At 42.1% G+C, this 144,179-nt stretch overlaps 1 long non-coding RNA gene across 3 annotated transcripts; it reads left to right on the top strand.

The window, feature by feature from the left end:
- Positions 1-39,182: 39,182 nt before the first annotated feature.
- On the top strand, positions 39,183-119,155 carry LOC102902559. Of its 3 annotated transcripts, XR_006598900.1 has the most exons (7): positions 77,564-78,072; positions 79,624-79,751; positions 87,259-87,385; positions 112,119-112,251; positions 113,953-114,138; positions 118,349-118,512; positions 119,096-119,155. It is a non-coding gene; the product is annotated as an uncharacterized LOC102902559 (long non-coding RNA). The 3 variants fall into 3 exon arrangements; XR_006598901.1 differs by lacking the exons at positions 112,119-112,251; positions 113,953-114,138; positions 118,349-118,512; positions 119,096-119,155 and adding an exon at positions 39,183-39,383 and having other exon boundaries at positions 77,892-78,072; positions 87,259-89,124; XR_006598899.1 differs by lacking the exons at positions 112,119-112,251; positions 113,953-114,138; positions 118,349-118,512; positions 119,096-119,155 and having other exon boundaries at positions 77,576-78,072; positions 87,259-89,124.
- Positions 119,156-144,179: the final 25,024 nt, after the last annotated feature.

Below are 144,179 nucleotides of genomic sequence, written 5' to 3' on the forward strand. Positions count from 1 at the left end.
AGAAACAGGAACTGCCAATAACAAACTTGATTTCCAACATCCCCAAGGTAATAATAATCCACTAATTTGCCTATATCCCCAGCTGGTCCTCTGTAGCAGTTTCTATTTGGTTTTTGAAGCAGAGAAGCCTTATCTTTCTTTAGGAAAAAAAAAAAAGGGAGGGGGGAGGGGGAGTGGGCAGTGAAGTTAAGCAGTGTGGAGAGAAAACACATGGAAATTTAATGTGAAAGTTTCTTGTTGCAATAAAGCTGTTAGGTTTGGCATGTAGACCGTTATCAGATGGTTTCTTTGACATTACTTGAGCCTTTCAGTAAGTAAGACAAGCCTGAAAGATTAGGTTGTCAACTTCAGCCTGTCATGTTTGTGGGGGGGAGAAAAAAAGTTTCCTTGCTTTTCTTCTCCTCCTTTCTTTTCTTTTCTTTTTCGTTTTTGGGGTTGTCGTTCGTTTGTCTGCGTGTGTGTTTCTTTCTTGGGTTGCATCTTCCTTCACCACCTTTGGAGACTGCGGTCCAGGTAGTTAATAGAGGATACAGGACAATCCTCAACTCAACCCCACATTGATCACGAATGTCCTGCTTTTAAAGACAAGTGAGCCAACCAAGCTGGAAGGCTAATCACCCTGAGCAAGTATGAATTTATCTAAAGAGGATTTCATGTGGAACCCCCCGGAGCCAGCCGCCAAACGGATGACTGCACATTTTAAGAAAGTTAGTGGGCCTTCTCCCAATCAACTGTCAGGCCACATAAAAGGTCTGGAACACGCTGACTTAAGCAAACGATATTTAGCCATCTCAGGATACCAGAAGGCCCGAGATTTTGCTTTGTTGGAGCTGACAGGAAATATTGATACGTATCAAGTAACAGTCCTCATGTAAAAAGGAAGATGTGACTCCTTTCGGCTCTATCTCTATTTACAAAACTGTCTTGCGCTTTGGAAAACAGGGTGGGGGCAGGGGAATTGCCAGACTCAGCACTTGGCTTGGGACTTTTCCAGCTTTCCTGGGACTGCGCGATTTAGTGAAAATGGGAACCGAGCTAAATTTGCCTCTGTTTGAGAACAACGGAATGTATCGGAATTGGAATGTGCACCCTCTGTGAATGCCCAGCTGACAGGTGGACCCGCAAATGACCCCAGATCTCTTCCTTAAGTTTATTAGCTTAGAAAACCTGCCGTGGATTCTGTCTTGGTGTATTACTGAAGTATCTTGGAAATCTCTGGCTATCGAGTCTAAAAAGCAAACGCTCTGAACAGGTCCTGTGAATTGAGGCTCTGTTCTCGTGAAAAATAATGTTCATAATCCTACCGATTCATCACTTTTAGTGTTTTAACCGCACGGGGAAGAAAATCGTGATGTCTCCGTCTTGGCAAAATTTGATTGTGAACACCGAGCTGTTACCGTAGAATAGACGTTGGGTCGGAGGCTCTAATTTAAAAGGAAAACACGCGCGCGCGCACACACACACACACACACACGCACACAATTTTATTAGAATACTCTGAACGTTCTCCATCGGTAATGTTGCGCCTGAGGTGATACCCTTGAAGATGCTGGAGGGGGCAGTGTTAATGAAATACCCATTGGCATTAAACAGCATTTCTAGAATCCTGATTGCCGCACAAGAAAGGAAGGTGAAATTTGTAACAGCACAATAAACAAGGAGAGCTGCGGAAAAGAACCTGCTTGTTCTGTGAGGAATATCGCTTCCAGTTAAACAAAGAAATTTAGGGTCGTCTGCTTTTCATGAAAATCGCATACATATGGCCTTTGAAATTTGTCACTGAAGATGGTTTTGCTCTAAGGTAAAATTCGCCACTTTATAGCTTTTCAGCTGCAAATCTCTGGCTTTTTTTTTTTTCTTCTCTCTTTTGGCCTGCAGCCCAATATGAATGTATGATCACTAGCACAATAGTTAAACATCTGAGTCTTTTTGAAGTGCCTTCAATGTTGCAATGATGTGATGGTTGATTGCCTAGCAGTCAGTTTAGAAAAGAACTTTATTCTGCCCCCTAGTGGTAGAGATTAAAGTTTAATGGCTGCTTCATAATACATAAAGCTTTTTCTTTTCTTTCCCTCTTTCTCATATTTTAAGGATATAGTGTAGTGCGGGAAGGACTAATGAGTTTCTTCGTAATCAGTAAAGTGTATATTTTAAACAAGGAAACTTCTATAGGGAACGAACTCTTTCACTCACCACGGGATCGTTTCATAGACGTTTTATAGGCATTGCCGTGCTTTGCTGAACAATACACACTACTGCTGTAAACAGATATATTCCCACTACCGCCTTCCTTCTGGAAAAAATTCTGGGACTCTTAATGGACGTCTTAACCAAGGAGTGTATTGTGTGGCCAAAATTATGTCTCTGTGTGTGTGTGTGTGTGTGTGTATGACCTATATATATATGTGTATATATGTATATGTGTATATATATAGGTCATATATATATGTCTATATATATGTATATGTGTATATATAGGTCATATATATATGTCTATATATGTCATATATATGTCATATATATGTGTCATATATATGTCTGTATAAATATGTATATATATATATATATACACACACACACTCAAGAAAAGCGTTGCCTATTATCAGATATTGTGGGATTTTACCTTTCTTTCAGATGGCTATTTTTGCACAACAGGCAATCACAACAGTTCTCACGAATTATGACACTGGTTACTCCACAGGTCACATTTCCTTTGTGTTCAAGTTCACACAGAGAGTCAGGCAGACCCAAGGTAAAGAAAGGAAGGGTTTATGATGTCAAGATTTTTGATATGGGAAACGTTGGTCGCATAGAGTTCTTTGTTTGTTTGTTTGTTTTGGTTTTTTGTTTTCTGAGCTGACAACAAAGTAGAAAGGATTTGTTTGCGTTTTTATCCTGTCCTGGCTTTGTTTTGTCTGTTTGGATTTCATCTTTAATGTAGAGTTCCTATCCCGCGTGCTGGCAGGCATGTGAAATCAAGCCCCCTGATGTAGGTACCATTCAAGGAGTGTGCATGGAGGTCTTGCGCCAGTGAGAGCTCACGCTGGAGGAAGATGAAGACTGAGGAGGAGGAGGAGGAGGAGGAGGAGGAGGAGGGGTCCGTGGAGAGTGGACGGGCCAGCTGGACCGTGTGTAATGTGTCAGTCAGTTTGCTTCTGTGCCACTATTGTGCCGCTGATGTTGGAATGCAGGGAAGGCGCTAGTTTATTGAAAAAGGAGCCATGTAAATTCCAGCTGTCAACATGTGATCACTCCTTTGGACAAAGAGAGAGGTTTTCTCCTTACCCATATTTGATTTCTAGTCACAGCCACACATTCGCCTGAGCCCTTTTGCCACCAGGCTGTATCTGGCTGGCCCTTGGAAACCCTCTCTCTTTTCAGACAAGTTCTGCAGGCTTAGTAACTGGTTTGTGAAGGTGTCCCGACTGGAAATCCAACGGCGTAAAGTCGTGATTTATTCAGGAAATCATGGTTAGGGCCATGGTGATACCAACTAATCAGCAGTGTTTTGAAAGGAGCATTCTTCCATTGTTTTACTTATTGCTGTGTAATAGGCAAATGCTTTACTCAAAAAAAAAAAAAAGCCCCCAAACAAAAATTAACAACTAGATTTTTATTATTATTATTATCATGACGCCTGTCAAGTGGGTTGTAACCACATCCATTTAATTTCTTTCTTTAAAAACTGCTCTAGGGAACCGCCTGGTCCACACAGGGCCAGAAGCACTCACTTCTTATCTGACCTTCTTGCTATCTAGCTCCCCACCCTGTCCATGTGGCTTGAAAGAGGCTGCTGACATTTCTGAGATTTGGAGTGCGGTTCTGGGAAGCTCTCTACAAACTGGAAGGGGAGGAGGAAGAGGAGGAGGACAGGGGAAAAAAGAAAAAAATAAAAAGTATTCTCTGAGTAAGACAAACTCCAAAGCAGCTTGAGAGTCATGGGAGTTTAATTAGAGGGAAAAAAATGTTCAGCCCTGTTCACACAGGCAAACATTATTCATATCTGGGAGATCTCAGATGTCAAAAAAAAATTTTTTTTTTAACAATAAGAAGCCTAGAACACTTTGTGTTGTGCCGCAGGGTTGTGGCCTTTCTTTCTCCTCATTGCCAAGTTTCATCTCTGGACACAACCCAAAATATCAGTGCCCCTCGGGTGTCACTGATGGGATAGTCCCTACTGACTCTGACCCAAGGCAGCAAATGGAGCTCTGATCACTTCTTCTTGTGATACAGATTACACATGAATGTATGATATATGTATTTCACTTAAAGTTATTCAACATAGCTCAGTGATTTCCCCGGGGGTACATTGTAGAAATATGTGGTGAAATGCACAAATGGAATGGAGAGATTTCTGGGGTGAAGTTTGCCTAGACAAACTATTTGGACCTCAAGAGATCATCATCTTTTTGAACCCTCATTCATTTGCTACCGAGGAAAATCAACTGCATTTTAGACATGCTTTGGTGGCACGTGTCTATATGGATTTAAAATTTTTTTTTTTAACGTTTATTCATTTTTGAGACAGAAGGAGACAGAGCATGAATGGGGGAAGGTCAGAGAGAGAGGGAGACACAGAATCGGAAACAGGCTCCAGGCTCCGAGCTGTCAGCACAGAGCCTGACACGGGGCTCAAACTCACGACCCTGAGATCATGACCTGAGCCGAAGTTGGACACCCAACTGACTGAGCCACCCAGGCGCCCAGGATTTTAAAAGATCAGTCATAAAGGGTCGCCTGGTTTTGAAATCATTCATTGGTTTCCAGAACCTCACCCTTACCATAATCCTCATCCACCATTGAATGGTTTCTACTAATAAGAGATGCCTTCCTTAACGTAGAAAGGCCACCAAAAAAGTTACAGAGAATGTTTCCTTCACCTTGACCAGATTAGAGCTGGTAAGTGAGGCCTATCAACATTTTATATAAAGACAAGACACTTCACGGGGTTTTTCACCAGCTACATGGGAGCCTGAGGCAAAAGAAAACTCAGCAGTAACAGTCTTGCCTTTTACCTTCATTTTTATTTTTTGTTCATCAGGACTTTTTGCATTAATTTGTTGCTAGTATATCTCATTCAAATATTCTTTCTCCCGAGCACTCGGTGTTTTGGGTGCCTCTCTGGCCTCCCCATATTCCCAGCCCTGCTCACAGAGCAGGGTAAAGATTGCAGCACTCGGGGTGCCTGGGTGGCTCAGTCGGTTAAGCGGCCGACTTCGGCTCAGGTCACGATCTCGCGGTCCGTGAGTTCGAGCCCCGCGTCGGGCTCTGTGCCGACAGCTCGGAGCCTGGAGCCTGTTTCGGATTCTGTGTCCCCCTCTCTCTGACCCTCCCCCGTTCATGCTCTGTCTCTCCCTGTCTCAAAAATAAATAAAACGTTAAAAAAAAATTTTGTTTTAAATAAAAAAAAGATGGCAGCACTCATGTCTTATTTCTGCCCATGCGGCTTTTTGACATTCAATAGAAATCGATTTTAGCCGAAACATCCTTTCGTGGAATCATTAAAAGCGCGTTTATACACGATGGCTTTCCGCATCATCTCGCTCAGGTGCTTCTCAGGGGCCCTTGACCATCAGGCGAAAAACTACCGCTGCGTGTTCTGGTCTCTAGGAACTAGTTTCTCTCAAATTTAAGATGAGACTTTTCCCAGGGACTGCCTGTCTTCCAGCATTACTCGAAATACCATCCGAGCCCACCGGGCGGGTTGCTTCCCAGGTACGGAGACTCTCATCAGACCTGCTCTCCGGCCAGCTTTTCCAGGAAAGGCAGAGTGTTCCTTCAGTCTTCACCCGATTCACTGCCCCTCATCTGCCGCCGTCCGGTTATTAGTGACGCTCCTGTCCCTGACACTGCCCCGTGGGCTGTGGGTCTCTGCTTCCCATGCACGGAGTAACACATGTCCCTCGACTCCGGAGGCTCATGTTGGACGTGGTGGCTGCCAAGAATGCTTCCTGTGGCCTGCTCCAAACGTCTTCCTTGCTAAATCGGCCTCAAGAGACAGGGTACCAGCGTGGAGAGTAACATGTGTTCACAGGGCGTTACGCACAACTGGCTCCTGCTCTAAACCCTTGGCTTACTTGACCCGGAAGGAAGGGGACCAAAAAAATCACCGTAGAATTTGGGTTTTTTCAGCAGATTATATCCTGCTGGAGATGACCGGAAAAGACAAAGCTATGTGAGAGAGGGAGTAGGAGAAGGAGAAAGAGAGAGAGAGAGAGAGAGAAGGACGGAAGGGGACAGAAGCAAAGGGGGAGAGAGAGAATATACGTCTCTATTTGTACCATTTAAGCTACAGAGGAGGAAATGCAGAAACCACCTCTCAAGTCAGGAGAATACCCCAACCAGCCGGGGTGTTATAAATTAGAGCCTGTCAGTATTACAATGTATATTAATAGTCACACCTCTTTTTAATGAGTTTGGCATTGGCAGCTGAGAGGAAATACAGGCATCATGGCTCTGCTCATGCAAACCCCGACAAAGGAATCCGTAATAAATCTTCCTAGAACAGCACTCACCATAAATATGTATCACATAAGGCATCTGTTTTACATTCTGCATATAAATCAGCATAGCGCTGAATAGCAATGAATCAGCTTCTCAATGCCTGATTTGATAACAAATCGACTTGGATCTTAGGAGAGAGAATTTACAGCCCTCACCCTCAAGACAGATAGTCAATACTTAAGACGAGTGCCAAGTTAACTTTTCTTCAGCAAGCAAGTTTCCAGAATGAGAGGCTCGGGCTCGGGGGTGGGGGTGGGGGGGTGGGAGAGGAGGGGGGACACAGCTGGGCAGTTCCAGGGGGAAGAAAAGCAGCCTCCCTTCTGGGGGGGGCGGGCGGGGGCAGGGTTTGGGGAATTTTCAGTTCCCGGTTTGAAGGACACTCACCGGGTGCCATTTCTCTGCAGGTAAGAATTTTGGTTTCTCTGCTCTGTCCCCTTCCCCAGGTCTCCTGTAGGTATACATTCTACAGATGTCTGTGGAGACATCTTGGTCATGTCATGGGGGCAAACCCCAACCCATCCCCCCCACCCCCCCCCCCGGCCGGAGTGGGCTTCCTCCTCGCGCCCTCCTTTACCTGTTCCAGCCTGGCTGGGGTGACTGCCATGGCTGGGGGAGGAAGCGTAGCTCTGACCCCTTTCTTTACAGATCGTTGATAATAACTTCCTGTAAAGACCTTTTATTCCACGCTACAAAATGAGCGAACAGTATTTATGGCGTCTTTCCAGTATCAGAGTGTTGATGGGATCAGGTCACGGGGGGAAACTTGAATGGCTCTTTATTGTCAGAGCCTTGCCCGCTATGGACATGTCCAGCCACACAGAGTTATGAAATGCCTCAAGACTGTGCAGGCAGAGGGGGCACTCCACCGGAAGTCTTTGCAAGACCCCCTTGGGTTGGCAGGGGAGGGAGCAGGTACCATTCCGGCAATTGGCCGTGACGTGGGGAGGACAGATACTCTCTTCCAAAGTTGTGAAGGCCCTGGTTCATTTGTCCCTGTTTCCTTCCACCTTGGTTATTCATCATTTCTCTGTCTTTAGAAGCATCAACCTCGTTTGTGGTAGATTGCGGCCACTTACCATCTTGTGAGATAGGAGTCTTCTCGAATATTGGCCACCTCCTTAGGCTCGAGATATTTTTGTGGGTTCAGCTGTTGCTGCTTTTCTAAATAAACGCACGTTCCGTGGTCCACTTAACAACCCGGAAGTGGGAAATAGATTTCGAGATCTTTTCCAAGACTGCCTTTACTCAGTGCTTTAAGACCTAGTTGGACAAAAAGGAAAAAAAACCCTTCCCTCGTTGTGGTTGGATGGAAAACCAGAAGGAAATTCTGGATTGTCACAGAATCCTATCCTATTCAACCTAACTAATCAGAGAAACTTCTAGCTATGATTTTCCTCCCTCATTCTAGGAGACCGCCTGCTCACTGAGGAGTCAGTCTGCTGTGGTTTCTTAAAATTCAGGATTTCATTGTTCAGAATCTACGACTCCAAGAACAATGACAATAGAAATTACCCTGAAGTATAATCTATTTCGAGGACTGACTCATTTAACTAGTTTTCTTCTCATGGATCAGTTTGGTTGCACGTAAATCCTAGAACAGCGGTCCTCACATAGAGTGGGTTTTGTTCTCCCAGGGACGTTTGGTCTGGAGACATTTTTGGCTATTTTTAATTGTCACTATTTGGTGAGCGGGTGCTAATGGCATCTCGTGTGTAGAAGCCAAGGGTGCTGTTAAATACCTTACAGCCCACAGACAGCCCTCCACCGTTTCCACACCCACCCGTGCGCCAAAGAATTATCCAGTTCAAAATATCAAGAGTGCTAAGTTGAGAAGCTCTATGCTACAGCGAGAAGAAGCATAGATTATGGAATCAAAAGCACTTGGATCAGAATCCCAGTCTGTGGTTTCTTCAGTTGTGACCTTGAGTAAGTTACTTAACCTGTCTGATCCTTATCTCCGAAGTGGGGACCGACCTCCCAGCTTGGTGTCAGAAGTAGATGAAAAAGTATATGTAAAATATCTGGCCAAAAAGAAGTTCAACAATTAAGTTTCCCTTCCCTTTCCTTAACCGTAGATTACAGTATAAGGTTCCACCTCCACGTGAGTTCTAGACAAGAAGAATTTTTTAAGTGCTCATATCTTCCACTGATCTGATCGTATCTCAAGGTTCTGTTTGTTGGTTTTTAAGTAGTAGGTTCCAGATGGAGTTTATTGAACTGAAGAGAATGGGTCCTCTTGGTTTGAGAGACTGCACAAAAGCTCTGGGTTGCCATTGAGATCTTTCTGGTCGCAGTTCCAATGGCATCATGGATTTCGTGTGATAAAAGCAGGACACAGGTAGGTTTGGGAATCAGAGAGACATAGATTCAAATTCTACGTCTGCGTTTCTTGGCTACGTGACCTCGGGCACAAGATACTCTGCTTAAGCCCTCGTCTTACTCACTGGCAAAATGACGATGATGACTTTTATTTTTCAGATTTAATTTTGTTTTGTTTTTGAAAGGTTATTTATTTGAGGGGTAGGCGGGGCAGTGAGAGAGGAGGGAGAATCCCAAGCCGAGGCTTGTGCAGCCAGCTAGAAGCCTGAGGCGAGGCTCGATCCCAGGAGCGGTGAGATCGTGACCTGAGCCAAAATCAAGAGTCGGATGCCCAACCGACGGAGCGACTCAGGCATCGCTTTGAGATTAAATTTTGGATTCCAAATAATGCAAATAAACAGAGCCAACACAGAGCCCCGTGGGTGCTTCGTTAGAGGGATGAGACGTTGCCCAAAAGGAAGAGAGGGAGGGTAGGTCTAAGGTGGAGAGAACGAGTCTGGTGGGACAGAACAGACCAGGGGAGGGAGCTCACTTTAAACGAACATCCTGTTCACAGAAATCAGCCCTACGCTTTTTTTTTTTTCCCAACGTTTATTTATTTTTGGGACAGAGAGAGACAGAGCATGAACGGGGGAGGGGCAGAGAGAGAGGGAGACACAGAATCGGAAACAGGCTCCAGGCTCCGAGCCATCAGCCCAGAGCCCGACGCGGGGCTCGAACTCACGGACCGCGAGATCGTGACCTGGCTGAAGTCGGACGCTTAACCGACTGCGCCACCCAGGCGCCCCAAGCCCTACACTTTTGAATAAGGTCTTTGAGTACATTGAACCGAAAGGCCTCCTAATATTCAGCGTGTGGTTTTTAAACAGAGGAAGTGGTCAGGCACCACATATTACCAGAAGGGCTCTGTGACAGATTGTATTTTCCAAAGATGGCTGTAACCATTTCCCATCCCGGACCACACATAGAGAAACTCTGGAAATGAATTCAAGGTATTTTATTTTAATGTAATTTTCGATAAGCTCATTTGTTTCAAATTACAAATGTAATACAAGCTCATTATAAGAAATCTGAAAAATCCAGTAAGAAAATGTAAGATGAAAAAAAATCAGGTTAGCACCGGCATGAAAGTATCTCTTGGATGAATTTCCGTTTTCAAGTGCGTTTAGCTACATAGTTCGGATACAAAATTGTAAGTGACCATGATGCTAAGTCCGTGTCTTCACATGCAAAACAAAGTGCAAATTAAGATAATTATTGCAAAAATTTAGGCTCAGAACCTGCTTACCTAGACAATCCCTGTAATTAAGGAAAGGTGTTTGGGATAATTGCCTCAATTTACCACTTCAGTTGTTTGAGGGAATGAGGGACCAAGAATTGGCTGGCATAAGTTTTCTTTTCTGATTGTATAAAATGCTTAATCAGACTATTTTCCTCAAAGTATTTTTTTGTTGTTGTTGTTCAATGAAAAGCCTTTAAAAAAAAGATTAAACACACTTTGATTCAATTGTCAGAAGAATCTTCCGGCTTTCAATGCCCAAATTACCAATCGATTCTATCAATTTAGTTTAAAAAAAAAATAGGAAAGAAAAGAAAAGAAAATCAAAAAGCAACCAAGCCATTTAACAAACTCAGAACACATACTTCTAAGTGTAAAATATTCCCGGGAGTGTTTGCAACAAGTGAAATTAAATGTACCCTCCATTAGTGTAGTGAGTTATGCCCTATCAGATTTATAAAAACAAACGGGGGTGAGCCAGTCTTGGACAGAGTTTCCATTTGCCTCAACAGTACGTGCATATCATTGGCTAGTAGGCAAAGAGACGGCCAGGGGAGGGAGTAAAGGGAGGCTACAGTCCAAAAATTTAGGTCAGATTGCAGAGATTTTTTTTTTTTTTCCAGACGTGTCTTTAATATAAGCTTTCTAGAAGATGTAGGGAAAGTAAATTTTAGGAGTGCTTCTAATCTTAGCCTCTGTGTCGTAGATTAAAGGATGTTGAATAAGTTCTCAGGGAGAGCTCATTATCAAGAATCATGAGGAAAATTGACATCACATGAAATAATTATTTTATAAATGATAATTCTTGACTGACTTGTGTCAGCAAAGGATGTATTTATTGGCCTTCGAGGAATGCAATAAGGTGCCCATTTATGACTTCCCACCAGCACCCTGTCCACGCCCCTGCAACCTACACTGCCATTGTGGTCTTGCTCAGTTTTTTGTTTGTTTCCTACATTCAAGATGGCCAGCTCGGGAATGGTCTGCCACTGTGAGTATGTTACCCAAAAGGGAAGAAAATGCAATGCAGGGAAGTCTTGCCAAAGGAAGTCTCTGGTTCTAACCGGTTGAGAATTGGTTCATTTCTCTGTCCTCACCCGCCATATCCAACAATGTAACTTTCTACCTGCCCTCCTTTCAAAGATGCTTGTGTGTGAAATCGTGATTTCTCCACGCACAGTTGTTGGCCAAGATCTCGCTTATGTTGGGTAGGACACAGAAGCGTATTGAATGGGAACATTTGCAAGGTTTGTTCAAAGACATGTACTGCCTCGAAATGCGGCATCTTGTACCCGACAAAAATGCAACGAAGCCGAATCATCCAGACAACTTCTTTTCTAAAACTTGGGGCGTTTGACGCCAGTTTCGGAAATAAATGTGGCCCAGTTTCAAGCATTGCTGGGGCGACAGTAGATTTATCTGGTTCTTTTCACAGGAGGTCTAAGTGTCCTGGGGAGGAGTGTGTGGTATGTGAATCCGTCCCTGTCCAACAGGGACTCCGGTTTTCCTCAGATCACCTCTCTCATTCATTCATGTTTCCTGTTACAACAGTAACTGGAGGTGATCACAAAACAGGGTGGGTATTTATTTCCTGGTTTTAGCTGACTAATGACAATCTAAGAGATACTTGCAACTTTCGTGCACTGGTTCAGACAGTGAAAATTTTCTCTCCACTTGGGGCGTTCCTTTGTTTCTAAAATCTCACAAAACTGTATCCTCCACTGGTCCCATACTTAACTAAAAGAAAGAAAACAAACCAGGGCTTTTATTCAGTAACTTAGGGTCCAGAAGAACTGTTCCATTATTTACTTTTATGAAAAGTAGCAAATATTAAATGATACGGCTTCTTTATGAAGCAAAGCTAAACTCTCTTCCAATTCCTGCCAAGAGTCCTTTGTGAACTAGGGTAGAAACGGGAAGGGAGAGAAGGAAAAAAAAAAAGTCACCAAAAATAGGCGTTACGTATGAAGATCAGTAGATGACTATAATATCATCTTGAGGGGAGAAAAAGCAATAATAATAATAATGGCAAATCAGGAACGGATAGTACTAAATTTCCCTCCCTTTTCACCCCCTCACAGGATATCCTGTCTAGCTGCAGAAACAAAACATGGAAATGAATCAGGCGATAAAGGATTTGCTCCCATTAAAGATGTTAGTGATTTGGTCCCAAGCAGGGGAAGTTAAACATTAAGATGGATGATGGTTCACAATCTGTGGATGCCACATGCACCCCCCCATACCCCCCCCCAACTCCCCGCAGTGGGATGCAAACTTTCTTACGTGTGATAAAGAATGTCAGGTTAAAAGCAAAAGCATTTTGTCTAAGTATGATAATAAATCACACCATAGACTGACCTAAGTACTTAATTTGTTCCAAAATCGATAGTCAATCTCTTCTGACGGCTGCCATAACTGATACTACTTTTTATTTTCTCACTACATCTCAGAAAAGTGACATCTAGTCTTTCGTAACTCCTTTGAGGGGACAGGGACGGAGAACGAAAGCGGTAATTGTGAAATAGTTGCAGAGCCGCAGGAGAAAAGAGAGGCTACTTCACTCAGGAGAAATCCAGAGGCCCTTCAACAATTCTTGTTGTGATATTTTTCATTTTGGAAAGAAGCAAAATTGCATTTAGTTATGTTTTATTTTTTATGTTTATTTATTTTTGAGAGCGAGAGGGAGACAGAACGTGAGCAGGGGAGGGGCAGAGAGCGAGGGAGACACAGAATCCGAAGCGGGCTCCAGGCTGTGGGCCGTCGGCACAGAACCCAAAGTGGGGCTCAAACTCACGAACCCACGGACCGCGAGATGGTGACATGAGCTGAAGTTGGACGCTTACTGAGCCACCCGCGTGCCCCAGATGTAAACTGCATTTACACAGCTTACTTTTTTCAAACGTTAAAACTGAGTATGTTAATTAGCTTGATGGGGTGATCTCTTCACAGTATGGATGTGTATCGAAACATCGAACTGCATGCCTTAAATATATGCAGTTTTTGTCAGTTTTGCGTCGAAAAAAGGAAAGTTAAATATAGCATCAGGCCAACGAAGAAAGAAAGAAAGAGACAGAGGGAAAGAGAAAGAAAGAAAGAAAGAAAGAAAGAAAGAAAGAAAGAAAGAAAATAAAGAGGGAGGGAGGGAAGGAGGCAGGGAGGGAGGGAAGGAGGAAGGAAGAAAGGAAAGAAGGAAGGAAGGAAGGAAAGAGAAGGGAAAGAGAAAAGAAAAGAGAGGAGAGGAGAAAAGGGACAAGGTTCCTACGACCTAGAAATGAACTTGTCCTAAGAATCCGGTTGAAGACATTGATTCGACGTGTTGGAAGGACTTGGGCTTTCCACTTTCCCAGGAAGATAAACTGAGTACTACATATGCTGCTATCATGTTGGGATCAAGATTGAGGATTCTCTGGGATGAGACGTGTAAAGAAGGAGGTGAAGAGAGGTGGATGTCACGCAAATTGCGGGCAGCCTTCCAAGTTAGTGCTGGTCCAAACTGGCCCGGCCAGCTCCCCTCACCCCCGGGACCCCGTGGTCAGGCTCTGCCCTGCCTGCCACAGAAGTCAACCCCTCCTGTGACACGTTGGCTGCAGCTCAACAGTGAAACATGCCTGTTCTTTCCTGAGCATTTGGGGAGCCCGCAGGCACTGAGCTACGATATAAACGGAAAACACGAAATCAAAATAAAAGGAAAAGCCTGCCCTTGAAATTCACCATAAGCCACCTAGGTCTCCTGCTCAGGCTTCCAGAGAGGGCACTGAGGCAGGCCACCCAAACTGCTGACACCCTCCGTTGACCTCGGCAAAGCAGTTGTGAGCCTGATGACTTTGTTTTTAGGTTTTGGAACCGAACTTTACAGGGATGGGTTCCAATCCTGGGTGGTGCTGAGAAAACTCTGGTCTCACCAGAACTTGGCAAAGACCACCAGACGCGTTTCATGTGAGGGCCGTTTCCCATAATCTGGCCAGAACGGGTTATGAATGTTCTGGGGAGCAAAAAGCAGGTCCCCAGGGCCGAGCAAGGGCCGCGCCCTGCTCCCAGCTCGGAGAGACCACACAGCCGTCCTCTCTCCCCTCTGGGTCTTTATAGTGAGAAAACCACACCGCCCCTCTCGTTCGGAAGCTAAGGGCGAAAGTGGAAAAAGCCAGCGACACAAATTGCATCCTACAGCTGAGAAAGCCTCTCTCTTGGAAAAGCTAGAAAATAAATAAATAAAGGGGGAAATCCAAATGGGATTGCTCTTCAAACACACAAATGATCTTATGTTAACAGTTGGGATTAAACAGCTGTCTCGTGGTTATGTGATCATAACAGATGCTGTGTGCAAACGTTTCCTGCTAGCTTTGTTTTGGTTATTGCTGTTCGTGCAGTTCAATGGGCTGAATTCAGCTTAAGGGATACAGGTTTTTATTATCCTTCTGTGCTGCACGGGCAGCTTCATCATCTCTTTAAGAGGAAAGGAGGCGAGCGTGAGAGATAGATGGAGGGGAAATTGAGGGTGGGCTCTCCGATGTCACATCGGGAATGATGTCACATTGATGAAATTCCAACACGCTGGTTTATGACCACTTTACCATTAAAGTGGTCCCCAGTTCTATTATGTGGTTGGTTTTGTTTGGTTTCTTCTTCTTCTTCTTTTTTTTTTTTTTCCTCGTGGAGGCCGTCCTTGGGTCTAGTGCAGTTTATGCAGCTGTAATAGAATTTATAGAACATAGAGAAAGGTGTTTGGATGACTAACAGATTACAACGTTGTAACGATCCCTATTTTGTCTCTCTTCTTCCCATGCCCTCCGGTGAGAAAATATACAGGCTGACTTTGATTTTTCCTAGAAATTTCCTTTCGTCCTAGGAGGGGGGATCGCCCTGTGTGTGTCAGCCAAGTGACATGGTGAACCGTGACGATTTTTTTGGAAGTTCAAATCTGGAAGCCATTTTGGCCGGAATTACATTACTTGTTTAAACCAAAATATCCTCTTGGCTCAAATGCTTCGGAGAACCGCTGTGATTCATGACGTACTTTGCCAACCAGCAGATTTCACTTTTATTACTTACATTTTCCAATTTTTTTTTTTTTTTGGAGACGATGTAAATGGCAGAAATAATGTTTCTGGGCTCAAAAGGTACCTGGCTATCAGAAGGAGGAGTCAGAGGGATGAATGTGGCCATAGTTAACAGGTGGGGCGAGGTGTCTGCCTGCTCATCCCCAAGACTCCCCAGGACCTTGGTCCTCAACTGTAAAGGACCTCTCTCATCGAGCACCCAGCCACGCATTCACTGACCAGCAGCTCACCTGTGCTTTTTGAAACCCTGGGTGGGGACAGGAGGGAGGGGCTTCCACTGCTTAGCACCTTATCTTATGAATCCTACCTTTGACTAGGACATCCTACCATGGCTAAGCCTCTCCCCTCTGACACCTTTACGGAAGGGGAGCTTTTAATACCATATAGATACATTTAAGGAGCCAAACTCAAGTCGCCTCTTATGCTCGCTCAAAAAGAGGGCGGGGTTAACGATTCCTCTCTGGGGTTCAGCAGCTCGCAGAATGAAATCACGCCTCCGCTGATAAGCTGCCAAAGCGGTCCTATGTCCATAGTGTTTCAAATACATTTCAAAGTGACTTCATAGGCATTCAGTGCTCGATCCTCTGCACAGTTCCTGGAGATATTTTCCTGATCTTACAGGAAAACAAGTCAAGATCCGTTTTGTAAGAAGAGTACTGGGTCGCGGTTGCCCAAGATGATGCAAGCTGGAAGTGCTGGAGCCTACAGTGGTTCCCGCATCAGGGATCTGGGGCCAGGCGATAGGGAAATTGATTAGGGCATGTGCCCCAGGGACCTCTGCTGCTGTTGTCATTGTCTGTTTCATTGGGGGAATTAGGGGGTGGGGGCTGCACTATGTCAGGCTATTTCCATGGCCTCTAAATAGCGGAGGCAAACATCAGCACTCTTATTCCGGCTCTGGGAATTTGAGCCCAGGACTGAATATCAGCTTCCTCTGTGGGATCAAGCCTGTGCCAGCCTCAAGACAAAGGTCCTCCCCAAGGTACACAGACAGACAAGAAGTACACGAAAAGATGCTCCACGTCCCTCAACGTCAGGACAATGCAGATCAAAACTACAGTAGGATGTCACTTCCACCCGTTACGATGGCTACTGAAGAAATAAAGGAAAAAAAAGCGTTGACAAGGATTGGGAGCAATCAAGACCCTTGTACATTGTTGGAAGGGATGGAAAATGGCGTGGCCGCTGCAATGGCGATCAAGTGGGAGTGACCCAAGGGCCCATCAGTGGACGGACGGATCAGCGACATGTGGTCTATATACACCGCGAGAATCATTCAGCCTCAACAGGAAGGACGTGTTGTCGTATGCCACAACATCGCTGAACTTCGGGGTCCTTTATGCTGAGTGAAGCAAGCCAGTCACAGGAAGGCAAATACCGTGTGATTCCACTTACGCAAAGTATGCAAAGTAGGAAAACCAATGGAGACTGAAAGTGGAACAGTGGTTGCCAGGGCCTGGGGAGGAGGAAATGGGGAATTAGTGTGTAATGGGCACAGAGTTTCATTTGGGGTGACGGGCAAGTTCTGGAAATGGATGCTGGTAGTGGGTGCACAACAATATGAATATACCTAATACCACTGAACTGAACTAGACAGTCACAATTTTTATTCTATCTCTATTTTACCACAAGAAAAAGAAATCAGGGATGCCTGGGTGGCTCGGTCGGTTGAGGGTCCGACTCTTGATTTCGGCTCAGGTCATAATCCCAGGGTCATAGGATCGAACCCCACGCCAGGCTCCGTGTGAAGGGAGGGGCCCTGTTTAAGATTCTCTCTCTCACTCCCTCTGCCCCTTTTCTGCTCATTCTCTCTCTCTCTCTCTCTCTCTCTCTCTCTCTCTCTCTCAAATAAAATAATTAGAAAAGAACAAAGAAATCAGAGCCAACAAACAAGCAAACAGACAAAAGGTCCACTACGGTCACATGGTACCTGAAAGTTTCAGTCCCTGCAAACTGCTCCCCTTGGAATCTTGTTTTTGCCCTTTTTTTCCACGTCTGTTCTGGACATAACACATCCTCAGCCTTTCGGCATCACCGTGTACCCAGATACTATAGTGCATGCAGATTAAATATCTATGAGGGAAGTGCAAATCAAGCATCAGAGAGGTTTGATTTATACCCTTTCCCTGATGATTAGAAGTATCTCTAGGATCTTCGTTCTCTTCAGGCTTCATACCAATTAAAATGCAAATCTTTCCAAGAGAGAATGTTTTAAGCATTTTCATCTTTGAATGAATTTCAGGTCCTTTTATCTTCTGCCTCTTTTTTCCTAAAATAAAGCTCCCTTTTATTATAAAGGTAATAGAGTAAACGAGTTAATAGCTAATACATATCAACAGCTCTTACAGACTGTCGAGATGGAGACGAACAGCCCAACAGAAGAATGGGCAGGAGCTGCGAGAAGGCGTTGGAGGAACCAGTCCAGACGGCCCCTGGAAAATAAAAAGACGGTCCAAGTCGCTTGGTGGCAGGACAATGAAGATGGCAAAATAGCGAAGTATCATTTTATATTCATCATGCTGACAAAATGGAAAGACAAGCCTGTGTCACCTAGTGATGGCACGAATGTGTGCAAAAGAGTACGCTCACACGTGGCCTATAAAAACGTCATGACTGTTTGCGTTTTAGAAGAGCAGTCTGATAGCGTCTCTTTAGTTAAAAGTGCATGTGTCTTTCACCCAGCAAGCCCACTGTCAGAAATCCGCCCCCTAAAATAAAAGGTGTCCTCCTCTAGGTACTATGTGGATCATCTACAAGGTTGTTAGCTATGGCACTCTTCATAGCCAGAAAGACAGGCAAGAAGGCAGGCAGGAAGGAAATAAGGAAGGAAGAGAGAGGAAGAAAGGAAGAAAAAGAAAGAAAGAAGAAAGAAAGAAAGAAAGAAAGAAAGAAAGAAAGAAGAGAGAAAGAAAGAAAGAAAGAAAGAAAGAAGAAGGAAGGAAAGAAGAAAAGAGAAAGAAAGAAAGAAAGAAAGAAAGAAAGAAAGAAAGAAAGAAGAAGGAAAGAAGAAAGAAAGAGAAAGAAAGAAATAAGAAAAGAGAAAGAAAGAATGAAAGAAAGAAAGAAGGAAGGAAGGAAAGAAGAGAGAAAGAAAGAAAGAAAGAAGAGAGAAAGAAAGAAAGAAAGAAAGAAAGAAAGAAAGAAAGAAAAAAGAAGGAAGGAAGGAAGGAAGAAAGAGGAAGAAAGAAAGAAGAAAAGAGAAAGAAAGAATGAAAGAAAAAACAAAAGAAAGAAAGAAAGAAAGAAAGAAAGAAAGAAAGAAAGAGGGAGGGAAGGAAGGAAGGAAGGAAGGAAGGAAGGAAGGAAGGAAGGAAAGGAGGGAGGGAAGGAGAGAAGGAAGGAAGGCAAGAGAAGGAAACAAGACAAAAAAACCAAGAAAGACTCAAGCTCAGTACCTCCATTGCAGGGGCTATAATGGAACCACTAAAAAGAAAAAGAAACAGCCGTATCAGATGACTCGGAAGGGATTCCGTGAAAAATTGCTGAGTAGGAAATCCTTGTGTAGGAAGTAAAGTTCATTTTGGAAAAACAAGTGGTCACATGCAGGCGTGTGCACACACACACACACACACACCCTCTATACCCACGGATAGGGGATCACAGGATTATATCTGTATAAGAATGTATGTGCTTGAAGACATATGGAAAGATTATTACTGGGTAATTCATATTATTTCCCTGTGGAGAAGTCGGCTGATGTGAGTAGAGAGAGAAGAGAGGGGAGTGAATTCACAAACTGAAGAGAGAAAGAAAAATGACCAAAAATGGCATCAAAAATGGACTCTATTTTCTGCATGGCGTGTTTCCTATAGGTGGGTATACATACAAAAAGCAACCTATATGAAAAACCCCAGCCAACATTTGGTTTTTAATAACTAAAACCCTGGGGGGAGAAAACGAGGCTTCATGAGAGAATAGTACCTGCTACTCTTAGGATTCGTGCGATCCTTTGCCCAGTTAAAGAGAAAAATTAGCAGCTCAGGTTATTCAATATGAGTTTTGGTGATGCAAAAGAACCCTCATCTGGTGATAGCCTTGGAAATTAAATGATTGCCATTTTTGGCTGTTGTGCGTCTCTCCGGTTCTAGGAAGCAAAGATAGGAGAGGATAGTTCATGGCGCTTCGTCATGTCCTCAAAAGGGGTCATCGGCAACAGGGCTGAAACATCAGGTTATTGTTCGAAGTCACAGTCAAACGCCAGTAACCGAGTTATACCACACAGCGCTCGTTCCCTGGGTCCAGGAAAGAGTCTTCCAGAGGAACAGCTGAAGACAGCAACACAGGACCATACTTGCCTCCGGGGTGGCAGGATCCGCTTCTCAACACATAATCATCCTCTGAACTGGTTTCCTAATTTGTGTTTCCAAAATCAGAATACCATTTGCAAAAGCAGAGATGGGGCTGCGTAATGCCATGAAATTCGCACTCCTGATTTTCTCATTTTGATTCATCTCTCAGTTTGGCCAGGACCTAAGTGTGAATTTGTCTTCCAAAAGCCTGATATGTGGATGATCAATTTTCATATTATTTGCAAGTGTACCTATGCAGCCTTTCCCTAGTAGAGGAATATTGGTTAGTAACGATATAGTGAGTCACGGTCTAATCCCCGTCGGACCGAGTAGATGTTTTTCTAGTGCATTTGGCATTTTCAGCAGGTAAGTCTGAGGTCAGCCTGTTTGCTATTATTTTACCATTAATTTTTTAAAATTGTATTTTCTTTTTATTCTCCTGTGCTTGTATGATATGGACGCACACAATTTAATTATCCTGCCAGCCTCTTTTTTTTTTTTCACTAAAGTTGCTTCTACTGCTATGAAACTATTTGATATGCATATCTTAGTCTTTATAATAACTCCGTAAAGCTTTCTTTGGTTATGTTTTGGAATGTTGTTTCTGTTCCAGCTCTGTTTTCTTCCTCCAAGACTCTTATAAATTTCCATTTTACTATCATTACCTACTACAGTCTTACTTTATTCTCCGTTGAGTGCTTCAGTCTCTGAAGTTTGTTCCTGCTAGGACTAATGAAGTTTTTGTGTTTTCTTTTCTCAATATGATTTTCTGCCCATTGCTACTATCCATTTTTGCTCTCGTGTAGCAATTCCATAATTTTTTTTTAATGCTTATTTATTTTGAGAAAGAGAGAGAGAGCACGAGTAGGGAAGGGTGAGAGAGAGAGAGAAAGAGTGAGAGAGAGAGAGAGAGAGAGAGAGAGAATCCAAAGCAGGCTCCGAGCTGTCAGCACAGAGCCCAACGTAGGGCTCGATCTCAGGAACAGTGAGATCATGACGTGAGCCAAAATCAAAAGTCAGAAACTTAACCGATTGAGCCACCCAGGTGCCCGGGGCAGTTCCCTTCTTGGGTTACTTTGTGTAACTGTGAAACATCACAGTTATGATCTTATGCAGGGCTCAAGGGCACAAAGTCGGAAATTTCTTCATGAGTTAGCTTAATTTCCCTCACACAGTTTCCACCTCCACGGATGTCAGAATACATGGTATTGTTTCCGGGAACACTCCTTAAGACATGTAGTCGTTTCCCGCTGCTGCCGTAACGAATCCAGTGGCTTAAAACAACACGTTGATTATCTTACAGTTTTGGAGGTCAGAAGCCCAATACTGATTGGCTGGGCTGGGTTGCTTCTGGAGGCTCTGGGGAGAAAATCTGTTTCCTTGCTTTCTCCAGCTTCTGGAAACCACCTCCATTCCTTGACTCAGGACCCCACAACACTCTGATCTCATCCCTTTCTGAAGTCTGACCCTTGGGTCTCCCTCTTATAGGGACCCTTTGGATTACATTGGATATCCAAGATAATCTCATCTCAAGAACCTTCGTCACATTTGCAAGGTGCCATTTTGCCATATAAAAAATGCCATTATTTACAAGTTTGTAGATTCAGGATATGGAAATCTTTGGAAACCCACTGCTCAGTCTGCTGTCGGTAAATTATCCCCATCACTGGAAGTTTACAGATAGCCACTAGGCCTTTTTCTTGTAATTGCCCCTTCCAGGTTGCTGGAAATCCATGAGGATGGCTGCCGGGAAGGGAGGATGTATTCTTTTTCATATCTTTTCATAATAAACCGGTAAACAGTAAGCACACTGCTTTCTTGACTTTTGTGATGCTCTCTAGTCAATAAATCGAACCCAAGGAGGGGTTCATGGAACCTTTGATTTCTAGCCGGTCAGTGGGAATCATAGGTGATAACCTGGACTTTCAAATGGGGGGTGAGGGAGGCAGTCTCCTGGGATGGAGCCCTTCACCTGTGGGATCTCACATCCTCTCCAGGTAGACAGCACCTCAATCAATTCTGATTTAGTTACGTTGTAGGACATACAGCAGGTGTCGCAGAGAATTGCTTGGGGTGGGGAAAACCCTACATAGCTGGCATGAAAAATGTTTTAATGCAGGGGCCCCTGGGTGGCTCAGTCGCTTAAGCATCCGACTTCGGCTCAGGTCATGATCTCACGGTTCGTGGGTTCGAGCCCCGCCTCGGGCTCTGGCTGACAGCTCAGAGCCTGGAGCCTGCTTTGGATTCTGTGTCTGCCTCTCTCTCTGCTCCTCCCCCACTCACGCTCTGTCTCTCTCGCTCTCAAAAATAAATAAATATTAAAAAATAATGTTTTAATGCAATACCGGGGTGAGACTAAAGGAGGGGCACACTGGAGAAGTGTGAGTTTCCCTACACCCGTCTTCTTGCATGTTACCAGTCAAATCAAAAACTGTTCCTCAGATTTTTTTTTTCTTTTGGTTCTGGAAATAGACTACATGCTATTTATTTATCACTTTGGTAGAAAAATATTCTTGATCCTTCGAGTTATAGTTGGTGCCGTTTCCTCTCCGTACCCGTGCTTAACCCAAGTGCCGTCCATCCAGACCTAGTGCTAAGTGCAGCCCTCTGAGCACCACTCGGAGCCCACTTGGGAGCTGACCGAAAATCTCTTCTAAGAGCTTCAGCTGCTGTCTGTTTCATGCCCAACTGCCTTACCCCAATTGCCCAATAACCCTGGTTTGGGAGCGTAATTCACTCCAGAAACATGCTTGTAATCCAAAGCACTTGTATGTCTTGTATTTCAAGAACCATTGGCTCAGTTGTGCCCGCGTGATGTTCGGCGTCAGGCACGACTCCTGTTGCACGACGTCGCTCGTTTACCGGGGTGACACCGATGAGAAGTGTTTGCTCGTCTTGCGGAATGCCCGCAGAACAAGTCACTTGCAATCCGAGGTTTGACTGTATTTAATACCAGTGACACCGCTAGGCAAAAGTTAGAGCTGGTCCCAATCTTACTGCCTGTATGTGGTTTCTCCAACACATAGAAAGACTACAGAACTCCTCTAAAGGACTCCTCTCGTAGGTATCACACCTCCCACAATGCAACTCCCGATGGCCATCCTCTACCTTGGGCTCAGTAGCCCTTCATGACTCGTATTCAACACTTGCGTATCCTTATCGGTTTCTGGAAGATAGAGAATGCCTATCTATGCTAAAACATTCAGTATGAATCAGCAAGAAACAGAAGGGAGGAACTGAATTCTGAGAGCCTTAAAAAATCTGTAGCTGCATATCTTATTGCTAGCGAGCCTAAATAGTGGATCTCATGGGAGGCGGTGGGTGTGGGGGATTCGGAGGGGGAAGGAAAGGAAAAAGAAAGAATCTTTCAACTTACGTTCTGATGGCATTGCATGGGTGATGGATTGCTTTGCCTTTTCTGGCCAACCTTCCAATTAGGGAGACTTGTTCTCAAGTTTGCTACAAGTTGTCTGTCAGTGAGTGTGTGCATTTTTATCTTTTTTCCATGACTTCACAGGGGTGGGGGCTACGACACATACGACATTTTAAACCAAAGTTCCTAGACGTTCTCTCCCTTGGAGGAGAAGACCGGAAAGGACTGAAGAGGAAGGGGAGTTGGAAAATGTGGAGGAAGAAGCTGTGTACATTGGAAGCTGGCAGGCAGTGAGCCTACTTTGTGGGTGCTGAGTCTTAGTCTGTGAAAAAGTGTGATGACAGAACCTCCAAAAGAAAAGGTGCTTTGGGTTCTGCGGGCTCCAAATGTATTCGTAAAGTCTGGTAACATCATTCATTCAATTACAGAACTAACTAAATGAATAACTAACTGAATGAATAAAAGTTCTAGAACTTTTTGGGTTTGCTCGCAGCTTTCTGGCCATCAGCCCAGCCCCTCTTTGTTTCCTGGTCGGAATTCTTTTTTCCACAATCGATCTCACCGGTCCCAACAATTCTATTCTCTCCTTCAACTGGATCCTTCCCTAGACCTCTTTTTTCAAGGTCCTCTCTCACTCGCTTTTGGCTCCTGCTGTGACAAATGCTAAGTAAGCACCCGATATTTCCCAAGAATGTCTAGCTGGCTCATCCCTGGACACTTAATGTCCTTCTGGTGGCCCCTGAAACCCGAGCCCATGGGAAATCATCTTACTGTTACCTTTAATTCTAGAAGCTTCTCTGTTGTTCTTCATTCTTGTGCTTGCCCTGTTTATACAGACAGCTTCCCAGCTAACACCTTGCTACAAGACCCACCCATCAAAAGCTTTTCCAATTACCCTTTCTTTCTTTTTTTATGTTTATTTATTTATTTTTGAGAGAGAGAGAGAGAGAGAGAGAGAGAGAGAGAGAGAGAGAGAATCCCAAGCAGGCTATGAGCTGTCGGCACAGAGACCGATGCAGGGTTTGATCTCCCAAACCATGAGATCATGACCTGTGCTGAAATCAAAAGTCGGATGCCCAACCACCACCCAGGCGCCCCTCCAATGACCCTTTCAAAACCCAGTTCATTTGCATTGTTTGAGACCGCTTGGTCTTATTATCTTCCAATATAGAAGGTTTGAGTCAGGGTTATCTATTTATTCGCCACATTCTTCTTAGCGTTTGGCTTAAATTACTGAGTAAAACTGAAAATTTGTTCATTCTGTCCACATGGGAGGAAAATTGCTCAACCCTCCCTCTCCGAGCCTCTTGGCTATCGAGACCCTAGACCCTTCACAGCCTCTGCTCCATTGGCCTCATGGGCCTAATTTGGGCTTCTCGAAGGCCCCAGGTATTTCGCCTGCTTTCCTCAGCCTCTTTTTCTTGGAACTTTTCTTCCCTGAGGAGCGGGATACAATCACCACAGCTCTCTCCGCGGACTTGTAGCTTCCAAGAGTCAGTTCACAGATTCTCTAATTTTATTTAATGGTTTCATAAAGAGGCAATGCAGTTCTTTACAGAAGTTAACAGCCAGGGCATGCTGGCGGGATGTTTAGAATGTCCTTGTTTCAATTAAACAGATACATCGCTCCTTGCAGCAGTGGCTAGTTTCTGCCTATGTCAGGTGGTACAGAACCATTTTGTTTGCTGGGAACTCTTTGTTTCTGGGAGTCAAGCCTCCCTAGCCCCGGCCGGAGGAACAGAGTTTGCTTAATCCTGCCCGCTAGATGATGAATTAAGCTGCTTGGGCTCAAGCCTAAAACAGGATCCCAGGTCTGGCAAGATTCACACACACTCCTATCTAAGAACTGTTCCTTATTTTGTTATTCAGGTGCAGTGAATAACATGTGCTCTGTACGGAAGACATTCCCTATACCTTCCAAAGATTCTCCTCCTGAGCTCCAGATAAATGTACAACAACATTCCATACGTTTTGCAAGGCTCCAAGCCTTTCTGGAGTCAGAGATGGACTGGAAACTACCCTGAGGGAATGTGGGCTCTATCCAACCCAGACTCGTATTTCTAGAATCGGTACAACCAGGAGAAGGGGAGGCCGATTTGGAAGATGATGTCACCCAGAGCTGATGGTATCCAAAAATGAGAATGTCACTCTTCTCCCATCTTCCACAATCCTCTGAATTGCTCTGGGATCCTTAAGAGAGTTTTGGAAATCAACATGGAGTAAATTATCATTCATTCATTTAACCAATACATTCGTAGCATCCACTCTATAGTAGACATTTGCTGGGTGGGAGGCCCACGCTGACAACAAAGCAGGCAGTTTCTGGTGGCAGCCTTAAGAGGAGATGAAGGTAACAAGTTTCTAAATGCTTCATCAGAAGTAAGAAGGACGGGGGCACCCGGGTGGCCTAGTCAGTGAAGCGTCTGATTCGTCGTTTCCGCTCGGGTCACGATCTCCCAATTCACGACTTGGAACACCGCTTTGGGCTCTGCGCTACGTGTGTGGAGCCCGCTTGGGATTCGCTCCCTCTTCCTCGCTCCCTCTGCCTCTCCCCTGCAGCCTCTCTCCTAAAAATAAATAAATAAACTTTGTGGGGCACCTGGGTGGCTCAGTCGGTTGAGCGTCCGACTTCGGCTCAGGTCACGATCTCGTGATCCGTGAGTTCGAGCCCCGCGTCGGGCTCTGGGCTGACGGCTCAGAGCCCGGAGCCTGCTTCGGATTCTGTGTCTCCCTCTCTCTCTGCCCCTCCCCCATTCATGCTCTGTCTCTCTCTGTCTCAAAAATAAATAAACATTAAAAAAAAATAAAAAAATAAAAATAAAAAAATAAGCTTTAAAAATAATGATAATTATAAGTACTGTACAACATTATATGTAATAGCCCCAAATGAGAACAACCTAAATGACTCTCAACTGGCGAATAAGGAGGACAAACTGAGGCATCTCCATACAATGAAATATTATTTGGCAGTCAAAAGGAGTGAGAAGTGATGACATGTGTTGTAACACTTAAGGATGGACCTTGAAAACATGCTAACTGGAAGAAGTTCTGTACAAAAGACCACATTTAATTAAAAAAAATGTTTAATATTTATTTATTTTTGAGAGAGAGACAGCATGTGAGCAGCGGAGGGGCAGAGAGAGAGGGAGACACAGAATCCGAAGCAGGCTCCAGGCTCTGAGCCGTCAGCACAGAGCCCGAGGCGGGGCTCGAACCCACGAACTGTGAGATCATGACCTGAGCCGAAGTCGAACGCTTAACCGACTGAGCCATCCAGGCGCCCCAAAAGACCACATGTTAAATGAACCCATTTATATGATGTGTCCACATAAGGCAAGTCTATAGAGACAGAAAGTACATTAATAGTTGCTTGGGCCTGTGAATGAGGAGTGACTCTCAAAGGGCATGAAGGAACTGTTCTCAAATTGAGTTATGGCAATGGTTGTACACCTCTTTAAGTCTTCTCAAAGTATAAAATACTGAATGCACACTTACAACAGGTGAATTTCATGGTATATAAGCAATACCTCCAGAAAGCTGTTTAAAAAGTCTTGAAGAATTCATTGCACCACTACATCCCAGAAATTATTACTTGAAAAAGAATAATTATTGCTCTAAAGGAATTCAAGAGGGGAGAGCGCTAAAGGATCAGCGTGCGTAAGTAAGTGCCTCCTTAAATAAGGTGGCCAGTGAAGGTTTTGCTCAGGAAATAACACTTCACGAGAAATCAGAAGGGTAAGAAAGAGCCAACCACAAGAAGCCCTGATGGAGGAGACTGTGAGTGAGAGGGAGTAGCTCGCACAAAGGTCCTGAGGTGGGGAAAACTTTGGCCTCTCTGAGGAACTGAGGAGAAGCCCAGGGTGAGAAGGAACAACGTTGTGTAGGGCCACAGGATCCACGTTAACTGGTTGAGATTCTATTCTCCGTGTAACATCGATCCATTGCAGAGTTTGGAAGAGGGCAATAGTGAAAGTTGGGAAAAGCCGATCAGATGCTGTTCCATAGCCCAGGAGAAAGAGGACGATGTCTTGGATGAGCGTGGCAGAAGGAAGGATGGACAGAAACAGTTACGTGCAGTGTTGATGCTTGAGATGGAACCAACCACAACTGCTCAGAGATTTGGGTTTTGAAGAGTGAGGTAAAGAGAGGAATCAAAGAGGACTCCCATATTTCCAGTTAGAGAATTTACCAAGATGATTTACTAAGATGAGAAAGATTGAGGTAGGAACAGGTTTGGGCAGCAAGAGAATCAGGATTCCTCTTTTGGACACATTGAGTTAAAAACGCCTCTGTAACCAAAGGAAGAGTGATGGAGAAGGCAAAGGAAATGCAGGTTTGCAAAGGGGACCAAAGGGCAGTGACCTGTGAGGCCAAAGAAAGTATAGGAGAGTGTGACATCACAAAATCTTACAAAAAGGAGGCTTGAGAGGGGCGCCTGGGTGGCTCAGTTAGTTGAGCGTCCAACTGGATTTTGGCTCAGGTCACGATCTCATGGTTTGTGGGATCGAGCCTGGCATCGGGCTCCGCACTGACAGAGCAGCGCCTGCTTGGGATTCTCTCTCTCCCTCTCTCTCTGCGCCTCTCCTGCTCATGCATGCACACCTTCTCTCTCAAAATAAATAAATCAACGTTTAAAAAGAGAGAGAAAGAGAGAGAGACAATGACTTGAGAAAGAGTGGCCACCATCAGGTGAGATGAGGATTGGCAAAATGGAGGCCCTGCGCCTGACTGAAGCAATTTCTTGTAGGCATGATGATAAGAGAAACACCGGAATCAGTTGGGACCCAAAAGGAGTGAGGCTATGGAGGCTGTATATGTGGATGAATCAAAATACTTGGACCTGGAAGGAAGACGAAAGAGTGGCGGTAGTTTTAGGGAAATGAGGGATCAAGGGAATGCTAGCCTATCAGGTAGGGCCCCGTATGATAGAAAACCCTACAACAACTTGCTAGACGTCTATTTTCTCCCCCTTTACGTGAGACAGTAAGAAGTTCTGGGCTGCCATGGTGGCTTCCCAAACACCAGGGCCCCAGGTCCTGCTACCTTACAGCTATGTCAACAGAAACACGAGAGGGAGTGATAAACAAGCTCAAGTCCTCCCATTTTGAGGATGCTTCCAGGAGGCCGAGCCACTGCATCTGCTAACTCGATCCCATGGCCAAACCCAGGTGCAAGAGAGGCTGGAAACTGTTGTCTCTTCCAAGTGTTTGTGGACTTAGCTAAATACGTAGGTTCTTTAATTAAGGGGAAAAAAAGGAATGATGGCCATCGGAGATCAACTGTCATCCTTTGCCAGAGCCAGAATTTGAGTTTCGTTTGCGTGTTTGCTTTTTTGTTTGGGTGTTTGTATCGTTTAGCTGGTGAACGGAGCCAGTAAAGGGGCATTGGCTACAGGAGAGTAATGGACCAAAGTCCACAAAACCCTTGAGAAAGATGAGGAGGTTGGATTCAGAACCTAAGTAAAAAGACTGGCCTTTGAAAACAGAAGGCACCTTTCCTCAGCTGTAATTTTAGTGGAAAAAGGTAAGCCAAGGGCAGTCGTAGGTACGTTTCAATACTTAAAACTAGGTCAAAGATGACAGACTCCCAACTGATGACATCTATCTTCCAGGTGACTTTTGCAGCAAGCTCAGCTTAGAGTAAACTACAAGTTTCAGGAGATGGGTGAGGCACAGGATTTTTATTGTCATGGAGACCCAACATAGTGGGGAAACTGGGAGGAGCTACAGAACAGTGGTAAGAGCCCTTATGAAGTTTGGGAATTTATTCCTCAAGTGGAACCAAGGTTAGCGAGGGTCAGGTCACATTAGCCAAGTGAAGCTGCTGGCATGGATATGGGGAAGGCAGATGGTTGAGTTAATCCAATGTTGGGGGTGTGGGAAGGCAAGTTCCAGAAGCTAGAGGATGTGAAGTTGGTACAAAAACTTGGATGGAAATAATCGTAGTGACCATCGCCATAATCATCATCAATCAGTTCCAATCATAGCTCTTTATTTACTTAATGCCTCATTTGCATCGGGCACCTCTTGTTTATGAGAAGTGTTTGTTGTTGGTTAAAACCATTTTTTAACTTTCATGGTTCATAGGATGTTTTCCTGCACACAAGACACTTTTCCTCATTAAAGTCCATTTCCCACATTATTACTTCTAACTTTGAAGAAAGATGGTTTTGTAATTTCCTTGTAGATCATTCCATGCTCTTGCTGTGTTCTACCTTCCTGTTCTGTAGAACAAATCACACTCTACACATATCAACCTTCTATCGCTTCTACCATTTGGATTCCTCTTCTCCAAACTCTCTCCAAGTTCCCTGGTCCTCTTTTGAAATGTGGAACCAAAGCTTTGTCTCTCCAAGGTTTGACTACAGAGGATTGACCCTCCAAAGGGCAACTGTGGAAGCTTCATGTTATAAGGTGTCATGAAAAGGAAGATGGGGAAAAGTAAAGAGGCAGCTCTACAATCTCGAATGTTCCCAACCTGCAGCAGGTTGGGTGGTCCCTAACAAGGGTTCATTTCCATTTCCAGTGGCCCTTCTCTCGAAGGCATTTTCCCTGGAGACTAGAGTCCTAGGCCAATATATCTAGATGAAAACAATGCCAATACACTGTTGAATTTGACATTTATATTTACATTAAGAACCTATTTTTACAGTTGTGGAAGAACCTAATCAATCATTCATTCGGCGGTGTTCAATGGGAAAAAGTATCCAGATTTCAAAATGTGATGTATGCCCAAGTTGTGATATGGAGAGAAGTTGGAAGGGACAAGGGATAATTCTTGATCCTTAATTTTCTTTTTTCCTGGCCCTTCCTTGTCTTATTCCAAGACTGGTCTACGATGATATCTTGGACTTCTTTAGTTTTTCACTCCGAGCATACTCACTATTCCTTATCAATTTCCTGGGAACTGTAAAGAACACCAAAACCTGTTCCTGTTCCGTTTGGTTCTTAAATTCGTTACTGAGATACAAGTATATTTCATAATTATTCCTGTAGGAATGCTATCTCAAATTTCCAACCTTGTTTTGTATTTGGTTTCCAATTTCCCGATGATGTGCTTAATGTATGGGCATCTGCAAAAGCTGGAAAATAAGTTCTTGGTGTCAGGCTTAGCTTGTCACCACATTGCACCCAACAGACGGTAGAGTGAGGTCCCTGTGCCATAGCTCCATAAGCCCCTCTAGACACAGTTTCAGCCACAGGGACTAGGGGGTGATCCAGGCCAAGAATGTCCTTTGCTTAAGCTCATAAAACAGTAAATTAACTATACACACACACACACACACACACACACACACACGTATGTATATGTTCACCTGCATAAATATGTGTGTATGTAAAGCACATGTATAATTTGTATAAATGCATTTCTATATGTATAAATACATAAGCATGTATTATATATATGCATTTATATATGCTCCCTGATTTACCACGTCATTACAATCTAGAGGCACTACTCTCTTGACTTATGTGTCAATCACCCCCGGAGTAAATAAGAAGTAACAGCAATAAAAACCATTTCTCTAGGGGCGCCTGGGTGGCTCAGTCCGTTGAGCGTCTGGCTCCGGCTCAGGTCATGATCTCGCAGTTCGTGAGTTCGAGCCCCGGGTCGGGCTCTGTGCCGACAGCTCAGAGCCTGGAGCCTGTTTCAGATTCTGGGTCTTCCTCTCTCTCTGTCCCTTTCCCGCTCATGCTCTGTCTCTCTCTGTCTCTCAAAAATGAATAAACGTTAAAAAAAAATTTAGAAGGGGAAAAAAAAAAAAAACAAAACCATTTCTCTAAAGGAAAGAAAATGCCTTTCGCCATTTGTTCTAAAACTCTTCGTCAATTTATCACCGGACTTGGTAGTCTTAAACTCACCAATATCTTTTCTCCTGTACTTTGCAACATATTATGTCCCATACTGATTGCCAGGCAATGTCCCAAATGATCAGGGTACTTGTGGTGCCTAGTACTTGGCTCCCCAAACCACGCTCCGCTCCACAGTCTACATGGAATGTGTGAAGAAAAAGATGTCTCTACTTGCCTTTGTCTTTAAGAAAGTGAGTAATTGTCTCTCTCCTTGCCTCTTCCCTCCATGGAGAATTTACTGGCCCCAATTTTTAAAAAAGCTCCTACCACACTCCCATTTTCTGTAAGTGCAATTAGTTGCAGGTACAAAATTTGGAGCAAAGAGGCCCCTTGTGGCCTGTTGTGCCTGCAGTTATCCAACTGTGGCTGCAGTTTTTCAGTGCACAACTGATTGCACCCACAAAAAGAAAGGCTAAACTCTGAAAATGGGTCCCTTTAAGACAGTTGGGGGATTGCATGCCTCCGGTTGGCAAATTGCAATCTTTTATAGAGACACAGCCATCGCTCCGGCTCGCAGTGCAGGTCTGAAATCCAGGTTAGGCATCCCCGGTGATGGAGAGCGCCCTCCCGCCCCCCGCCCCTCTGGAAGGCAGGTGCCCCGAGCCCCTCCCCAGGCTCCACCTCACCCCCAGTTTCACCTTGAGCTACTGGTGGACAGAGCGTGAGTATTCAGCATCCCAGACTCTATCTCCTGCTTAGTTCACCAGTCACTCTCCAAAAGGGTTTGAAGAGAGAAGCTCGGTCACACTGTCAATATAACACATTTAACCAACTCTAAATTTGCTTTAAAGAGACAGCTACAAAGATTGACTTTTGCAAAGTGACTCACTCCACCATGCAGCAAAAGACATCCATTTGCTCCCGACTGTTATTAACTGTGTCACTGAGTACATAAGAAAGGGTTTTGAAGGAATTCCAGTGTGAATCCACTAATTCAATAATCCAATAACATAAATTCCAGTAATGGATATTAATACCGTGTTCAAAACACCGCGCTCACAACTTTTATATCTCTTTTTCTCAAACAGACAGAGCATGCATCGCTGAGAGGCTCCTGATAAAATAATAAAACCCAATTCTCATCTCGAAAAAAGAATCATTATAGGAGGATGGTAATTTACTTTATATGACCTTCAATTGATTATTCTGTGGCTGCTACACAAATATCACAGGAGCTATTGATCGTAAAACCTACCAAATAGATCTCTAATAGCTTTTACTGGGCAAAAATAATTACGCTTGCACTGTGGTCAAACACACATAAACCAATGTGGAGGTATTAATGTATGCTATTATTACCCATCTGTCTGCGAGGTATGGAGAAGCCCCTTCATGGGAACACACTATGTCTAAGCCCATGAAAGCTTAATATCCAAGCCAACAATTACAGCCAGTTACACTGAAAAATTGATTACTGTAACTAAAAGCTAGGGCTGGAAAACAGAGGCTGCAGCTTGCTTAATAAAAGTAAAATCATAACAAGAGAAATCCTAATTGAGGAGCTCCTACTGCCGTGGCTACCCGGATGCAGAAATTGAATTTCCCTGTGGTGCTGGCAGCAGAGTAACTTTTCAGAGTCAAGAGCTTTCTATCCAGCCCAGATCAAGATCAATGATCAACGCCCGTAAAAGGTCAGGGTGTCTAATCAAAGAACAGATCATCTATCTCTCAAGGAAAAGTGTACAACATAATCCAGAAATGCAGCACGGCTGGCCACGGAGAGCGAGAAAAACGCAGGGAAAGAGAAATTCCAGTTCCACTTTGGTGAACAAGAAGAATGCTCTGCTCATACTAAGTGTGGAGCCGGACTCAGGAAGGCAATCTGAGGTCGCTCAGGTGGGCCTGAAGCGGACCAACCAAACTGGAGCGAGAGGAGGAACTTTCCCCAAGTTCAGGGAAAAAATGTTTTCGGCTCCGAAGTTCCCCCGGCCAGCAAAACGCGCATCCCCTCGCTCTCCACCCTGCCCCAAGCCAGGATTTTAAATAATAATGAAAACATAAATGCAATAATAATAATAATAATAAGCCCTGCTATCAAGGTGTTAAAATGAGGGGCGGCAAATTTCCAACACCTGGAAGAAACAGACCAGAATGCTAATAAGAGTAAGTGATGCAAGGCCAAAAAAAAGAGACTCGGTCAACTCAGTGTGGACTGTGTGTGTTTGAACGGGGAGGGGTGGGGGGGGGGCAGTTGTATCCCACGAAACAGGCCAGGGTAATAGCCCATGAATCCTATCCACGGATCCCAAGAAACAGAACAGTATTGGAATGTGCAGCTGGAGGGCTGCGCATTCCAATGACAAGGAAGGTTTTTCTAAAGTACTTCTGTTCAGACCACGCCCCAGGCCAGTAGAACCAGAATGCTGCTCTAGGCAGTGGGAATTAATTAAACACAAAACAAAAACCAAAATCAAAACAAAACAAAACATAAAAAGCCCCCAAAGCCCCACCAATCCAGGTGAGTCTCATGCCAAGCCAGGTTTGAGAACCACCAACCCTGAGGATCAGAGACCCTTCTTCGCCAGACAGATGAGAAACCTGGAACTTCACGGGCGCACCCCTCCTCTGGCAGCAGTATGGCTCACGTGTTTGTTTCTCTTCCTTTTTGGCATTATCAGTCCCAGTTGTTAAGGGCAGGAAAGCTGGAGTCACTGATCTCTCTTTCATGATTTATGATTCAGAAGGAAGCCACGGGTGGAGGGGTTGGGGGGCGATGCTTACTGCTGTGGTGGCTGTTATTTATTTTTATTTTCATTTTGTAGATACACGCTTTTCTGGAAAACCTTGAAGCCCCTGGTAGGGCTGACCGCCGCTCCCCGCCCCCAAGGCCTTGCCTGGATGTAACTGACATGTACATAGATACACTCTTGGACCGTGAGGGGGTTGGGGTGGGGATTCTGCTTGTCCTCAGTTGTTCTCAAATTACTGGATAAAGTACATGTATTGGGTCCTTCGCACCAGAAGGAATAATGGAGTCCGGTTATAAAATCCATACCACGTTAGCAGACTCGTGGTGGCTGCCTTCTCAGAAGATCCAAGGAACTTAGCCCCGTCCTTAAAGGCAAGGTGATTGCACTAAGATTAGCTCTGCTCCTTTTTTTTTTTTTTTTTTTTAATTGTTACAAGCTTTTTTTCTTTTTTCTTTTTTTTTTTTTTTTTGAAACGGCCCTTGAGATCCAGGTTAGGTTCTTGCTTGGAGTAGTTTGTGTAGCCGGTGCACATCAGTTACTAGCACTGTGTTCATGCGGTGCACTTCGGTCTGGGGGCGGATTGCCGCCTGAAGTCCGCCCGGGGCCATGCTGAATTCAGCCTTGGGCTTGCAAACTCCACCACGGGTCCGTGCTCTCAAAGGCACAGACCGGAGGCAACGAAGTGTTATCACTCCAATGTGTTTCTCCCTTAGTGGTCCCTTCCAAAGGTAAGCGTTCTCACTCTTCCACTCGTTTAGAGACGAAACCCAGTGAGGGCCCGTGTGTCCGCACGCACGGAGGGCAGGCCAATCCAAGGCAGGCGTGTGCAGTCGGGGAGAACGCGTCCCCTCCGCGTTCCTGCAGGCCCCCCGCCCCCTCCCGCCCTGGGCGCCAGCGGCGGGCCAGGCGCGCGCGCCGTCGCCGTGGGCCGAACGTACCTGCCGGGTTCCGGCCTCGGAGAACGCGGAGGGGGGGCGGGGCGCAAGGGCAAGGCCAGCCGGCGAAGCGCGGCGAGGGGAGCGGGGAGCGGCGGGCCGTCCCGCAGGTGCGCCCCACCTGCCGCCCGATTGGCCGCGGCGGCGGCGCCCGGCGGGAGGAGGGCGGATGATGGATGGCCTGTCCGCCGGCCCGGGTCCGAGCAGCGGGGGGCTGGCGAGTGTAAACACGAGCGCGCTCCGCGGCTCCCGGCCCTGGGCCGAGAGAGCGAGAGGCCGGCACAAAAGGACCCGGCTCGGAATGTTTAGATTTTGAAGATTAGTTTCTATTATATCGCTGTGGGGGAAAGGAAGACGCACTCCGGGCAAGCGGAGGGCGCAGAGCCTCGCCTCGTTTAGGGCAGATGTTTGACAAATCGTGTCGCCATCGGAGCAATCCCTGAGCCTCCCCAACAGTTTTCAAGTCCTGTTGGTCATTTGTGTGAATGATGCCCTATCGGTTATCTGAGGGGGGGAAAAAATGAAATCAGAGCCGAACAGTTGCATTCTCTTATCTCAGGCAACAGTAAAATCATGGAACATCGATTTCAAGAAACAAAACAAAACAGAAAAAAAAAAAATGGGGAGGCGGGGAGACAATGCACTTCAGAGGGTCTGTTCCGGACAAAAATATAAGACAATTGGATATCAGATGCTAAAAAAAAAAACAAAAACAAAAAAAACAAAAACCCGCTTGAGCTCAAAGAGAATATAAAATACGAGAATGTGTTCTAGAGATAATTTTGCACTCTAGAATGTGTAAAATTTTCATAATCTGTCTAGCTTTTCCGTCCTTAAAAGTCATGAGCACTTTGAATGTGTTTTGTTTATCCTTGCGAAAAGATGACAGCACATTGTTTCAGGCTATGGGATTTAAGAAGTGTCCTTTTAAAAACTCATTAGGTTGAGAGGAGGGATTGAAGCAGACGGAGGGATAACAGGAAAAAATATGTCACGGACCACCATGGAAATGGAGCTGGTAGAGAGAGCTATTGTATCCTCCGGACTCCTCTTTGGCAACAGAAGGACAGGTCCATTCACTTAGCATTTCCTCCTGTACACCCGCAGCACTCTAGCCAATGCCATCTCCTGTCAAGAAGTCAGTCGGTCCTGCCCATGAGCTGATTCTTTACCTCTGAGAGCAAAGTAGTTGAAAGAAAGCAGTGGATTTTATTATTATTTTTTTTTAATATGGGAATGTTATTCAATTTCATTGTGCTTTAGAATAGTCACCGTCCCGGGGCGCCTGGGTGGCGCAGTCGGTTGAGCGTCCGACTTCAGCCAGGTCACGATCTCGCGGTCCGTGAGTTCGAGCCCCGCGTCGGGCTCTGGGCTGATGGCTCAGAGCCTGGAGCCTGTTTCCGATTCTGTGTCTCCCTCTCTCTCTGCCCCTCCCCCGTTCATGCTCTGTCTCTCTCTGTCCCCAAAATAAATAAACGTTGAAAAAAAAAAAAAGGACAAAAAGAATAGTCACCGTCCCTACTGTCCTAGCAACTACAACCATTAAGAAAATAGAAGCCATGTTGAAAATAGCAATAAGTGAAATTGAATCCTGTGACAGAGGTGTGTTTTTATCTCATTGTGGTTGAAGATGAGTCAGGGGGAGAAGGAACCTTGGTCCACGCATTTCCCTGTTAAATACTGTATTTTCACAGGGTAAGAGTTGAGAAATTTAAGAAACTTAATAATCCCATCACACTAGCACGGACTGCATATCTGCCCCCCCCCCAAGAAAAAAGCACACATAAATTAAATTCATTTGTTTCTTTCTAGAATTGCTTTTATGTAAGCTTAAATACTTACAGAAGAACTCATTTGAATCGTGTGGTTTCCTTTTCATATGTTATGTGAAAAGTACTTGTTAATATTAGTAGAAAATAACCATATTAATCAGTTTTAATAAGAGCATAATATTTCCTTGAATGTACGTATCATTTGATTAACCGTTTCCTCGTTGTTGGATACTTAGGTCACTTCTGGCTTTTGGTAAAGTAAATAATACAGTAAGGAACATCTTAAGGCAACATTTCCATGTTTTTTTAAATTAATTAATTAATTAATTAATTTATTTTTTATTTTTTTTTAATTTTTTTTTCAACTTTTTTATTTATTTTTGGGACAGAGAGAGACAGAGCATGAACGGGGGAGGGGCAGAGAGAGAGGGAGACACAGAATCGGAAACAGGCTCCAGGCTCTGAGCCATCAGCCCAGAGCCTGATGCGGGGCTCGAACTCATGGACCGCGAGATCGTGACCTGGCTGAAGTCAGACGCTTAACCGACTGCGCCACCCAGGCGCCCCAACATTTCCATGTTTTAAATTAATGGATTACTTTCAAATAAACTTTTTAAGTGGAGTAAATATAAATAGGCCATGAATGAACACTTTGATACAATTTTACAATAATTTCCCAATTGCTTTACAAAAAAAAAAAAAAAGAAGAAAAGAAGAGAAAGAAAAAAAGTGGTAGCGTTTAACCCTACGCACAGGAAAATATTGGATCACATGTTTTACAGTATGCACAGTGTTACCAGGAAGACTAATAAAAAACATGCGGCAATGTGGTGGGCATGATTATTTCTTTGGTTTTTACTTTGATTATTAGTGAAGTTGTACTTCTATTCTCTTCTAAACATTGATTTTACTCCCCCCTCTTAAATTTTTAGCTCCCCGTTTAATTACTAAGATACCTCTAGTCAACATATTAAAACAAAATGTAGCATTTTTACAAATCACCCTTTCGGTGTTCATTTTGCACTAGGGTGTTACCCCCTGGTCAAAATAATCCTAGCAAGAAATGCCTGACAAGACCGGGCTAAGGGGCAGTTTGGGATGATCTACTGAATTTAGGTTTCCAGCAGGCTTCCGCTTTCCCTCCATTGTGACACCTAAAATGATATTCTCATCTGTGAAATTACCCCAGGAACTTAAGGTACTTGATGGCGAATCGTATTCTCTCATTAGGAAACTCAGAATCGTGGATCCCTGCACTAGCTTTCGTTCCCGTCTGAAAATGTGTGTTCTTTCCTTAAGCTGTGATGTGGTCGTTTAAAAATGCCTTCGTGCGTCTCGGCACCTTGGCAAGTGCACCAGTGCCCAGTAAATAAAGTGGCAGCCCGTGTCCCTTTTAGCAAAAGCTATATATCTGTTCAGACTTGTAATTTGCTCCGTTTATATCCTTTGCCCTTGAACTCTGGTTATTAACGCAATGTTTCTCCAAATGATGCCATATAACTCTGCTCCGAGCACATTCACGGTGACACCACGCAAACATTCCAAGGGCCAGGGCCAGCTGAGGAAGGAAAGAAATGATGGCTGAATTGTGGGAGTTTCAGTGCGTTACTCACAATGGAGCGGCTGTAAAACTATCGCCGTTAATATTCAAATTGGTGACAAGGCCAGCGCCAGACTTTTGCTAATATTCTGAGTTCTGATCGCAAAGCAATTTGGCGAAGTAGCTTTGATTAAAAAAGGAACAGCCAGCGCCCTTCTCCCAAGAAATGAACTAAAAGCCCATCAAAGCATTTGAGACAGGTGTCCTAATTATACACCTTCGAGAAATTATTTGTGGGGAGTTTGGGGGTGTGGGTGGCCATCGTTGCTCAGTTAGAAATAGCAGATTGTGTAGGCAGTGGCGCCACTGACCGGATCCCTTTGTGTGAACTGTAATGAAAGACCCCGATTTTTGTTGCTGTTGTCGTTTGTTGTATGTAAGTAGCTTGCCTCCTGTATCTTGTAGAAGAGAATTGGGCACGGACTGCGCCTAATAATTGTTTTCATTTTAAAATAAAAAATGTCCTAATTAATATTGCGTGAAATTTTGGAGAGGGAGTAGGGCCAGGCTCCCTCTACAGTTTCTGGGAAGGGAATGCACTGATTAACCAAATTAATAATTTAGGTGTGATCACAGAGACCGTGCGAAACCTACTTTGGAAAGGAAATTGTTCTCCCACGTTTCAGAAAAGGACATTTGCGGAAGAGTCCCTTTTCTTTTAAAATGAGGAAGTCTTCCATTTAGAATAATGTGCCCGAAGAAACAGCCTGTCCAGGTTAGCCTCTTTTGAAGTGTGGTATTTGTGTCAAAATAATGGTTTTAGGAAGTTTATTTTCCCAAAGATCTTTATTTCCACAGGCCGTGGCAGATTCACGCTGAAATGACCTCACAAGAAAAAGTCTCTTTATTGGGGGTGGAGGCGGCATTTTACCCTTCAGCAAATTGTTCATAGAAATGAGATTTAATTAGTACACCTCCCAAAATTCTTGGCTGTGCATAATGCAGTTCATGCAAAAAATGTTGATGGGAATGAGAACATAATATACCATCAAATATCAAATTTTATGCCGTAAAATAAGCTTCCACGAAGCCTCTGGGCACACGTCTTAATACTCAGTGTGCGCCTTTCGAAAGACACTTCTGACTCCTCCCACTGACCCCGCTCTTAGCGCACAAAACAGGACTTGAGTATATTTACATGTGTAAATACACACGTGTGAATGTCGTCGGTAAAAAATAAATAAGCCATAGCTTCCCAGGAACACCAAACACACTTGTGAAAGATCATTTTCCCCCATTGCAGTATTATTTCTGGAGGCAGATGAACTCTCGATTCCAAGTAAGCTATGTTAAGAATACCCTGGAAAGAAGGCTTTGCATGACTATGGAGGTGTCCATTTTCTTATTATTCTCTCTCTAATCAATGGTACCTCAATGAAAGGAGGTTTTTCACTTTCATTTATTTATTGAATTAATTTGTTTTCCCTTAATATTGACAGACAGAGAGAGACAGAGCAGGAGCATGGGAGGGGCAGAGAGAGGAGGAGAGACAGAATCTGACACAGGCTCCAGGCTTTGAGCTGTCAGCACAGAGCCGGAGGCGGGGCTCGAACTCACAAACCTCCACCGAGATCATGACCTGAGCGGAAGTCGGTCGCTCAACCAACTGAGCCACCCAGGCGCCCCAGGAGGTTTTTCACTTTGAAATAAAGAGACCCTTCCAGTGATCCTATTTTGAGAATACGGTTTGACTGAGGAAGACAAAAATGCAGGTAAGGGAATTTTCATTTTTTTTTTTTTCGGAGAACTGTAGAATCTCATGAGTGGACGAGCAGAATCTTGAGACAGACGCCAGACACCTTAGCTACATCACTTATTCCTGAATTCCCGTGGGAGGAATACCTGATGAACGTTGTCTAGTTATTAAGTGCACAAATACATGCGGCTGAATGGGTATTGTTGCACATCATAGGATTGAAACCTAATGAAGTCACGGGCTTTATAACACGAAGTGATTTTAATGAAAGTAGACCTTGTGGATGGCTTGCTGATTCTCAAACGTCACGATGTTTTGTGTTGTGCATTGAATTCGGGAAGTTACGATTCCTTTGCGCTGGTAAAACCAAGTTTAGGGACGCCTGGCTGGCTCCGTCGTGGAGCATGCAACTGTTGATCGTGGCACTGGGAGTTCGAGCCCCACGTTGGGGGTGGAGTTTACTTCCGAAACAATTAGAAAATAAATAAATAAAACCACGATTGAAGAACCTGGCTCCTACGCTTTTCTCCCATTGTCTGGGCTCACTGATTGCTAAAATGCCCATGCGAACTAAAACCGTGTACGATGTTAGAAATTTTAGTCGCAAAGGGAAGTTGTATTATGTGGTGGAAAGCATGCGTTTCATTTTTGATGGAATCAGAGCATAGCTTATTAAAAATTCTGAATGGTTTGAACTTTGACTGGTTGTCCACAGACTAAACTTTGGATTTTCTACTTCGTCCTCTTAAATAAAATACATTCATCTATAATGCAGATGCTGTGTGGGAAGGTTACACCAATCACAGTTTGAAATATTAAATTCTGGGGGCGCCTGGGTGGTGCAGTCGGTTAAGCGTCCGACTTCAGCCAGGTCACGATCTCGCGGTCCGTGAGTTCGAGCCCCGCGTCGGGCTCTGGGCTGATGGCTCGGAGCCTGGAGCCTGCTTCCGATTCTGTGTCTCCCTCTCTCTCTGCCCCTCCCCCGTTCATGTTCTGTCTCTCTCTGTCCCAAAAATAAATAAACGTTGAAAAAAGAAAATTAAAAAAAAAAAAAGAAACATTAAATTCTGGAAGGTGACGAATATTCACCCTTGACTCTGCCCTTCTTCCCTTTTCCCTTTTCCTAAAGGCAAATGTTTCCAACAGGTCTGTTGAAGTCTATGAGAATTCACTTCCCTATCCATAAGTAACATGTTTGTACGGTTACTTTTTAAAAATTTCTTCCTTCTTTTCTTTTTCCTTCTTAGTATTAGTGTTATTTTAGTTTGGAAAATTCTCTATTGACTTTCCCTAAAGAAGGTCAAGACTTGTGTGTCTGTCCCTAATACCCATGCCCTCGTTTGCTTACTAGTTACGTTAGAATTTTTAAATTAATATTCAGTGTGCATTATCACCGCTAAATGCTATCGAGGGCCACGCTAGGGAGTAAACATTTCTTGTTTTGCACAATTTCTGTTTCCCCTAGTGTTAATAATTACTTTTTTGTTTTTGGTTTTTGTATGTTCTTTCACTTCACTTCCTAGTGATTGCCACTTACGACATCACCACATCCTCTCTCAATCTCTGACACTTCTCTTGAGACATCATATACTTCAGTTACTGTACTATGGCTTTCTTTAAAAATAAATCTTTCCAAGGGACACCTGGCTACCTCAGTGGTGAGGTATGTGACTCTTGATCTCGGGATGGTGAGTTTGATCCCCACGTTGGGCGTGGAGCCTACTTAAAAAACTACATAAAGCTGGGGCGCCTGGGTGGCTCAGTCGGTTAAACGTCCGACTTCAGCTCAGGTCACGATCTCGTGGTCTGTGAGTTCGAGCCCCGCGTCGGGCTCTGGGCTGATGGCTCAGAGCCTGGAGCCTGCTTCCGATTCTGTGTCTCCCTCTCTCTCTGCCCCTCCCCCTCTGTCTCTCTCTGTCTCAAAAATAAATGTTAAAAAAAAAATTATAAAAAAAAAACTACATAAAGCTAAAAACAATCTTTCCAGGGGTGCCCGGGGGGCTCAGTCTGTTAAGTGTCCAACTTCGGCTCTGGTCACGATCTTGCAGTTGGTAAGTTCGAGCCCCGTGTCGGGCTCTGTGCTCCCAGCCCAGAGCCTGGAGCCTGCTTCGGATTCTGAGTCTCCCGCTCTCTCTGCCCCTCTCCTACTCACACACTCTCTCTCTTTCTTAAAAATAAACATTAAAAAAAATTAAAACAAAAATCTTTCCATACCTCCTGATCGACCTCCCTCTGAACTAGCCGCCCTTATATTCTGGACACACCTGTCATTCTGGGCTGTCCCTTCATAAGTATGTTGTTGTAAGGTGCTTCAGCTGTCTCTTGTGTCAGGTATCCTATTTTCTGTACCCTTTTCTTTCTTGGTGTATTTTCTCATATATGTTGTGCCCATCTTCCTATGGCTAGCTGTAAAAATATGAGGAGGACTTGGCAGTCTAAACCTATTCTTATTTTATACAGCTGGTTTACTGGTAATCTCTGTTGGACTGAAACTCTAGGGTAGAAAATATTTTCCTTCTGGGCCCCTGGGTGGCTCAGTCAGTGAAGCGTCTGACTCTTGAGTTTGGCTCAGGTCATGGTCTCATGGTTCTGAGAGCAAGCCCCAAGGTCAAGATTCTCTCTCTCTCCCTCCCTTTCACTTGCTGTCTCTCTCCCTCCCTCTCGGGAAACAAAAAATAAATTAAGAAAAAAGAAAACATTTTCCTTTTGATGTTTATACATATCTGTATGCAGAAGCCTTTTTAAAAAAACACAAACAGATGATAACGGGGTTAGCGTCATCTATTAACGTGGAAAAGAGCGTCTTCACTCTGACAAGAAGAGCTCAATTATTTTATTTGCAGTTATACAGTACTTTACAGTTTTTGAACTTTCCGGGTAAGAAATACTAAAGTACCATCATGTATAAGTTTCCACCTTTCCGGAAGATGATAATGATGCATACCGCATGTCCCCATGTTTCTGTGAGAGTATTCTTAAGATTACCAAAATGTTATTTTGAAGGGACATATCGTTAATTATTTAAGCGATTGATTATTCTGGATGTTAGTGAAGAATGCGGACTATGGAGTGAAATGGGCAGAATGTACCCTCAGACCTGAGTTCCGCGTTGGCCAGCAAAGTGAAAGGTACCCCCATTAAAGAAGATTAATTTCTATTATGATATTATTGAAGGTTGCAAATTGAAATAGGACAGATAGATTATCGAAGACTTATACTCAACGATGTAAGATTTAATTAAAGTAAGCTATTCCAAATTCTGCATGCAGATGCAAATGCTAATAAACTGAGTGCTAGATCTTAAACACAGTTCCATAAAACCTTAAAGTCAAATCTGCTAGGCATCATCAAAATATTGAGACCGAGACCACTCTTCTGAATACGTGATCGTCCGCCTCGTGTTTGAACAAACATTCTACCTTCACGGTGATTTATTGAATCAACCTCAATAAATTCTAATTAGCAAGAAAACTGGTATATATCTAAGAATGCTTGGTAATATCCATGCTTTCAAGAATTATACACAGTGAAGTAAAAAGCACAGTGGATGTACAATAAGATTTAAAAAATACCACCAAGTTTAATATCATTCTCATAAGCTTGGCAAGTCTAGGGCAATATATTTCCGTCCTGTGAAGGTCAATATAGAATGACAGATTGAAATACTCTACGTGACTTGCAAAAGTCATTTTTGGGCAAGCTGTTTTCCAAGACCCAAATTAAATTAAGGCGTACCTTGCTTGAGACGTTTTTTATTTTAACTGGATCGTGGCCTCGCTTTCAGAGGATATCGCTTTTTATCCCTGGTTGTCAAATAGATATTACCGTTGTGAAAATGAGCTTGATAGCATGTGGCAAATACCGATTAAGCGCCGGCCCCGTTTCTGGAAGAAATGATTTTTTTTTTTTTTTTTTTATCATTGGAAATAAAATGCCAAGAGTTTTCCCTCATTATTTGCCACTTCTTCCTGAGGCTGTGATTGGAATTGATAGAGGGAGTACATCCTAGTGTTTAGGAACGCAAGATTTGAGGCAGGCACAGTTGGGTTCAAATCCCGTGTCTGCCACTTACTAGAAAGCCACTTAACCTATCTGGGGTAACTGGCTGGTTCACATGTGCGGTGAGGATAAAAACTGGTGTTCATCAGAATTCAACACGGCACGTAGCACAGCGGCTGGTTCAGAGGGAGCACGTACATCAGTGAGGAGCCCGTGTTGCCGACGCCGATGTTGTCGATGACCCTGCCGTTGGTCCCCCATCTGCAAATTTATTATCTTTTGTCTTTATTGCTTACTTTCCTGTTAACTGGTATTGTAATTTTAGTGCTCCTGGCTTTGTATACTAGTAATGTTAGGGATGAAGATCCTAAGATGACATGACGTAGTTTTTAATCACGTCGAACGATTTCTGCGCCTGAGGGTCTATGGTTTTGCTCATTCTAGGGCCACGTCTACAAATCTCACCTCCAAGAGCGCTCTCTGGATGAATCTGATTTAGAGAGAAGTCCTTATCTTTTGCCCTTGTTTTCTTCTCTTGCTTCCCTTGTCCTTTATTGGGTCGGTCATCCTTGCTGCCCATGAGAAGCCAACTAGACCCAGGGTACAGATCTGTGTGGCCACCATGGCTCCTTAGGGCAGTGTCCCTGGTACTGTTACTCTGAGAGTCCTTGTCGTGTGCCCTGTCGTGGCAGGAGTCATAATGAGATCGATGCGCTGAATCAGATCGATCAGCCTGCCTATTTCAGCCACACTTCTTGAGGCTGGATCAATGCTTATTAAGCACAAAGCAAAGGGAAATTTTGGCCACATTTTATTAAACACTGTTGTTTTTTTTTTTTTTACTTTATCATTTTTCAGAATAAAGGAATGGTTCCTTAGCAATCTCCCAAAGCGACCAGTGGGGTTTCTTGTTTTTAAGATTCCCTTAAGTGCCACCTTGCACTGGTGGACTTGTATTTATCTATTTGGTGTTTTAATCCAATTACCATTGGCTGAAACAGGGAACAAAAATACATTCATCACTCAGCATAAATAACCCATAAAAGGCCTAGAAGAAATGTACATCTTTTTTTTCCCTTCTTTTTAAATTTACTTTTTGTTATTTATTTTTGAATGCTGTGAAATGCTTTTTTTTTTTTTAATTTTTTTTCAATGTTTATTTCTGAGACAGAGAAAGACAGAGCGCCAACGGGGGACGGGCAGAGAGCGAGGGAGACACAGAATCCGAAGCAGGCTTCAGGCTCCGAGCTGTCAGCACACAGAGCCTGACGCGGGGCTCGAACCCACGGACCGTGAGATCCACCCAGGCGCCCCTGTTTGTTTATTTGTTTAAAATTTATTTTAGGGGCGCCTGGGTGGTGCAGTCGGTTAAGCGTCCGACTTCAGCCAGGTCACGATCTCGCGGTGCGGGAGTTCGAGCCCCGCGTCAGGCTCTGGGCTGATGGCTCGGAGCCTGGAGCCTGTTTCCGATTCTGTGTCTCCCTCTCTCTCTGCCCCTCCCCCGTTCATGCTCTGTCTCTCTCTGTCCCAAAAATAAATAAAAACGTTGAAAAAAAAATTAAAAAAAAATTTAAAATCTATTTTAAATTCCAGTGTCCCATGGCTTTCAGGTGTAGGATACAGTGGGTCAGCAATTCTATACGTCACTCGGTGCTCATCATGACGCGTGCCCTCCTTAGTCCCCACCCCCGCCAAATGTACCTCTTGATGCATTTGGGGGCACACGCTTTTGTACATAACGTTGCCAGACGCCTCAGTGGTTTCCGCAGGCCCCTCCTCCAAGAAGCAAGAAAAAGTTCCTGTAGACCTTCAGACCTTAAAATTCAGATAGCTGAGGGTGTCTTCAGTAATCTGAACACCTCAAGGGGTGGGGGTGGATGGGACTTGGTAGAGCAGGCCACGTGTCCACACCAGGCTGGCCGATCCCTACCCACCGCTGCAGGAACAGGAGGTTGGAAGGGAAGCTGAAGCAGTCCCAGGGCAATGGTGGGGGCGGGCGTCCCCTCTCAAGTTCTAGACAAGATTTCAAAACAATAGTAATAGTGGATAGTAGTTCAATTACTAGAGTATTATTATTATTATTTTAATGGCTTGGCTTTTTAGAGCAATTTTAGGTCCATGACAAAATGGGGAGGAAGCGACAGAGATTTCCCATTTACCCCCTCCCTGCTTCCGCACATACATAGCCTCTCCCATCATCAACGTCGCTCACCGAGGGGCACATTTTTTATCGTGGGTGAACCTACACTGACGCATCATCATCTCCCAAAGTCCGGAGTTTACCCTAGGGTTTACTCTTGCTGACGTGCATCGTACTGGTTTAGACAAAGTCATGGGAACATACATCCATCATTATGATGCCCAGAGTGTCTTCGCTGCCCCCAAAATATCTTAAGCTCTGCCTTTTCATCTCGTGTGCCCGCTCTCACCCCTGGCAACCCCTGCTCTTTTGATCATCTCCGTAGTTTGCCTTCTCCAGAATGTCGTATGCTTGGACTCGTACAGTAAGTAGCCTTTTGACATTGGCTTCTCTCACCGGGTAATGCGCGTTTAAAATTTCCTTATGTCATTTCATGGCTTGCCACTGTCTGTGTGTGCCAGTTGATGTGTCTACTCGTGCCCCGATTGCTTCCGGTTTTGGCAATTATGAGTAAATCTTTCCTAAATATCCATGTACAGCATTTTGTGTGGACATGTGTTTTCTTTTTCTTTTTTTTTTAATCTTGTTAAGTTTATTTATTTATTTTGAGAAAGACAGAGACAGCACGAGTGGGGGAAGGGCAGAGAGAGAGAGAGGGAGAGCGAGAGAATCTCAGGCAGGCTCCGAGCTGCCAGCGCAGAGCCCGATGTGGGGCTTGAACTCATGAAACCGTGAGATCGTGACTCGAGCTGAAACCGAGTCAGATGCTTAACCTACCGAGCCACCCAGGCTCCCCTGGACACACGTTTTCAACTCCTTTGGGCACACGCCCAGGACAATACCTGTTGGATGATACTTACCAGAGCATGCTGAGTTTTGTAAGAAGCCTGCAATTGTCTTCCAAAGGGGCTGTGCCATTTTGCGTTCCCATGAGCAGTGCGTGAGAGTCCTTGATCGCATTCGTTGTCGTCCCTGTGCCAGATGTTGGTTATTCTAACTGGTGTGCATTGGTATCTTATGGGTGGTTTCATTTGCATTTCCCTGATAACATACGACGTAGAAAAAAATCTCCTATGCTTATTTGCCACCTGCATATCTTCTTTGGTGAGATGTCTGGTGACGACCTTGGCCCAGTTTTTAATTGGGTGGTTTGTCTTAGTATTGAGTTTCAAGAGTTCCTGATACATTTTGGGTTATAGTTCTCCATCAGATGTGTCTTTGCAAACATGTTCTCCGAATCCATGGCTGGTCTTCTAATTCTCTTAATATTGCCTTTTGCAGACCAGAATTGTTTTGTAATTTTAATTAAGTCCGGCTTATCAGTGATTTCTTTCATGGATCTTATGTTTTGTGGTACCTAAAAGGAAGCACAATGTCCAAGGTCATCTAGATTTTCTCCTGTGTTATCTTCTAGGAGTTTTATTTTTTTTATATTAAATTTATTATTTTTTAAAATTTACATCCAAATCAGTTAGCATATAGTGCAACAATGATTTCAGGAGTAAATTCCTTAGTGCCCCTTACCCATTTAGCCCATCCCCCCTCCCGCAGCCCCTCCAGTAACCCTCAGTTTGTTCTCCATATTTATGAGTCTCTTCTGCTTTGTCCCCCTCCCTGTTTGTATATTCTTTTTTGTTTCCCTTCCCTTATGTTCATCTGTTTTGTCTCTTAAAGTCCTCATATGAGTGCAGTCATATGATTTTTGTCTTTCTCTGACTAATTTCACTTAACATAATACCCTCCAGTTCCATCCACATAGTTGCAAATGGCAAGATTTCATTCTTTTTGATTGCCGAGTAATACTCCCTTGTATATATATATATACCACATTCATCCATCGATGGACATTTGGGCTCTTTCCATACTTTGGCTATTGTTGATAGCGCTGCTATAGACATGGGGGTGCACGTGTCCCTTCGAAACGGCACACCTGTATCCCTTGGATAAATGCCGAGTAGTGCGATTGCTCGGTCGTAGGGTAGTTCTATTTTTAGTTTTTTGAGGAACCTCCATACTGTTTTCCAGAGTGGCTGCTCCAGGTTGCATTCCCATTGGAGTTTTATAGTTTTGAATTTTTTTACATTTAGGTCAGTGATCTTTATTGAGTTCATTTTTGTGAGGAGTATAAGGTCTGTGTCTATCTACGTTCATGATTTTACGTGTGGCTGTCCAGGTGTTAAGCATCCTTTGTCGAAGGGACTATATTTGCTCCCTTGTATTCCCTTTGCTTCTTTGTCAAAGATCGTTGCGTATATGTGTGTGGGTCTATTTCTGGGCTCTCTGTTTTGTTCTAGTGTCTGTCTATTCTTTTGTCAATACCACACTGTCTGGATTACTGTCACTTTATATTAAGTCTTGAAATTGGGTAGTGTCAGTCCTCCCACTGTGTTCTTCTCCTTCAATATTGTCTTAGGTATTTTGGATCTTTTGCCGCTCCGTATAAACTTTACAATCATTTGTCAAAATGCACAAAATAACTTGCTAGGATTTTGATTGGGATTGCATTGGATCTATAGATCAAGTTCAAAAGAACTCGATATTTTAATGTTTATTTATTTTGAGACAGAGAGAGACAGAGCATGAACGGGGGAGGGTCAGAGAGAGGGAGACACAGAATCCGAAGCAGGCACCAGGCTCCAAGCTGTCAGCACACAGCCCGACGCGGGGCTCGAACTCATGGGCTGTGAGGTGATGACCTGAGCCGGAGTCGGATGCTTCACGGGTTGAGCCACCCAGGCGCCCCAAGAACTCGATATTTTGACAATATTGAGTCTTCCCATCTATGAACATGGAAAATCTCTTCATTAATATAATTCATCTTTGATTGTATTCAACAGTTTTGTAGTTTCCTACAAAAACAAATTTTGTACAGACATTTTTCTTAACTTATACCTAAGTGTTTAATTTGGGGGATGCTAATGTAAATGATACTGTGTTTTTAACTTCAAATTCCAGTTCATTTTGAGTCCATAGGAAAGCACTTGACTTTTGTATGTTAACCTTGTATCCTGCAACCTTGCTGTGGTTACTTATTCGTTCCGGAAGGTTTTGTGTATGTGTGTGTGTGCGTCAGCTCTTTTCAGATTTTCTACATAGATGATGTAGATCTTGAAAAAGATGACACTTTGATGTTTTCCTTCCTAACCTGTATATGTTTATGTCCTTTTTTCATGCCTTATTTAATTAGCAAGGACTTCTGGATTAAGTTGCAAAGGAATGGTGAGTGGGGGCAGCCTTGCCTTGTACCTGACAAAGTAGGAAATATTTTGTTTTTCTCACCATTAAGTATGATGTTAGCTGTAGGTTTTACGCAGATAGTCTTTATCAAGTTGAAAAAGTTACCTCTATTTTTAGTTTACTGAGAGGTTTTTATCTCATCATGAATGAGTGTTGGATTTACCAATGGTTTCTTCTACATGTATAAACATGGTTACGTGATGTTTCTTTTTTACCTTGCTGATGTGATTAATAGTCTTTATTTAAAAAATTTTTAAGCTATTCCAGTACTTTTTCTTCCCAATGTTACTGAGATAAATTGACATATAGCATTGTGTAAGTTTAAGATGTACAAAGTGATGAGTATTTATATATATAATAGATATGTCTTATAGATACATATATCATAGATATGTATCATATATATCATAGGTATATTATCATAGGTGTATATATTATAGATATATATCATAGATGTATATATCACAGGTATGTATAATAATATATATGATATCTAGATCAGATCTAGATCGTATCTAGAGTAGATCTATATAATATATATCAAAATGATTACCACCATAAGATTAGTTAACACGTCTACTACCTCACACAATTACAAATTTTGTAGTTTTTGCGTGTGATAAGAACAGTTAAGATTACTCTCCTAGAAACTTTCAAGCTTATAAAACGATATCGTTAACTAGAGTCATCATGCTGTACATTTGATGTCCAGAATTTATTCATCGTATAATTTAGAAGTTTGATTCTGCCTAACATCTCCCCATCCTCCTCTCCCTTTTGATTTTCTATTTCTAGGAGTTTGGCCTTTTTTCCCCCCCCCCCCAGATTTCTTACATAAGAGAGATTATACAGAATTTGTCTTTCTCTGTTGGAATTATTTCACTTAGCATAATGCCTTCAGGGTCCACCCATGTCATCACAAATGATAAGATTTCCTTCATCTTAAAAATTTTTTAAATCTTTATTTATTTTTGAGAGAGAGAGAGAAACAGAGCACGAGCCAGGGGGAGCAGAGAGAGAGGGAGACACAGAATCCAAAGCAGGCTCCAGGCTCTGAGCTGTCAGCACAGAGCTTGACCCGGGGCTCGAACTCACGAACTGTGAGATCAAACCCGAGCCGAAGTGGGACGCTTAGCCCATTGAGCCACGCAGGTGCCCCAATTTTCTTCTTCTTTATGACTAATAATCTCTCTCTCTCTCTCCCTCCCTCTCTCTCTCACTCTATGTGTATGTGTGTACACGTGTACCACATTTTCTTTATCTGTTCATCTTTTAATGGAGACTTAGGTCGTTTCCATGCCTTGTTGATTGTGAAATATGCTGCAATGAACCTGAGGACGCAGATACCTCTTTGAGATAGTGATTCCATTTCCTTCAGATACGTGCGCAAAAGTGGAATTGCTGGGTCATAGGGTGTGTCTATTTGTAATTTTTTGTGGACCCTCCATGCTGCTTTCCATAGTGGTTGCACCAATTTACGTTCCCCCCAACAGTGCATTAGAATCCCCTTTTGTCCACATCCTCAACCTTGGTTACCTCTTATCTAATCGCCATTCTAAAGGCATAGGAGGTGATAGCTCACTGTGGTTTTGATTTGCATTTCCATGACCATTAGTGATATTGAGTATATTCTCATGTATCCATTCACCGTGTCTTCTTTAGAAATATGTCTATTCGGGGCACCTGGGTGGCTCAGACGGTTGAGCGTCCGACTTCGGCTCAGGTCACGATCTCATGGTCTGTGAGTTGGAGCCCCGCCTTGGGCTCTGTGCTGACAGCTCAGAGCCTGGAGCCTGTTTCCAGTTATCTGTCTCCCTCTCTGCCCCTGCTCCTCTCACGCTCTGTCTCTCTGTCTCTGTCAAAAATAAATAAACATTAAAAAAAAAAAAGAAAAAGAAATCTGTCTATTCAAGTCCTCTGCTCATTTTTATTTTTTATTTTTTAAATTTTTTTTTCCAACGTTTTTATTTATTTTTGGGACAGAGAGAGACAGAGCATGAACGGGGGAGGGGCAGAGAGAGAGGGAGACGCAGAATCGGAAACAGGCTCCAGGCTCCGAGCCATCAGCCCAGAGCCCGATGCGGGGCTCGAACTCACGGACCGCGAGATCGTGACCTGGCTGAAGTCGGACGCTTAACCGACTGCGCCACCCAGGCGCCCCCCTCTGCTCATTTTTAAATCATATTTTATTTATTTACTGTTTGCCCTTGAGTTTCATGAGTTCCTTCTATGCTTAGGATGTTAGCCCCTTATCTGCCATTTGGTCTGCAGATATTTCCCTCCACTCTGTAGGTTGCCTCTTCATTCTGTTGACTGTTTAGAAGTTTAGACTGTTTTTTGTGCAGAAAATGTTAATGTGATGTAGTCCTGTTTATTTTGGTCTTTTTGCTTGCCCCTTTGGTGTCATACCCGCCCTCCCCCCCAAAAAAATGTTGCCAACACCATGTCAAGGAGCTTTTTCCTTATCTTCTAGGAATTTTGTAGTTTCAAGGTTTACATTTAAGCCTTTAATCCTTTTAAAGTCAGTTTTATTTTTTTTATTTTTTTTTTCAACATTTATTTATTTTTGGGACAGAGAGAGCCAGAGCATGAACGGGGGAGGGGCAGAGAGAGAGGGAGACACAGAATCGGAAACAGGCTCCAGGCTCTGAGCCATCAGCCCAGAGCCGGACGCGGGGCTCGAACTCACGGACTGCGAGATCGTGACCTGGCTGAAGTCGGACGCTTAACCGACTGCGCCACCCAGGCGCCCCTTAAAGTCAGTTTTTGTGAGTGGTGTAAAATTGGGGCCCGATATCATTCGTTGCACGTGAATACTGCTTTCCCAAGCTCATTGACTGCAGAAACTATCTTTCGCTCATTGATAGTCTTGGCTCCCTTGTCAAATATTCACCGATCGTGTACTTGGGGGTTTCTTTTGGGACTGTCTGTCCTTTTCCTCTGGCGGCGGTGGTGGTGTGGGTGTGTTTCGTGCCAGCAAAGCGCTCTTTGATTTCTATCGCTCAGTAGTATAGGGGCGCCTTGATGGCTCCGTCAGTTAAGCATCCAACTCTTGATTCCGGCTCAGGCCGCGATGTCGTTGTTCCAGAGGTCGATCCCAGCAGGAGACTCGGTGCTGACATCGTGGACCCTGCTTGGAATTCTCTCTTTCCCTCTCTCCCTGCCTCTCTCTCTTGCTTTTTCCCCTCTCTTTCTCTCTGTCTCTCAAAATAAATAAATCAACTTAAAAAAATTACTCTTGGTCGGTAGTATAGTTTGAAATCAGGAAGTGTGATGCCTCTGGCTTTCTCCTTCTTTCTCAAGAGTGCTTTGAATATTCGAAGGCTTTCGTGGTTTCCCAGAATTTCAGGCTTGAATTTTTCTTTTCGATTTTTGTGAAAAATGCCATTGGGATTTTGATGGCAGTTGCATTGAATCTGTAAATGGACTTTTGTACTTTGGGCATTTTAACACTATATAGGTTTTTTAATTTTTTTTAATTTTTTTTTCAACGTTTTTATTTATTTTTGGGACAGAGAGACAGAGCATGAACGGGGGAGGGGCAGAGAGAGAGGGAGACACAGAATCGGAAACAGGCTCCAGGCTCTGAGCCATCAGCCCAGAGCCGGACGCGGGGCTCGAACTCACGGACTGCGAGATCGTGACCTGGCTGAAGTCGGACGCTTAACCGACTGCGCCACCCAGGCGCCCCTAGATTTTTTAATTTTATGTTTATTTACTTTTGAGACAGAAACAGAGCTTGCGTGGGGGAGGGGCAAAGAGAGAACAGAATCCGAAGCGGGCTCCAGGCTGTGAGCTCTCAGCACAGAGCCCGATGTGGGGCTCGAACGCACCAACCATGAGATCGTGACCTGAGCCGAAGTCAGATGCTTAACCAACTGAGCCACCCAGGCGGCCCTGGCATTGTAACGGTATGAATCATACCAGCCCCCAAGCAAGCAATTCTTTCCATTTATTTGTGTCTTCTTTTATTTGTTTCATCAGTGTCTTAAAATTTTTTCAGTGTTCGGGTCCTCCTTGGTTAAGTTTAGTCCAAAACGTCTTATTGCTTTTGATGCTATTGTGAGTGGGATCGTGTTCTTTTTTTTCTTTTCTTTTTTGGATATTTCATTTTTAGTGCATAGAAAGGCCACGGATCTTCCCGTGCTGATTTTGTATTTTTCAACTTGGCTGAATTTGCTTATTGGTTCTAACCATTTTGGTGGCAGGTTCCTTCGCGTTTTCTACATATAAGATCACGTCATCTGCCAAAAGAGATCATTTTGCTTCTTCCTGTTTGATTTAGATGCTTTTTTTCTTTTGCTCACCTAAGTGCTCTGGCTTGGAATTATGGTACTATGTCAAACACAAGTAGTGTGAGGGGGCATTCGTGTCTTAGTCCTGATTTTAGCAGAAAAGCTTTCAACTTTTCATCATTTGAGTATGTTAGTCATGAGCTCGTCCATACAGGCCCTTTATATTTTGAGTTCTATTCCTTATATACTCAATTTGTTGGGAATTTTTATCACGAAAGGATGTTGAATTTTGTCAAATGCTGCTTTCTGCATTTGTTGAGAGACTTGGATAATTTTATGCTTCATTTTATTAATGTGATGCCTCAGATTTATTGATTTGCATATGTTGAACCACCCTTGTATCCGTATCCCAGGGATCGATCCCACTTGCTTTATGATGTATGATCCTTGTAACACGCTGTTGAATTCAGTTTGCTGGGACTTTGTCCGGAATTTTCGCATCTATATTCGTCAAGGATGGTGGCCGTTTGCTTTCTTTTCTTGTCATGTCCTTAGCTGACTTTGTATCTGGATAATGCTGGCCTTATAAAACGAGTGTGGGAATGTTCCCTCCTCTTCAGTGTTTTGGATTGATGTGGATTCTTCTTTAAATATTTATTTATTTATTTATTTATTTATTTATTTATTTATTTTCAACGTTTTTATTTTTATTTTTGGGACAGAGAGAGACAGAGCATGAACGGGGGAGGGGCAGAGAGAGAGGGAGACACAGAATCGGAAGCAGGCTCCAGGCTCCGAGCCGTCAGCCCAGAGCCCGACCCGGGGCTCGAACCCCCGGACCGCGAGATCGTGACCTGAGCTGAAGTCGGACGCTTAACCGACTGCGCCACCCAGGCGCCCCTCTTCTTTAAATATTTAAATGGTACAGTTCACCAGGAAAACCACCTGATCTTGGGCTTTTCTTTTTGGAAAGTGTCTGATTACTGCTTGACTGTCCTTAGTCTTTATTGGTCTGCTCAGATTTTCTGTTTCTTCATGGTTCAGTTTCGGTGGGCGTGTACTGCTAGGAATTTATCCATGTCTTGAGGTTAGCTGATTTGTTGGCTTCATGTATGTGTTCAGAGTAGCCTCATAGATCCTTTGTATTTCTGTGGCGTCCGTTGTAATGTCTCCTCCTTCATTATAATTTTGCTTATTTGAGTCGTCTCTCTCTATCCCTCGCTCTTTGGTTAGTCTAGGCAAAGATTGGTCAATTTTATCTTTTCAAAACGAAATCTTAGTTTCATTGATTTTTTTTTAGCATCTCTCTAGCCTTGATTTCGTGCGTTTATGTTCTAATCTGTATTATCTTGTTTCTTCTGCTAACCTTGTTTTCCTTTTGCTAACTTCGAGCGTAGTTTGTTCCTATTTTCCTAAATCCTTGAGGGAAGAGAGACTCCTAAGCAGGCTCTGCAACATTAGTGCAGAGCCCAGTGTGGGGCTTGAACTCATGAACTGTGAGATCATGACCTGAGCCATGATCAAGAGTTGGACGGTTAACTGACTGCACCACCCAGGTGCTCCCTGGTTAATAGTTTATAAATACGTTTATTTGGAAAACTAAAGTGTTGACAGTCAACTGTCAGCAATCACTATTTTTGTGTTTCTTGTGTTGTTAAAAGTCCAAGTCTGAGACCCACTGACTACACATTAGTTACCCTTTTGCTAAATGGTGGATACCATGTGTGTTTGTTTGTTTGTTTTTTCATTTTTTTGTAATGTTTATTTATTTTTGAGAGAGAAGGGCGGGGGCAGAGAGAGAGGAAGGCACAGAATCTGAAGCAGGCTCCAGGCTCTGAGCTGTCAGCACAGAGCCTGACATGGGGCTCAAACTCACACACTGTGAGATCATGACCTGAGCAAAAGTCAGACGCTCAATGGACTGAGCCACCCAGGCGCCCCACCCCCCACCCATGTTGTTGTTGTTGTTTTTTTTTAATTTTTCTTAATTTTTTTTTGTTTTGACAGAGACAGTGCAAGTAGGGGAGGGGCAGAAAGAGAGAGAATCCCACGCAGGCTCCACACTTCCAACACAGAGCCTGATGTGGGGCACGGACCCATGAACCATTGAGATTGTGATCTGAGCCAAAATTAAGGGTGACTGAGCCACCTGGGTGCCCCAATGGTGGATGCCATGTTCTGAGCTGAATATATGACACACCCCCTGAATATAGAACACAACCCTTGCCCCTGTGGGTCAGCTACGTGAGGGCAAGGTAGTCTGTACTTTTACTTCTCTTTCTTCTCTACACTATGCCTCACACATAGTAGGTGATAAAGAAGCATCTTTTGAACGGGTGAACAAATGAGATTGTGTCACATTCGTCTGCTTATCTGATCACCGTTGGTAATCACTTCACTAATCTCATCAACGAAAATTTCTTAAAAATGAAAAGATGTACTACCAGTTAAACAGTTCCCTGTGTAGGTATATGAGATGGAAAAAAAGGATGGGGAACGGAAGAGGCCTTCTCTTCACCAACTCATTGATTTGGACAACTCATTTAATATCATGCACTAAGACGTACTGACTTTATACCTCTCAAAACGTCACCTTTGAAAGTTGAGACATAGTGGAAACATTTGGGCATTTGCCGGACCTCTTCTTGTCTTCTCTTTCCACTTACAGTTCATTAAAAGCTGCCTCCCTCAAATCATACACATGCACGCAATGTGTTTTTAAAGAAATTACAGAGAACATGGCAAACACATCATATTTATTATTTTTGAGTAGGTCAAATAGTTCCATCTTCTTATTATATAGTGTGGGCAACCATATACCCTGCCTTTCTACCTTATAAGACTGGAGCCTTAATTCAAGTTGCCTGAAGAAACTCCTTTCTTTCAGATTTGGGTAAGGCTGTCTGTACATAGAAAGCCCTTTACCTGAATTGATGAGAATAAGAAAGGTTACCTAAATATCTGATTAAATAAAGTTGACGGAATGTCTTTAGGCCTAAAATGTGCTTTCCTCATTCTCAAACAAACTCCTACTTATCTTTAAAGTTTTGCCATATGAAAATGTTTGTTAATGATTTGAGGCAAAACATTAATATTCAAATGTAAAGTGTTCTTTCCACATCAAAAAGAAGTTCCATAGAAGAATGGGCAAAACATGAACAGTGAATTCACAGAAGGAGAAAATAAAAAGACAATAAATGTACGAAAGACCAAAATAACAATTTATAAGACACCGTGCTTATGAAATATCCGTCACCAAAAGCAAATAGAGAAACTATTAACCAATTTTCATCCTTCGTGTTGACATCAATGAACAAAGTATTAATAAACAGGCCCTGGCAAGGATCCATGCTTATGTATGGTTGATAGGAGTGGGTAGGAAGTTATGTACTCAAACGTAAGTTGGCCTAGCAATCTCGCTTCTAGAAATTTTTTTCTGAAAGCTACCATCATGGGTGCCGAAATGTTTATGAATGGGGTATTTTCAAACGAGATTTCTTAGTAATGGTGGAACACTGGAAGTAACCTCAATGTCCACCAAGTAGGTAAGTGATTTTCTAAACCTGGAGTTAGCTGTGCCGTAGGATTCCAGGCAGCTTGTATAAATGCCTGGGATGGAAAACTCCCCAAGATATGTCAAGTGGAAAACATTTTAAAAAGCCAACAAGCGGGGCGCCTGGGTGGCGCAGTCGGTTGAGCGTCCGACTTCAGCCAGGTCACGATCTCGCAGTCCGTGAGTTCGAGCCCCGCGTCGGGCTCTGGGCTGATGGCTCAGAGCCTGGAGCCTGTTTCCGATTCTGTGTCTCCCTCTCTCTCTGCCCCTCCCCCGTTCATGCTCTGTCTCTCTCTGTCCGAAAAATAAATAAACGTTGAAAAAAAAAAATTAAAAAAAAAAAAAAAAAGCCAACAAGCAGCATCTTGTAGATGGTTATAGGCAAAGAAAGAGAGCATATACACAGAAACGTGTATGGAAATTTACCAGAGGAGGATACGGAAGGATGTACACAAAATTGTAGAAAGTTGGTATCTCCGGGGATGAGAGGACAAAGAGAGAGAAGAGGGAGCCTGGGGACAGAGAAAGGAGCCTCCCTCGTATGTGTTATTCTGATTGTTTTCATCTTTTTTTTTTTTAATGTTTCTTTTTGGAGAGAGAGAGCGACAGAGACAGAGCATGAGCACGGGAGGGGCACGGGGAAGCAGGGGAGGGGCAGAGAGAGAGAGAGAGAGGGAGACACAGAATCCGAAGCAGGCTCCAGGTGCCGAGCTGTCAGCACAGAGCCCAATGTGGGACTCGAACTCGCAAACCGCAAGATCATGACCTGAGCCAAAGTCAGACGCTCAACTGGCTGAACCACCCAGGCGCCCCTGATTGTTTTAATCTTTTAAAAATACAGTACATTCAAGTGTTTTGTAACTTAAAAATGAAAAAAAAAAACAAACACCCTGCTTTCAGTTCAATGTAATGAATGTTAGCAAAGAGTTACATTATTTTTTTTCTTAATTATTTGTAGTACTTCTTTGTGTATTCTGGATAGTAATAATGGATTAAATACATTCAATTTTTCTAAACTGGCGCTTTTTCTTAATTTATGGTGTCTTTTTTGTCCAGAAAATATGTTAGCTTTATGCCATCAATAGTCTACTAAGGTTTCTTCCCCTGTACACGTCAAGATTATAAAAATATCATCCACAAATTTTATTCTAATTTTTTTTTATGGTCAAATGCACGGACCTCTTTGGGACACCTAAAATGTTTTTCTTTTCCGTAAAGTAGAGGTTTATCTTGAACTCTTTTCCTAAAGGCTAATTGATCATCTGATTCAAAATTTCTTTTTCTTTTTTTTTTTTTAATTTTTTTTTTCAACGTTTTTATTTATTTTTGGGACAGAGAGAGACAGAGCATGAATGGGGGAGGGGCAGAGAGAGAGGGAGACACAGAATCGGAAACAGGCTCCAGGCTCCGAGCCATCAGCCCAGAGCCTGACGCGGGGCTCGAACTCACGGACCGCGAGATCGTGACCTGGCTGAAGTCGGACGCTTAACCGACTGCGCCACCCAGGCGCCCCATGTCTTTATAATTTTAATACATTAACCAGAATCTCTAATACAGTGCTAAATTGCAGCAGTGAGAGTCAGCTGCCCTCTTTTGTGTGTGAGTTTTGATAGGAATGATTCTAACATTCTAGAATTAAGTATGATCTGGACGATACATTTCTGGTAGATTCCATATTTCAGATGGAAGCATTTTTTTTTCTATTTTAGCTTATGTCTTCTTGTTGTTGTTATTTGCTTGGTTTTTCATTTAAATCAGTAATGCTCTTGGGGAGCCTGGGGGGCTCGGTCCGTTGAGCATCCGACTCTTGAGTTCGGCTCAGGCCATGACCTCATGGTTCGTGGGTTCGAGCCCAGCGTCAGGTTCTACAGTGAATTGCGGAGGCTGTTGGGGATTCTCTGTCTCTCCCTCTCTCTCTGGCCCTCCTTGATCATGTTCTCTCTCTCAAAATAAAGACATAAACATTAAAAATGTAAATCATTAATGCTGTTTATACAAAGGCGTCGTAATGCATTGGTTCAGAGAACAAGTTGGAGAATCCAAATTCTGCATATTCTGTGTAACTGCACCACCTACCTTCCCTGGGCCTCACCTTTTTCTTTATCTGAGAAGAGGGAGAACTCATAGGATCTACTCCACTGGGTTATTTTAAAAATTAAATGAGTTTAAAAATTAAATGAATGTGAAAAAGCTTACCATGGTGCCTGGTACATAGCGCTCAACAAGGGTTATTATTTATTGTTATTATTACTGTTACAGAAATAGTCATTTGATTCTCATTTTTGAAAATATATATTTAACTTATATTAAGTCATTTTTGAAAATATATATTTAATTCTCATTTTTGAAAATATATATTTAACTTATATTAAATCATTTTTTTGGTATTGCACTATCTTAACGTTCCTGAGGTATACCTTTTTTGGTCGTGATTCATTCAACCCATTGTTGGATTTCTAGTATTTGCACCCGTTTGTAATACCTATTTTCGTCTCCAGTTTTCCTTATGGATGTGGGAGTGTCTGTGTGCTTATATAGTTTCTATAAAATTTATTTTCAAAATTTTTTTTTAACATTTATTTGTTATTGAGAGACAGAGAGACCCAGAGCATGAGCAGGGGAGGGGCAGAGAGAGGGGGAGACACTGAATCTGAAGCAGGCTCCAAGCTCTGAGCGGTCAGCACAGAGCCCGTCGCGGGGCTCGAACTCACAAACTGCGAGATCATGACCTGAGCCGATGTCGATCGCTTAACCAACTGAGCCACCCAGGTGCCCCCGTAAAATTTATCTTCAAAGTCTGGAGTCCATTTTAGGAACAGAGCTCTAACATAGTTCTGTGATTATTGGTGTATTAAGGTTTTCATTTTCTTGATAAAAACGTGATACTCCATATTTTTCTAGAAAATAATTTTTCTATGATTTCTATATTTTGCATAAAAGAGTACCAAGTATTCTCATATGAGTCTTTTCAAATATCCTCCATTCGTATAGAATTTTTTGTTTCTTATTTTTAATGCTGTTTGTTTTTCTCTCAATTTAATTATTTATATTATTGTTTTTATTATTATTTTTAATGTTTATTCTGTTTTTGAGAGAGACAGAGCGCGAGCCGGGGAGGGACAGAGAGAGGGAGACACAGAATCCGAAGCAGGCTCCAGGCTCTGAGCTGTCAACACAGGGCCCGACTTGGGACTCTAACCCACGAACTGTGAGATCAAGACCTGAGCTGAAGTCGGAGGCTCAACCGACTGAGCCACCCAAGTGCCCCAATTACTTATTTTTAAATTCTAAGTTAGATCTCCAGAAGTTTGTCTGTGTGTGTGTGTGTGTGTGTGTGTGTGTGTTGAGACTAGTGTTTGGATATATTCTCATTGATTTCATTTCTTAATGTAATCTAATTTATATTTTATCATCATTGATTTATTCTTTCTCCTTTCTTTGGATTTAGTTTAAAGCTATCATTTCTAGTTATTGAGTCACATGCTTAGATCATATATTTTGAAAGGTTCCTTTGTTCCATATTTACTCATTTCCTCAATCACTCATGAATGATTGCCGAACATGCATGCAATGAGCATGAATTGAGTTCCCACCAAAGGTATTGAAACTGTTTTTCAAGACATGTGGGAGACACTGGAGGTACTAATTACTCATAAATTGGAAAGGAAGTAGATTTTGAAAAGAAAGAATGAAAGGAAACAATCAAGAAAGCCAGCAAGAAGGGAGTGAAGGAAGGGAAAGAGGAAGGAAGGAAGGAAAGAAGGAAGGAAGGAAGGAAGGAAGGAAGGAAGGAAGGAAGGAAGGAAAGAAGGAAGGGGAGGAAAGAAGGAAGAAAGGAAGGAAGGAAGGAAGGGAAGGAGGAAGGAAGGAAGGGAGGGAGGAAAGAAGGATGGAAGGAAGGGAGGGAGTGGAGGAAGGAAGGAAGGAAGGAAGGAAGGAAAGAAGGAAGGGGAGGAAAGAAGGAAGGAAGGAAGGAAGGAAGGAAGGAAGGAAGGGGAGGAAAGAAGGAAGGAAGGAAGGAAGGGGAAGAAAGAAGGAAGGAAGGAAGGAAGGAAGGAAGGAAGGAAGGAGAGGAAGGAAGGAAAGAAGGGAGTGGAGGAAAGAAGGAAGGAAGGAAGGAAGGAAGGAAGGAAGAGAGGGAGGAAGGAAAGAAGGAAGGGAAGGAAGAAGGAAGGATGGAAGGAAGGGAGGGAGTGGAGGAAGGAAGGAAGGGAGTGGAGGAAGGAAGGAAGGGAGTGGAGGAAGGAAGGAAGGAAGGAAGGAAGAGAGGGAAGAAGGAAAGAAGGAAGGGAGGGAAGAAGGAAGGATGGAAGGAAGGGAGGGAGGGGAGGAAGGAAGGAAAAAAGGAAGGAAAAAAGGAAGGAAGGAAGGAAGGAAGGAAGGAAGGAAGGAAGGAAGGAGAAAGAAGGAAGAATGGTTAGTGTGAAGTAGAGAAAGACGCGCTAACAATATGCACAAGGTGCTATGAAATGACTCATCTCTAACTGAGGGACAATAATAATTGCTCTCCTTACCTCAGAGGCTCATTACAAGAAACAAGTGAATTAATGTATGAGAAAGCATTTGGGAAACCTGTACAGAGAGATCAAGTCCAGTAGGTCGGGGGGGCGGGGGGTGGGATAAATCCTAGCTTTCCGCACGCAATCAGGAATGCTGCCATTCTCAGTGTCAGCTTCGTCTCTCATTGTGTCGCATTCTTTTTAAAATGTCATCCAGGAAATTCATACTTCATGTGTGCCTAGTGCTTCGCCTGGATTGCTCTTCCTCTGTTGAACACTGTGCCCTAAAATAATTTCCCCTGTGAAATACCGAATACTTCCGTGTGTTGCACAACCGCGTAACTACCTGGCTCCTCAAGGGATTCTCTTCAAACCACCTCCCGTGTAGGTTGTGCTCAGTCTTCTGCTCCGGGTGGTACCACTAGGGAACACCCTGTGGTCACACAGTGCCATCAGCCCGTGGGGCCACAAGCCTCACACGGAGGAACATCATCTCCTTGCAGGGCCTTTTCCGAAGGATGACGTGTGGTTAGCAACAAGCCCCAATCATTCCACTTCTGACTCCTACGTGCTGAAGGGCGGTCACTTCTCTGCCTGCCTCCATCCACAAATCTCTCCCCTATTAAGACACATGATTTGAGAGTTGCTCTTTTGGGGACACAGCTTTAGCGAGGTACTGTAGGATAGATTTTAGATAACATATTCAGAGGCCTTACCAATCACAGTCTCCAAGGTAGCCAAAGACATTCTTTTTAGCTTGTAATCTGATTTCTTGTGACCTTCTAGGGATATTCAATGCCTGTGGACCTTCACTGCCTTTGGAGATATCAGTTCCTTGATGTGCTTTGCAATCGTTTGAGGATGCAAATATCAGAAATATAAGGCAGGTATTGTCTGTATAGCGACCGTTCCCTCCCATCTCCTTCAAAGAAGAAACACCTTCTTCTTTGTTTCCCAAGTGTGCGTGGTTCCAGAAGGTGCTGCCAGTCAGGAAAATCGCTCCGCTGGCCACAAGGGTATAACTTCTGATCCAAGCTGAGCCAGTCAGAGCACTTCACTTCTCTTGCCAAAACCATTAGTTCAGGAGGGTTATGGCAGCTGGATGATGGCCTCCCAAATAGGATCACATCTTGGTAATCAGAACCTGTGTAAATGGCATATTACATAACAAAGGGCAATTTAAGTGCCAGATAGAATTGAGATTGTTCTTCAGCTGACCTTAAAATAGAGAGGATGCTCTGCAAAATCTGGAAAGTCCCAACGTAATCCCCAAGGCCCTTCAATGTGGAAGAGAGAAGCAGAGAGGCCAGAGGGATGAGATATGGGAGCCCAACCCACTACTGCTGGCTTGGGGAAGAAGGAGTTTGGATAGAGGAAGGTCTGTGATCTCTAGAAGCTAAAACAGGCCAAAAATGGATTTTTCCATTGGAGTCTGCAGAAAGGGATTCAACTCTGCCAACACCTTGAACTTGGCTACCCAACAAGACCCATTTCAGACTCCTGACCTCCTAGACTATAAGGTAGTAATTGTGTATTGTTTAAGCCACTGAGTTGCTGGTGATTTGTTATAGCAGCAATGAGAAACTAATACAAGGGTGATCATGCAGATAACCTAGACCAAGAAAGCCCCCTTTTCCCCGCGGATTTTTGAGACCTAGCGAGTGGGTCAAGGACAAGGCCAGGGAGGTGTGCATCTAGAACTGCCAGGAGACTGTAGAAGAGAGCCAGTTTGCAAGAATGAGCTGAGAAGGGCAGAGATGGAAGGATGGAAAATGCTTCCTCAAATCTCCCTCCCCACGTACCGGCTCTGCAGGACAACGTGGTCCCCTTCCCTATACGCTGGTTTGAACTGGGATGCTCTGTCCCTTGCAGTTTGCCACTTGAAAAGACGTGAGGAACACAGGGGCTAACTGTCGATCTAAGAGAGGTTCCTGATGAGGACAGCCTCAGCGATAAAGGGACCAGCTCAGAGAATCTTCAAGCCAAACATCCCCAACCCATGATCGCAATGTTGTTCACAGAGGGAAATACGCGCGAGGCTCCTGATTGCTTTCAAACCTGCCTCCAGTGTTTCAAACCCCGTCTCCAGTATTCCTGGAGTAGGTCAACTCTTGGCTCATAAAGAATTGAGCATCTTTGAGACTCACATTTACATATTACAAAAGCATGTGTGATAGGATCACACAGTTACTCCCAAAACACTCCCACGTGCAAAGTGTGTATAGCTATAGATGACAGGTACGAGATCCAGACATATAAATGTGTTTGATTTTTCTAATGGCTCCTTGCTTGTTTTGCTGCATGGAAGAGACCAATCTGGTCATCTCAGCTTAATGGTTGAATTTGGTCAGTGTCTTCCAACAATATAATATCCTTCAGATAAAATTTCCAGTGGGCCAGAGACACCCCGTCCTTTCTTTTCTCTGAATTGGTGTTACGCACACTTTGTCCTCAAGCCTCAAGGAGAGACTAGGTCTCTGGGTCCTCAAGGAATCCTGGCCTCTCCCACCAAGAGAGAGGATGGTGCTCTGGGTGGCTTCCTGCATCGGTGACACTTGGTGTGAGGGCCACATCCTTGGGTTGCACCCTGTGTCTGTTTGACGGTCTGCCTCATTCAACCTGGCTGGGACCCACTGATGGTCCCCAGTCACCATGGCATCTCCCACAATGAGAATGGCTCCTATGAGTCACCGTCACACCGGCCACCTGGCCCTGGGTCTGGGCTGTGCCCCTGATGGCCTCCACTTTGGACTCCTGACACTTCCTGGTCCCAGCGCTCCCCTTGACAGGCTGAGTGTCCCTCATTCAGGGACACCCTACGAAGGGTCTCTGACCTGGGTCCTCTCCAGCTGTAACTGAGGGGAGCTCGGGAAAAGTCAACTCTGCCCTCTTTCTCTGCAAGCTCTGAATTGACCCCTTATCAGGTCCCAAACACCGAGTTGGACAAGGGAGCTGTGTCCATGATATGCCCTCATTTTATCAAAGACGCTCCGTCTTTTGGCTAAAACTTACAAGAAGGAAGATTGTGAAATCCATGCGCCATGTCCTCTGTTTCCGACCTCTCACCCATCGTTTCCCCTCTTGTCTCTGACGCCATTTCCTCCAGCCTCCAGATTCCAGCTTCAGGGCTACCTTATGACCTTCAGAGGGGTGGGGTTGGGACTAACATGAGACCAGTGGAATTTTTAAAGGTTTCACCAACTCTGCATATGTATGGTGGATTTTCATTCAAAACATTTAAAAAAAAAATTTTTTTAATGTTTATTTTATTTATTTTTGAGACAGAGAGAGGCAGAGTATGAACGGGGGAGGGGCAGAGAGAGAGGGAGCCAGAGAATCCCCAGCAGGTGCCACCCGGCCAGCGCGGAGCCCGAACCCATGCAACCGCGAGGTGGTGACCTGAGCCGAAACCAAGAGTTGGATGCTTAATCGACCGAGCCACCCAGGTGCCCCAAGGCAGTGACCTTTTGGAAAGGGAGCCACACAGGAAGTAGAGAAAGAAGCTGCCGTTGATGGTTTGCTAAAGGGTCCAGAAGTTTGCCGGAGCTTATAAAAGTGAGGCCTCAAACAGTGACTTACTGACAGATAAATGAGCACACGGATAGGGAAGTAACAGTATGATCCGTGTATCCGCATAGTCTGGGCATCCAGAGATCCCATACCGTGTGTTGTTGGCAATTCACAAGGAGCAGAATCTAAAACTCAGGCGGGAAACGTAACAACTCTCAGGTCCACCTTTGTGTGCAGATGTTGGACAGGTGGAAAAGTTCCAACACAATTTCTTTCCTTCTCAAGTTTTTTTCTCTCTCTCCTTTTTCTCCACTGGGGGGCTGGGGTAGGGAGTACATATATCTAACAGCAATTTGATTATTGACGCAGCAATGAAAGCGGGCAGTTTGGTGATTCTTCAGTGGACGCCTGTGGATGACCATCTCCCGGCGTCTTTACGCGGGTCTGCAATGTCTGGCCTGACAGCCACCAAGCGGTTGCCTGATACACGCAGCTGAAGGGGACTCAGCCAGGGGGCAGCCAGTATCCCAGCTCCCAAAGATCGTAGAGGGATGAAGGCATCAGAGGGCTCAGAAAGCCATGGATCTGGAACCATGCCCCTACCCTGCCAGCTTTGTGACTTTGGGCACTATTCACTCCCTGGGCACCTCAGTTTTTGCATCTGGAAAAAGGGGAGAATAATCTCATACTGTCGGGATTAACTGAGATAATATATGTAAATCTTACAGTTGGCAATTTTTATAACGTCCAGCAACTCTGCCGTTTACTACTGGCCTGAGCTGGAAAATTCGTTTTCGACCCTCCACTGGGGTTTATTTACTTATTAGCACATAAAAATTCAGGATGTCCAGTTAAATTTGAATTTCAGATAAAAAACAAATAACTTTTTTAAGATGAAATACGTCCCATGAAATATTTGGGACTAAAATATCTTCTACTAAAAAGGTAGTTGTTGGGGCGCCTAGGTGGCTCTGTCGGTTGGGCATCTGACTTCGGCTCAGGTTGTGATCTCACGGTCCGTGGGTTCGAGCCCCACGTCAGGCTCTGTGCTGACAGCTCAGAGCCTGGAGCCTGCTTCAGATTCTGTGCCTCCTTCTCTCTCTGCCCCTTCCACACTTGTGCTCTGGCTCTCTCTGTCTTTCAAAAATAAATAAATGTAAAAAAAATTTTTTTAGAAAGGTAGTCGTTATTTGAACTTGAAATTTAAATGTTTTATTTTTATTTTTGAGAGGGCAGACACAGCCTGAGCGGGGAAGGGGCAGAGAGAGAGGGAGACAGAGGATCAGAAGCAGGTTCCAGGCTCAAAGCTGTCAGCCCAGAGTCCGATGCGGGGCTCAAACTCACAAACCGTGAGATCACGACCCTAGCCGAAGTGGGATGCTCAACCGACTGAGCCACCCAGGCGCCCCCACTTGAAATTTAACTGGGCATCCTGCACTGTATCTGACCCCTTGTCGGATGGATGAGCACATTTATGTTTCCCCCATCTTCTACGAGAGCACGATTGTGAGCTAAAAGAAATACACGTGCAAAAGTTGCCTAAAATGCAACGCGCGATTCGCACACAAGGGAACGATCTCATCATGAGCGTGGGGAGTAGACTCCTCATCCTCTCTTCCAAGCAGACTGAGAAATGCACAGTGAAAGTCAGTGAGAGGTGATACTGTGAGTCACAGACCAGTTAACCCGATCACCTCTTCCGAGGGGCCAAGAGTCTCTGGGTTACTGGCGACAGGCTGCTCTGTCTCATTACTCTGCATGTGTAGATTTCACCGTGAGTACTTCTTGTACTTGGGGAGAGGAGGAAGGGGAAGATTGTGAAGGGGACTGCCCGCCTTTATATGGGGAGGGTTATTTCTTTATTAATGAACTTTCTAGACATGCAGTTTGCTTTTTTCCAGCGCATTAAGATTTTCATCAGGTCTTTTCTCCCGGAGTGGCAAATCACGAACGTCTTATTTCAGGAACAATCACAGGAGGGGCCATTTTGGTGCCCCCCGTACGCCAAAGCTGCATTTCAAGCATAAATACACCTTCAACGGAGAATTACAAGTGAAAAGTCGAGGTAAAACAAACAAACAAACAAAACTCAAGGAGATTTTTCACTCTTACATGGCACGTGCATCCAGGAAACAGAAGTACTCAAATACTTTCCTTTTCAAAGAAAAGAACATCTTCAAGTATTTTCCATCTCTTCCCACGGCCCGGCACTAGGTATCAGAACAAAATAGGTTCCTGCGTAACTCAGGCAATTTCTCATGATACAGTAAATAAGGAGAGAGTGTGAATTTTGCCTCGACAATGCTTGCTTTACCAGCTAATTCTAATTCCGTCTCTTTAGGAAAATGAATAATTCATTGCATTAAAAACTTAGTCAAATCAATTATTTGCTAGAACGTCGTTGACGGAGGGTGCCAGTCATAGCACTGAATTGTTTTTAAATCCGTTTTGCTAGCTTCACGTAGACACTGCCTCCTGGAACCATCAACTTGGCAATTTCCTCCGAGATACAGAGAAATAAATCTCCGGGGACCCTTGGCCTTTGACTTTGGAATGCAGAAGCCTTGGGCGAAGAGAAACATATGCTGGGCACCCGCTCGAACGCGGACAGACACCACGCAAGCCCCGCCCCTGCATGACATTGGTACTTTCCCAACTCAAGGGCCTGATTCTCAGCTGGCAGGGGCCAACCGTCAGGATAAAGCTCTCTGTGCATAGACACTCAGGGCCATCGCGTGTTTATGGACACAAATTGAAGATCGGATCCGGTGATGGAGTCTCCGGCCGCAGCTTGAAACCAGCCCATCAATGTCAGGTTCTGTTAAGGACCTGATTTCAGCACTTTGGAGCAGTTCCGGTGGGCAGAGAGGGTCAGCGCTTCAAGCCAAGTTCGGACTCTCCATTTGCCACAAACGAGGACGATGGGAAGTGAGCTGCGAGAGTTTGAGACTAATATTTAGATAATTGCAATTTATCTCATCTTCAGGATCAAGCTGATTGAACCTGAGCCGAGTTTGAGCCCGACTGGGTTTACGAGGCCTCCTTCCTCGGAGCTGAGACGTTTGAAGGAAGAAGAAAAGCGAGAGCTGGGATTTCCGGCCGACCTTGGAACCAAGAATGACCAATCCCGGTAAACAATAAGAGCGAGTGTAAACAATCACGAATATTGCACATGCCCTATCTCCAGTGCCGAGAAAAAATTAATTTCCTATTTGGGTCCCATTCACATAAATACTTCTAATGACGTATTTAAATCCAGGCTCTGTGAGATCCTAAGCGCGCACAGTACCTGAGCCAACAGCGGGAGCCTTGCATTTAATTGGTTACTGTAATAAACATATAAAATGTTGTGTTTTTTTTTTTTTTCATGAGAGGACAGAGCAGTGGCTACATAAAAGGACATCAAATGACACATCCTCCATTTCCCAGCAAATAAAAAAGCCATCAGCTCATAACAAGGCGGTGATAAAAGGTGCTGAGGCCAGTAAGATTAAGACTTTGTAATAAGGTTCAGGAGCCAAAACTGACAGCCATTTTCTTTTATATTTATCATGTCCTCACATTGGGGTGAGAAGCCATGGCTCTGTCCCATTGCTGGCTAGAATTTATAGCACCTCCATTATTAGGAGATTGCAGTGAAATGGAGTAGAGGTATGGTTTTCTGAGAATGTTACGATAGCCTCCTACATTATACACTTGACAGGTTCGTCAGCTCTTAGTAACAAGCCTTGTAAAGTACTTTAATATCATTAGCACTATTTTCTTAATGTGTCTGCTCTGCTCACAGCCTGAAAATCTCATATATCACAGGCTGGAGGGAGGCATGAACTCCTATCTCCCCTTTTCTGGCTTCTTAAATGTGATTTTATAGTCACACGTAGGGTTGATATTTTAATCAAAATAATGCAGCCATTTTCCTTTATTGATTATCAAGTAAATATGTATAAATATGTAGTTAGGGGTGGGCAACCCTTTTAGAGGATATTGAAAACGCATAATGAATGGCTTTCTGGGGTAATCTTGCCGCCGCCCGCTTCCTTCAGTAATGCTATGGGCCAGGAGTATCTCTTAAGCTCTCCTGGCCCAAAGGTCTGTGGAGTCCACGGCGGGAAAGAGGAACACGGGCCAGAACTGAAATTCTGGAAGCACGTTCCAGGTAGGCAAGGCCTACACCAGATGCCTTTGAAATTTCCGCGGTCCGTGTCCCTGTTTCTGTAAGCTAGCATGAATCGCAATATATTCGGTGGTTCGTGTCGCATTCCCAAAGGGCAGAGGTTAATTTCAAAATACAGAAATCCTGTATCCTTTCTTCCTTCCTTTCCTTTCTTGGCTCACGTCCGTTTATCTGCGATGGCTGGTATTAAACCCAGAGACCCCACAGAACGAAAGTTTCGTAAGTGTTTTAAATCTCAAAAATAAACAGGTATTGCTTTGTGAATGTAATAAAATTATAAACTTGGTTTAGAGCTCATGTATAAACAGGACATACGTCTTCATAGGGGCTGAGTTTATTCTTAACACGATAAGTAGTCTCATATATGACCTTGATCAAAACATTTGAATGATTGTCAGCAATAGCCTGAAATCCATACTAAAAATAAGGATGGGGACACACACACACACACACACACACACACACACGCAATATCAAGAGAATCTTAACGACATCCCGTAAAATTCAGTCAAATTGTTCTGTGACTTAAAAGCAAGTTAGAGTCAAATGTATCGTTCACTTCAGTACTAGAACTCAGAGCAAAACATCAGCCATGTGTAGGCAGTGGAGACAGTATCAGTATCAAGTTATCTACTATATGCTGCCCTGGATGTGTCTTCAACTCGTTACTGGATGTATGTGCTGATTCCCACCGCCACTCTCTCAAGCGAGAAATCAAAGAGTCTCTCTGTGGAGTGCCCCCTTTTGAATGAAAATCACTGCACCGCGCTCAGGACCCACAACATAGTAGGTAATCAACAAACATTGGTTGGAAGAATGAGTAACCGCGTCCATCCTTTCCTCCATCTTATGTTGGGATTTCTGCTCCCGTTTGCCCAGGGCCATCAAAACCGGGTACCTGCGAGAAAGAGACACACATCAGAAGAGAAGAGCTGTAGCGTCTCAATCTGAGATTGAATCCCATCCATGCTTGTCTTCATTAACTTGCACATATGCTTCCGCGTTTACAGCGGACAGTTTACAGCGGATGATCTCGAAGCGGTTGCACTGTATAAGGACAAGGAAGCACCACTGGCTCCAGGCAAATTATTTGAACGTGTCTAAAATACTTAACCGTTCAAAAGGTGTTATTTTGAAAATAAACAACCCAAGAAGAACTGAGACCCTTTATCTCTGTCCCCACATATGGTCTTTCTGTTCCTCGGTTGTACAAATATTCCAGGATGTAGTTCACAAAGTGAAACTGTCAGGTTACATTTTGTCAGTTTAATGGCTTTGTTTCAGTCTGTTTAAAAACGCCCTCCTAAATTCTGTCTCCCCTTTTCACTTGGCTAATTTAGGCGCAAAGATGATGGTTCATATTTCAGACCACCTCTCTTCCCACCTGAACAAGAAGACAAGGCAGGGTCAGACCCATATTTTTGTCTGTTTTATAGTCAATACAATAACTGCTGCTGATAGATTAATTATATAGTAACTACGGCTGATTTTTCTTAGAAAGGAAATGATTAAATCGTGTATTTTTCAGAGGGGTCTGGTCACCACATGAGGACCTAACCTAACCTTTTTCAAGTACTTTATGTCTCTTCACCTGAAGGCAAACCATTAATTTGATGAACGGAGAAACTGTCCTCGGAAAATGCTACCGTTCACACGATCTAGTTAACATAAATACATTTTTAATATCTGTCGATACGTAACTGTTCCTCATCAGTCACATGCCTGGTCATAAAATCATTTAGTCTATTTATTGCGAGAAATCGTTAAGAATTAGACTTATCTAAAGTCTGTAAATTTGCCAAGCTTACAACATTTGATCCCATTGAGAAAATATTTTTTGATGAAGCCTTTACGTGTAAAACAGAGGAGTAATTAGTCAAAATCATCGACTGAGGATTTATGGACATTCATGTGTCTAAACAGCTGTTTAACTTCTGAACATTGATGCACTGACATTCAAAGACAACAGTACAATATGTAAAACGAAGAAGAAATTTAGAATCACCTGGCTGGTCTTCCTCAATCAAAATTCAATTCTTTGGGTTTTCCCTTCCTTGGCAAACCCCCTGAGCAGGAGTAGTTGTAATCTTTCTTCCCATCTATGCCCAAACAAGGCATACAGGGAGCAAAGGTGGATTCCTTATCAGTCCTTTGTACATCTCATGGTATGATTTATCTCCTCACCTCCAACTTTGAGTTTCCAGAATCTGTACGACATTCCAATTGGTCAGAGAGTTTGGGCCGAAATCCTGGACAAGCATGTTGACTCTGTTTTAGTGTCCCACAGAAAACACCAATGTTGGGTTAATTAGCTAAGAAGATTTCAGTTCAACTCACTGCATTTATTAGACTCTGGGACAAGGATTGTAAAATCAAAATGTCACCTTGATGATCTCTTGTCCCCAGATTGAATCATGTTTCAATGAATATGCTCATTACTTTGATTTGGTGAGGATCTAGGGCAATAGGAGTTCTCATCACGGCTGAATGGAAAATAAATTGAGATGAACATCTTGAACAGTTGGACATTATCAGGTAACTTGGTAATGTGTGTATCTTCCAACATAGTAATTTGGCTTCTAGAGGTACACCTGAAGAAATTATTCTAAAAGTGCCCAGCACTGTTCAAGATAGTCTAAAACTGAAATAACCCAGATGTCCATCAACAGTAGAATGAATATATGTGTGTGTGTGTGTGTGTGTGTGTGTGTGTGTGTGTGTGTATGGCATATTCATACAATGGAAACTATAGGCTGGAAAAAGGGAATAGCTACATGTATGACCATCAATGATCACAAAAACCTAAGGTTGAACAAAAGAAGACAGTGAAAGAGACACACATATGACTCCCATTCCCGTAAAAGTTTTAAAAAAAGTAAATCCAAATCTCATACTGATTAGAGATCCATATGAATGCGAAAAAAAGTCTAAAAAAAAAAAAAAAGGATGGAATTGTTAACACAAAATCCCAGAGAGTAGTATGATGAGTGGGTGGTAGGTATAAGGGTTTGTGCTTTTTTTAAAACACCAAGAATTTAAGGTGTACGTACATAATTTATTCATCTTTGGAATATACATTTCGAAATTCAAAAAAAAATAACAATAGATTTAAAAAGTAACAATAGATGAATAGAGAAGCAGCAGAGATGAGTCCAAAGACCCACCTCTGCTCCTTTATCTCGTTTTCACTTTTAAAAATCTGTCTGGGGGCACCTGGGTGGCGCAGTCGGTTGAGCGTCCGACTTCAGCCAGGTCAGGATCTCGCGGTCCGTGAGTTCGAGCCCCGCGTCAGGCTCTGGGCTGATGGCTCGGAGCCTGGAGCCTGTTTCCGATTCTGTGTCTCCCTCTCTCTTTGCCCCTCCCCCGTTCATGCTCTGTCTCTCTCTGTCCCCCCAAAAATAAATAAACGTTGAAAAAAAATTAAAAAAAATAAAAATAAAATAAAAATCTGTCTGACGTTGGGGCGCCTGGATGGCTCAGTTGGTTAAATGTCCGACTCTTGATTTTGGCTCAGGTCATGATCTCATGGTTCATGGGATTGAGCTCCGCATTAGGCTCTGTGCTAATGGGGTGAAATCTGCCTGCTTGAGATTCTCTCTCTCTCTCTCTCTCTATCTCTCTGTCTGCCCATCCTTAGGTCCCACTCTCTCTTTCTCTCTCAAAGTAAATAAACATTAAAAAAAAAAACAAAACACTTCTGACACAATCATGGAGTAGCCTTTGGTGTAGACAAAAATAGCGCCCCCCCCCCCCCGCAAATGGTGCATTTTGCTTCACCAATGGAAGTGTGTTTCTGTAGTCTATCAGATTTAAATCGAATGTAGACAAAGATCATTTAACATACATGGGAATTAGGTGAGATCTCATGTGTTCCATCTAATACTTTTTATATACCTCTGATAGTTAACAGTATGTACGAGGATTATGATTTCAAATCAATTATTCAGACGCTGAAGTTAGCCAAATGCAGTCCATTAAAATGCCTATTGTTTTATGTTCCTGTCTCCTTTTAAGACCATTTTCAAAGACTAAATCAGGCACTTAAGGCACTATCATTCCATTTTGCCCAGATGTGTTCATGATGTGACTTCACCACTGTGGCGTAGTTTTAGAAGATTTTGATAAATTCTCTTCTTACATTTCAAAGTAGTGGATACCATTTGAATAGTTTTTACCTTTGTCTTAGTTTCCAAAAGCAAGTGGAAGAAGGGGGCAGATATTCTGTAATGCTTGCCAAACAACAAGAACAACGAAAGAAGGCACACAGAGCGAAATGTCATTTTATCCTCTCTCAGCAACCCAGTAGGCTTCATATTATTATTAATCGTCCCCTGCTAATAGAGGAGAACAATGATGCCTAGTGAATAGAAGGACTTGCCCAGGGGCGCCTGGGTGACTCAGTTGGTTGAGCCTCAGACTCTTGATTTCTGCTCAGGTCATGATCCCAGGGTCCTGGGTTGCAGGCCCTGCCATTGGCCTCCGTGCTGAGTGTGGAGCCTGCTTAAGATTCTCTCTCTCCCTGTCCCTCTGCCCCTGTCCCCTGCTTGCGCTCTGTGTCTCTCTCTATAATAAAAGAAAAAGACTTGCCCCAAACAAGTGACGACACTCAGGTATGAACTACGGTGCTTTTTCTCTCTACTACTCTGAAAAACCTCCCTCCCTCCCACGTGAATCAGCAAAGAGTTTATTACCGTAATTATGCACATGTCATGTATGTATACGGGCAAAAGACTATCTTCGCAATATTCAGTGTAGTTCACGTACATCATTAAATTATTTTGCAAATTCCCATCACGAGTAGCATTTACTATTGGTAAATGATGTCCACATCAGGCATATAATGTTGCCATCTTTTTAAGTGAAAGGCATCAAAGAGTTTTTAATAGAAACTGTAAAATATTTCCTTCCAAAACATTTTTTTTTTCCCCAGCTCTCTTTTCCTGAATGAGCCTGACATTTCTAGGAGATGATTGTCATGTGTTTATTTCCATTTCTCAGCGCCCTTCCTGATCACACCAGGCTGGTAATTAGTAAGATAAAAATTGCTGTTGGATCATGCAACATTTCAACTGTCATCCTGCTGGATTGGGGGAAAAAGTTACACTGTGCGATGGGAACCCAGCGGTGCGATTGTATTGACTTTTATGTCATGTTTGTTTCAGTTTACCAGTCAAAACGAGTTTCACAGCTCCTCCTGGTCCAGAAGGTTCCGTTTGCTTTATGAAAATGAAGCTGTCTTGTTTTCTGGTTCATAAATCATTGTCAAGCAGAGCTAGATAACAGAAACAAGTTCAGATTCCAGAATGATTATCCTTAGAGATGATGTATTAAATATACAGAATACAACTTGATTTTCATAAGCCATGTTGACTTGGCAGGACGAAGGCTTCAGGGGAAAATTATCTCATAAGAGGAGGTGTGAGAGCCTGCACGATCTAACCAGGTGGGGATGGTGGGGGGGGGCGGCAGAAAGTTGAGCATATTCGCATAGAAACACGTGAGTTCTCCATTTCCACTCCGTTATATACCTGCTGCTCCTCCTTGAAGCATTTAGGTGCCTCTTTATTTTATGACCAATATAGGAATCCTCTTTAGAAAGGAAGAGGTTTCCTTTTTTCTTGTCCCTTCATTATCTGCCATTTCTCTTTCATCCTCTCTTTGAATATTCTGATATCTTGTGAAGTCCTCTATCTCTTTATATCATGAGCTCTTCGCCCCTGAAATTAGGTATGGTTTGAGTTTCACCTCTGGGGTAGCACAGGAGGCTTCCTGATGCCTCGCCAGAGCCAAATCAGGGGCCATGGGAGCAAAGTCTGCAGAAAAATCACAGTGGCGTCACAGAGAGTCACAGGGATGCCCTGAGATCACAACAGCCCCTCTGGCAACCGGCAGAATGGGTTTCACGCACATGCCTTGTCCCGAATGTGCTGAGACGGACTTTCCCTCTAAATGAAGAGGTCAGACGGCCAAGCAAAGCCAAGTGCATTCATCCCACGGCGAAAGAGAGAGGTTTCTTCGGTGTGAAACGTGTTTCGCCTCCCACCTGACTGCTTAGTTGCTACTGGAGTTTCCAATCTCGTTTCAGACATCCCTCCTCAGAAAACCCTCCCATCCTTCCCAGCCGCCTCTGCAGTCCTGTTTCTCTGGGTATTCACACTCTTCGCTGTCCCCCCTCTGTCCTTATTGCCGGGATAATCAAGAATTAATTGTGTGATCTGTTTCTGTAATACTGCTCTTACTTGGTAAGATAGAAATTCCGGGGGGCTAGCTGGTCATGTCTGATCACACAGTTGTGGTCAGGCACATGCCACAGAGTATTTTGGCATTAAGGATTTGGAAGCAGAGGGTCGCCTGGGTGCTCAGTTCGTTGATCTCCTGACTCTTGGTTTCGGCTCAGGTCGTGATCTCACGGTTTGTGAGTTCGAGCCTCGTGTCAGGCTCTGTGCTGACAGTGCGGAGCCTGCTTGGGATTCTCTCTCTCCCTCTCTCTCTGCCCCTCCTCCCCCCCCAATAAATAAGTAGTTTTTTTTTAACATTTATTTATTTTTGAGAGAGAGAGACAGAGCACGAGTGGGGAAGGAGCAGAGAGAGAGGGAGACACAGAATCGGAAGCAGGCTCCAGGCTCCGAGCTGTCAGCACGGAGCCCGATGTGGGCCTCGAACTCAGGAGCCATGAGATCATGACCTGAGCCGAAGCCAGATGCCCAACCGACTGAGCCACCCAGGCACCCCCGAATAAGTAAATTTTTAAAAAGTATTTGGAAGCAGAGCATAAAGGAAAAAAGACAGGTAGCTGAAGCCATTCACAATTCTGAGTAAAATTTGGTCTAGCAGGGCATTTGGATGGTGATTCAAGACGTAGTCAGGATTTAATTCTATTTCGGGGGTGCCTGGGTGGCTCAGTCGGTTAAACGTCTGACTTCAGCTCAGGTCATGGTCTTGTGGTTCGTGGGTTCCAGCCCTGCATCGGGCTCTGTGCTGACATCTCAGAGCCTGGAGTCTGCTTCGGATTCTGTGTCTCCCTCTCTCTCTGCCCCTCCCCTGCCTGTGCTCTCTCTCTTTCTCTCTCTCTCTCAAAAATAAATAAACATTAAAAAAATATTAATTCTATTTCAGTTAGGTTTTTGTGCTCAGGCTGGAAGGCAGCCTTCTCCAAAGAGCAAACTAACGGAAAATGTACAGATATGGGCATGTATTTCTGTATTATGAAGACGAGCCTTCTCTGCTTTCCAGGCAAAGTCTTTGATTTTCCTAAGATAAGAGAATCAGGTGGGGAAGGAGAGTAGGTCTGCAACCAAACCCATAAATACCACAAGTCTCTAGTTTGGGATTCAGGAGGTTGTAATCTGATTTTGCCTGGCTTATCTGACTGATTTATTATTTATTTACAACACTAACATCTTCACTCATTTATTCAGCAGGAAGGCAAAGTGAGGAATTGGAAAGTTATTTGAAAACTTTGATAAATACAGTCAGTTCAGCGTCCGACTTTGGCTGGGGTCATGATTTTGTGGGTTCGAGCCCCATGTCCAGCTCTGGGCTGACAGCTCAGGGCCTGGAGCCTGCTTCAGATGCTGTGTCTCCCTCCGTTCTCAGCCCCTCCCTCACTCGTGCTCGCTCTCTCTCTCTCTCTCTCTCTCAAAAATAAACATTAAAACATTAAAAAAAAAACTTTGATAAATACATGTAACTTCATGGGATCTTCACCTCAGTGTGTATTTTCAGTAACACACTCAGAGACCTCTGTCATCTGGATAATTGTCCCAACTTGTCACTTCACTCTAATTGTAAAAACAAAACAAACACCCCCCCCCCAGCCCCCAATAGGACACAATGTTTTCTAAGCTAAGGGCAAAGTCTCTATGGAACTTTGGATTTTCTCAGAATGCATGAGATTTCTAGGCAGTTGGTTAACTCATACGGACTTTGCACCTTTTAGAAGCATGTAGACGTTTGTAAATAGAGTCTTGTTTTTATATACAACTATTCTAAGAACACTGGGGCTTTGCTCTTTAGGAAGAGAGAGTTTCTGTGGAACAATCAATAGAGAAACCCTGCATGGCTTATTTTCTATTATGTATACCTTACAGGTCATGGAGTCAAGTACTGTGGCAGGGTTTCTAAAAGGCTGGTGATTTTTAGGAAAGAACATCAATAACATATGTAGCCGAGCAAGCTAAAATAATTACAATCAAATTTCATGCTTCAGGGCATAAACTGATTTCCTGCAAGGGTCAGGAAGGAATTACGCTGCCTTCACCAATGTGTACTGCATTGGGTAAATGACTCCCCTATTTTTGTTTGGTGTGCCTTCCCCCCCCCCCCCGCCCCGAAACTAATATACTGATCAGTGCTCTTAAGAATGCAGCTCAGCTTACCATACGCCCATCCTTGGTTGCATCATACCTTTTTTGCTTTCTTCCTGGTACCTAAGAACCTTTCCTGTAGCACAGCGCCCTGGACGGGGCACAGGTTGGGAAGCGTTGCCTATAAAATGCAAACGTTCCTTCTTGGACACGTTTCTAAAAGTTGAAGGTCTCGAAGGGAGAATCCGGGCGGAGAAGAAAGCAAAAATAATGTGATTTGGGATTTTCAGCACACCATCTTAAAATGCAGCGAGGACCACTTTGTCCCCTTTGAGACCCTCTCAACCCGTCCACTTCCGCTCCCAGCTTTTATTAATCTTTTTTTTCCCCACCCAGCTAACTTTTGCCACGGAGGGGTGGGGGGGGGGGGCGGGAATCTCCATCGAAACATGAATCTGCTCTTTCTCAGACCTTGGGCATCACGAACAATAGATTCTCACCTTTTGCCACCATGTTGGAGGGGGGGGAGGGGAGGGGAGGAGGGGAGAGGAGCAAATGGTTATTCTCAGGCGCTCCTTCTACAAACTTGGAGCAGAGGCCTTTGAGCTAATTAATTACATTCTGTATATCTGAGCCAGCTAGCAGAGCTCCTCGCTGACACTCGGATACATCTGGGCCTGATAACAATTGCAAATACTCAGGGCACACTTTAGGAAAAAAAAAAAAAAGGCTTATGTTACAATGTGCAACAGCATGTTTTACAGTCCTCGGATCGGTCAGATAAATAAAACAGCTCGAGTCCAGGGCTTCGTGGGGGGAAACGTCCTTGGTAACATTTCACCTAGAGCAGAAAAATTTCCCCACTGACAAGGGACCAGTTTGACCCGAAGACAATGTTCAGTTCCTCCGAGGGACAGTTTTGGAGATTTGGGTCCGACGTGGGAGCGTAGAAGAGAATTTACAAGAAGCTCCTTCTGCGCACCCATCCGAGGAGTGGGTGTAGACATGAAGAGACTGCGCGTTCTTCGGCCGCGTTCGGGGTAAAAGATCATGTGAGTCCGTTTGGGAGCCGCCTTGGGGGGGCAGGTTTAATGTGTTGAGCACAGGTAGGTGCCTTTCCAAGATCATCAGTCGTGCTTCGGGGGTGATGCTGGGAGCACGGAAGGAAACACCTCCCAAAGCCAGAGTTTTGCGTACGACAGAAACAATTGTCGGTGTGCACTTGGCAAAGAGCTGGCAGGCAGTCCCTTCTGCTAACACATGCTGTATGTCAGCAGTCAGCCTTCTTCCCCCTGTGGAGAGCTGCGAGGTCATAAAATAGAGGGGTGTCACTGACTTTAATCTGGCAAATTTCCCTGTTCCTCGAGTTTACGTCCTTTTTAAGTGCAGCTTTGACGCGTTAGTATTTAATATTCTTGCCCTTTCCCTTCAGTGTGTGGTTTTGTGGCACGAATCCAGGATGCCCAAGGTATTCATTTTCTCCATCGCATGCCCCTGCTTTTCCAGAACATTGCTATTTCAAAGTTGCATGTAGTACGGGGCCCCCGGGTGGCTCAGTCAGTTACTCGTCTGACTTAGTTCAGGTCATGATCTCAAGGTTCATCAGTTCGTGCCCTGAGTTGGGCTCTGTGCTGACAGCTCGGAGCCTGGAGCCTGCTTCCGATTCTGGGTCTCCCTCTCTCTCTGCCCCTCCCCTGCTTGTGTTCTGTCTGTCTCTCTCTCAAAAATAAATAAATGAATGAATTAAAAGAATAAAAGTTGTATATATTAGCCACAACTTTATTACAGAGGACAAAAAAAAATGTGATCTTCCATTTGTAGAGCACTTTGGACTTTACTCATGCAGTTTTGTTTTGTTTTTTTAATGCACAAAACAGGACAGAGAGGTAGTGAGCCCCCATTTGACAGATGTAGCAACTGAGGAAGTTGTTCCAAATTCTCCAGTTCTTAAGCAGAAACGGAGCTCAATTCCACAACCCATGAGCATCCATAACTAAATAAAGCGCTTTTAGCCATTATACTACCACCTTTTGACTGTGTAGTGATTTCCATTCTGAAAGCAACTTTTTTTCCTACATCATCTCCTTTAATAAATAAATTCAAAGGGCACCCAGGTGGCTCAGTCAAGAGTGAGACTTCAGCTCAGGTCATGATCTCATGGTTCGTGAGTTCAAGCTCCACTTTGGGCTCTGCGCTGACAGCTCGGAACCTACCCTGCTTCAGATTCTGTGTCTCCCTCCCTCTCTGTGCCCCTCCCCTGCTTGTATTCTCTCTCTCTCTCTCTCATGAAAGAAAAAGAAAGAAAGAAAGAAAGAAAGAAAGAAAGAAAGAAGAAAGAGAGAAAAACTCAAAATAAATAAGCTTTAAAAACAAACAAATAACTAAATACATAAATCCGATATAATCCACTCATTTAAAAATCCCTCTCAATTCAGAGGCACAGGGATGTAACTGAATTTCTTAGCAGAGGTGGAGGAACTGATGGAATGTGAATTTTGGTATTCCTTTTAGACACTCTCTTGCATATATGGATATCGCATATACCGAGGAGCATGCGTCACTTTAATGATGATATGCCCTGTCACCCCATTTGTTCTCTTAAGGAGGCAAATAAACACGGATTTTCTTGAGGAAAATGAATGGGCCCAGGGACCACGTTTCATGCCTTACTGAACCCCCGACTCACTCGCTTCGAAGGCCATCTGTCCTTGAGACAAAAAGACCACTTTTTGTAAGTTGTGGGGAGGTTTGGTTTGTTTGTTTTTTGGGGGTGAGGGGGTGGGCGGGGGTATCCGTGTCTCTGGAAAGCCGGCCCCGGTGTTCTCAGGGGTTATAAAAATGGGACTCGTTTTTATTGGCAATCCACAGCCCTAGTGCTGAGACAAATACAAATTGGACGGTGTGGATCCTCAAAGGTGAGAACATACAGCTGTTGGGAATTGTGGGAGAATCTGACCAATAAAGGAAGTCACTATTTTTCCAGGCCTAAAGTGAGTTATAGGGCAAGACGGGTGTTGTATATTTATGTAAGGCAGCAACGGGGAGTTTAAACGGCCGTATATTGCCGAAAGAACATCATTCACATTCAGGCTGAGACAAAAGGTGGAAATGAAGTAACATCCTGGCCAGAGAAGGGCTCACGACAGAATAATAACGTTTCAGAGAGGGGGGCCACGGAGGAGGCCGTGGGTAGGCCTCAAAATGAGGAAAGGATCAAAATGCCTTGTCAGGCCTTCAAAAAACAGTTACACGCGCGCGCGCACACACACGCTCAGGATTAAGGCCTGGCCAAGCGTCCTTGGGAAGGAAGGTCATTTATCTTTCACAGAAACGCGTACACAATTACTTGCAACCTTCATCAGTACAGTCAGCAAGATAGGTTTGCCAAAAGAACTCGAAAAAATATATATCAATACACATATTACAGTTGGGACCCCATTTGGTGTGCATTATTATCATACACTCTAGCCTCACTGCATCAGCGTGCATACTAATTCAGGACAATATTTGAAGGACTCAAGTGGTTCCGGCTGCTCAAGACATTCAAGGGAAGGGGGTTGGGAGGTGGGGGTGGGGGGGGAACTGTCTTATCTCCTGTGTTTATTTATTGTGTCCTTTTGTTTAGAGGAAGTTGCATGAAGAAGAAAGGGATCATGAAATTATACTCCTGTAATGGCAAATGGTGAAAGGGAAACAGACATTCATTCCAGAGAAATAATCAAAAGAGGATGGGGGGGGGAGGGAAAAAAAAAAAAAGACTTTTAACGTTCAAAAAATATACATAACCAGTCTGTGGGACTCTTTGAAAAGGCTGTGCTTCTGTTTGGTGAAAATGGTCTCCAACATCCCCCCCCCCCCCCACGCTAATTAAGATGTCAACATTTTTAATGGCGATCATGGTGAATATTGCAGAAGCTTTGGTCATTTTAGCAAAAAAAAAAAAAAAAAACCCACAAAAAACAAAAAACAAACAAAAGAAAACAACCCACCAGGATATGAAATAAGGATCTCTAGTCACCCAGCTTTTGGTTATTACTAGCTTAGAATGCTTATTAAAATACGGGATCCTGTGGAACGGGGATGAAAACAGTCTGTCTTATCCCTGAGGTTTATTTATTTTTGCAAGGGATGTAACAGTTATGAAAAACTTACAATTAAAAAGGCTCCATTCAAAATGTGTCTGTGACCGGCCACGGACAAGATTTGAAAGTCTACCTTATTAGGACAAAGCGCGACGAGACGTCACAATGATTGTATGCCAGGGAGACGTAATTTAAAACCTACAGCACACATACACAACCTCAAGCATCCTTAAAGTTTTCAGGGCATAGTGGAATCATGACATGGATAGATTTGCTTCCATTTTCTCTTTTCTTTTTCCTTTTTCTCTACCATTTAATAACTGCATGCTAAACTGCCATTAAAACAAAACAAAACAAAACAAAACAAAAACCAGTGGATCGGAGTGATTTAATTTTCTTCTCGGACCCTTTCGAAACCGTATTATTTCTCGCTGTTTCAGTCATGTCTGACGAGCTTGCACATCCAACCCCCATATTATCAGGACGTGGTATTTAGCAACCTTTTCAATAGCCAAAGGCAAGGGAGAGTAAGAATGGACTCTCAGGCTTCCTCCTCTCCCTATAAAACCAGCAATTTGCAGATGGGAACCGCTCAAAATGCATTTGCAGGTGAACTTCCCAGGCACAGAGCTGAAGCCACAGATTTCTAAGAATGACAACTTCAGCACATCCGTGAAATGATCCTACTCGCCAATTTCCTATTTTTCCACAGGGGACATCTCAAGGGCTGGGGTCATGCAAATTCATTGCTGGCTTCTGAAGCATCAGGTAATGGCCAATGCCAGAGGCGGGATTCCAAAACCATTTGCCCAACTGGTCTGATCCTATATGGGAAAACCTGATACTTGGGCCCCGCACCCCATCTCCTGGCCTGCCTGCCTAGTACTAAAAATGCATCAGTGGAGAAAATGCTGAAATAGGTCACTCGCTGAAGCATATCCTAGAAGTGTTTGATGAAAAACAAATGCCATTTCCACAGAGTTTGAGCTCCATTGAGGAAAATAATACCTTAAATACAGATTGTTCAGTCTCCACTCCTGTGTTTGCTATATATATAATCCACACACACACACACACACACGTGTATATGTATAGAACATCTATCTGTGAGGAATTCCTTGAACCAAGAATCGTTGGTCACACCTGCAGCATTTCATTCTAAGAAGCAATACTGGCAGAGGAAGAAAATTCTTCCTTTCTTTGGTTTTCCCCTTACATGTTTGAGTAAGGAATCATTAGAACAGTTGCTGGCATCCGGCATCCGTGTGTTGTGGTGTGTTGAAAAAAAAAAACCCTCCCTTTAAACGCAGATTTTAACCTTTCCACCTTGGCCTCTTACATTTTCTTTCCTTTTACTCAAAGCATTTAGGTAAATTAGGATGAGGTCCTTCCATAAAAATGCAAGGGGATCAGTTAAACTTTCATCTCTAATTTATTCATGAAGAAGTGAGGTCTTGCCTGGTCTCGCTGTGCATCATCCTGTCAGAACGACTTTCTCTCTCGTTGAGAAGGGAGATGGAAGGACAGGAAATCAGAGCTTGGGTTTTGCTAGTAATTGCCGCCAGGATAAGAATGCAGGCGTCTTCTTGCTTGGGGATGCGAATGGGGGCAAAAGTTTCAAAACACCAGAACTGGGACCGGAGGAGCATCTGTATGTGTGGGAGCGTACAAATAAAAGCACGAATTATAAACATAAATATGTAGCTATTACGAATGCATCAGATGTAAACACGTGGCTTCTAGAATCCACCTGTAAGACGCCTATCGATTCCACGCCTCTAAACCTATTCATCATCGTGGCGTAGGCACACCATCGTGTCAACGTACGAGTGGACGCAAAGCATTTACAACAATGGAAAACACGCCCGAGTTAAATTTCCCACACCGTACCGTTTCCAGCTCTGTTTTGTAGTTACAACTTCCCGCGAGCTTGCTAGTGTAGACCGTCCACTTTAATGATTCTTGCTCTCATGCATAAAGATGAAGCTCTCGGTTGCCCTGCGTGTGCAGGCAAACACGTGTGTGAGTCGCCCCCACCTTCTTGAACAGGGGCAAGTTCAAAAGATTTACTCCTCTTTTAAGAAGACCCTCGTTTTCTCTTTCAAATTTAACTGCGGTGTAATATGTGTAACGTTCTCTCTTAAAAGTTCCTCATCTTTCTTTTTTCCTTTTTAAATCATTTCCTGTGGTTTTTTTTTTTTCCTTTTCCTTCTCCACTTCTGAATATATTTCACATTTGTAGGCTTGTGGGGAAGGAGCTCAGAGTCTTATAATGTGAAAGACCTTATTCTGGTTGATGAATAGGTTCCTCGGTTTTGCCATTCCCACCCCGGTATTCAAAAATTATCATCTTTTATACATGTGCGAAAGGGAGGGGGGTGGGATCTGGCATTAGTTCTTTTAGTCGTCAGGAAATTACAAAATGTACACTTGCAAAGTAAGCAATTTTTGCAGTCGGCCTGCACATCCATCTTTTTAATGAGCCTTGTTTATAACCTGACGCCATGTTTCTAGTCACCTACCCTGTTTACGTCTTTGGCCCCTTTAATTAAGAGAAGAACCAGTTAAAAGAAAGTAAGAAGAAATATTAATATGATCTGATTAATTCAGCTAGCAGGAGGTTATGGGGTACCAAGGTTATTATAACCTATAAAGGCAATGTGAATAAAGCTGTATTCATTTGTAATTTTATTAGGCGGAGCAAATTAGTGAGTCTGCATAGCAGTGACAAAAGACCCGTTCCTATTTTTCCTTACCCCCTACTGCAAGGGCCAGGTGCCCAAAGTTAGGCTCCATATTAGGCAAATGAGATCTGATACATCTCAGCTGCACATCTAATGAGAACCTCCAGAGCTGGTGCTGTGCTAATTTGGAAAGATTAGCTGGGATGTTTGTGTATGGCTGGTTAAAGTCCAATGAAATAAAAGGAAAGCACAGAGAAAAGGAAGCAAAACCAGCAAAGGGTTAAAGACCTGAAGACAACCGGGGGGGAAGGCCAGAGAGAATTGATCATGGGCAAACTATTAGAAACAAACTATCAGGGGCAGTTTGCGGGGTGAAGAGAAAATTCTGTTTTAGGAGAAACCACCGCGGAACCGGTCTCTTTCTAATAATAAAACGCAGCAAGGTCCACCCGCCGTGGGGTCCCCCTCGCCTTGAACCTTCCCACCCCAGCCCCTCTGACATCAGGAGCCCAGCTTTTGTCCACTTTCGTGGAGTCAAAGAAAACTGCAGGGTTTATTTCCGGGGAGGATGTGGCGAGCCCTGATCGGTTATGGAGTGTTCGAAGGAGAGTAAGCCCTTGGGTTGCGAGTAACTTGTTCTGCGAGGGTTCCGCAAGAGGAACAGACATTTAACTTGATAAACGAGTGTTGGCTTGCGATGGCAGTGGGGTACCTGACACCGAACATCACATGATCACGACTGAACCAACAGTTCTTGAAATTCGCTTTGATATACAAGTGCTTTGGATTGCAAGCATGTTTCTGGAAAGAATTACACTCTTAAACCAAAGTTTGATTGCAAAAGTAAGTAGGCATGGTGGGAGTCTTTAATACAAAGATCTCGGTATCCTTCCAGAGAGACATTCTCTTGGGCTGGTCTGTGGCTTTTGAAAAGAGGCTTCATTCTTCCAAAATCCTGATTTGTTTGGGCTTCTGATGTATGAATTACAGTTTCCCTCATCTTGCTTTTATCTCATCAGTTTTTCTGAACTCGAATTTCAGAGTCACTGCCAATCTGGTATTTGTTCTGGCCTGGCTTGCCATCTCCCGGTGATGGCTCCAACCCTTACCTGGCCTATGTCTGACTCGCTGTTACGACCTCAACCCTGAGAACTTGGAGGGTTCCCTTCCACCACAGTCCAGAAAAAGGTTTTGATTCAGTTAGGGGTAAACTCTGTTATATCCTGAAAATTAAAATTGATTGTGATAGTTCTTAGTCTGATGCATACCCTAGACATAGACTCCTAAAGGGCTCATCTGAGCTCTTAACCAACTCTGAGTCAGAAAATTCACCTTTTACATGTATATAGTTGTACTTTACTGGAATATCTCTGGAATACTATCTAAGCTAGTTACATGTTTGCCTCTGAGAAGGTAACTAGGTGCATAACGGACAAGGTGGGTTAAGAGAATTTGTTCGTCATTCCGTACCTCCTAAATCGTGAACATGAATATGTTCCCTATTTAAATCGAGATCTGTTCATGATTTTTTTCAAAGTACAATCTTTCACCAAAAAAAGAAAAAAATTGCCTTTTATAAGAAACAAAACAAGCAAGCAAAGGGGAAAAAAATAAGAGAGAGACAAATCAAGAATCAGACTCCTAATAATGGAGAACAAACTGATGGTTACCCAAGGGGAGGTGGTAGGGGGATGGGTGAAACAGGTTCGGGTTCAGGAGGACACTAGTCACGATGAGCGCTGGGCGATGCCTGTAATTATTGAATCACTCTGTTATACAGCTGAAACGAACATAACACTGTATGTTAACTAATTTGAATCAAGATAAAAACTTCAAAAGAGAAAAGTAGCCTTTTCCCACTAGTACGGCATCCTATCAAGTGTACTCTTAGGAGAAAAAAAAAATCGTAAGTTGGATAATAGCAACAACAGAGTCCAAATAAGTCATTTCAGAAACCCAACGGAGAAACGAAGGACATTCATCTTGAACAGGCATTTCCATGGCCGAAATTATTTGAACGCTTTACACTATGTTCAAAACAAATATAAAATAAGTGAAAAAAATTAAATAATAAGAAGGAAACCCTCCCTGGTTGAGGAGAGAAACGACTTCTCAAGAAAATAAATCTTTTATTGGAAATAAATGAAAAGACAGAGCATTATATTGGACATAAGTGTTCTCTCACCTCCAAGTACAACATAAAGTAGGAGTCCTGAAAATGTGAAAAAAAAAAAAAAAAACCAATCATGCAGTGATCTCTCTTCATGCAAAATGCATCTCTAAAGTTTTAAAAATACGTATAACGGTTCATGTATACGAATGTGGGAGCAAATCCCACAGTGAACACATTTAAATACCTTCCAAACTCTTTGGGATTTTTCCTCCTGGGCGATACTCTCCTTTTTTAAAATGGCTTTGGCCTGGAAAAAAAATTGCTTTGGCCTGTAAAGCCACTTTTTTGATAGAAAGTGTACACGAAATTGTTACTATTTACATAACATTTCAATGGCCCCCTGGTTCTCCCCATCATCACTTTGCTTCCACTGGTCAGGTGAGAAATGGTTAAAAACATCTCTGGAACAGCAGAGCTGGTGCATCGCTTAGAAGAAGCTAATACTATCATAGTAGGGACTCAGGGAATATCTATTGAGTCAAATAAGTCAAATAAGTGTTCAAATGCATATCACACACAGCTTGGTAAGGTGACCTGTGGTTTTCAATCAGAATCCGTCTTTCTTTCATCACTGATGCCGCTGCACTCACAACGTTTGGTTTATTCTGAGCGACAGGGGTTTAGCGCAGGTCCTCTGGTCAAAATCCCAGTTCTCTCACTACATGCTGTGTGTCTTTGGGCAACTGGCTTAATCTCTCTTTGGCTTCGTCTCCTCGTTTGTACGATGAAGGAAATAATGGTAGCCCTCAGCTCTTGGAGTTACTTCGAGGATTAAATGACTTAGTGCCTGTAAATCACTTCGAAAAGTATTTGACATATGGCAGTCCTTGATAAACGTCAGCTAGAGTTACCATTTTACCTTTTATTTTGGGTACAGCTTTTATAGCAGTCTCTCCCCAACTTGTGAAGCCCGTTGGAGACAGGGGCTGGCTTCTTCAGCTCCCTGGTGCCTCTGTGCCTAGCACAAAAGCCCTACCTCAAAAGAGGGACTCGAGACATGCTGACATTTTCTACACTGCATGGGGGTAACAGTCATTGAAACGATCCTGCTTAGAACCCGTCTTTCCCTCTCCACTTTGTTCTTGGGTTTTCCCTCTTAATCTTCTGTTTTCAACAGCCGAAATGGAGCAGCCAATAACTACCAGACAAGACCACGTGGAAGCTTGAGTGTTAAGTGCCACGTATTACAATACTGATAAAATGTTGACTTTATGTTAGTATCTGTGGGCTACAACAGGTTCCATGAATGTTGGTATCCTTACTCTCTCTCTCTCTCTCTCTCTCTCTCTCTTTCTCAAGAAAAAGATGCCGTTGTTGGTGTGCGAATCCTGGAAGGAGCCAAGATTTGGGAAAATTGTCTCTGCCACCTTCTAAGCTACTCTTCATATCAAGTAACACCCAACTCATGGGATTGGGACACGTTTTGGTGAGATAAAATATGTAAAATACCCAGTCCTCCGTAAATGATAACTATTGTTACAATCCTCGTTTGCAGAAAAATTCACCTCAGAGGGTTCCCGTAGGCATAAAAGACTTCAAGCAAACATCATTTGGTAATAGTTGCACTCGTCGTTGGTAATAGTGCTTTGATTGGAAGGTTTCTGAGTCGGAGCCCACGCTCGGGGGAATGGGTCTGTCATCTGGAAGCAAGTGTGCCTCGTGCCCTGTCCAGGAAGGGTCAGCACTGTCCTATGCTCTTTCCACATAGACGGCAAGGATCTTTCCAAAGATTCCAAGCCCCTTGGATTCTCTCAGAGATCTGATGAAGCCTCTGAACCTGTCTTAGAAAAAATGATTTTAAGTCAATAATGTAAAATGCACTTTAAAAGACAGCCATTAAAGGGGTGCCTGGGTGGCTCAGTTGGTGAAGCATCCGACTTCGGCTCGGGTCACGATCTCACGGTTCGTGAGTTCGAGCCCCACGTCGGGCTCCGTGCTGACAGCTCAGAGCCTGGAGCCTGCTTCGGATTCTGTGTGTGTGTGTGTGTCTCTCTCTGCCCCTCCCCCCCCCTCTCAAAAAGAAATAAAACATAATAAAAAATTAAAAAAAAATAAAATACAATCATTAAAATGCTGATAAGACCAACTCATAGTATCATAATATCATATGTGCTTCTTTATTAACGTAGTAAATAACAAGATCCAGTGACAGGTCTCATACCTATCATCCTGTTAAAGATGTATGGAACAAACATGACACTGTGATGGATCTGTGGCATATTTAGTGTAATAGAATTGTATCCATCCCTTGGTGCAAAATCATACGTATTCTTAATACTGTTACCATGTTTTATCCACATCCATAATGAAAGGGAATGCTGCATTTCAGTTAGAAATTGGTGAAAGTAAAGATGCATCCATCCAATTTTGTCCATCCATTTTCATGGACCCCTTGCCCTGGAGCCCTCGATGATGAATCACTGTGCTAGAATCCCAACTTAAAACCCTGGCCTGAGACCTAGAAACTTCTTTTCACGTAATCAGCTTGGTATATACCGTGTTTCTCCAAGACCACCTCCCTGGTCGCCCTCCAGCACATACTCTTCCGTCGAATGACGTTTGTAAGGGCCTTCAGAGATCAAGTCTTAGACATTTTTGTGGACACGTTGAATTGTTCCTCCCACCTACACAGGCTGATACCATAATTATTATGGTTCTGTTTCTAGTGAGTTGGAGTATCTTGGTATAAATGTTATGGTTTCTGAAAGTCAAGATTGAAGATAGATGCAAGAGAATTCAAACTAAGCTATGACAATATTTTAAGAAATGAAATGCTTTGAGAACAGTCATAAAACAGGAAGTGCCTGAAGACTTGGGAAACTTCAGACTCAGTTGTGCTGAGGGAAAAGAGCAAAATAGACTTTGGACAAGCATGTAGACTGTGGGATAGTAATTCAACCTCAGCTTTACAGCTTTTTGACATGGACCCATATTCCTAGATAAAGGTTATAATTCATTCTCCTGGACATGAAACAATTCTTCACATGTTGGATTAAAAGCCCAGAGGGTATATATAGAGCTGGGTATATTGGGACAGAGTGATGTGTATCTCTAAAAAGGGAAACACAATTTAGATTAGGAACCTATTGTAAAGACAGGATACAGGTTTAATTTTTTTTTATGTTTATTCATTTTTTGAAAGAGAGACAGAGCACAAACAGGGGTGGGCGGAGAGAAAGGGGGGGGGGACACAGAATCCGAAGCAGGCTCCAGGCTCTGAGCCATCAGCACAGAGCCCGATGCGGGGCTTGAACTCATGAACTGTGAGATCATGACCTGAGCCGAAGTCGGACACTCGACCGACTGAGCTACCCAGGCACCCTGACAGGATACAGGTTTAAATTGGTGATTTATGTATTTACAAATATTGTGCATGTTATTGACTCCCCATGAAAGTAACAAGTCCAAAGGGATAGTTAAAGTAAAACCTTACTCATCGCTCATATCTTAATGGTGACTGAGAGGGAGAACGCAAGATGAAGTCTCCCAAATCTGACCTTTCAAAGGCAGACACGGTGTGGCTCTTCATTGCTTGTTTACATTTGCGATAGTAAAAAGATTAATTGATTGTTCAATAAATTATCACTTTGCAGATGGGGTTAGTCTCTTAAACAAACCACCAATCACCTTGTTAACACATAGATATAAATAAATCGCTTTCAATAGAATGAAAATTATCCCCTATGTAGGTGTGGCAATTAGATTATTGATTTCAGGTAAATGTCTAATTAATTATGCAATAGGCTTCATTTCTTCTGTTAATTAAACTCCTGCTCTTTTAAGTCAATAAACTGTAGCCTCAGGAGAAATGAGAAGTTTCCCATTTGAAGAGTCCAGGCACTACCCCTCCAAGTGGGGCAGAATATGGAACCCTTCCTTTTCCTTCAACACAAAGACCCATATGGGGACGAACTTTTAAGAGTAAATTGTATTTCCAGTTCATTCATTGTCTATTTCTAGAATCCAGATGGAATAGAAATCCGAAAAGAAATACTGAACTTGAAGGGAAACCACTACCCTGTCTTTTGTCAGATTCTACCTAACAGAAATTCAACTCTCTCTGTCTGATTTGGTTTTACAGAGACCAGCTCTAACCTACCTTTACACAGTCTCCACCCAAGGTTCAACTCCTTCCGAAATCGTGTTATCCTCATTTCAGTGTTGATCATTCATATGATCTAGCCGGGAGAAAAGACTATTTTTAGGATTGTCCTGGGATCAGAGCCTAAATGCAACTCATGTCCTCACCAACATGCCTTGTCCTATTCTTTACTTTGGACCAAAGAGTGATCCATAAACGACTTGTTTTTTTCTGTTCTACTTGGGAGTTGACTAGTTGTTTTCTCTTCTCTTTTTGGGTATGTGAGGTGTGGGCTGAGGGGTGGAAGGTGGGGGCTGTAGCTGCTTTGCCTCACACCTGGAATCTGAACTTGGCTATCCCTCTCACTCTGATTTCATAACTTGATAAGGCTTCTGACCCTTTGATTGACTCCAGGTTTCGCTTTTCCTACCCTGGCCTCAGTGCCAAAGTCTCACACATGTCCTCTCTTGTAAATCTAACGTTTTGCACATAGTAGAGGCACAATATTAATCCACTAAATGAATGGAAGGGTGGGGGCCACATTGTGTATTTGTGAAGAGCCCTGGGTAAATTCAGTTCTGGAGAGTCTCTAGCTTCCAGACAGCAATGAACTGATTCTTTTCTTCTTTTATGCATTGACCTAAGGATAGTCCACAAAATTAAAAATTACAGTGATAGTCATGAATATTTATTGAGTGCTTACTATGTTTCAGACATCATTCTAAGATAAATGGCATCCATTATGTCATTTAATCCTCAAAGAACACTTTCAATACCCACTTTATTATCTTCATTTTACAGAAAGAGAACATGAGGCATAGAACCCAATGTCACAGAGTAAGTGTTGGAATGAGGTTTTAAACTCAGGAAATATGACTACAGATTCTGTGCTTTTAACACCTACCCCGCCACCAGTGATCACTCATAGGCAAAATGAGTGACCAGAACCAAAGGATCAATAGTGTATCAAACCGGTCCTCTTGGCGCCTGGGTGGCTCAGTCAGTTAAGTGGCCAACTCTTGATTTTGGCTTCGGTCATGACCTCACAGTTCTTGAGTTTGAGCCCCATGTTGTGCTCTGCACTGACAGCATCCAGCCTGCTTGGGATTCTTTCTCCCTCTCTGTCTCCCCCTACCCTACTCGTGCCCTCTCTCACGCTCTCTCCCTCTCTCAAAATAAATAAATAAACTTAAATTAAAAAGAAAAAAACAACAACTGGTCCACTTGACCTGAAAACTTTTTGGCAAGAATGATAGCTCATATTTAGTAAGACCTTAATTCATTTTATTCATCCCGCAGTGAACATGCAGACCGCCATATTCTCAATGAAATCTCCATCAAGAAGGGGTTGACATTCTATGATGCCGGCCAGGTGCTGGACAGAGGAACACTTCCCGCTAATGGTTTTAGGACTAGAAACGTGGATAACACATAAATAGAAAGCATTTTCTCCTGACCAAAATACTTGCCCAGAGCGTAGAAGTAGCTACAGAGAACTACACACTATGTTTTCATGTGAATGCTGTCCAATGAGTTTACAGTAAGCCTGGACGTGGTCCTACTGACCACAGAATGACTTTCGCTACTTCTTGAGAACCTGGATATTTCCTTGTATGGCAAGAGCTATAATTAGCTGAGGACTCCTAAACTGTACTTGTTAAAAATAATCCCCATTCAAGAAACCTGGTAAAAGTTGTGCTGGTGTTTGCATGAAGCCTGTTATACATAATTTTCTGAAGCTGTTTTCAATCATGCAAATGATTTTTTCCTTTGCAATATGCTAATGCAATCTGATTTATTTCAGTTGTAAAAGTTAATTACAATGTGTTTGTGAGTCCCTAAAGATGATGTATTAAATGTTTATAACCGGGATTATTAAAATGTCCTGTCTCGATTACAGAGCTTCTCTTTCAAACACTAGAACTAATTGTAGCCTTAAATCACAACAACCTCACTGTTAAAATTAACACAAGGGCAACATTGCATAATTTTAATTAATTTTAATTTGGCCAAAGCAAATTAATTTTTGTTTTCTAGAAGGACAGCTACACTCTTTTGTAGCCTGCTGCCACTGAGTATGGAGTTCATAAACTTCTTTTCTTCTGAGCATCTTCATTATCTTTGTTTATATTTTGGTTCCGATTTGCATATCTGGTTCTCTCTGGAGACAGAGGGTGGGAGGGAAAGGAAACCACAGTGGAATGTATACACTTCCGTGGTCAGGGAGACACATTTTTGTCTGTGAGTTTCATAGTCTTCGTGGTCCAAGTCTTTACCAATAATAACATTCAGAACTCAGACTTCTATACTTAGCACCCATTAAAAAGCTGCCAACACCTCTTTCAAAGTTGGCAAAACAATTTCCTAGCAAGTACCTGCTTGGAAGACATCAGGTCCAGATTCTTTCCTCCTTTTCCTTGTGCCTAACATGTGAATACCCAAACTGATTATTTCATATGCATAACTAATACTTCCTTTGTTTTATCCACTGTTTTATCAGGGTGTGCTAGACTTAAACAACAGTAACGAACAGGATAAAATTCCGTTTATTCCTAAAACTGACTGATCCTTCCCTGGAAAGCCTCACCTCCAGTCTCCATTTCTCTGAATATCATGGTCAGTCTCTGCATTCAGAGGAAAGCTGTTTTAAAATTAGCCACAGCCGTGATAAAAAAAAAAAGAAAGAAAAAAAAGAAAAAATCTTGAAAATATATCTTAGAAAGTCAACATAGCCCCCTGAAATCTAATGTTTTTATTTTTATTTTCTTTATTTTTGAAGGAGAGAGAGAGAGTATGAGCGGGGGAGGAATAGAGAGAGAGAGAGAGAGAGAGAGAGAGAGAGGGAGACACAGAATTCAAAGCAGGCTCCAGGCTCTAAGCTGTCAGCACAGAGCCCGATGCGGGGCTCGAACTCACGAACTGTGAGATCATGACCTGAGCTGAAGTCGATCGCTTAACTGACTAAGCCACCCAGGGGCCCCCCTGAGATCTAAAAAAAAAAAAAAAAAAAACACAAAAAAATCTGTGACAAGTACTGTGTTAGATTACAGTGCTTTATCTAGCTGACCATAAGTTCTAAATGTTGTAAAGAACTGGATAAATTATGTATTTCAACTCACATGTAGATATTTTGGGGTGGCGTGCGTTCCTGCTTTTGCCAATCATCTAAAGTTTAACCTGCTTGTCCACATTTATAAGCGTTCCTTATGCACTTGATAAACTAAATCTTAGAAGCAATCTCAGTTTATGGCCAGACACCATAATCATAGCCAAAATGATGCGTGAGTTTAAAAAGTAAAGTCTAAGCATATCAAATAATTCTTTGTGCAAGCCAACACGTTGTCTTTAAGAGTAAAAGAGGACACTGCTGGTTAATTGCATGAGAAAAAATTTGCTTAAGACTGGAATCTCCTGGGAAAAATGGAAGATCCGCTCACCTTCCACACTGGGAAATGACTTTGATGACTTTCTAGTTGTATATTTCCCACATTCCTTCTGTCTGTTCCTTTATTACAAAGATGGGTCTCTGGCAACCACATCTTAATAGCATGATTCCATCCTGATTAGAGTTGACTGGATGGATATGGATATTTGATTGCATGAGATCTACGGAACTTTGCCTTAAGTGTAGTCAGGCATGAGATATTTGGGTTAAACTCTGGAGGCGGCTAAATCAGTATTAAACAAAACTGAGGGATGTGGGCAATTCCTTTTCGGTCCATGTTGTGAATGTATTTACTAGATAATAAAAATGTACATTTGGGCCACAGATCAGGTCAAAGCATATATATGACAAGTTTCATTTTTTTGACTAAGGAAAATTACCGCTGGGTAAACAGGTAAATGCTGTGTATAGAATTATGAAAGGAAATTTAAAGTTCTTGCCTGGTTAAAAAAAAAAAAGAGAGAGAGTGACACGACTCAAGTTACCATAATGGCAACCTACACATAATCAGTACGAAAGGTTTTTGGGTCAAATTCAATGGCTTTTAAAACAAATCTAACAGAAAACATGTCTTGGATTGAAGAATGCATTTTTTTTAAAAATTGTGAATTTGTCAATTAGTAAATTCCATTTTGATCTTGAGTTGAATGTGCACTGATAACAGAGTAAAAGCATATTATTTCTTATAAGTGAATGTTTGCAGAGAATATTAGGGCCTTTTTGAAATTCTTTCTGCTCCTAAAATTATATTGGTCAGAGGGAGAAGGGGCGAATTATGTATTGGTGATCTGACTAGCTGTATTTATATATGAATGTTTCTTAGGCTTATGTACTCTGTGAGGTTAGGGAAATTATTTTATTCACCTTTGTATCTCCAAGTTCTTAACATAATTCTAACTACATATTCTGTATTAAATGTACTGGTATAAACAGAAACGACCAAGGAGATTTGGTAAAGGTAAAAATAAAATTAGACCAGAACCTCAATATTCACATTCCCACCCTTAAGGCAATCAAATAAATACAAATAAAATAAATCTTAGAGCCTTAACCCACTCCCTAGAAACTCTTGGCTTATAATTGGGGACGTTTCTCTGATACTCTGAAATGCAAAGAAATTCCATCAATGAGAATTAGTATGAATGAGAGTAACAGAAGACACTCAGGCTCATGATAAAGCCTCGGGAAACAACCTCATCGCCTCCTTTTTTTAATATCTAGATTTTATCATTCGTTCTGGGAATTATGCTGTGGGCAGGAAGCATAAGTCAAAAGGTATGTTTATAACCTATCAATTTTGGTTGTTTTTTGTTTGTTTGGGTTTTTTTACTGTATTTTACGGTGCAGGTTTTTTGTTTTTTTTTAATTTCCTCCTAAACCTACACTTCACAACGTGCATACGATACACGAAGAGGGCATCCATTGTCAAGTGCTGAAAGGATTTGTTCACTAACTTTACAGATCGCACTCCCTGGCATCTGTGTGCCAAATGGTTAATGGTTGCCACTTAGTAAGAAGCCTCAGCCTGTTATTGACGGAGTCTCTGTCGCTCTCTCTAGTGAAAGGACACTGGTAAGAAGAATGAACATACTTCTTAATGCAGACACCCATGGGCTAGAGAAATAAATCTCACTTTGGCTACATATGCCAATGATGAGACTGCATTCTTCAAGCGCTCTCAGGTTATCGACTTTCATCCCAGGGTTTGTGGAAGACTACAGATTTAGACATGGGGGTTTGTACAGTGACAGAGGAAGGGATCCCGAGACCACAGGCTTCGTCTTATCCCGGAAAAAACTGCTCTATGAGAAGATGTCTCCTTAGAAAGAAATGCATTTTGTTAGATGAGGCAGATAGTTTTCCTGATGGGGTCTGATAATGGCTGTCGAAAATTTATGATCGAGTCTTGAATCTGAAGTGTTAATGTGCTGATTAACTGTATACTGCCCAGACCACAGCCACTGGCCAAGACGGCCAGAAATCACGTCTGGTCACATCCTCCACTGGCGTTCTTTTGAGATACGAATAGAAATGGCCACTTCTCATGTAGCCCTCCGAGTGTCCTATAGGCAAATTAAAAACAAATTTTATTGGGGCACCTGGCTGGCTCAGTTGGGAGAGCATACAGCTCTTGATCCTGGGGTCGTGAGTTTGAACCTTCAGTTGGGTGCAGAGATGACTTAAACAGATAAAAACCTTAAAAAGATAAATAAGTTTTATTAAAAAGCCAATTGTTTTCTCTACACCAACAATGAATAATTGGAATATGAAATATGAAATTCAGCACTATTTACATTAACACCAAAAAGTCAAATGCTTAGGTCCAAATGTAATAAAATATTTACAAGACCTATATGAGGAAAACTGTGAACCTCAGATGAAATAATGGAGAGGCATTTCATGTTCATGAATGCTAGAAGACTCAATATAGTTAAGATGTCAGTTCTTCCCAGCATAATCTGTAGATTCAGTGCAGTCCAAAGAAAACTCCCAGAAACTTTTTTGTAAATACCAACAAAGCGATTCTAAAGTTTCTATAGAGAGGCAAAACCCCCAGAATATCCGACACAATATTAAAGGAGAAGGGGCTCCTGGGTGGTTCAGTCGGTTGAGTGTCCCACTCTTGATTTCAGCTCAGGTCATGATCCCAGGGTCAGGGGATTGAACCCTGCATTGATTGGGCTCCATGCCCAGCATGGAGCCTGCTTGAGATTCTCTCTCTCTCTCTCTCTCTCTCTCTCTCTCTCTCTCTCTCCCATATATATATACATATATATATATATATATATACATATATGTACATAAATGTATTCTTCTCCATATATGTGTGTGTATATATGGAAAAGAATACATATATGTACATAGATTTATATGTATATACATACATATATATGTGTGTATATACATATATATACACACACACACACATATACACACATATACACATATATATATGGAGAAGAATATTTGGAAGACTGACACTATCTGACTTTAGGACTTAGTATAAATTAAGACAGTATGGCACATATATATATATATATATATATATATATACACACACACATATATATGTACATATATGTATTCTCCATATATATGTGTGTGCATATATATGGAGAATACATATATGTACATATATTTATATGTATATACATGTATATGTGTATACATACACATGTATGTATATGTGTATGTATATACATGCATATATGTATACATGCATATATATGTGCTTGAGATTCCCTCTCTCTCTCCCATATATATATACATATATATGCACACACATATACACATACACATATATATGGAGAAGAATATTTGGACGACTGACACTATCAGACTTTAGGACTTACTATAAATTAAGACAGTATGGCATTAAAAAAAAAGAATAGAAACATAGTTCAGTGGAACAGAATGGAAAGCCCAGAAACAGACCCAGATAAATATACTCAACTGATCTTTGACAAAGAGGCAATAGTAATTCAATGGAGGAAAGGATCATTGTTTCAGCAAGTGAAACTGGAACAACATTCACATTCAAAAAAAAGAAAGAAAAGAAAATGAAAATGAAACACGACACACACCTTATATCTTTCCCCCAAATCAACTCATAATGGATCCCATACCTAAACGTAAAATGCAAAGCTATAGAACTCCTAGAAGACAACACAGGAGAGAACCTATATCTGACTCTGACTTGACGATGAGGTTTTGGATACAACACCAAAAGGATAAGGCATGAAAGAAAAATTGTTAAGTTCTACTTCATTGAAATTAAAAACTTGGGCTCTGCGAAAGACACTCTTAAGTAAACGGAAAGACAAACCACAGACTGAGAGAAAATCTTTGCAAAGCTCTTATCTGATAAAAGCCTAGTAATAAAATAGACAAAGAGCCTTCAAAATTCAGCGATAAGAAAATAAGGAACTCAATCTTAAAATTGGGCAAAAGAGCTGAACAGATACCCATCAAAGAAGATAATACAAATGGTAAATAAACGTAAGAACAGATGATCCGTGTCATATGTCATAAGGGGTTTCCCAATTAAAAATAATGAGATACTGTTGTTTCCTATTAAAATAAATAAAATCCAAAATACTGACCACACTGAATGATGTAAGGATATAGAACAACAAAAATCTTCATTCATTGCCGGTGATGATACAAAACGATACAACCACTTCGGAAGGCTGCATGGTAGTTTCTTACAAAATGAAGCCTGCTTTTACCACATAATCCCGCACATGCTCCTTGGTATGCGCACGAATGACATGGAAACGTAGGTCCACACGAAACTCTGCACATGCATACTTAAATGAGATTTATTGGTAATTGACAAAACTTGGGAGCAACCAAGATATCCTTCAGTATGGGAATGGACAAATGAACTGTAGTATATCCATAAAATCCAGTATTATTTGATTGTTAAAAGAAACGAGCTATGAAGTCACACGAAAAGGCATGAACTAAGACTGCAAGTATATTGCTAACTGAAGGGAGCCAATCTGGAAAGGCTGCACGCTGTACGATTCCAGTGCGTGTGTAATAGACAAAACTGGAGACAGTGGCCTGAAGTTTAGGGGGAGCTGGGGGTGGGTGGTTAGGTGGAGAAGAGAGAATTTTTAGGTCAGTGAAAATAACTTTGATAATAAGAATACGGATCTGTGTCATTATGCATTTGTCAAAGCCATGAAATGGAAGACACAAAGGGCAAACCTTCAAGTGTGGACTTTAGTTACTATTGTATGAATATTAATTAATGTAATGCATTACACTAATAAAAGAGTTAAATAAAAGAGGAAGCTGGGCCAGGGGTGGGCTGGGGTGGGGGGAAGAGCTTTGTGGCAATTCTCTGCGGTGTCTCATCAGTTTTTCAGTAATAATATAAATGGTAATATATTAATTTCCAACAAATAAAAATCATAATAAATAAATGTCATCTGCTGTTTATAAGATCTCTTCCTGGGGCGCCTGGTTGGCTCAGTCGGTTGAGCGTCCGACTTCGGCTCAGGTCATGATCTCGCGGTTCGTGAGTTCGAGCCCCGCGTCGGGCTCCGTGCTGACAGCTGAGGGCCTGGATCCTGCTTTGGATTCTGTCTCCCTCTCTCTCTGCCCCTCCCATGCTCATGCTCTGTCTTTCTCTGTCTCAAAAATAAGTAAACATTAAAAAAAATTATGAGCTTTTCCTAACATGGTGTAGAGACAGTTCCTTCGTCTGTCCAAACGAAGCCCTGTCTACTTGGTTTAAGCAGCATAAGCTTAAAATCAAGGACTATCAAATTGGAAGCACCTTTTGAATTTGGGGCTCGGAGAAGGTTCTAGTGTTTGTAGCTTTGATGGAGTGCGCTTTTGGTGGCCTTGAACTTAGATTACATTATCACCAAACATTGAGTGTGCTTTAAAAAATTTTTTTTAACGTTTATTTACTTTTGAGACACAGAGCAGGATCCATGGAGCGGCAGAGAGAGAGGGGGACACAGAATCCGAAGCAGGCTCCCGGCTCTGAGCTGTCAGCACAGAGCCCGACACGGGGCTCAAACCCGCGAACCATGAGATCTTGACTCATGAGGTCACGACCCAAGCGGAGGTCGGAGGCTTCACCCACTGAGCCACCCAGGCGCCCCCCCCCGCCGAGCATGCTTTAAATAGGACACCTAACACTTGGGGTTTGGCAGTGACGGTGATGTGCAGTTATCAACCTCTTCTGATGCCTTTACTAAATCTCCGAGGCGGGCTTACTTTTCACGTGTGTTTTCATAAAACGTAACACATACAGTTAGCAGAGCATATATGGTTATTTATGCACACATCTTCCTCTTGAGGCCTTGGACCAGGGCATTTCTTTTTTTTTTTTTTTAATTTGAATCCTCAACCTGACATTTAGGAAATGTTTGTATTTGTGCTACCCGAACAAATTACCACAATTTAGAAGCTGAAAACAACAAAATGTGATACTTCAAGGGGCGCCTGGGTGGCTCAGTCCGTTAACCATCCAACTTCGGCTCAGGTCACCATCTCACGGTTTGTGAGTTCGAGCCCCGCATGGAGCTCTGTGCTGACAGCTCAGAGCCTGGAGCCTGCTTGGAATTCTGTGTCTCCTTCTCTCTCTACCCCGCCCCTACTTGCCCTCTCTCTCTCTCTGTCTCTCAAAAAATTAAAAAAATTAAAGTAATATGCACTTTTATGGAGAAAAAAATGAAAAAAAAAAACGCATACCAAAAAACTACCCATATCTTATGACCTAGTGAAATGTTGATGTATTTTCTTCTGGACTTTTATTTATAATTGTTTTTATATAAATACACTTACATAGTTTCCATTTCAGATCTAGACTTACACAGTTTTAAATCATGCTTTTCTTTTCCACCCAACATTATACTATTAATATCCTATTAGCTGTATACTATTAACCCTGATGTAGATCTCTATCTCATGACCACAAGGTCAGGACCAGAGCTGATATCAAGAGTTGGACGCTCACCACCTGAGCTGATATCAAGAGTTGGACGACTGAGCCACCAGGTACCCTGTTTTTTAAAAAAAGATACTTAATATTTGATTTGAGACTTTTGAGAATACTTCATTGAAACATTACCCTAGATGGGGGCATTTAGGTGGCATTCATTTAAAAGAGCATCGTTGTGATCATCATCTTTGCACGTAACGGATTTATTTTCTAATTGTTTTATTTAGAAAACCTTCATAAAAGTGAAATTTCTGTGCCAAAGAAATCCTCGACGAGAACATAAAACATATTTAAATATATAAATCTTTTTTTACATAGTTCTATATTTTACCAAGGTAAAGGAACTGAAATCAAATGAATAACTTGGAAACTCGTTACAATAGTGTTGACAGACGAATGGCAATACATTGAATTTAAAGAGCTTTAAAGTCAATCAGAAAATAAACTGTTTATCCAAAGGAAAAACAGGTAAGGCACATAAACAGATGTCCTATGGAAGACATACAGTCAATAAACATGAAACAGTGCTTAATAAGATAACCAAATCAAAAATGAATTTCCTACTTTATTTCCATCATGTTATGACTATGAAATAATATAACATGACAGAATGTGGAGCAATCAGCAGGCTTGTACGTACATTGCTGATGGTAATATATGGGTACAGCTTTTTTGGGAAAATAACTTAATAATATTCTTTAAAATGCCCTGTATTTGATGGGATATACCTATAAAAATAATGTAACAAGAACATAAAAGAAAACAGAGTATCTCAGTAGTTATGTAATGGTGCTGTGCAGCTGAAAGTTTTCTAAGTACATAAATCACTTGTATTTACCGCCAAATGTGGTGTATTCCTCATAGAAGCCAGGAAACAATCCTGACCTTTCTTTAGGTAGATAATGAGAATGATATAAGACCCTGCCCCTGGAATCGGTTGAGCTGTGAGGTTGAGGACAGAGACTACAAACTACTACGTTTGGACCGGATTTCCGATCCAACTGCGGGAAGTTTGGGTCTGGCTACCAAGTTAGAGGAAATAGCCCACAAATGGCTGACTTCATTTCTGATATCAGCTACACGCTTAGGGATGTCCCCGCTGTATTGGCAATTTGTAAAAGACCCACCAAGCTCACTAAAAGCTGTTGTCCTACAAATGCAGTGGATGACAGGAAAAGATACCTTGAAAGCAGCCAAGGAAGGAGATGCACAGGACAGAATCTGGTAATGTCGCAAACATAAAACTCACATTATCCTCAGGATACATTACCCTTTCGACAACACTATGTGCTATGTATATGTGTATGTATATACACACGTATATGTGTATATATATGTGTGTGTGTATAATGTGTATATATGTGTATATATAATATATATTAAATATATAATTGTATAATATATAATATATTATATATATTATATATAATAGTCAACCTGAAAAGCCACAACATGTGCTATATATCATTGGTTTTTTCCTTTTATCCTCTGTAGGATCCTAATAGAGCTTCAAAACACGTGAAGCAAAAACTAATAGTCCTGAATGGAGAACTAGGAAAATCCAAAATTACTCTTAAAGCCTTCCATATTCCTCACCAGTAATCTGTAGAAGTAGGAGATAATCTTTGTGACTTTATGTCGGGCGAAGCATTCTTGGGAAGCAAAAAATCAGGAAACAAACAAGAAAATATTGATGCGTTGTACTTCAAAACTAGAAGTATTCGCGGGGCGCCTGGGTGGTTCAGTCGGTTGAGCGTACGACTTCAGCTCAGGTCACGATCTCGCGGTCCGTGAGTTCGAGCCCCGCGTCGGGCTCTGGGCTGATGGCTCAGAGCCTGGAGCCTGCTTCCGATTCTGTGTCTCCCTCTCTCTCTGCCCCTCCCCTGTTCATGCTCTGTCTCTCTCTGTCTCAAAAATAAATAAACGTTAAAAAAAAATTTTTTTAATAAAAAAAAAACTAGAAGCATTCGCTTTTACAAAGACACTGTTACTGAAATGAAAGATAGGTAACATTCCAGGATAAGATACTTACAACACAAATCTGCTACATAACCAGTATGCAAAATTTATAATGAATGCTCACAATAAAAAAAAAAAAAGGTTCACAGTAAGAAAACAATCCAGTACAAAAATGAGCCAGTGATTTAAGCAAATGCTTTTATGAAATCAGAAATAACGATAAGCACAAGAAAAGCCGTTCAAAGTCATTAGTCATTAAGAAAATACAAATTAAATCCACAATGAGATACTGCTTCACGTGGCTTACAATGGTTAAGAAGATGATGACACTAAGTACTGGCACGAATGTGGGACAATTGGAATGCCAGCTTTGTTGATGAGAAGGAAAGAAGAAATCAGCCACTTTGGAAGACCCTTGGGCAACTTCTTACCGTATGACCCAGGAATCCCCCCGCCTAGATTTTCACTGAGGGGAAACTAAAACATATCCACACAAATGGCCGTACGTGAAGGTTTATAACATTTTAATTATAATCGCTCAAAATTGACACAGTTCGTTTATGGGTGAATGAATCAACAAATTCTGGTGCATGCGCAGAACGTAATACGAGTCCGTAATCGTTAATGAGGAATAAACTAGCTGATACATTTAACAAGGCGGCTGCATCTCCAAAACATTATATTAAGCGAGGGTCAATGTCTACCAACAGATACCCTAGTCACATTTATTCATAATGGCAAAAGACCAACACAAAACAAAGGAAGGAACCTGTCTGTCAACAAGAGAAAGGATAACAAATTATGCTATACACACATGAGAGAAGATAACCTGGCAATAAAACTATTGATAATGTTAAGTAACTTATATTAAATGGAAGAAGCTAGAAACAAAAGTGTACAAACTAGATGATTCCATTTATTTATTTATTTTAATATTTATTTATTTTTGAGAGAGAGAGCAGGGGAGGTACAGAGAGAGAGAGAGACAGAGAGAGAGAGAGAGAGAGAGAGAGAGAGAGAGAGGATCTGAAGCAGGCTCCACGCTGAGAGCAGAGAGCCCGATATGGGGCTCGAACTCACAAACCGTGAGATCATGACCTGAGCCGAAGTCGGACGCTCGACTGTCTGAGCCCCCCAGGTGCCCCTGTGGTTCCATTTAGATGAAACTCAAGCACCAGCAAAATGAAACGGGGTGACAGATGTTAGAATAGCGGGAGTTTGTGCTTGAGAAAGGGTCTGAGAGTCATTTCCAGAGTGATGAAGTCTGTCTGTATCTTGAACTAGGAAGAAGTTACAAATGTGTGTATAGGTGAAACATTTAGTGAGCTGTACAATGAAGCTTTGTTCATTTTACTCAATAAAAATTATGTCTCACATAAAGTTAGGTGCAGAGCACCTTGGTGAAATTGATGTTTCTAGAACGGGGACAGGAAAAACACAGCTGAGCCTTGGAGCCTCCTGTAGTGCCAGAAAATAAGGAAATGCTTAATAAGCAAAAGGATGGGACTGGGAAATGTCACAGGGACACAAAAGCCAACCTGGAAGAGTCCCTAACGGCTGAAACTGAAGCAATTTGTTGTACTAAAACATGTAATACAACATCTGTTATATGTAGAATTTTAATTATTACTCAGTATATTTTTTCTAATTGCCATTTCGTTTTTACCCATGGATTAGTTAGAATTATATTTCTGGGTTTCAAACATACGGAGGTCTCAATTTTTGTTGTTCTTCTTCACTCCCAGTTTAACAACATTATATTCAGAGATTATATTCCATGATTTCAATTTTTTTAAAATTCTGTTGACGCTTGCTTTGCGATGCACTATATGGACAATTTTTGTCAAAATTTTGACAAATCTTTCAATAATGTTAAGTCAGACTTTTATATTCTTCCTGGTACTTTTGGTTGCCTACTTCCGTCATCAGTGACTGAGAGAGATTTAATAAATTCACTCGCTATGATTCTGGATTTTTCTACTTCTCATTGTGATTCTGACAACTTGAGACCATTATATGATCCCATTTAACTGTCACTTTTATTATTATGGATTGTCCTTCTCTATCTGTTAATACTCCTATAAAGTGTACTTTTTCTTTTTTTTTTTAATTTTTTTTCAACGTTTTTTATTTATTTTTGGGACAGAGAGAGACAGAGCATGAACGGGGGAGGGGCAGAGAGAGAGGGAGACACAGACTCGGAAACAGGCTCCAGGCTCCGAGCCATCAGCCCAGAGCCTGACGCGGGGCTCGAACTCCCGGATCGCGAGATCGTGACGTGGCTGAAGTCGGACGCTTAACCGACTGCGCCACCCAGGCGCCCCAACTTTTTCTGATATTAACATAGCATGATAGTTTTCTTGTAGTTAGTGTTTGCATTGTACATCTTTTTTTCTATTCTTTGGTTTTAAATATTCTGTTCTGACAATTTAGATGTCTCTTGTACACAGCACAGAAATTGATTTTTGAGGATTTTTTTGAGTGGTCCAATAGTCTTTTTATTTTAATCAAATAACTTAATCAATTTACATTTAATATAACTTCTGATATATTGAGATTAAACGTATCGTTTTACTAATTCCATTTCTCTACTCTGTGTCTTCATCTTGGTTAGTTATTTTTTATTAATCCAACTTTTCTTTCTCTAAGCTTGGAAATTGTGCCTTTTACTTTTTTTGATAGTTGCCCTAGAAATCACACTATTAGTTGTTTTTACCTTCCTACAGTGTAAGTACACAAATTTTGTTATATTTTAACAATTTATACTTTAAAATCAAAAAGATATTATTATTGTTAAATATGCACTGTAATGATCTTTATTTGCTCACCGTCTCATCATCTTGCTACTGCTTTTCGTTTCTGCATTACTGAGAACCCATCTGCAATCTTTTTTTTTTTTTTTTTTTGCCACATAACAACTACCTATCCTACTTACTTACTTAACTACTTACTTGGTTACTACTATACTACTTATCCTGTATATATTATCCCACCACACTAATATTAGAGTAAATAAGATAGTAATTCTGCTATATTATCTCTCCTGAATATTGAAAATTCACATCCATTATTTCCTCAATTAGTTTTGTGACCTATTCTTTTTTTATCTTTTTGAGATGTTAGCCCACACATTTTATAACTTTGTTACTGTATCCTATAAATACATTTATAGGATGTATAAATGTACATCCTCGCTCTCTCATTTGACAATGTTTTGTTTCTCCAGGCTTAATTCTGTATATGTCCTTCTAAAGTAATATCCGGTGCCCTAATTCTCTTTTTAGCTGTGTCCAGTCTCCTGTTCAACCAATCAAGTTATTAATCTAATTTACATTTTTTATTTGGTTCTTTTTATAACGCTCAGCTCTTTGCCTAACTTTTTCGTTATGTCTTTTATCTCCGTGAACATAATAAATATTTTAAGCTGTATGCTTCATAACGCCAATACCTGGAACACTTGTAACATGCTTTTATTGCCAATTTTGTTTGGTTGGTTTTTTTGCTACCTCATATTGTATTGTTTCTTTACGTGTCTGCTAATTTTTCATTGTACACTGGATATTTGATAGGGTTTGGGTTCTCAACCCAGATTAATCCATTTGAAGAGTCCCCTTCCCCTGGACATTACACTTAATTATTCACGGATGAAACATAACCTAAGCAGAACTAACCATAATCTTTCCCAAAAACTCGTTTGTTGGTTTTTCCCCAAATATATTAAGGAAAACCTCCCATTTTTCTAATGATGTGCTTAGTAGGGTGGACTTCTATGCCACGGTTCTTGAGACCTTCTTTTTACCACACCAAGAGACTCTCTCTGAGCAATAAGGCAAACATAGTTAAATTTTTTTTTTCAACGTTTATTTATTTTTGGGACAGAGAGAGACAGAGCATGAACGGGGGAGGGGCAGAGAGAGAGGGAGGCACAGAATCGGAAACAGGCTCCAGGCTCCGAGCCATCAGCCCAGAGCCCGACGCGGGGCTCGAATCCACGGACCGCGAGATCGTGACCTGGCTGAAGTCGGACGCTTAACCGACTGCGCCACCCAGCTCCCCAAGGCAAACATAGTTAATTAAGGTCATGAAATTAAGAAAGTGATGCATTCCTGATTATGTCTTAGTCAACAGTAAGCTTGAGAGCCACATCTGTATTAACTATTTACAGTTCCTATTTGTGGCTCAATAAATTTCCTTCTTAGTTTAGATAGTTTTAAATTGGACTTTTTGTCATTTTCAACTAAAAATTTCTTGTGAATCTGGTGAATTAGTTCAGGCATAAGAGTAGTTTTGGTGGTTGCACAAAGGGCCGAGGAAGTTTGAGTCACGGCGGGTAGGTAAGGTAGAGAGCTGGTAATACTAGAAAAGATGATGAAATTCTAAACGAACGAGAATGGAAATGAAAATACAAAAGGGGTATGGCTTGGAAAGATAGAACCTAGTAAGAATAGTGGGATGAAATGTTGGACATGAAAAATTCCTAGTAATGTGTTCTCTATTACAGCAGCTCTGTAAGCGAAGGCCCGCATGTTCTTAATACTTTTATGTACTCACTTGAAATTAGACCGTGTACAAATACTAGTACATATCACCTTGGTTTGCAAGGATAATTCGTTCCAGAAAGATGCTTGTCATCCAAAGCCCTTGTATAGCAAAACGAATGTCAGGAACCATTGGCTCAGTGGTGATCATGTATCCTTTGGCCTCACGAACGACTTGCATTACAAGACATCACTCGTTTATCGAGTTGAAATGTGTTAGAAATGTTTGCTTGTCTCACGGAACGCTAGCAGAACAAGTTACTTGCAATCCAAGGTTTTAATGGTGTCTTAATTCAAAATATTTAATGTCGAGATGGATTCCTTGCTTTAGCAGTTTGAGTTTTCCCTTTTACATGTCGCTTTACCTGGGTAGTGAAATCGGCACACTGGCCACTAAACAGAGACATTTTCGACCTCGATCCCAGTGGATGTGACAATTCCATTTAACTTAATCTTTGCAAGCGATGGTATAAATATAATTTGTATTGTTCTACAGAAACTACTTCAGTTAAAAAAAAATATGCAATCAGTTGCCTTCCTCTCCAGCTTAAGGTACGTGTGACCAGGGAGACCTTTCCAAAATAAGGTTGTAATAGTACTTAGATAATAGATAAGGGCTATTCTGACCGAACTGGAATATATGGAAGGAGGAGGTGATAGACATCTTGCAGGAGCCTAACGTGTCTAGATAAACATTTCTGGTCAAGATGATTTTAAAACACGTATCTGCTTTCCTGTGTTTCTTCTCGTCGCTACTATTGTTGAACCCCACTCTAAAATTGGAATTTGTGGCAGAGTTGTGACTTGCTCTCCATCAAGGGTTATCAAGGCCATAATACACAGTTTTCCTCTTTCCAGAGCCTTAATTGTACTAGTAATCTCACAATTTACTTTGAATTGTGAGAAATAAGGGTGGGAAGCGTAACAAGGAGAGCAGTTGGGTTGTGAAACATGGAATTGTTATGTCATAACTGCAACATTTCTCATCGGAAAATCTCTTTCATGGCTATGGGAACAAATAAAGATTGCCTAGAGAAGTCAGAAGGAATGAGAAACTTCTCCCCTCATTCTCACATTTTTGCCGAATAGAAGCAGCAAAGAACTCCCATGTCAGGATGAATCATCCGACTGGAATTCACACATAGCACAAGATGAGGGGGCTACCAAATGCCCGATGCAAATGTTAGTTACAGCACATTTCCTAAAAGGCAACTTCGAGTCACCCCCATCCCACTTACTCTTCCCAATCCCTGGTTTGTGTCTTGTCACCTATACCATAAACAAAGTGGTAGCATTTGTGGAGATAAATAGAGAGGTGCGTGGGGACAGAGCCAGGGAACTTGTTGGGAAAAGAAAAGACAGAGAAAGCCTGCGTGCTTGAAGCCAAAAATGAAAAACTTAAAACAACCATGCACACGGAGATGTGGGAAGATTCCTCAAATCTTGTTACAGAGAGTGAAGTTCCAACGTAATTCTATCAACACTGATACTGAGAGAGCTCCAGAGTCATATGGCTGATTCTTCTATGTGTTTCATCAATGGTGGTGCTATCTAGGCTGGAGGGAAAATCTGAAAGTTACATCTGGCAAGAATATAGCAAATCCCCAGGAGGTCTGTATTAAGGTACCCATTTAACTAGCAGGTGTCTCCACAATTACATCCAGTTAGCACTTAACTCCAAGTGTTTTATGCTCAGAGAACGTGCGTGTAGATTCCATTACATATTATAAGTTGTCGACTGCTTGGTAATTGTTTCATTTTTAGACATTGTTTTTTTCTTATTACAAATGTGATAAATGTATATAGCTTTAAAAGTTAGTAAAGGCAAACTCACACACACACACACACACACACACACACACACAGGAGAATTAGAGGATTGCACTGATAATATCGTTCATTGTTTTTTTTTTTTTAATCAATCTGTTTGTGACTTAAAAAAAAAATGAAGATAACTATTGCAGTGTCCATACTCAATGTATTTTAAGCAGAGCTTTGGGGAAGGAATTGCCAAATACAGTAATGAATGTGAATCAAGCTCTAAAATCAGGTGGGGAGGCGAATGAGGATTCATCTTCAAAAAAAAAGTTCTCTGCTAAATGGGGGAAATTGGGTAAAAAGATTACAAGAATGCAGAAAGAATTTTAGCCTTAGGTAATTAGATGATTTAACCCTCAAGACTGTTTTAATACATCCAGGCTTTCCTTTTATCTGAATCTATTTTTTTGTCTTGCATGTTTAGAGCTCTGTAGTTGAGGCTGGGTCTTAGAAGCTTCCGATTACACCACTGACAGCCTACGTTGTATGTGGGGAAAAAAGGGATTTGAAAAATAATAATGCTATGCAAGTGGTAGGGTTTTGCTGAATTGTGGAGCACACTGGGGACTCGGTAGGAGTTTAAGCTGGAGAGGTGGACACCAGTGTTTATATCAAGGTGGGGGCTTCGAATGTATGGGCATCACATTGATGTTGACGACGAGCTCTTGAAGGAATTCAAGCAGAGGAGTAACAGGAATGTGTTTGTTGTTTTAAAAGAATATCTTGATGGGCGCCTGGGTGGCTCAGTCGGTTGAACATCCGACTTCAGCTCAGGTCGTGATCACACAGTTCGTGAGTTCGAGCCCACCGTTGGGGCTGTCGGCCCAAAGCCTGCTTTGGATCATCTGTCTCCCTCTCTCTGCCCCTCCCCTGCTCACGTGTTCCCTCTCTCTCTCTCTCTCTCTCTCTCAAAAATAAATAAAACATTTAAAAAATTAAAGATAAATAAATAAAAGCATACCTTGAGTGCCAAGGGAATAATGCATAGAAGAATGGACCTGGTCAGGGGACATTAGCTGTAATGGTCCAGACCTCTACTCCTCCAACATACACAACACACACATCGAAGGTGTGAACCTGCATTACACAATGGTAGTAGGAGGCAAGGTAAGAGGCAGACTGGAGAGAAATATAATAGTAGAAATAATAGGACTTGGTAACCATTGGAAGATGGAGAGGAAGATTGAGAGAAAAATCACAGCAAACGACAAGACCCCGTTTCTTACCTGAAAACAGTGATGCAAAGCTTTCAGACCAAGTAGCCACGGGGAGAGATTCTGTGGTAAAAATATGTGATGAGTTGAGCTTTGGATAAGATTTTGAGGTACTTACGGGACATCTGGGGGCAGTAAGTGGTTTTTGAATATAGAATTGGATTTCTGGACAGTTATTTAATAATAGCTACAACTTACTTGATGTGTACTATGTTCCAGAAATTTCTAAGTGCTTTACAGATTTTAACTCACTTAATTTTTGAAACGAACCAATTACATGTTTAAGATGATTAAAAAGTAAAATAGAGAAGTGACTTCCCCATGGTTGCATGGCTCTGAAGGAGTTGAGCCGTAACGTAAATACAATAATTTGACACCTGAGTCTGCATTCTTAGTTACTACACTATAGATGCTAAAAGAAAGGGAAAAAAAAACGTCATCAGCATGATGACTCCAAGGAGTTGAAACTCTGGTAGAATATAAAGTAGACATTAGTAGAGAAGGGGAGGAGAAAGGGAGGGAGAAGGGGAAGGAGAAGAAAGGGAAAGAAGGAGGAGGGGGTGAGCAGAATCAACAGATTTTTTTTTTAATGAGAATAAAAATGATGAGGAGTCTAAGAAGCAGAAGGAGAAAGAAGAATCAGGAAAGAGTCAGGAGGCTAAACAAAGAGGTGCCCTGTCATGGTAGCCTAGGAGAAGAAGTGGGTGGCGGTTTGAGAACGAGTGAGCGGTCAAAAAAGAATTGAAAAGTACTCTGTGTATTTGCCTTCAGAAGTCTTGGGTGACTTGGTCAGAGCAGTTTCAGGGTAGTGATGTGATAACTTGGCCTGATTTAGTGGGTCATGGACTGAAGAACAGAGCAAAGGTTGACTTCTTTTCTAAGAGGTCCGAGTACGAAGGGGAAGAGAATGCGTAATTATTTCTTTAAGGTATCATAGGGTACAATAAGGTTTTATTTACATTATGTTTTAAAGTATAGCCATAACATTAGTACATGTCTACATTGGAAAGAAAAGACCCAACAAAGAGAAAAAAAAATGTTTAGGGTAAAGGAGAGGGCCAAGATCATTGATGGCATGAGTTTTCAAAAAAGATCCGAAAACGTAGACTCCAACGTGAAAATGGAAGATGAGCTTTGGACAGAGGTAGAAGTTCCTCTTTCTTCGGGGTGAAAATGAAAGGAATGGGTTTTATAGGTATAAGAACAGGCGGTTAAAGAGTTCAAGCCTGAAGTCTCCTATTTTCCCCAAAGAGTACCAGATGAGATCATCTGCTACAAGAAAATCAAGAACAAGGCCACCCATGTGGCACACCTAAAACTTTGGAATAACTGCTCTCAAGAAGAGAGAAAGAACTCAGTACACCTTTATCTCCCCTTGAATGGTCCAAAATCTAGTTGGGTTTAAAAGTCACAAGCCTGGAGTCAGACACAACGGTCCATCAGTGATTGACTGACTTAGATACGTTGGGCGGGTATTGTGGGGAGACAAGGTGATGAACTTGTTACTGAAGAAATACACCTCATTAGTCAGGCTACGTAGGAGAGCAAGAAACGAAATTTGGGACAGACGAGAAGAAATTAAGAAATTGAGGTGCGGAGGGCCATGGTATTGTGTGCAGATTTAATGGAAGCCGGAGAGATCTAGAAAGCTATAAGAACCAGAGTTTGTGGTCAGAGAATGAGATAGTTAAGGTTTAACGGGTAGCAAGGTTTCTGATAGCGAAACAGTCAAAGTTAAGGTCATCCTAGAGTATTGATGGACTAGAGGTAAGAGCTGTTGGAGTTGACACCCAGAGCTCCGAGTAAGGATGCTGGCTGCCCATTCACGTGGCCATTGCAGGTTCCTAGGGTAAAGAGAAGGTGAGGGATGGAAAATGTGTGAGTCAGAGTTATCTGTGAATAAGGAGAGATGGGCTGCTGGTCCATTTAGCTCGATCCCCAAGAAGAGAGAGCTTTGGGTTCCTGTAAATACCGACATCCATACGAATCGAGCCAGGGTTACACAGCCCTGTGGATGTGGAGTCTGGCCAGCTAGCTCTGTCTACAAGGTGGTACCCCAATAGCCTGGCTAATGACTGCGGCCGTCTCCACGTGTCATTTAAGAATCGGCTCAGGTATAACCTAATCTCCAGCTGTGGTGTACTGGTCAGGTGGCTGGGGGGTCTGGAGTCGCCCTGCGCCAGCTCAAATAATGCACACTCTCATTACGTGATACCTGACCCAGGACGGGTGATTCAACCTGTGTGGAGCTCCGTTTTCTCGTCTGTGCAATGGAAACAGTATTAGCGATTTCTATTTCATTTCATTGGGTGAGGGTTTTGAAGATGAAATGGGCCAGTTGATACAAAGCGCACAGATCAGCTCTGGGTTTGCCGTCAGTACACAATCCTTTTCAGCTATTGTTATTTAAAAGCCTTCTTCACAATCTACACCGTTCACACGTCCCTTCTAGCCTCTTCTCGCATTGTACACCTATTGTTTGTGTGAACCTGTCTCTCTTTTAAGCTGAGAGCTCACTTTGGCACCTGGGCTGCTCACCCTGAAAAACCCGCTACCTGCTGCCTCGGCCGCTTAATAGCAGTTTGTTGAATAGACTAATGAACAAATGAGAGCTCTTTTTTTGTTTGTTTTTTTTCAGTGCTCGAATGAACGACATCATAATAACGGACGACGGCGATTCTTAGCCCTCCGTCCACCTCTTCACAGAGCGTCCGTACTTTCTAAGCCTTATTTTGAAGGAGGTGTAATTTCTACAGAACAGTACCAAGCAGGTATTCTGGAAACCTTTGGGTTTTTTTTTTTTAATTTATCTTTAAATCCTTAGATTTACAAACATGAGACTCGGCTATGGTTCCCCATTTTACGGCTTTACTACTTCGCCATCAAAAAATACATTCCGGGGCTCCGCCGGTCTTCCTCTGCTGCAGAACGATGGCCACAAAATCGTGGAGGATGCAATAAAGCATTTATTTCTTTTGTGTCTGCAGTTCCGCTGAGGGTCGGTTTGGGGTCAGCTGGGCTGTTCCGCTTCAGGCAGCGGATCCAGTTGGGCTACGCTTCCTGCCTTGCTGTGGCTGGAGCTCTGTTCTGCTCCATATATAATTCTTCTGGGGCCCCGGTGGAAGGGGCAGAAACTCTTCTTACGGCCCATGGCAGAAAGGCAGGCAGGCAGGCAAGCCCAATGACGCACATTTCAACCCCCGGCTTGTGTTAAGCCTGCTTACCTGCAAAGGAGTCATGTGGCCATTAGAAATCACCCAAGGTTAAATGCCCTGGACCTGTCAGTCCTCAAAGCCCCATCCAGCTCTGGAGCACCAGGTTCTATTCTGGTCTCCTTAACCGACGCTCAACCCAACATTCCATTCCTCAAATGTCCCGGTGAGTCCAGCGATCAAAATAAATCCTGCTTGCGAGGCCTGGTATGAATGTGCGAGGAACGCTTACAACAGATCAAACAGAATTTCCTTAGCTCTGCCAGCGTGCTTTCTGGATTAAAGAAACAGAAATCTGAGCAGCTTAGACGTTCACTGATAAGGAAGTGGTACACAGCGGGGAGGAGAATGGATCTTGGACCCCAAAAGTCCCGGCTGTAACACTTAGCCTTCTGTGTCCCTGGGCAGGGACCATCCGATAAGACAAGGCGTTTAACATTTTGGAGTCTCCCCATCTTGGAAATCAGGGATGAGCCATATCAAATGCCTTGTGAGTGCAGGTCTGAATTAAAAATACACACAAACACATTTATCTGCAAATAAAATGGTTATGAATGCCAAATAAAATTGTTGTTGTTACCATATGGAAATAATAATAGCTTTTATAGAGGATCGTGTGAAATGTTTCCATGTATCACAGCGAATAAGGATTCTGGCATAGAGCGGGGGCACAAAAGGAATGGCTTCCTTCCGACAACTTTCCCTTTAAATACACAACTGGAAAACTCAAGCAGATGTGCCCTGACCGAAAGCTACATGTTTTTCTCCTAATTATTCAGGGAAAAGGAAACTCCCTATTTATGTATGTATGCCTTCCCAAGTGCAAACTGGCAAAAACGTATTCGCCAATAGCAAAAATATGCTTCGTTTTGTTTTTTTTCACTTGAAAAGGCAAAAGACCTACCACTGGGCTTCTTCCCTCTGGGGAGATGAATTTTGATGATGTCCATCCCCATTTTCCAGAAATGGGAAGATTCCTGGGGCAGCAGCCCGGCCGGGCCTCGGGTTTTATAAATGGGCTCTGGGGAATGAGTGGGTTACTGAGAAGCAGAATTACCCTCTAACCCAGGGGACGTGTCAGAGCAGGGCCTTCTGGCTTCTTTTGAATGGAGACATCCTAATGGCACCAGACTGATAATTTTTCCCTCAGCTCCTTCAGAGTTACCATTTGGAGGCCTGTCCATTGTTTTTAAGCAAGCGAATACAAAGTAGTTGTGTTTGTGAAAGTTCTTGTCAATGACCGTCTCTCTTTCTTCTCAGAGAGAACTGTGGATCTTCACTCACAAGAAAGTCAAATTAACAACCAACCTGCTTTACTGAGACCTATCCTGTTTGAGGCACTGTTATGTTTAGTATTAAGAAGGTCTAAGTTTTCTCATCTTTAAATGGGAAATATGAAACTCAAAGAAGTTAACAGCCACATGCCCAAAGTCAATCAGTCAGTGGGTAAGTATCAGCGTTGGGGATTTTTTTTCTTTTTTTTTAATGTTTCTTTTTGAGAGGGAGAGAGACAGACAGAGTGTGAGCAGGGAAGGGCAGAGAGAAGAAGACACAGAATCTGAAGCATGCGCCAAGCTCCCAGTTGCCAGCACAGAGCCCAGTGCGGGGGGCTTGAACCCACAAACCGTGAGACCATGACCTGAGCTGAAGTGGCATGCTGAACCAACTGAGCCACGCAGGTGCCCCTCAGAGCTGGGATTTTAACCCAGATCAGTGGATTATACAGGAAGACCTCTGACTACCTGTCCACGCTGTGACTGGTATGTGTGTGTGGAAGGCACTTGCCATGCCTGTTTAAAAAACGAGTGGAAACATCAAACAAAGTGAATTTGCATGAAAAGAGCAATGATGTCTCCATCTTATTCAAGACCTTCCAATACAAAAGGCTTCCTCTAGATGTCAGTTTCTTCTTCGCTGTTCTGGGGATATTGAATTCACAGTGTGGCTTGGAGACCTAATTGGTGTAAGACGTGGCGAGACCTGGAAGATCCTGGCGCGCAGTAGACGGTAAGGATGATGACGTTGACCATGAAGTTGACGACGACGACGATGATGATGATAATGATAACGATGGCATAAATGTGTTTGTAGAGGAGGGGGTTTGAGAATTCTGAATTGGGGTCAGACTCAATATTTTAACATGTTTTCCATACTGAACTGATGCATCAAGACTGGGTGGGGCAGCAGGCAAGGTTTCCAGTGTTTTTCTCCACTTCACGTGCACCCTGTACATTATGATCCGTGATAACTTAGACCAGCAACCTCACCAGCAGATGGAGAAATGTCCCTAATTGGGTCTACCAGCTCTGAAATCATACTGGAACCAGCTGGATTGCCCAAGGTTTCCAGCCTCACGGCTGGTGGAGCAGAATACTAAGGTCACCTGGATCTCTTGGGAGTATTACAAAAGCCTTGTTTCAGGCGTCACCTGGCTCTTTAAAAATATTTTTGAATAAAATGTATACAGGCCTCTATGAATCTATGCCCCAATTTATTTTATGTACATAATTTTTTAAAGGAAAGAAAGAAAGCATATGGCTTGAATCATATTTTATAGTTTTTCTATTTGAATTTGGAAATGTATACATGTTCATCGGCAGTAGTATCTCAACAACCAAAAAATGTATATTAAGCATGATTATATGGAAAATTGCTCAGCTCAAATAAATCATTGTGCTTGAAGGCTGGCTTAAACCAGCCTATGCTGTTTTCTGCTACCTGCTGGAAAATATTCTCTCTAAAACTTACATTTTAGGTGTTTTTTTTTTTTAAGTCAAAAAATAAATGAGTGACTTTTTCTTCGGAGATTAAGTAAATGAAATACTTGACTTTTGTCACAGAGAAATTAGACACCATCTCCTTCGCACTGTGTCAAACTAATTCTGTCACCCATGTTATAAAACCTGTGACTGTCCCTGCACCAAAAAGGAACTTTCGTGTCCATGGCAGAACGTCTCAGAATCAAGTGGCGAGGGACCTCCCAGGAGTGCTTTTTCCAAACATCTTCGTAGACAATTCTTGGGAGCTGCGCAATGACCTCATTTACAGTATTAAGGGGATGCGGATGGGGACACATAGTAATGGCAACTCTCAAATCTTTTGGAAGCACTTTGGTTCTCTCTTGTATTTGGGACTTAAGTCTGTTATCTCAGTTCTGCCAAACTCCAGGCTGTAATATATCCCAAGTTTATATGAAAATAGAAAAAAAAAAGGCCTCCTAATCTTCAAGGATAATGGGTATCATTGACTGAATATCTAGCGTGTGGGGGCCCCACTGGCTCCATTTTACAAACGAGTTAACTTATGCTCATCGAGGAAAAACTATTTACTCAGGATCATCACATTGCTAGGATTCAAACCTTGGCTGTTTCACTTACCTGACTTTTCCCTTTCCATTATTGGTCTAAGCCTAGAGAGCTAGACGTCTGATGTATGGTGACATGTACCTCTATGTGCAAAAGCAAAGAGTATCTTCTTTCTTTCCTTTCTATGTACAACAAAAGTTTCACCGAAGATCACACAATCTGGTCAAGCAAGACATGATCGTCAAAGTCGTATTCCTCCTCATCAGTAGTCCGTTGTTCTGTCTGCCCACTTAATTAGGGTCAATTCGAGGTAGGCTTGGATGAGCTCTGTAGAAAGAAGCATATGATCGCTGACACATACTCGTGGCCAGTTTAGTTCATTCATAGCAACATGAGCTGATTTTAAACTGAACTAAAGAGTCATTCCTTGTACTTAAGCCTTTTCTTCATTTTTTTTTTTGTCCAGCAGCAGGACGATTGATAGAGTCCTGAGAAGTCCTTTTCCATTCTATTTCAAGTTCTGAAATAGATGCAAAAGTCATCTTGAGTGGAGGAAGTGTCACAGTTTCCATAGCATGAGTGACAGGAAGTGGGTATTTAAGAAAATAGGCCCCTTAAATATATCTAGCAGGAAAGAAAAAGGAACCTAGCTCAGTTACGGATGACCTCTCTGCTCCCTGCCCTGACTTTCCTGAAGTCCCAACCCTGGAGGCCCCTAACATAGTTCCAAGTTTTAATTTATCCCTCTGTGTACTGATTCAGTAGGCTGGGATTCAGCCTTTTCTTGAAAGACAGAACTAGGGATTATGAATATGAAATTAGTAGAGCAATCACCATGCAAGAAGATACTCCTTTAATAAGCACTGACCTGTGTTTTTCTAAAGGCCTGGAAAAGAATTGCCCAATGGCCAACTACCGTTTGATTAAATTGCCTCTGATGATTTTGAGAGCAATGGTATGATTTAACAGCTAGCAGGGGATGGTCTGGGGATCTGTATGTCTACATATTTATTGATATATTGGCTTCAAGAAGGTGAATTTCCAGATGAGTTGTGGTATCTCATTGTAGTGTCACCAAATTGGAAACCAGGATATGTAAAAGACGCCACCAAATTGGGATATTTTTACATCTCCATTTTATATGTTTTTTTTTTTTTCCAAATTAGTGGTCCTAGGGGATAACCAAAATAGGCGTTCAATTTACTTAAAGAACTTTGCTGGTTGTAGACATTACACACTCAAAAATTAAACAAGGTGATTATTGTACATTTCGGAACTGGAAGGGTGAAATTTTCAAGTACAGAAGGCAAAGCTATCAATGACAAGTCTGTTCATATTTGCCAAAGCAAATTGGGTAACGTACTGAGAAGCTAACATCCACACCTGTACAGGGAATTGTCTACATATGCAAATACACCTGTTTAGCTCTTAAGTGTGGAGTTCGTATGGTTCATCACAATGTATTTCTGTAAAAATGCATTATCTGATCAAGTTAAAGAACTTGATCATCTGTGGTTAACTGATCTATTCCCAAATGTATATTCCAAACACAAATTTATCATCTTGGCGAAGAGAGGACGCCATCTATAAGCTCCAGAGGCTAGAGGTATAATCACTCTCTTGCTTTCGGTTTATCATACAGCATATGATAAAAGTAAGTAATTTTCCCCCTTTGAATTTCAATTTTCTGATATGTAAAATTGGTCTAAAATGGCACCAGCTGGGGGCATCAAAAATATAGATTGTAATTCTAACATTGCTAGCGACTCCTTTTAGGAGTAAGGATAAATCTTTTAACCGCTCCATACTTTCCTTTCCTCACCTGTACAACTGAAGTGGTGTCGGGAATGAAACTCAAGTCCTCGAGCCTGGACTCTTTGGACTCTGAGGAGAAGATTTAGAAGGTCCTTGAACTCATCACTGGAATTCAGCAATTCTATTTTAAGGTTGTGGCTCATCGTGTGTATCAGCAATTCTCCCCAGGAGAAAGTTCCATTGTGTTCATCAAGGTCTCAAAGAAATCTGTGTCCCCAGAATGTGTAGACCCATTCAACCAAATGTTGCTACCATTTTTTCCAAGTAGTAGCATTTGCTGATTTTGTGAATGGAAAGATACTCAGATGCAACGTTTAAATGTGGTCACCATCAGTTTCCTACTGAAGGGTTTTGAGGATGGGCTGATAATATTTTTATGGTTTCTTAATCAAAAGCCACTACTACCTAAAGGAACTGCACAAAGCATATCTTGGGGGATATGTGGGTATCTGATAATAGATGCAAAGCTTTGTGTGTATGTGCATTTTCTAGGGGAATCAATAGCCTTAAATTCTCATATTCTTCATCATTAAAAGGTGAAAAATACTGATTGAGAGCTGAGAATTTGCCCCAAATGTTTTCACTAGAAGTGCGTGATCGAGTAACACGAAGACAAATAATTTGACTGTGCTACATGATTGGCTATTTTAACTGCTAAGCAGATACATTGTGCCTTATGAACACAGCCATTCATTGCAAGGTGAGTTGATTAATGTAAATGCTTCAGAAACCCAAACATTTCCAGTTTCCTTCCTTCTTTCATCCTAAACCTCCTTTTGCCCCTTTATTTATTAGCCAAAGCTCTAGAGAGTAAGGTCATTTATTCAAATATTTTGAATATTTTGTATTCAGCCTCTTATATGAAATAATTACTCTTATTTCTGAAATTACTTTGTTTTTGTCAAAAGCAATTTAGCATTATTAATCAAGAGACTTACAACTCCCCATTCCCTTCCCCTTGGCCAAGTAATTACACTTCTAGGTGTCTCTCTTAAGGAATAATCTAAAATACAGATAGAATGGGGGTGCCTGGAAGGCTCAGTCATTTCAGCTACCGACTTTGGCCAAGGTCATGATCTCTCAGTTCCCGCATTGAGCTCTGGGCTGACAGGTCAGAGCCTGGAGCCTGCTTTGGATTCTGTGTTTCCCTCTCTCACTGCCCCATTCCTTCTCATGCTCTCTCTCTCTCTCTTAAAAATAAATAAAACATTAAAAAATTTTTTAAATATATTATAAGATACAGATAAAATAGATGATACTATTTTAAAAACATTTTCTTTTAGGGGCACCTGGATGGCTCAGTCGGTTGAGCATCTGATTCGGCTCAGGTCATGATCTCGCCATTCGTGAGTTCGAGCCCCGCGTCAGGCTCTGAGCTGACAGCTCGGAGCCTGGAGCCTGCTTCGGATTCCGTGTCTCCCTCTCTCTCTGCCCCTCTCCTGCTCATGCTCTGTCTCTCTGTCTCTCAAAAATGAATAAAGTTTAAAAAATTTTTAAAAAACATTTTCTTTTAAATAACTTATGAAATCAAATAACAAACAGTGGACTATGAATACATAGATAAAAATATTTATTTCAGCCACTCTGATGTTCAGTGTTTCTACATGATTAGGTGATTTTGAAAGGAAGGATATATTTTCAGGTAAGTTTATAATTGGTTGCTCTGGCTAAGTTCCAAGCTTACTTGATGATGCGATCTTTTTGTTTGTTTGTTTGTTTCTTAGACAAAATCAAGTTCAAATGTTGCCTACCTTGCTCATGTAGACTTTCGCTCTTCCGAATGATTTTAAGTGTACATCTTTGAGGAAGGAAGGCTAACACATTTACTTAACCTCATCCTTGAATGCCTAGAAGGATAAAAAAGTTACGATTGACCAACGGCCACAAATATTACTCGTTCAGTCTCGCAACCATGTAGGACGGTGGTGGTGCGGTAGAGAAAGGAAAGCCATGGTCAAAACTGTAGCCTCCTCGGAGCCCTGTTCAAACTCAAAATCCTTTAAAGTTGTACTTGCTACATCCCATCTCTCTTGAATTATCAATGGTAATTTACTGGTCTTTCAACATCGTAGACTCATGTTGTGAACTTTTGAAAGCCATTATTATATGCTCAGTGTTTAGGGGGAAATGAAATCTTGCCTTAGTGATTGTACCACAGAGGGCAATTGCAAAGACATGCAGCCTGACAAAGCACACGTCCTATGGATCTAGTATCTTATTCCTTTGCAGTTGGGACCCCAGATTCTAGAACATTCCCTTGTGTTGTCGCTGGGGAATTTTCATTTCTCACTGGCTATTTCATGCCATCCTGAGCAGTTAGCAGAACACCAAACCCAGACTGTCAGACTGGGGATGTCGTCCTATCACTGAACAAAACTATTTGGGATTTGTTTGGACTTAGGACAGAAATGGGCAGCTGGGAGGCATTTTGGTCAAGGAGAAAAATGACACGTTTCTGAACTGGGATGATAGATTGGGAAGCCCACGGATCTTTGTTTCATTTTTCCTTTCTGGGAAGGAAAAAAAAAAAGGAAGAAAGAAATACCAATCAATTGCCCCAACGAGCTAAAAATGAAGCCCATGGGCTGTTTCCCCACCCTGAATTTACGGAGGCATAATAATTCTAGTTAACTATAAACATACTCTTAAAAATCCAGGTTCTCTGTTCAAAAAGCTTGTGGGGGTTGAACATAAAAAACTTTTTGATATACAAGTACCAAATACACGGCAGTGATAAAATTCTTGCACTAGGTTAACTACACATTTTGCTAATAATGTTGGATGACACAATCCATGAACATCACCGGCAGGCTGGATTTTGGCACGAGCACAAAGGTTTTATTAAACACGTGCTGCCAGTGAAACATGGCTTGCTTACTCATGACCAGGCAGCCGTGTTTTATATATATTTATGTGTATATACATACAGATATACACATACACACACAGTCCAGATCGCTCCCTTGATTTCCCACAGTCCTTCTGATAACTATCTTACAGATCAGGAAAACTATCTCTCTTCTCAGCCAGATTTTGTGTGGGTTCCTCTGTGTGTCAAATGGAAACAACCACAAAATTTAACCTTCCTTTACCCTGCTAAAAATACGTGTTCACAGTTCTCAGGTTCTCTGAATGCCTGATAACCCTGCCCATTGATGGGTTGCAGAGGTGACGGCATCTGAAACTGCAGTGTGACACAAGTGTGAATAGTGACTTCAAGGAGCAGGAGAAGAAATGCATCTTGAACTTTCCTGAGTGATCGTCCCTCAGGAAAAAAAAATGATGGGGGATGGCTGGTGCATCTCTAAGCCTTCACAAGGAGCATGTAAGATGATCTTCTGTTGGACTAAAATTATTTTTTCGATTTTCAGCTCTTCCGTTAAAAATGTATACATTTAGGGGCGCCTGGGTGTCTCAGTCGGTTGGGCATCCGACTTCGGCTCAGGTCATGATCTCGCGGTCCGTGAGTTCGAGTCCCGCATTGGGCTCTGGGCTGACAGCTCAGAGCCTGGAACCTGTTTCGCATTCTGTGTCTCCCTCTCTCTCTGACCCTCCCCTGCTCATGCTCTGTCTCTCTCTGTCTCAAAAATAAATAAATGTTAAAAAAAATGTATACATTTAGGTAAGGTTTCATATACATGTAGATACACATTAATATCTATGTACATAATATACAGGCAAATACATAGTGTGGGTAATGTTTTTAAAAAGTTTACGGATGGGGGATCTCATTAAGAAATCTTTAGATAATATCACCTATGAATTTTAAACTGTTTTATTTGCCTACTTCAATTCGTACGTGTTGCATATTTCTAAGTGTCAGGAAAGTATGTCTCTTAATTTGTAGCTGATTCTTTTCAATGAGAAGTTCTTCTCCCCACGTCAAGCGAAGAAACAGCATTATGACTGGGAAAAGCTAGGGGCCTCAGATCGCCTTTTCTTAGAAGAATCACTGCTCACACCTGCTGCAGTGAGGATCCATTTTTTCAAAGACGGAACTGATGGAACAGATCATGGCAGTGAGCAGTAGGCTCGTCCTGATAGGCACGCCAACTGTCTGCTGTAGGGAAACCCAACAACAGTCAACATGTGGATTCCCAAGAAGATGAGTGAAGCTGGTCATCTCCAGGGTCTGGAGCTCAGCTCCTGAAGACAAGGAGAAAAACATGGGGCTTGGGCGGCAGATCCTGGGGAACCACCAAGGCAACGGGACTTCTTTGAAGGTAAGGCTAGAAATCTAGTGCCTGTGTTGGAAGGAATGAGGCTCCAGAATAGTGAGGCTGGGGCTCTGGTCAAAAATGGAAACCCCAGGGCCCCTAGGTGGCTCAGTCGGCTAAGCTTCCAGCTCTTGATTTCTGCTCAGGTCACGATCTCACGGCTCCTGAGATGGAGCCCTGCGTTGGGCTCTGTGCTGACAGCGTGGAACTTGCTTGGGATTCTCTCTGTCTCCTTTCCCTCTGCCCCTCCCCCATTTGTGCTCTCCCTTTCTCAAAGTAAATAAGTAAAGTGGGAAAAAAAAAAAAAGAAACCCAGGGGTGCCTGGGTGGCTCAGCTGGTTAAGCGTGGGACTTCAGCTCAGATCATGATCTCACAGTTGGTGGGTTCGAGCACCGCTTAGGGCTCTGTGCCAATGGCTCAGAGCCTGGAGCCTGCTTCAAATTCTGTGTCTGCCCCTCCCCCATTCTCCCTCTCCCTCAAAAGTAAACATTAAAGAAAAAAATTTAAAGAAAAAAAGGAAACGCAGCTGAAAATGGGACACAGGCAAAACGTTAGCATTCTTACCTTATCCTTCATTTTTACATGTTGACGTATGTTGAGAGATTCCTTGCTCCAGGAACCAAGCTAGGTATGGATACAGTGGGGAACAAAAGTGAACACGATCGCTCTTATATCAGAGTTTACCTCTTAGAGGGAAGTCAAGAATAATAAAATCTCTATGTTGATAAACAGAAAAAAGAAAGTGATCTAATTCCATACCATAAAGGGAACTGGCCCATAACTTTTGTTGGAAAATGGATGCTGAGGGGTTACCTTACATTATCATTTACTATCACGGGCTTTTAAAATAACACGACACCGGGGCGCCTGGGTGGCGCAGTCGGTTAAGCGTCCGACTTCAGCCAGGTCACGATCTCACGCTCCGTGAGTTCGAGCCCCGCGTCAGGCTCTGGGCTGATGGCTGGGAGCCTGGAGCCTGTTTCCGATTCTGTGTCTCCCTCTCTCTCTGCCCCTCCTCCGTTCATGCTCTGTCTCTCTCTGTCCCAAAAATAAATAAACGTTGAAAAAAAATTTAAAAAAAAATAAAATAAAATAACACGACACCGGGGGGCACCTGGGTGGCGCAGTGGGTTAAGCATCCGACTTCAGCCAGGTCACGATCTCGCGGTCCGGGAGTTCGAGCCCCGCGTCGGGCTCTGGGCTGATGGCTCAGAGCCTGGAGCCTGTTTCCGATTCTGGGTCTCCCTCTCTCTCTGCCCCTCCGCCGTTCATGCTCTGTCTCTCTCTGTCCCAAAAATAAATAGACGTTGAAAAAAAATAAAATAAAATAAAATAAAATAAAATAAAATAAAATAAAATAACACGACACCAGCCGTCATGAAAATTGTGACCCTAATCACGGAACCCTATATCCTGTAATTATATAATAGTCATCTTTTTGCGTAAGTGTGAAAGAAAGTAGAAATAAAAATAAGAAAGATCACAGAACTATTTCGAAGAACCTGGCATTGATTATTTATTTAACAACTTGACTATATTTCAGCACTGAAAAAAAAAAAAGATACAGTTCCTTTCCTCGGGAAACTTGCCTTGTAGTGCGATAGACAAGAAGCAAATAAAACCGTGAGAGTTTCAACCGTGATATGTGCCCTGAAGAACATGAACAGGGCGATGCTGGTGAGTGGATCCAGAGAGTCAAAGGCTACTTTGAATTGGCTGATTCAGGACGGTCCTTTAGGGAAAGTCACATTTCACCTGTGACCCAAATAGATAAGAAGGACGGAGGTGCTCAAGTATTAAGGATAAAAGTTTCCAAGTACAGTTGAGCAAGTGACTACGACACCTCTAAGGTAGGAATAAATCTTGAACACCAGGTATCTAAGAATCTTCGTTGCTTCTCAGTACTATTGGTTCCCCTCACGCCTCATCTTTCTTTCCTGTATTTGGGAGGAAGGACAAAAGGTCAGGGAGCTACTCACATCAATGCCAACAGAACACCAGCCACCGGCCTGGGGCTCCATCAACTCCCGGGAACCAGGGGTGTGACTGGTCTGTGAGTGGGGAACAGAACCTGTAAGGGGAAGACCGACTGGTTTTCCCTTCAGAGAGTTGGACAGCCAAGCAAAACGTCCCACACTGAAAGTTCTGATCGGCGGGAACAACACCCTGTCTAGCCCGGATGTCACATCTAGTCGGATTGGGAGGAAGTCACAACAAGAGTATTTAGAAATCATCCTCTCCCACAGAGAACAAGTCTGTTGACAGCAGGCTGCCAACCTAAGGGCAGAATAAGCTACGTGGCTGGAGGCGAATGTCGGTGAAGGTAGCCCGACGGATAAGGGGGAAGAGAAAGGGAAATTCTGTGTTGGCAGCTTTTGATCCACATGAAATCAGGCTTTCATTTCTTAAAAGCCCCCAATTTATTCCAGCATGCGCTGCCTCCACTTGAGTAATTCCAAAGAATGCTACAGCCATCACGACAAGAAATGCTGGGTTTTGATAACTGGAGAAACATTGCTGATTTCTTCAAAGTGCAAAGCTGTGAAACCCCAAGGGTTATATTTATCCCTTTCATATCTCTGCTGACAAGCAACATGGGGCATGTAGAACTGGTTTAAAATGGTCATGTTGAGACAACATTGTCCCTGAGTGATACACTTCACACATGTAATTCACTGGAATCTTGTCTGCCCCCAGATACCTCTTCCCCTAACCTCTTACGAATTTGCCAGTAACAGCTGATCTGCTCCCTTTTCCTTTCCCCATTCCCTTTGATTCTCCCCTACTAACAATTTGTCGAGAGAGAGTATATATTTTGTTAAGTTTATTTATTTTGAGAGAAACAAAGGCAGCTCATGTGGGGGAGGGACCGAGAGAGAGGGAGAGAGAGAATCCCAAGCAGACTCCACACTGTCAGCACAGAGTCCGACGTGGGGCTCAGAGTCACGAAACTGTGAGATCAGGACGTGAGCCGAAACCAGGGGTCAGATGCTTAACCTACTGAGCCACCTTGGTGCCCCGAGAGAGAGTATGTCTTTTATATTTGAAATGGCCCAATTCTAGCTTCAGGTTTGTATACGTGCATGTGTCCACAGGACACAGGAACGTGGACCTTGGCATTAGAGAAAAAGGTTCAAATCCAGCCCCAGACACATAATAAGTATTAGAAGTGGGGTGACTACTGAGTGTTTCTGATTTCCAGTTTCCCCTCGAGCACATAGTGAAAATAATACTCTTTCCAGAGCTTTTGGGGTGAACATAGAAATGATCTGTTTAAAGGAACTAACATGTATCAAAACTCAACAACAAGGCAAGATATTTTAAGGCTTTGGTGATAGTATTTAATATGTCGTCAGTTGAAGGAGATGTTTAATCTAAAACTTTACATAATTTGGGGATGTTAGCCCTCCCTTTTCTTTTTTCCTCAGAATCTGACATCCATCTAACTGTGGAGATCTCGAAAGCCTCACAGTGCCAGGAAGCTGGGAAGTTGTTCTTGGATATGTGTTCCCAGAGCTTTGGATTTTGTAGAAAGATAAGGCTTCCTAAAGTAAAATAAAATCTGGGATTCCAGAGATATACAAAAATAAGGCATTCTATTCCTCACTGACGTTCAAAAACTTTTGCTTATTAATCACACAATTTTTACAGTCCATCATAATCGCTCTGGAATTAGAAGGTACAGACATAACAGCGATGCATTCCAGACGCAGATCTGTTGACCCAACAGGGGCCTGGTACCCTTTGCAAGAGAGGGAAGAGATTAGCGTTCATGTTCAGGCAAAGAAACCCGTTGCAACGTTCGAAACCTGTCTTCAGAACCTTACCGACCTCGTATGAGAAGGTTGTGATACAGGGGTTCAGAAACGGATGTTAAGTACAAAAGGGCCTCTTTTATTTTAAACCCGTCACTTCCGTTCTTGTGCATACCAACTTCCTGTTGTTACCTATACAAATGAGATAGCTTCCATGTACCTTTATTTATATCTATACATCCATACCCCAAACCCTTTCCCTTCAAAATTGCATCTGCCGCAAGCAAACTATCTAAGTCTACATCAGCTTGGTGTGAGAGGGTGACTCTTGGAGGAAGGGGAATGGTTCTAATCTTATTTGCTTACGTTGAATGAGTATACTTAGTCCGCCCAGTGGTAAGCACTAAGGCAGGTGGAACATGAAATTTGGAACTATAGCCCAACTTTCGGGGCACAGTGCTTTGAAAAAAAATAAGGTATTAGAGGTCTTAGTCAGGCCTTTGAATCTTTGATAGCTCTGTCATTTGATAGCTAAGTTACTACACCTCTCTATGTCTTAGTCTCCTTATCTTTCAAATAGAAGGGCAAGAATACCAACACTGTTGAGGGGTGTGACTCGCGGAAGACGGCTATTGGTCGCTGTCATCTGGCATGGGCCATATGACTTCTCCTGAAAGAAACTTTTGTCTGGAATTGCCAGAAATCTTAAGACACGGGCAAGCCGAATCCCTTAGGGATATTCAAGGGAAGCCCATTCACAGTCCATGGGAACAGCTGGTAGGTTTTGCTAAAGATGGGCACTAGAAGTGGTACCCTCTGGGGCATCTGGGTGGCTCAGTCGGTTAAGCGTCCGACTTCAGCTCAGGTCATGATTTCGTGACTTGTGGGTTCGAGCCCCGTGTCGGGCTCTCTGCTGACAGCTCAGAGCCTGGAGCCTGCTTTGGATTCTGTGTCTCCCTCTCTCCCTGCCCCTCCCCCACTCACACTCTGTCTCTCAAAAATAAATACACTTTGAAAACATTTTTTAATTAAAAAAATTTAGAAGTCGTATCCTCAGGGAGCTCTCCCATGACAATAACTTAACTATGACTTGGCTCCTTTTATTCCTTTCTGAGCTCGAGTACATCGGCATTCCCCTGAATTCTGTGAGCAACCAATATTCTTTCAGTAAATTCCTTTCTGCTTGAGTTAACAAAGGTAAATTTCTGTTATTTGAAATCAAGAACCTTGACTCGTAGTTACACAGCTCAGTTAACTTTTGTAAGAAGAGCATCATGATGGCTTCCTTCATCCGATGAAGACGGTAGACGTTAGTGATATTGAGTAACTTGAATGATCACAGAGATAGAAAGCAGTAGAACAAGACTTTGAACCCAGTTATATGACTCCAAAACTTGTGCACTTAAGCAGTACTGTGTCCCTCCCACAGCAGTGCCAATTGGATGATCTCTCAGAGTCATGGAATACAAAATGGTGGACTGTGGATTTGGTGGCAGAATTGTCCACCAGCATATCTCATGAGGTTTTCTAAAGCAAAAGACAACAAAGGAGTTCTTGGTCTTCCGGTGTGTGTGTATTGGGGGTGGGGGTGGGGGTGTGGTCATATAATAGCACTCACACACTGGATCATAAATCTGACTTTTTTTCTTTCCAAGTTTTTATTTAAATTCTAGTTAGTTAGCATTTGGTGTAATACTAGTTTCAGATGTAGAATTTAGTGATTCCTCACTTACATACAACACCCAGTGCTCATCACAACAAGTGCCCTTCTTAATCCCCATCACCTACTTCACCATCCCCCTGCCGGCCTCCCCTCTGGTAACCATCAATTTGTTTTTTAGAGTTAAGAGTCTGTTTCTTGGTTTTTCTCTCTTCCCCACCCCATTTTCGTTTGTTTTGCTTTGTTTCTTAAATTCCACATATGAGTGTAATCGTATGGCCTGTGTCTTTCTCTGACTGACATTTCGCTTAGTATAATACTTTCTAGCTCCATCCGTGTCATTGCAAATGGCAAGGTTTCATTCTTTTTTTATGGCTGTGTAACAATCCACTGTATAAAAAATAGTAAAATTCTTTTGATCGCAACCAACAAAAACCACATGTTTGGGAATCCTTCCATAGATATTCATATATATTACAATTCTACTTATTAACTCTGAGAGATTATAATAATTTGAGTTTGTGGGAAAAATAAATATAACATTTTATATTCTTTAAGATTCCTTAAGACATTATAAGAAGTGCCAAAGTGCTGAATACTAGTAGCCACCAATAAATAGAAGCTCCCTAACTGTACATGTGGATGAAACACCATTAGGGTACAAAGGCCTCAATTCTACTATGAGGAGTTGGAATAAAATGACCTTTGGGTTACCTTTAAAAACTCATCTCATTAGTTGACATGACTATCATTGTCTTAGTTTCATCCTGGCCTGGCCAATAGTACTACTTTTCTCAGTTGTAAGGGATGCATCTTTAACCTATCAATGTGATTAGGTGGACCAGGAGGAAATCAAAGTGTGCGAGGAAACAAATTAATTCAGAATTTGCATTCTGTAGCACCTACTAATAACCTTCATGGGTACGAAGACAGATTCCATTTTACTTTCCTTAGTATCCTCAGTATCTACAACAACCCTTTGTACATACTGGGTGATCAATGACTAAAATAAGAATGTGTTGAATGAATTAATAAAGTATTATTTCCCCCCCTTCTCCTTTCTGGTTTAACCCATCAGTATCTACAACAACCCTTTGTACATACTGGGTGATCAATGACTAAAATAAGAATGTGTTGAATGAATTAATAAAGTATTATTTCCCCCCCCCTTCTCCTTTCTGGTTTAACCCATCTAGTAAAATTTCTCTTCTTTAGTTTGTTTTTTTTTTCTTCCTTGACTCCTAGGTCATGATGAAAACAATCCATTGAAAGTGCTCTCGGGTATGAGAGAAAGAGAGGAAGGATTAAAGTCAGGGAGAGCACTGTGTACTTTGCTTAGAGTGAGGAATATAATACCTGAAATCACTAGACTTTATGAATAGCAACAATGACCTTTATACTTTATATTGCCATGGCACATTATACGTTTTAAAGACTCATTGGGTTTTCATAGTCACCCCTGATTTTAAAGATGGGAAAATTAAGACGGAGCAGGCAAGGTGCTTGATCTAGTTAGGCAGCAGCAGATTTGAAGCACAGCTTCAAATACAATACCATCTTCTGCTGCATTCCTCTGCCTCTCTAAAGGGAGGAAACTTGACAGAGCCTTCCCATGAAAATACTGAAGAGATGTGTTAGAAAGCTGGCACTGAACAACTGTACAATGCTAAAAAACATTCTGTAGGAGTCAACCAAAGTGAATTCAGTATAATTCTGGAAATAAGCATCAACATGATGTTTTCTTTCTTTTAGAGAAAGCACTAAAGCCATGAACCTCTAAAATTCTTCAGGTTGTTTGGAGTAGAGTTTGGTAATTCAGTGATGTGCTCAAATCACTCATTCCATCATTCAATAGATATGTATGCAACGCTTCCCAGATGATAAGCATTCCTGGCCATGGAAGTTTGTCCCCACAGGGTCATCTCCAAGTTTAGGAGACAGTGGGACTGTGAGATTGGAGCTTACTTTGTATTCCTATGATGTACCAGGATCTGTTTCCACAGTGATATCTATACCTTAGACATAAATATAAATGCAATCAGTGACATACTGGGATGTGTCCTAATGGCAGTCATGTGTACTGTGAGCTCTCCAAGGGTATATAGAATACCCTTCATCTCTGGTATTCCATGGTCATGCTAAATGCTTAGCACCTACTACATGGTTCATTGATGCTTGTCAAATGAATAACTAAAACCACTACAATTTAGCTCTGCAGAATAAAAGTGATGCTGGGCTTTAGAAAATATTGAATACCTCTATACAAACACACTCAGGGAGGAACCTTGGGTAAGTCTGATGTGGTTCTCCAACTTTGAGGACACTATGTTTTCATTAACAGATCATTTAACAACCTTACTATAAAGCAGAACAAAATGTGCTAGAGGCATATGTGATAATCAACCTACTGACAATAGCATATTCAGATGGCAAGGATTATTTCAGGCAGTAATATTAGAATGTATTTTTTAGACCTATTATTTATGCAGAAAAGCAAAACAAGAATATGGTAGGATACACTTTCAGACTCCAATGACTAAGGATCGTACAGATCCAGCCCAAGATTTAAAAAGTTGTCCTTCTTTCATCAGCCGTGAGTTCAGTAATATCTTCTGAGTCTCTGATGAGCCAGGACTGTATCATATTCTGGAGGTTTGGACAAAACTGAACAAGAATCACAGAGTTTGCCTTCATCTTGCTTAAAGTTTACTGAGAGCAACAAGTACAGAGCCAACAGTCTCACAAATGGATGCATAATTACTAATACAAGTCATGAAGCAAAAGGAAAAGATGGGGTAGGAGATGAAAATGAACACTTACATAGACTGGGGAGACAGTTTCTTTGAGTGAATACCACCAGACCTAGGCCTGAAGAGGAGTTCGAGCTCTCCAGGGGAAAAAAAATATGGAGAGAAACCATTACTAATGGTGGAAACAGTAGAATGCACAAAAGCCTTGGGTGTAAAGGAACTAAACAACTTTGAGGATCCGAGAGACCGGGAGACTGGAGTATACAGAGAGATGAGGCCAGTGGTCCCTGTTGCTGTAAATGTGGACAGAAATAAGTCACCTTAGTGCTTAAGTGGACTCCTTTTACTCAGTCATGAAAGTACTTAATAGCAGTAAGTTTTCTAATGTCAAATATCTGAAAACCATATAAACTAGGGCATCTATTATTCATATGAGTAATCTTTAAAATAATAATTAAAAGAACAGAATGATGTGGTGTCTTTCCATTTCTTGGATTTGCACTGAAATTGAACAGTTTGTATCGACCAACTGGAGAAAAACCAGTTTCCTTTTGCAGAGCATGGGCATGACCCAGGGCCTGAAGCATCAGAGGGACTGAACCACTGAACTTCTACCACAATGGTCTTCATGTTCTCCAGAGTGGCTGAGCTTCCAAGACCGAGGAGGGACCACATTTCTCCCTTCTGTGTGTGACTAAATTCTCCATATACCTCTGTCTCGCTTATAAATATCACAGGCAGGCACCGAGTTACTGCGTGGTTGAATGATCCCCTTTACAAGCTTCTTTCTAGGTTTTTGAGTAAAGGTTTCCCTTATTAATTTTACCAGCCAGCATTCACTTAGCATTTGCTTTGAGGCATAATTGACAGGCAGGGTGACACCCGCCTGTGAGAGAGCCATAAATCAGAAATAATTTCCAAAATTGGCTGAGGGACTGAAGTGTTGAATAGGCAAATACAGGTAAAAATCTCTTTATTAGGGCTGACAGGGACAGCAAATGTCAGCGAAGTGTTTCCTAATGTACCAGGCGAGATTAATTTGGGGGGACCCTTCCTGAGCTGATGTGATGCTGTGTGTTCTCTAACAAGTACACTTCGTGAGGCTCCTTAGGAGAGGAGTGGCAGGACCATAATTGAAGAAGGAGCTAACTCCCAAAAGGCAGGAACTCCATTCTGTAGCATGCCCCTGCTCCTGGAAAATCATTCTTCTGCCTTAGACTCTATTTGCATTGTGTGTGTGTGTGCGTGTGTGTGTGTGGTGGAAAAGAGCTATAAGTCATGATCCAAAGAACTCAGCAGGATAATGAAGCCACACAAGGTATCAGAAAGGAAAGAAAGAATCCATTGCCTGGTAGCTGAAGAAAACTTTCACGAAAAATGGGGATCTGAAAAATTAGGACTGAACGTGTGTGTCATCTTCTCCATTAAAAAAGATAATACGAATTAAATTCACATCTTGGGGTAAAAGAATAACACCATAGTTTTCTTTTATTTCATGGAGATTCTGACATTGGCCCTCTCCAAGCCAACTTCAGAGACCTCCATTATAAGGATAAAATTTGGTCATTTTGTAAACTGTACACAGATGCCTGAGATGTAAATTTGAAAAAAAAAAATGCAGTGCTCTTTTTTTCCTCCAGATATCTATTTAAAGATGTTTTCTAAGTTATAGCTGACAACAGCAAGATGAAAAAATAGAAAATAGGATGAAAATTATATGCTGGGCAAAATTATACACCAGCACATTCTGAAAAGTCTACACAGTAGCAAAATAGTAATCCCATCCTGGAATGTTCTCCTCCTAACAGTTCATAAAATAGATCAGACTAGAGACTTTAATGCATAGATATCATTAAGAAGTCTTATTTTTAGATAATTAAGGAATGAGGATATTTACTAGCTAGAATCAGGAATATAAATAATACTTTTGAGGGCCATCTCATTGGGCCGGCAAAAATATCCAGGTAAGAAAACACTGAGCAGCTGTTAATATTAAAATCAACTGTCTGCAGGGCACTGTACTAGGCACTTTGCGTATTTAGTCTTCAGAGATCCTGCAAAGCGCTTGTTTGTATTCAAGTCAGTGCAAGCAACAAAGCTCAAAATAATAGCAATTTAAATAAGCTAGGGTGGTATTTCGTTGAAACAAAACTATGTGGAGGTGAGCAACTCAGGACTGACAGTATGCCTCTACCCCGGAACGTCTAGCTCCTCAATGACTAGCCTTTCAGACTATTTTGTTCTTCCCCTGAGGACGTGGTCCTCTCCCTCATGTTCCAAGATGGCGGGTAGAGCTCTAGCATCGCATGCGCATTTGGAGTGTCAAGATGAAGAAGAAAAACAAGACCGGCCTCAGCACTCTTTTCAGAAAGTTTCGGGGAAGTAGTTCCATGACATTTACATCTTATTCATCTGAAGTTAACTGCAAGGCAGTCTGGGAATTGTAGCTTTTATGCTGGGCAGCCATGTGCCCAGCTAAAACCAGGACTTGTCTTCCTGTAGAAGAAGGCAAGAGGGAATATTGGGAGACAATTAGCAATTTCTGGCAGAGTATTATTCCCCCCGTTTTGCAGGTTAGAAAACAGAATCTAAGAGAGGAAAAATAATTTTCCCTAAAAAAAAAAAAAAAGAAGAAGAAGAAGAAGAAGCTAGTAAGCAATTCCAAACCCTACATTCTTCTCATTTTGCCATAAGGCATAAAAAGAATAAGAACTGATCCAATTAAATTTTTTACACTCTGTCAATTAAATTCAGTCCAATTCAACTAATTCTAAAAGCTCATATCTTGTGCTTACCATAAGTAAGAAACTATTTTAGGCATAGGGCATTGTGCTGGCTAGGAGAGGATTTATGGAACATAAATATGGATGAAAATATAGATATGTTATATCTTTTTAGTGCATCTATAGATGGCAATGTCGATGGAAACAGATACAGGCAAAATCAGAGGCTGATTCATGGGCAAGCTAAGGAGGCATCAGCCTCAGGACCTTGCACTTGCCTAAGCCTTCGAAAGGCCAAGGAAGGTACCCGGCATTGGCTCATGTGATTTTGTAAAATTTGCAAAAGATATCATAGTCCCAATGGGTTGCGATTTCTCTTCCCTCTTTGACGTTGACTTGTTCACATTTTCCTTTGTGTTGGGTATAGCACTGGGGTGGCTCCAGCCATTTGAGCGACCTACCTTAGGGGATGAGTTGGGAATCCACTCGGTCTGGATCTATGAGAACTTATTGACGTGATTCAATGTGACTTCTATGTGTAGTTAACTTATTGTTAGCAATCTTGCTGTAGGAACATGCTCTTAAGACAATCAAAAGTAGTGAATCGCATCAATACATTGGGGAAAGAAATAATCAATGTGAGGGGCGCCTGGGTGGCACAGTCGATTAAGCGTCCGACTTCAGCCAGGTCACGATCTCGCGGTCCGGGAGTTCGAGCCCCGCGTCGGGCTCTGGGCTGATGGCTCAGAGCCTGGAGCCTGTTTCCGATTCTGTGTCTCCCTCTCTCTCTGCCCCTCCCCCGTTCATGCTCTGTCTCTCCCTGTCCCAAAAATAAAATAAAACGTTGAAAAAAAAATCAATGTGAGGTTATTTGACATAAAACATTCACATTGAGAAAGCTACAAACGGTAATTCACCAGGAGTCAAACAAGTTAATGAATGAGGGAAGAATATTTTACTTCTCAAGAGCAACTGAAATGCCCTGAAATCTTACTTTTGCCCTGAAAATGCCCTGAAAAATCTAATTTTGACAGCTCATATGTGAAAAATCTTGAGGAAAACTTTCCTTCAAAATGTATTCCCATTTGACAATAATTATAACTTTTCCCTATAATTTCCAATAATAAGATCTCTGAGTTTTAACATGGTTTCTCAAACATTCAAAAACTGCAAAGCACAAATTTTTAACTATTATCCTTTCCCACCTTGAGTTATATTAGCACGTTGGTTGAAAATTGGTGGATTGTAGACGTGTGGCTCTCTTTACATTCTCTATTTTGTTCCACAAGCCTATGTGGCCTTGATTTTTATGATAGCTTCATAACTCTTCAAATAAAATAAGATAATTTGCCAATATTTTGCTTTATTTTCAAAATTGTTTCAGCTTTGAATTTTAATATTAATTTTAGAATCAAACTGATAAGTTATATTAAAAACAGTCTGCTGGGACTTTGATGCATATTGCATTGAATTTATACTTTCAGTTGAGAGATATTTGTCACATTAAAAACTCCGTGTCATCTTTATTTGGTCATCTTGATTGATTTATCTTTAAATTTATTGATTAGTTTTCAGTGTGCAAATCTTATACATCTTTTTGTCTAATCTATTTCTAAATATTTTGGTTTATTCTCATTTTTTTGTAGATAGCATCTTAAATTTTATTTTATTATTTGTAAAGTACTAACATTTAATAGAAATGTCATTCATTTTTATATATTGACCCAGAATCCTGCAATAATGCTATATTCTCTCTATCATTAATTCTAAGTTTTAGGGTTTTCTTGGTATTCCTTTACAATTTTCTTTGAAATAATTTTGTTTTCTGTGAATAATGACAGCTTTCCATTTTCCTTTCAATTCTTTGTGCTATTTCTACTTTTTATTACACTGGCTCATCTTTTAAGAAAAATGGCATAAAAGCTATAGAATGGACCTCCTTACTGACATTCCAATCTTAGATGAACACATCGAATGTATCACGATTAAGTGAATTTTGTGTAGATATTCCTTAATTAGACTGAGAATACTCCTAATTTTCTGTAAGTTTTTATAATGAATGATGAATTTTTTTTTTAACGTTTATTTATTTTTGGGACAGAGAGAGACAGAGGATGAACGGGGGAGGGGCAGAGAGAGAGGGAGACACAGAATCGGAAACAGGCTCCAGGCTCTGAGCCATCAGCCCAGAGCCCGACGCGGGGCTCGAACTCCCAGACCACGAGATCGTGACCTGGCTGAAGTCGGACGCTTAACCGACTGCGCCACCCAGGCGCCCCGAATGACTGATGAATTTTATCAGATATTTTTTTCTGCATTTACTGAGATAATCACTTGATTTTTCTCCTTTATGCCAATAATGTGGTGAATTTAAGTGAATTTTGGAATGTTGAACTAACCTTGCCTTCCTGGAACAAAGTATGTTTGGGCAGGATATAGATTTTTATATAATGCTATATATTCTAGTTCTTAATGTTGTGGAGTCAACGTTATGCTGAACTCATAAAGCAAATCAGCATATCTTTCCTCCTTCCAATTTTATGAAAGATATTATGTGACATTGGTATTAATTACTAATTAAATGTTTGAAAGTCATCACCCTTAAAGGCATCTGGGCCTGGAGAGATTCTTTTTGTTTGTTTCTTTGTGTTATTTTTTTTGGGGGGGGGGGCATAAGAAACTTTAAAAATTTTATATTTAACATTTTAATAGATATAGTTTTATAGAGTAAATGTTTGTGTTCCCTAAAATTTGTACGTTGAAGTCCTAACCCCCATTGTGGCTGCTTGGGGATGCAGACTCTTAAAAGTATTTAAGATTAAATAAGGTCAAAAGGATGGGTCCCTGATCTGATAGTATTAGTGCCCTATTAGGAGACACCAAAGGGGGCGCCTGGGTGGCTCAGTCGGTGAAGCGGCCGACTTCGGCTCAAGTCATGATCTCACAGTCCGTGAGTTCGAGCCCCGCATCGGGCTCTGTGCTGACAGCTCAGAGCCTGGAGCCTGCTTCGGATTCTGTGTCTCCCTCTCTCTCTGACCCTCCCTTGTTCATGCTCTGTCTCTCTCTGTCTCAAAAATAAATAAACATTAAAAAAAATTTATAAAAGAAAAAAGAGACACCAAAGTGTCAAGAAAAGACCATGTGATGCCATAGCAGGAAGACAACCATCTGCAAGACACAGAGAAAGATCTTACCAGAAACCAAGTTAGCGGACACCTTGACCATGGACTTCTAGCACCCACAACTATGAGAAAATAAATGTCTATTGTTCACACCACCCAGTTTGTGGCGTTCTGTTATAGCAACCTGAGTTGGCTAATACATAGGACTATAAAATTTTCTATTTCTTCTTGTTGACCTTTTGGAAGGCTGTCTTTTTCAAATAAATTGTCAGCTTTTCCAGGCTGTTGAATGTGTTGGCAAACAGTTGTTCAGAATATCTGATTATTATCCTTTTAACTTCAATAGAATCTGTAATAATGCCCCTCTTTTCTTTCTTGTTTTTGGTGATTTTCATTCTTTCTTTTTTTTTCTACTCATCAACTGCATTCATTTTTAAAAGCTACTTATCATTTTGATGATTCTCTTAATTGTTTGTCTATTTTTTTATGCCATTGATTTCTGCTTTGATATTTTTATTTCTTTACTCCTTTCTTGGGATTTACTTCATTCTTTTCTTCTAGCTTATTAAAATGGAAATTTAGATTAAATACTTCTTTTTAACCTTTATTCTTTTCCCCTTTGAGCATCTAAATACATAAATTTCTCCTAAGGGCAGTTTTAGCTATATTCCACACATTTTGGTATATGGTACTTTCATTATCATTCAGTTAGAATAATTTCTAATTTTCCTTATGCTATTTTGTTTGACCCGTGTTATTTAGATGTCTGTTGTTTAACTTTGATGTTTTAGGCTCTCTTATCTGTTTTTCTTCTTTGTGTGTTTCTGATTTCTAATGTAATTTCACTGATGTCAGAGGAAATAGTTTATAAGATTTCAACTTTTTAAATTTACTGAAATGCGGTGTATCTTGAACCGCCTCTTACATAACTGAAAAGAATATGTGTTTACAGTTGGTGTATAATGATCTATGTCAATTACAGCAGATTTTTGATAGTGTTGTTCAAATCTGCTGTACTTGTAATGATTTTTTTTCTGTAGTTGTTCTGTTAACTCCTGATAGAGAGGAAAGAAGAGAGAAGGAAGGAAGGAAGGAAAGAAGGGAGGAAGGGAGAAACCGAAGGAGGGAGAAGGAAAGAAGGAAAACATCTTCAAATGTGACTGCATTTATCTACCTCTCCCTTTGGAGTTGTCAGTTTTGGCTTAATTTCTTTTCAAACTCTGTGATGAGATGAGTATACATGAAAGATTGTCTTATTTGGGGGATGAATTGATCCTTTCTTCAGTACAAAGTGACCCTATTTATTTCCGGTAATAATATTACTCATTTTCAAGTCTAGTCTGTTTGATAATAATAAGGCTACACAAGCTTTCTCTTACTTACTGCTCCCGTGGCAGATTTCGACCCATTCTTTTACTTTCAACTTACCTGTGAGTTTATGTTTAAAGTGCACTCCTAGAAAAAGCATATGTTTAGGTCTTATTTTGTATCTGTTCTGAAACGTCTAATGTTTTACCTGGGATTTGTTTCACCCATGGAAATTTAATGTGCTCATCAATGTGTCTGAGTTCAAGTGTCACCTTCTGCTTCCGGTTTCTTGTTTGTTCTCTCCGTTTTTTGGTTGCTTCCTTTTTGCACTTTTCTTGTCCTCTTTTTGGATTAACATGAAAATATTCAATATTCCCTTCTATCTGTTCTATTGGCATTTTGCTATCACTTTGTATTGCTTTTTTTGTGGTTGCACTAGAGATTACCAAATGCATTCGTAACATCACAATCAATCTTGAATTAACTTTATATCATTCGGTGCATAATGAAATAACTTTATAACAGCATAATTTCATTTATACTTTATCTTAACTTGTGTACTTTCTCTATACTTTTACATACTGTGAACCCCATAATACATTGTTGTGAATTTTTCCCTTTACCTAGTCTTGTCTTTTCTCTTTCTTTCTTTCTTTCTTTCTTTCTTTCTTTCCTTCTTTCTTTTCTTCTTTCTTTCCTTCCTTCCTTCCTTCCTTCCTTCCTTCCTTCCTTCCTCCTTCCTTCCTTTCTCTCTCTCTTTCTTTTCTTCTTTCTTTCTTTTCTTTCCTTTCTTCCTTCCTTCCTTCCTTTCTTTCTCTCTTTCTTTCTTTTCTTCTTTCTTTCTTTCTTTCTTTCTTTCTTTCTTTCTTTCTTTCTTTCTTTCTTTCTTTCCTTCTTCTCTTTCATTCTTTTCTTTCTTTCTTCCCGAAAGAATGAGTGCAAGTGGGGGAGGGGCAGAGGGAAAGGGAGAGAATCTCAAGCAGGGTACACACCCATCATGGAGCCCGACGTGGGGCTCAATCCCCGGACCATGAGATCATGACCTGAAGTGAAATCAAGAGTCAGATGCTTAACCAACTGAGCCACCCAGGCACCACCTTACCTAGTCTTTTCAAGAATATTTGACTTTTGAAGATTTCAAGAAAATAAAGAAAATAATCTCTATATTTACCATTTCACCAAGGCCCAGAGACTGAGAGACTGTGTGGTGCTGAAACCAGGGAGATGGAAGGAAACTGAGATCCTGACAAGTGTGAGTCTGTGAAATCTCTCTGCCTCCACTCCCAGTCTCTGCTCAGTCATCTAAATTTCCTTGTGAACAACTTGGCTGAGAGGATGCTCTTTGCATTTGGGGTTCCTTCAGCTGCAATCTAAAATGGCAGCCTATAGATTCATTACAAATCTAGTTTATTTCCTCTTTTCTAAGCCAAGTTTGAACTTTATGATAGCTTTGCTCCTCTGCCCACCTGCCCCAAACCTCAGCAATTGATCCCAGGTTTCAATGTGTCCTATATTGTTCGCTTACTTAGAAAGGGTTTGTTGGGGCGCCTGGGTGGCTCAGTCGGTTGAGCATCCAACTTCGGCTCAGGTCATGATCTCGTGGTCTGTGGGTTCGAACCCCGCATCGGGCTCTGTGCTGACAGCTCAGAGCCTGGAGCCTGTTTCAGATTCTGTGTCTCCCTCTCTCTCTGCCCCTCTGATGCTCACGCTCTGTCTCTGTCTCTCTCTCTCTGTCAAAAATAAATAAACATTAAAAAAAATTTTAATAAAAAAAAAGAAAGGGTTTGTCTTCCTGGAGTTTAGGGGTTTTTGTTGTTCATTTGGTTTTGGGTTTGGTGTTCTTTTTTTTTTTTTTAATTTTTTAAAATTTCTTTGTGTCCACAGCTTTTTGATGATATTCAAGAAAAGTTTTTAAAATTATTTCTATTATTGTTTAGATAATGATTTCTTGTTATCTCCTTGGGATGTAAAATGTTTCAATTCTTTCTATATCCCAATCAAAATAAAAGTGGAAGCCTCTAGAATGACTTCCTTCCTTCCTTCTTCCTTCCTTCCTTCCTTCCTCCCTTCCTTCCTTCCTTCCTTCCTTCCTTCCTTCCTTTTTTCTTCTTTCCTTCCTTTTTCCTTCCTTCCTTCCTTCCTTCCTTCCTTCCTTCCTTTTTCCTTCCTTCCTTCCTTCCTTTTTCCTTCCTTCCTTCCTTCCTTCCTTCCTTCCTTCCTTCCTTCCTCCCTTCCTTTTTCCTTCCTTCCTTCCTTCCTTCCTTCTTCCTTCCTTTTTTCTCTCCTTCTTAATATATCAAATAGTTTTCTCCCTTGCTCCATCCATCCATATTCTGAGGTCTACCACCCTCTACAGATCAGCTTAAGATGCTCCCTCCACGAAAGTATTTCCCAAATGTACATATACATTTCCTACTCAGACAGCTCCCTTTTCCCACAGGATCTTATTTACCAGCTCTATCACTCCTTTTTACTTAGACATAGGTATTTACATAGACTACTTTTCATGCTTAGCTCTCCTTTAATGTGCACCCTACATGCACATTAAGAGCTTCTGGCCAAGAAGAGTTCCATTTCCTTGAATGCACAGGTCATGTTTTTTGGTGGTGGCGTTGCTTATTGTTGTTATTTCATGTTATTAAATTTATTGTAACTCACAAGCCAATAGAATGACCATGAGTTCGTTTGCAGATAACAGTGAACATAATGATGGCAATTCTTTTGTTTTTGAAATGGTAGGAAATAAGAGATATGAGGTTGTTTTTCCACATAATAAATCTTCTTTGGTACAATAGAAGATGTAATGAAGCACTCTCCAAATACACATGTACTTACTGTGTGTACATTATTATAACATAAACATGAGTATCTATAAACACAGAATCAGGATGTCTTACTCTGCCAAACACAAATATCCGCAAATATATTGATAACCTTATGTGCTGTGACCATTTACTTTATTCTGTGTTGGGTGTAAGTGTTTAATATAGGCTTTAAGAATTTACAGATTATGATAAGCAAAGACATATTGTGGGGAAAGAACTGAATTCAATTCAGAAGACATAATCATTAAAAAAGTTCTCAGTGAAGGAAATATCTTCTCTTTTTATTTTTTTTTTAATTTTTTTTCAACGTTTTTTATTTATTTTTGGGACAGAGAGAGACAGAGCATGAACAGGGGAGGGGCAGAGAGAGAGGGAGACACAGAATCGGAAACAGGCTCCAGGCTCTGAGCCATCAGCCCAGAGCCCGACACGGGGCTCGAACTCACGGACCGCGAGATCGTGACCTGGCTGAAGTCGGACGCTTAACCGACTGCGCCACCCAGGCGCCCCTATCTTCTCTTTTTAATTCAAAACACAATTCAATGTGTCTTTCTCTGAAAGCAAATCTTTTCTTCTCAGATGACCCTCCTTCTAGTATCTGCAATACTCGTAATGATTCTTCTCGGGTTCAGAAGTTCTATACAAATTTTATTTATGAGAATGGATGTTCATGAATGATGGCCATAAAATAGAACATAATTTACCTTTCTAAAATATATAGTTATATAGGAGCTATATACCTATACCTATATACCTGGAAAATGTATAGTTTGTATAGAGAGTATTTTCTAGAGAAAACTCATCTAGAAATGTTACCTAAAAATCATTTTGCACAACAGAGGGAGAAGACTGCAGAGAAAATTGTTTGAGTGAACCCGTGGGTAAAAGTCGTGGACCACAATTTACATCCTAGCAACTTTTTCACATTCAAGATTTGATTTTTTTTATGTTTATTTACTTTTGAGAGAGAGAAGGACACAGCATGAGCAGGGAAGGGCCTAGAGAGAGGGAGACACAGAATCCAAAGCAGGCTCCAGGCTCTGAGCTGTCAGCACAGAGCCCCACGCGGGGCTCGAACTTATGTGAGATCATGACCTGAGCCGAAGCTCAACCGGCCGAGCCACCCAGGCGCCCCTCAAGATTTAAAACCCAGACTTTTGGGGATCCCTTTCGATGTCATGATTAAAACTTTGAAATAGATCACCTGACATGGAGTAATTTCACAGTTCCCTTCTGCTTCAAAGATTCACCACACCCTAGTTTTTGTTCATTTCCTTATACTCTTGAGTTCCCCAGGATGTGTTTGGCCCCCTGTAGAGAAAGTCTTACTTTACCATTCTCCTGCTTCTACATCTCCTTCTTTGTTTCTTTAAGGCCAAAAAGCGCAGAAAGAAGGGAAACTGACAAAGAACGGAAAGGAGCCATTTTTTTTTTCATTAAATATTGGGCTTTAAAGAGCATACTTCTAAGGAAAGTTGAAGAACTTTAATTAGGGTTTTAAAAAGCAAACCCAAGAAATTCCTTCACCATACTGAAAAGAAACAACAGTTATGTCTTCCTCATTATACTGGACAATCTTCCTTAAGGCCAGGAGGAATATGTTATTCATAATCGTGTCTCCAACACCTCACCAAAGTCAAGGCTAAATACTGGCTAAGTTAACTTAAAAAATAAATAAAAATTTAAGTAAATAAATAAATACATACATACATACATACATACATAAGAAAGAGTGAGGTAAATCTTCTTTAATTCACTGATAAGCAACTTGAACTTTAAAATTGCTTTAGTCTGAATCCTAGAGCAAAAAGTCGTATATTTTAATTCAAAGCATTTCTCAACTTTTTTTCCTTTTCAAAGCCTATGACTCATCCTTGTACAAACGCTTTCAGACCTTGGTTGAACCTTTCGCTGACTTGACTTGGCTCAGATGTGAATTTCCCTGCGCAATTTAGATACAAATCTGCGGGAATTACACGGATTGAAGACTGACCCGCAGTTTTGTGAGCCAAATTCTCTAAAAATTTTCTCCTTAGAAGCTCCTAGTAGTTGCCTCCCTCACATATTCCCTCCTTTCAGGGAATCCATCTGTAGCCTTAGACTCCCCCAGAGGGGTTTATTCTAGAAAACAGAAACCCCATTCAAGCTGGTTAAATGGTAAGAGAAATGTCCCGACGTAGAATCAGCTTTAAAGTTAGTTTGAATTCTCGGTCATGTCACAGAGGATCTGTTTTCCCCCTACTTTTCTGCTCTGATTTATATCGAATCGGCTTCTTCCACGATTTTAAAATGACCTTCAATACCACGAGGAAGAAACCTCCTCTCTCTTACAACGAGAAAGAAAGGGAGAGAAACCTGGATTGAAGTGGATTCCAAAGCAAGAGAGAAGCTAGGAAGTGGAAAAAATGAGTATGGACAAACCTTTTGGTGAGTTTCCTATAAAGGAAGCGGAGACGTGGGGTGCTGATTGGAGGGAGACGTGGGTGAAGGGAAAACGAGGCAGCGGGTGGGATATTGTCATCGTTATACTCGTGTTGATTATTTTTCCAGGGTTGAGCCCAAAATAACTTGTGTGAACATGTGTTCCTATGTTTAGTCACCATGTGTACCATTTTCTGTGAAGTTCTTGTTCTTTGCCTATTTTAGGGGAGGGGGCGTTACTTTGTTTCCATATATTCTTGATCCTATGTCTTTTTATTTATTTATTTTATTTTATTTATTTTTTTTCAACGTTTATTTATTTTTTGGGGGACAGAGAGAGACAGAGCATGAACAGGGGAGGGGCAGAGAGAGGGAGACACAGAATCAGAAACAGGCTCCAGGCTCCGAGCCATCAGCCCAGAGCCTGACGCGGGGCTCGAACTCACGGACCGCGACATCGTGACCTGGCTGAAGTCCGACGCTTAACCGACTGCGCCACCCAGGCGCCCCAGATCCTATGTCTTTTTAAATACATATTGCAAATACTTTCCCCAAACTGTTTTTACCTCCCCCCCCCCGAACTGAATTTAAATTGGTATCTTACTACAGAAGAGGTTCAAGGATGAAACCAAATGCTTATTCTCTGAAAGGATTCAAACCTGGCCTAGACTCAGTGTTCTTTTTAAAAAATAGATTATGTTATTAAAACTTAGGAGCGCCACAGGTGGTACGAGACATCATTCTGACAAGGTCTCAGGTCTTAGAACATATTAGTTATTATTGCATATTATTTTCATAACAGCCACTAGTTTTGCTAAGGTTCTAACTAATCCTAGGCACTGTGCTGAACAACTTATACATCATCTTTTGTAATGCTCTCAATCCTGTGAATTAAAATTGTAATCTATATTTCACAGATGAAGAAAATGAGCTTCAAAGGGTTTAAGTACATCACCCAAGGTTACCCATTAATAACAGGAAAGAATCCAGATTTGAACCCTCGTGTGACTCCAAACCACTAATCTAAACTCCTGAAGTGTAACTTCCAAAATCAATGATCATTAGAGTCTCAACTGACCTTGAAGCTCTCTTACTGCAACTACCTTCAGGGGTAGGAGAGAGTGGATGTTAAAAGTGTGGCGCTGAATTCTGGCTGTGCCTTTTAGGAGTAATTTTCAGGACTTCATTTTTCTTATCCGTATGATAGGGAGGGTATCATTAATCTTACAGAAGAGTCCTTGGGACACATATGAGGATCCATAGAAAGCAGTGTTCGGCATAGAGTAAGCACTCGATAAGCATAATCCATTATTATTATTACTATTATTATCACTTTTCCTGCCCACCTGATGCCCCAGTCCCTTTGGCAACAGGTCCCACAAGTGACTCCCTAATATTGAGATGAATCCCTCTTGCAAAAGTGAATTTACCGCCTCCGATAGAGAGATCCATTCTGTCTTTGAAACATGCTAGTTATGAGAATGTTTTCCTTGAATAGTCAGCTGACGATTGCCTTTTGCAAAATCGTTGTTAACAAGACTTTCCAGGATGGAAAGACAAAGACCAGCGACTTTGTTCAAGATCA

This window comes from Felis catus, chromosome B3, assembly GCF_018350175.1.
Source record: "Felis catus isolate Fca126 chromosome B3, F.catus_Fca126_mat1.0, whole genome shotgun sequence".
Lineage (NCBI taxonomy): Eukaryota > Metazoa > Chordata > Mammalia > Carnivora > Felidae > Felis > Felis catus.